At 39.3% G+C, this 144,179-nt stretch overlaps 3 protein-coding genes across 4 annotated transcripts in view; all 3 read left to right on the top strand.

Moving 5' to 3' along the window:
• The window catches only part of para (sodium voltage-gated channel paralytic), a 115,003-nt gene extending 88,244 nt beyond the window's left edge, over positions 1-26,759 (top strand). The window contains exons 20-31 of the mRNA XM_071594272.1: positions 345-488; positions 3,480-3,618; positions 5,078-5,202; positions 7,631-7,908; positions 9,312-9,485; positions 17,033-17,155; positions 21,264-21,386; positions 22,018-22,212; positions 22,296-22,433; positions 23,317-23,424; positions 23,505-23,775; positions 25,525-26,759. Of these exons, the coding sequence (XP_071450373.1) occupies positions 345-488; positions 3,480-3,618; positions 5,078-5,202; positions 7,631-7,908; positions 9,312-9,485; positions 17,033-17,155; positions 21,264-21,386; positions 22,018-22,212; positions 22,296-22,433; positions 23,317-23,424; positions 23,505-23,775; positions 25,525-26,759 (3,053 nt within the window). The remainder of the gene's footprint in view (positions 1-344; positions 489-3,479; positions 3,619-5,077; positions 5,203-7,630; positions 7,909-9,311; positions 9,486-17,032; positions 17,156-21,263; positions 21,387-22,017; positions 22,213-22,295; positions 22,434-23,316; positions 23,425-23,504; positions 23,776-25,524) is intronic.
• A 19,651-nt stretch (positions 26,760-46,410) lies between these two features.
• Positions 46,411-84,316, top strand: Cog1 (conserved oligomeric Golgi complex subunit 1). 2 transcript variants are annotated; one of them, XM_071593706.1, is made up of 17 exons: positions 46,411-46,752; positions 46,952-47,119; positions 47,202-47,347; positions 47,723-47,880; positions 48,093-48,294; positions 51,327-51,480; positions 56,089-56,224; positions 67,521-67,753; positions 68,237-68,400; positions 68,506-68,725; positions 73,263-73,431; positions 73,920-74,117; positions 78,328-78,482; positions 80,594-80,750; positions 80,906-81,028; positions 82,193-82,402; positions 82,548-84,316. In XM_071593706.1, exons 1-17 carry the CDS (start codon positions 46,616-46,618, stop codon positions 82,695-82,697), a joined length of 2,880 nt encoding a protein of 959 aa, XP_071449807.1. In that variant the 5' UTR covers positions 46,411-46,615; the 3' UTR covers positions 82,698-84,316. The 2 variants fall into 2 exon arrangements, with proteins under 2 accessions (XP_071449807.1, XP_071449806.1); XM_071593705.1 differs by having other exon boundaries at positions 82,193-82,417.
• A 3,865-nt stretch (positions 84,317-88,181) lies between these two features.
• On the top strand, positions 88,182-96,762 carry LOC139694994 (vacuolar protein sorting-associated protein 26C). Its single transcript, XM_071593560.1, has 7 exons — positions 88,182-88,338; positions 88,451-88,594; positions 88,858-89,088; positions 92,287-92,451; positions 94,809-94,905; positions 96,137-96,262; positions 96,472-96,762. Exons 1-7 carry the CDS (start codon positions 88,282-88,284, stop codon positions 96,552-96,554), a joined length of 903 nt encoding a protein of 300 aa, XP_071449661.1. The 5' UTR covers positions 88,182-88,281; the 3' UTR covers positions 96,555-96,762.
• Positions 96,763-144,179: the final 47,417 nt, after the last annotated feature.

Below are 144,179 nucleotides of genomic sequence, written 5' to 3'. Positions count from 1 at the left end.
AAATTAACACTCACTAGAAGCTTGATAACTTTTAAAATCAATTGCATTACATGGATTCTATTTTATGAATCCCTAAAATAATATTCTTTAATTATCTAATATTTATCTTAGTTTTCTTCATCGTAATAATTTCATTATTTTCAGTTGCATTAAAATTTGATCCATCTGTTGCATTTATAAACTATTTTATATTGGCTCAGACATAACTGTTCATTTTACAAAAAGTAACTGATTGGATTTAATACATTAGTTAATTTTTAATACATCTAGAGATAATGTTAGAATTGGCCATTTAAAACTGTGTTAATTTGCCCTTAAGTTTGAAATTACTTCTTTGTGACTAGATGCCCATGATCGTGACACCAATCTAGATCTGAACACTGAAGAGATACGAGCTGATGGTCTCATGTATCCAGACAAGAAGAGCCCTAAAGATGTAACTCAACATGAAGTCACAATAGGAGACGGAATGGAGTTCACCATTCATGGTGAGCAATTAGAAAAACTGGCTGCTTCACTTACAGGCAGAGTGGAATGGATCTCACTAACAGCCATTCTGACCCTGAGAATATTGAAAACATTTCATATTATATTAATTCTTGGGTTGTGTGTATATTTCATAAATAGTTGATTATAAGAATATCATTTCATATATACCTTAGCTGAAATCACAAACTATTTTGGACATTTCTGGTAACATCAGTTCTTATATGTATTTCCCCTTTTGTTGTAATGCATTATTTTTTTCGCAGTTCTCATTCACCAGGTGTGTAGCTCCCCATGTTATTATAATCTCTCCCCACCCTCCTATCTCATGCCTTGTCGCAAGTCATCCTTGAACCCCTCAATCCACGTGGATTAGTGTAACATCACAATAGTCATTGTGCACAAATGCAAGAAATGTTGCAGTGCTAAAATCACCTGGATCAGAATTCAAACCTGGATGCTATGGCAGAGTGCTTATGAGCCAGTTAAGCCACCAAGCCATCCCAAGTATTCTCCTAGACTGATTCAAAGCCAGTCCCTTTGATTTTAAGGCAAGGCAGTCAAGCTACTGAGTTGCCCTCTTACACTGTGCATTTCCAAGCAAAGAAAGCAGGATGCCTTAGAAGCTTAATTGACCAAGAGCACTTGTCTGGAAATCGGGGGATATCTGGGTTCCAATCTGGTAAAAAATTTTTAGATTTTCAAAATATTTAAATAAGGACTTTCATTTCTTGATAATCTACACTCCCAGAACATGACTCAGTTTGAGGCTAAAATATACTATTCTAAAATTTCTGTAAATTAGTTGTTTTAGATGGAGAAAGTAGGAAGTTTAAAGAATAGTATTCATAAATACAATTTTTTAAGTCATCATTTTAAGAAGTTATGCATTTTTTTATCTTGGAAATTGGTAGCAATATGAAATGACTGCTCAAAGTGTATAATTTATTCTTCGTAGATTTTGATCAAGATATAATCATTTATTCTGATGTCAATAAAAATTAAAATAATTTTATTTTGACCTGATGAATATTTTTTTTAGAAATTGTTGCTTATAAATTACAATCAAATACACATACGTGGATACTTAAACTTACCTAAAACTCTCAGGTCTGAAATGGTCCACTTTGGACCTCTAACTTATATTTCTATGCAATTGTTGATGTTTATTCCTTTTCTGTAGTAAAGCTACCTACATTATTCATGATAAATGTAATGTTAGATTTTCATAATAAATAAATCTAAGATGAGAAAATATAGGTCATATTATATATTCATATTATATTTGTAGTTAATTAATCATATTAATTCCACAATTCCAATGCCATTACCGCATGTAGCCATATTTGATATTTACAAGAATAAGTCAATATAAAGTCGCACCCAGTCACAAGAAAAGCACTGAATCTGTTACAAACATTTCATTGGCTACGCTTAGAACATCCACCATACAGGTCCTATTTAGTCCACAGTGATTTTCATTTGTTCGGGTCCCTAATAATCATTCGGGGGGCTGATGTTTTGAAAATGATGATGCCACAGACCTTAGGGGTTACTTGATGACTGCGACAGCAAACAAAATACTTCTTTGCTGCCGGCTATCAATAATGAAATACAGATTAGATGAGTGTTTAAATGTACAGGGTGAATGTGTAGAAAAGTGAAATTAAATTTAGGAAGTTACTTTGATTATGTTTGCCTCTATCCAAGTTTGCGAGTAATTAGTTGACTTACCCTCGTAATTCAATATAAATAAGTCATCAGCTATCCCCTATATTCCCCCTACATATAAAGCCTTACCTTGGCCTTATCATCAACTATATATAAAAATAATTTGTTGTTTAAGTAGATACTTTCTGAATTAGGTTTCCTATTATTTAGTATAAAATATAGTGAACTATATGCTCCACCTTCAAGTTAGTCATTTTTTTCTTCTAAATAAAATCCTACAGCACCACTGGTACTAATGTTCAAATACTACAAAATATTCTTTTGAAAATTAATATGCCACCTTGGTATGAAGCTACTTAGAGTTGACTCAGTGCCCAAAACCATGCCACTGGCCCTCCTTTGGGTATGTTGGTATGGAGAGAGCACCCTTCTGAGAATGCATGGTCTCTCTATGCATTCCCAAGAGGTCGGGAGGGGAGAAAAAGGGACTTGGATGGTTGGTGGATTGTTTGGTGACCTGCAGATCTTTCAACTTTCTTGTGGAGAAGTTGATACTAGTTGCCTTGGTCATTTATCTTATTTGTGAATAATAAGAAATTGATAAATAAAGCCCAATGAGCATGGAAATTTGTGAGCCCATAGGAATTTTATTCACTCAGCTTGAGACTTATGAAGAAAAAGCCAACACCCGTTTGACTTTTTTTTCTCTCCTTCATGGAAAATCATGATGCCAGTTGCATGTTTGAGATGGAATTGATGTAGATATTTATTGCTGCAACATTTTTTTGTTCATTACTGTATTATCAGCACATTCATACACACCTTGCAGAAACTCATTAGTAATATAGCAATCATGCTAAAATGCCAAAATCTTCTATCCTCTATTCCTCTGTTGAAGGTTCAGGAGATGTATTCATTCCATTTTTATTCAGTCTGTTTGTTTTACATCAGGTTGAAATATGTGCATAAAGACTTTAGAGTTTACAATCCTAGGTCTCATATGCATTTGTTAGGAAGATGAAAATATGACTCTGTCCTAGGCACAAATCATCTTCCGGGGGTCAAAAATTAAATTTGATCAAGCATGATGGCTACCTTTGGATCAAATGGTTTATTTATTTGCCAACTTAGTTGGTCAGTCTTCTTCAATGAGTGAGCAATGCAACTATAGTTGAATAGAGGAATGTCTTACATTTTCTCAATAGAGATTGATGAATACAGAAATAAATCTGGGTTAGCATATTATGAGTTATTTTTTAGAATATCTTGTGATTGTTTTTCAAAATAATTGAAGTAACTCCAAGTAATCTTTCTTTCTGAAGGAGATTTGAAAAATAAGCTCAAAAAAGGAAAGATGGCCATGAATAACACCAAGTTTATTGGAAATTCGATAACCAGCCATCAGGATAACAGAATAGAAAATGATCTTCTGAAGAGGATACCAGACGATGATGCCACCAGGTAACTTTGTTGAGCATTTTACCCTTCCATTTCCAGCATTATGTTTTTTTTTCATTTAAAATCTGGTGAAACTCATTAATAGGATTTGAGAAAACTTATTTGCTTTTGGTAAAATGTTTCTTAAATGATTCGCGTCATATTTTTAGTCAAAAATAATATGTTAGGTGATGTCAGTTGATTTTCCTCCATGTTAATCCCTATGATATTCCAGAAATAAAATTAAACAACTAATTGCTGCAATCAAATCATCATAGCTACAAAAGTAAATAATCATATTTTGCATTATACTACAATTATTGAATTTGAAGCTATGGAGTCATCATGCCCCAATTTTACCATTCATAATATTGAATTATATATATATATATATATATATATATATCATTCATTAAAACTATTAATAAGAAAGGCTCAGAAATATGACCAGCACCCTCCATATGCCTATTCACACCCCTTTTAGGCTTTTAATGGAGAAATTAAGCATATTAGGATTACATTGTTTGTGTTTATATTTTGTACTGTTGTTTCATAAAAAATGATCCCCTATATTTCATGATAATAGTAATATTACCCATATGGTACAAGGAGTAGTCACAATTTTCATGTTGCTCGCCAGAGGACAAAGATCTTATGCAACATCACTTGAGCAGAGAGAATACTAATGTATTATTCCCTCTCAAAATTAATTTCATGTAAGAATCTAAAGAATACATATATTTCAGAGCACAGCAATGAAATTCTTGCTGATTAGTTATATCATAATAACTGAATAATTAAATTTGAGTTTTTTTCTTACAAAAAGCTTTAGGATAATATTTCTGGTTTTCGTCACATAGGCAGCATCATTAGGATACCTGATGATGCTACCAATGTACCATACCAGTATTATTGGCATAGTAAAGTATTTTTTGGGAAAAAAATACTGAGTCTATTTATTTGGTGATCATGAATTTTCATAAAGTAGAACCTTTAACCATAAAATTCGATATCTTACTGTTGACGAATTTTTGATGGATTACCAGAGTGTATCTGTCTCCATAGTCTTATTATAATGTTTTGTACAATTAGATTTCTTTCCTGTACATTTCTTTTTCTGAAGAATTATATACCTGCATGGAATCCAAGTATGGTATCTGAAGAGTGAATAAATGAAATATGTCATCTTCAGGTTCATGCATTATGTTAATTGTAATACTAATGAAAATATCTCATGATTTTTAAATTGTGCCATCACTGGCATCCAGAGAATATTAAGAACCTTTACTTACAGTATGATTTTGCATCTTAGGCTGAAAATGATGCCACTCATTTCACCTTAATCGCATTAAAGAGCAGTGATGGAGGCATGAGTGCTGTGTTAGGAACAACAATGTCACTGATATTCAGTGAATCCTTCGCTACATGTTAGTTTTCTCGGGTAACACATGATTTTAAATTATTTTCTCATCATTTGTTTTAGCAACAAATCCTATGGGAGTCATAACAACAGGCCCTTCAAGGACGACAGTCATAAAGGAAGTGCTGAAACAGTGGATGGTGAAGAAAAAAGGGATGCTAGTAAAGAAGATCTGGAGCAAGATGAAGGTAGAAGTATATTCTAATTATAATTCTACCCCCATTATCTCTTAATGGGTCTAATTTCAATATTGAGGACTCTTGTTAGCACACTTCTAAAGGGATACAGAATTATGAATGAACCAACCAGTGAATTGTCAAACCAGTGTCGACCTTCTATGGCAGGTTGTGATTGAAGTGTGGTTGGTATAACATACGGACACATAATTCCTGGCATTCATCTTACCACTCTTCATTTCATAGTTCATTGGTGATGTTATATGGTAAAACTTTAAATTTACACCCATACTGACTTTTAATTACTAATTTGAAACTAGTTTGCATATGTATCCTCAAATCATTTCTTTGAAATCCTACAAACATTCTTATTATACTAATTAAATTTGCTTGATAAAATACAATTATCATTATATAGAAATATTTTTCTAATATACTGTTCAAAATAATAAAGAAACTATCAGCATTGGCAGATGTCTTGAAAACATTACCAAATACCATTCTCTGTGCAGCACATATTTGGCATTGACAAGAAATCACCACTAGCCTTTTATTTGTGTTTTGGGTAAATAATACCAGAAAGAAACGTATAAAATGTCATTGCATTAGGTGGCAGATCTACTGTTGCCATCTGTGCATTTCATGTGAGTTCATTTCAATTTTTTCTTGCAGAACTTCACTCTTTCTGTCAGTTGAAATTTGCCTTTTAACGGAATATTTCTCCCGGGTTGATGTTTCAGCCCTTATCTTGCTTCTGATTATACAAAATACTTATGCATATGCTATTTTGATAATACAGCCAATAAAATTTTGTTAAAAAACTACTATATATGTATGCAGAGGTGATTCGAAAAAAAATAAAATTGGACATTTGTATGTTCATTGGTATTTCTTTTTAATTGCCCAGTACAACAGTTTTTTAGCATCTCGACTTCAAATAATCAGAATTTTTTTACTGTTAGCCATTTTTTATAAGAAAGTATCTTTCCACATATTTTTCATTGCTTTTAATAGTGCATTGTCTGCTTATGCTTGAGAAAATTTTTACTTGGTCCTTCATTGTATGAGCCACAAAAGAGAAGATAATAATCATAATAATTAGCTTGGCACTGTGATCGGAAGTGCCAAAACCTGTGCCAACAAGGTGTGTCCATTAAGGGCTAAGAGAGGGTATCAGGCCAACACCTAATGGATCACATTTTGGACTACCATAGTATGGTCAACCTGGTATGTCCCAGGCAGACATGGATTACCATTCATGAGATCATCAATGTCAGTGGTTGAAAGTTAATGAGGGCAAAAATCTATCAATTTTTTTGTTTACCAACATCTTAATCAAGTAAACTGCCCACCCATGTAAAAAAAGCAGTGCTCTTTTAAAGTAAAGTCAGCGTGTAACTGGCGCTGTACTTTATCAATAGAGGTGATATAAATCAGGAATTGCAATCACTTAAAGTCAAATAACAAATCGGTTGGGAATTAGTAGATTCCTCAGAATAAAGAGGCCCTTGCCCGTTAGCACCACCCAATCGGACTGCATGAGTGTTTTGATGATGAACATGAATAAGCTATAGATGCTAAACCCAGTTGCAATGTCTTGATGGGTAACGCAACTGACACCTAATTTTTTATGAGCAGTTTGCATGGAGGTATGTGAAATCCCTTTGACCCTTTGGCTCCAAACCAAGCCAAAACAGCCTGTGGTCTTAGTTAGACTAAATTGAAATAGTATCCCAGGTATATTGGTTCTAAATTGAAAACTGTAGATTTATGTAGTGGAAAGAACATACAATTTCACATTATAGAGACTAGAGGTGATCTGTAAAGTCGAAAGTGAATGATATGCAACACTCAATTACGATTTGGGTTTTTTTTAGTGGCTGGGATTTGTTGTAATTTCAACATTTTCATATTAGGAATCACATTGGATAAAAGTTTATTCATGAGTGAAAGGAGGCAAGCAATTACCCTAAAACTGCAAATATCTTTTCTGGCTGACTTCTAAATGCCACAGTGAAAGTGATAAAAATATATGAGAGAAGGTTAGCAGAATGGGCCCACATTCTGTGAGCTGTTTAAATCTCTACTCATATAATGCATTAATATCATGGATTTTAAATGGATAAAACATAATTGTATGTATTTAATGGTAGAAGCTATCACATTTTCTTATCTAGGGATTTTGTTTAGACATGCTAGATCTTATTAATATTTGAGTTACATTTCCATCTAAATTTTCAGGATGAATCTTAAATAATTTACTTTCAAATGCACAGAAATAACCATTTTACTAATCAAATCTTTTGGTTTGATCTTTTGGCTACTGGGAAGATTATGACTTCTGTTCAATATTTCACTCTGACTATATTCATCAGGCACATTAATTCTTCTGTGCTGGTGTTATAAATGAATTACTAGTGGGATGTTATAATGCTTGCAGAACTTGAAGATGGTGAGGAAGAAGATGAAGGAGAAGAAGGGGTTGATGGCCTTCCAGTGGAGGAAGGAGAACCTCCTCCGGATGGAGCTGGGGAAGATTCCCCTGCTGAGTGTTGTCCAGACCATTGTTACAAGCGCTTTCCATTCTTAGCTGGTGATGACAATGCCCCCTTCTGGCAAGGGTGGGCCAACCTTCGACTGAAAACCTTCCAGCTCATTGAGAATAAATATTTTGAAACAGCTGTCATCACAATGATTCTTCTTAGTAGTATGGCTTTGGTGAGTCTTGAAAGTGTAATAAGTCTCCAGAGTCTTTGCTTTTATTGAATAATAAGGTATCACAACGACCTCCTTCCCGTACCTAGCACAAGCCCCACTGGAATGACTCCGACCCCCTTCCTCCTGCTCCTCCTTGCCAATGGGAAAATTTTAAATTGATGATCATGTCAATTCTCCACTAAGCCTTACAAATGCACCCTCACTCAGTCCATTATCATATTCCTCACCAAATTCTTCCCAGCAGCACCATTACCAACCAGCCACCTTCCCCCCCTCACACATCCTACTACACATCATCACCCCCAACCAACTCCCATAAATGCTAGCGGGTGATTTTATGTAACTCACCTAAAGATAGTGCAGAGCAACAATACCTGTGTTATGTAATCAAGACTTTTATATGGAATTAGCAAAGCTTTTGAGCTTTTTAAATCATGAAGCAGTTCCATGAAGTCAAGCTTGGAGTAATTTTTGCATATATAGTGAAAGCTTGATTTAAAAAATGCTCATGGACCCCACAAAATCACTCCCTATTCTTTAATTCTCATCATTACTGATGGAAATTTAATAATCACTTAGTAAATTATTCCTATGACTTTTCAGGATATCATAACTATCAGTGTATTTTTCAACATGGATGTATGGATATCAACTGAGAAACTATTAATAATTATTTATTGCACATTTTTATGACTTTGGAGGATAGTCATGACATGGATTGCCATGTTTTAATATGTAAATACACGTTTAGTGGTTGATTTTGGTGACTACACAAGGGGTTAGTGTAATAATTAAAATAAGGGTTGAAAATATTAAGACTCTGAAAATTTAAATATCATCTTTTTTAACATTCATTTTTAGCTTTAAAATCCTCATTTAAAGGTTTCTCCCAGGACGACACACGTTTTTATATCAAAATAATGATCTTTATTTATCAATGGATGGTTATGCACCACTTTGATGCTGGTACTCAGCATATTTGCCAAAAGAGTTTTCTGGTTTATCCTTAATGCATACTTTATACCATTTCAATGGCCATTGCACGGATGGTGATCCCACTCTTCTGGAATTGGTGCATCAAAAATGACTGCTAAATAGAGCCTTTAAAGGCCATAGTGTTTGTTAAATATGTACTCCTCAAACTAAATGAAACACAAAGTAAATCACTGTCGGAATTATATTTTCATAAAGAAAAAGAAATTTCTATCAATGGAAAGTTTTGTTTGTTAGTAAGAATATTCATTATATGTTCAACAAGAGCAATTCAAACTAATATAATGAAATTACTTCCAAACTTTGTATTGTAAACTTCTATTATTAAATGCCCTAGTTGTAATGAGCTTAGGTGAGTTGCTAATTATATTTACTTAAAACTTATATTATCCATTTAATCTTTTCCTTAGGCCCTAGAAGATGTCCACCTTCAGCAGCGTCCAATTTTACAAGATATTCTGTATTATATGGACAGAATATTTACTGTTATTTTCTTCTTAGAAATGTTGATCAAATGGCTGGCGCTAGGGTTCAAGAAATATTTCACAAATGCATGGTGCTGGCTGGATTTCATCATTGTCATGGTGAGTTCATTTCAAATATTATATAATCCAAATCTAATTTTTATGGAAATATTATCTCAAGAATGATCAATTTAGATTTTTTCCTGGAAATATTAAGGATTCTCTGTTGGTTTAACTTTTTCTTCTGATGTATGCTTTGTAAGTATTCTTCCTTCTCCATTGACCTTCTCTTGAAAATAATTTGAAGTAATTCATCTCTATACTCAATATGTTCATTCCACATCTCAGTTCATCTTAATATTTCTACAAAAGATTCCAAGATCAAGTATTGGATGTCAGGTTACCCTTAGATATACATAGTTGAGTCTTTGCATTATCATTTATCATTTTTTAAATTAGCCCAGGTATAAAGGGTGCTATTTTAAGTAAACTCAAGTTGATAAACAACTAGTATTTATATGGGGTACATTTCAAGTTTGACATAAAAGTAACTGGCAGGGTGCATTTTAATATACATAAGACTGCTGCAGACCGAAATTCATGTCCAAAAAGAAGGAATCAGTGCCTAGTGTGTCACTTCTCTGTCTTTCAAAGAGACTTTCCCAGGGCCATAATATATACACCAGAGCCATCCATGGCACAACTTTTGCTTGGTCATTCTGTACCAAGAATAAAAGTGTGGAAATTTGTAATGAAAGAGAATAAGGTAGACAATGTTTGCAGCAGCATGTTGCTTGTGTTGTAGACATTTTTTCCTACTGATTTTCGGAGATAGTTCAAATTAATCATTTTGGAGTATCTTAAATTCACATTTTAATTGCGCATTTATTTGTTTTGTTCTTACTTACTATCCCTATGTGATCCTTAGCTTAAAGATCCTACTTTGAAGAAATTGTAAATGAAAATTATTCCAGCTATAGTTACACTAAGATTTCCAAACAAAATTTGGTGTTTGTATATGGCAACCTTGAAAATGATCTTGGTTATTGCCATCAGCTAGCAGGGTTCTTTAAATATCCAGCTAATTCTTTTGTCATTTTCATGGACATTGTATCCAGTACCAAATAAAATGATTTCAATTAGTAACATTTTATATATCAATTTAATTGTACAGCTTTTTTTACTTGAAAATCATTTCTCTGGTCAGGCAAACAGCAAAATTTAATGTTTTCTGGATAGAACACATGCTCTGACATTGCAAATTCCCTAAATGTCATGCACAACCAATGCACTCCCATGACTCTCCACTCCAAGATGCCTCCAATCCCTCTGAGAATTGTATGTGAACGTATGCTCCAGCTTCCAGTCTGAGGACCCTAATATTTTGGACTCCCTTCGTAAGATGGCTGACTCCTCTGAAGAATCCTTCGGGGGCACATAGGTGTTGTTTGGAACATGGCTGAAATCATATTTGCCTAATATTTTTCTTAATATTTTATTACACAGTTTACCTTGTACTTATATAAATTTTTTTGGAAACAATTTCATCGATGTTTCTTGTTTCCTAATTTTGATTAAAATTTAGTGATTGTCCTAAAATTCCATTTCCAAAGCCATCAAATTAAATTATAATTTCACTATTGTATTACAGGAAACTTATGCAAGCCACAGCTTTTAAAAAAATCACCCAGGGTATCTGCATTTTATCTTAATCGTCAAAGCTCTTCAAATTTGTGAAGGTTTAAGTATTTTGAGTAATTTTTAATTAACTAAAATCTAATTCATATCATAAATTCCTGTTATCAGTGTATTTTGGAGATATCAGTGGATTTGGGCATTAGTTGGAAAAGCATTATTTAAAGGAGAGGATGTCTCTCTTTTCCCCCTTATCCATTCCTCTACCAAAGAGCTGTCACCTCTCTCACTGACTGCTGTGTCAACTAATATTCCAGCACATGCCATTTAAAAAATTAAGGAAAACTCTATGATACTCTGTGAAGAAAAAATGATTCTAATAATGGCCAACAAATAGTAAAATGACTGTCACTCCCTCCCTCAGTCTCTAAAGGTATCAGAATAATCTAACCTTAAAATTACAATTTCAGAGTGTAAAAATCATTAACCTTGACCTGGATCGAATCCGGATACCTTGAATACTGGCCAAGCATTGTAATGTACATTTAGTAGATGACTCCGTTAAAAGTTAATGTTGCAGCATCTCCTGCAGCTTCTTTCAATTTGTCAATGGTAAAACACCCCAGTGTTTAAATTTGGCTTTAGCCTCATGCTCTGTGGCGGTAACTGCAAGACTACAAATACTTGTGGCATTGCATGTATGGTATCCCACCTCAACATCTTGTTCCTTTGAAGCCCTCAAAATTTCTGAGTGTAAGAGGATGCCTTGATAGCTTAACTGGCTAAAGCACTCGGCTGGACATTGAGGGATCTGGGTTCGAATCCTGGTCAAAGCGAATGATTTTTACACCCAGAAATTATTGCACTACAATGCACATTTAGCGGATTACCCCATTAAAAATTATTGTCACTGCATCTCCGGCAGTTTCTTGAAATTTTTAAACTTAAAATATTCTAAAATAATGAAAACCCCTAAAATAATGATATCGAATATGAAAAGCAAATAGCAAAATCACTTTCAAAGTCACTTCCTTCTCAAAATTACCTTATGATAGGAGAAATCATGGTAATTTAGAAATCAAATGTTCAGAATTCAATTGAGAGGACCATATACAGTGGTACATGGGGGAGCCTTATTACTGATATTTGCAAATCATTTCTCAAGCGATTGTTCCCTCAGGTGGACCGAGCATTTATTATAAGAGGCCATAGTGGTTATTCTTTATTCTGGTCAATTTAACTTTTCATTTTTATGAGAATTGTTTTGGGATTCCTTCTGAAAGGTAGACTGAAGTAAAACTTGGTGAACACTACTAGGTTAGATAAATTGGTTGATTAAATTTATTTCTCTGTAAATATCTTCTATTGCCACCTTATTTAACCTTTACATGACAATTTAATAGGTTACATTACTATCATAACTCCATAGATAACATGGCATTGGGTAGGATGTTGAATTTAGTACTGAAGTTAGCGATATGTATTTCATGAGGTTTTTATGTATTGTGGTGAGTATACATGTTTACATCATAGAATTCATTTGATAATTTATTATTTTCATTGGTATATATAAATAAGCATTTTGAAGCCCTTATATGTAAGCATTTTTTGTTAACCATCTTGATATTGGTTTGGTAATTAATCATGAAGCTTCAATAAATAATTTAAAACTGTTTCTGAAGAAAATCAATCTTTTCGTCAGTATGCAACATTTATCAAGGTGATATATTTCTAAACTATTATAATTTTTTCATCTAACAATGTCAGTAGTTGTATTAACTTATGGTGATCTTTGCCTGCATCAGGATACCTTTCTCTTTTAATTTTTATCGAAGCAGATTCCAGAAGTGAAGGCGGTTCCTGATATTAGTCTTTTTGTACTCTCGGCTAATGATTTTCTTTTACTTTTTATCCATCACCTGATGAGGTTCCTGTATCATAACTCTTCCTCTGCCTGTGACTTATATTCATCATTATTCTAAATTGTAGGTTTTTCGGCTTTGATCAAAATTAATTGCTATGATTTTCCTCGTTGTGTTATTAATAGTAATTTGGAAACAAGGAGCACTCGTAGCTCATAATTCAAAATATTTGTTGCAGGCAGTAGTAAAGAGTTAGCATTTGCACCTGTGGTGGTGTGCATCATTGAGATAGTGATACATTGCACTCCTAAATTTCCTTTACTTCAATAAATGTCATTTGAGTAACTCTTTGAACAAATTCTTTTCATACCACAGCTGTTCCATATTTCAGAACTCATATTTTTATTTGTTGTCTCAGGCGTAACTTTGTGGAATTTGCATAACATATTGAAATGTAATGAAATAATTGACTTTGTAATTCCACACACTTTATTTAAAAACACGACCCAGGTTTCGACGTTGAACGTCATCATCAGGCGTATGACGTTGATGATGATGACGTTCAACGTCGAAACCTGGGTCGTGTTTTTAAATAAAGTGTGTGGAATTACAAAGTCAATTATTTCATTACATTTCAATATCATATTTTTATGGCTAAATGCAATTTTCCTTTACAATTTATTTTTAATTTTTTATTGCAATAAATAATATTTCCTCAGTTTCCTAAAAACTTTCAATTTTCCTGAAAAGCTTCATATTATTGAATTCACCCTCGCTCAAGTAAATTATTTCCACCCATAAAAAAGTTCTAAGTTGTATTTTACACTGATACATTCTGTGGAGTTGACTGACTAGTAATGTTCATGAGGATTTGAAAACTTACACAAATCTTATTAATATATAAAGAATGATGTTGACTGAACCACTTCTGGAGGATAAAGTGAGTAATGTATTTCTCCAAACTGGTTATGGTTATTGTTACTAACAGAAAGCATTGAAAGTAAGCAGTTACTCTTGGTCAGGAGTTATGTTGAAACAAAGTAACATCATTGTGCCATGCTCACAGTGCAAGTAATACCTGGTGGTGTTCTTCACATATAATAATAATGCCTTTTGATTGCCCATGCTAAATCTGTTTTAAAACTCCCTTCCATTACTCGCTTGAATGTGTCAAGTTTATTGAAGTAGATACTATTTGAAATGAAAAAAACTGATAGAAAGGAATTTCAATTTCAGCTCCATGATATGGTGGTTGAGAGAATGGATGTGGCTTGGAGAGTTTCCACCATCTCAGTCACTCCAGCATGCCATGTCTTGCCCAATGGCAGCAATTACTAGGCAGGAACTAGGGTTTAATTTTTAGGATTAAAAGAATCATCTTGGTAGCCCCATTAGTTTATTTTTTATGCTTTTAACTAATTTTCATTATGCTCTTATTTCCTCTTCCATTTCCTGCTGTTTCTTAATTATTTCATTTGTATTCTTCATTTATGAAAGAAATCTTTGGCATTCTCAGTTATCCACCTCTGATTAGTGTACTATGAAATATGTCAATACACGAACCTTAATTAGATGACAAAATACAGAAATGGAATGTGTAGAGGAATATAAGCTTTTTCATAAAGATAGTTTCAAATAAAAATTTTTGAATTTTGCTTCAAAAATATGAATTACATTGGTTAAAGAAATTCATCGCACATTATGCTTTGGCATGAAATTTATCAAGGAAGAAACATGGAGAGAAATGATTATTTTAAAAACGTTTTTGGGGACTCTTTTAGTAGAAGAAAAGATATGCAGTCCATATTTAAAATCTTTCAGAAAGAAAATATTAAAATAATGACATAATGGATAATAGTGATGATCAAACAAAAAAACAATTGAAAATAATGCTGTTGAACTATGATTTCAATATCCTTATTTTCTATTGTTTTTTTGTCATTTGCCTTTATGACATAGTAATTGACTCTTTTTTGCTATATTTTATAGGGAACCGACTGTTGATGGTAGGTTTTGGATGGACCAAACTGCCAAATAAATATTTTGTCTTTCTGAACAAAACCCAAATGTAACATCCTACTCTGCAACAAGCCCCTCTTAATCTTAGAGTACTTCCTTCCTTCCTTCATTCTTTTGCTATATATAAATGTATTTTTCACATTTTAACTTTATTGGTTGATATGTAGTAAAGGTAATTCCTACAAACTTGAAATTAATGGATGCAAGAGTGCATGCAAAATTTTGGCCAAATTGAATATATTGGCCCTCCCTCACTGAGAAAATGAGAATGAATGCTAGGGTGATCCATGGGGCTTTCTTAAACCCAGCGATAACTTGATTTCAGCCTTCATAAACAAATATGGGAGGCATGCCTAGAGTTTAAGTCATAGTATTGACATGTAACTTGAGCAGTTGCTGATAATTTGTGACTGTGACACCATAGGAAATTAAGGAAAATGCAGATGCATTGATGCATGCATGTGTGTGAATTAAGACTAAGGTATTTATTTATATTTCCTACACCAAGCACTTAGATTACTGCAAACATTTAATTGGTCAGCTTATGCTGGTAATCATTTTCCTCCTGCTTTCTTTTCAGGGTGAAACCACCAAGAATTTGACATATTATTTTGTCCATATTCATTATCGATGTTTGCCAATCAGGAATGAATGGAAAGAGAAGAATTTGTGCTTTCATTAATTAAGATTTGGTCCTTGGAAGAGTATAGTTTGCCTGAACTTTTTAGTATTGCTAGATGTATGATAACATTCACTTGCCTCATCAGCTTTGAGATAAATTTTCAAGCAACATTTCCCCAAACTGATATTGTTAGAATGTTTTTTCATCAACTTACTCATATAATTCCTTGTAGTTCTCTAAAATGAAAGCTATTTCCAACCCTAACCAGGATTTTTCACATGACCTCCTTTCCTGTTTTGCCCTGACAGTAGCCATTACTAATGAATTTCCCTCCTGCTACCACTTAGCTGTCTCTGATAAACCTTGCGGCCATATGGGCCGGAGCTGCCGATATCCCTGCATTCCGTTCCATGCGAACGCTGCGAGCACTAAGACCTCTAAGGGCTGTCTCGCGCTGGGAAGGCATGAGAGTAAGTACAGCTGACGGTGGGCGGGCAGAAGGAAGGTGGAAAAGAGACATGGGCTGCAACAACACGTGCTCCGTGTCCACCCTCGATCCTTGGGTTCCCCTCTCTCTAACCCCTCCCCCTTTTTCTTTCTGTGTGTGTGTTTTATATATATATATATATATATATATATATATATATATATATATATATATATATATATATATATATATATATATGTATTTATGTGTGTGTGTGTGTGCGAGCGTGATAATCCTGCCCCCAAACACACCATGGTACCCCAAAAACATAATACTGTTACTACTACTCCCCCCTTGTCTCTCTCTCTTTCTCTCTCTCTTTCTCTCTCAAATCTGTCTTTTGTACTGTCCTTTACTGCCGCTTGGTCTACCTTAGCCATGTTCATCATGGTTTGTTTGTTGTTGTGCTCACTGTCACCTCCCCCACCTACCCAAAAGCTTTGTGTGTTTATTTCAGGAGAGCCTAGGGAGGAATTTTCCTCGAATGCTGTTGATTGTTTGGTGTGTCTCCAGTTACATCTTCGTAGGGTGGGACTGGGAAGGGCAGGGGAGGGAACTCCTCTGTGGACCCTCGAAGGATCCTCCTCTTTGTATTACCAAGGAGGACCTATAGGGGGCCAGTTCATCACCAATTGTCTAATGCAGAATGGAGAATGTTTTCATGTTGGTATTGTAGCTGGAGATATATACATATATATATATATATATATATATATATATATATATATATATATATATATATATATATATATATATATATATATATATATATATATATATATATATATATATATATATATAGAGAAAAAATTGTTTTTATTGTAATGTGCCTTTTTTTTAATATGTTCATTTATCTGATGTGGTGCTGCTTTGTGTGGTAAATCTCTTCTGACCCCAAAGAGATAGGTTTTGAAATTGATGCTCACCCATCCATTTCTGCAAAGATTGGTGATGATGCCTTTCATACTTTCCTGCCATTATGTAGTGTTGTGGCCCACTGACGTGCTTCCTTCATTCTGTCTTAACTTCATCTCTACTCCAGGTGTCCCTCATAAACTTCGTAGCATCCTTGGTCGGGGCAGGAGGCATTCAAGCCTTCAAAACAATGAGGACTCTCAGAGCCCTTAGGCCTCTTAGGGCTATGTCTAGAATGCAGGGGATGAGGGTATGTACCCAGTCTCAATGGGGTGCCTGGGAGGAGCCGATGAATTGGCTTCTGTCCACTAAGGGCGTGCTTTAGTTATCATTCCATTTGGGAGAGATTATTCTGACCACTTGCCCGATTCTTAGTACACAGTGCATAGAAAACAAAGGCTCGAGTCTCAGCATGCTCTACCTTGCCACTAAAAGAAGTAGAGAAATTTTTATGAGATCACCACTTTTAACCCTCGGATGCATAATGAGGAAAAACGGTCAATGTGATCATTGATGGCCCAAAAGCAAACTTCCGTGAGTATTCTTTCAAAGCCTCACATCTAGTTAACCATCAAGCTAAATGTGAAAAAAAGATTAGGATGGGATTTTTTATTAAAAAGTTAACATCAACCTTTGTTTTCAAAACTTTCAATGGCATAAATAAGTTATCACCATACTATTTGAAAATATTGATGAAAGCAGTAGTTTTATAAAGTCTATAGAGAATAACTGGACAATTAAAAAGTATGTGGAATGTAAACATTGGTCTTTGCCACCAGTATGCAGAACTCTCCTCTTTAATTCTCACAATAGTAATTTTAACCATATCTTGCTGTACTTGTATCTTGGCAAAATATTGTGTACTTTAATTATGTAATGAGGAACCAGTCATGGAGAATTTGAACAGAACACTAATGCCTACCTATTGGACCTAATATTAAATGATATGATTCAGTGTTAAATTTTTTAAAGATTCCTCTACTATTCAAATATTAAAATGGTCAATATACCCAATATATTCTGTTGTCTAATAATATAGGAGTTTTGTGTAGGAAATCAGACAAATATATGCTGTGTAGAAAAGATGAAAGTTGCAAGAAAAGTGCAAGGTGTTCTCATTCCCTCACAAAAATATAATTGACTCAGGTTATTTCAAATCATATTTCAATTGAAATAGTTGTCATAATTTTGTGATCACAACTTAATTAGATGAAATTGAAAATTAAATGATAAAGTGCATCCAAGGGCTAAATTTCATTCACTTACAACAATGATTAATTTGCTAAATTATATTATATTAGCATTTTAAAACTTAAAATTACATATCACTTCAGTATTTAAGCTTACATTTTCAATGATTACAAAGGTTTTGGCTAATTCAATTTACTAGTATAGTTTTGCACTGGATCACAAATGCCTAATAAGACAATAGAATTATTTTACACATGCTTTAAATTGACTTTTCACCTGGAGTCCTTGCGCCTTGGAAGGCTCCCCTCCTTGTAAGGCAACCTTGAGACTTTGGGATTAGCATTCTTCCAAATTATAGTAAAGCTGCGATTGTATTCCCGTGCATGGTTTTCCCCTTACTACCAGTCTTCTTATCCTTCCTTTAGTGTTATGTGGTGTTCTTCTTTATCCTATTGTCTCTCTAGTCATTCCTTTGTATTCCTCATGGTAGTTATATTTGCCTCTAAGTAGCTGTGAACCTGCATGAGTTTTTTGAGTCAGTTAGTTCACATTTTTCTTAAACATATCTTTCATAATGGCTCTGTAGCTAGTGTGTTCTCTTACTCCACTCAAGCACCTGCAAACTGTATGAGTTGACCAATGGTGAACACCTATTCAATAAATCTTTCCTTTCCTGTTTTTCAACACCCAGTGATTTAAGCTTTCTGTGTAACCCTGTCATTCCTCATTTGGAAGTTGAGTATTTGTGATATGTGTGCCCTGTATATATGTATATGTACATATATATATTCTAATGCTACTCGACCACCTCAAATGATATCCACCGCATTATTGCTCAAGCCTTCACATATCATTTAGCACCTAAGTGCACTTGTAATGTGTTTAGTGTATAGATCTCTGTGAGAAGAATTATTTGTTACCCTTTCAGATTTTCTATAAATTAACAATTGCAGCTGTATTCATGGAAAAATGAGAGAAATCATAACATTCAACCAATGGGTATCTCCCATATGCTTGATTAACTTGTTAATGATGCAGAATGCATTGAGAGTTTTTCAAATACCTACATTATTTCACTTGAGTGATCATCAAAAATTATACAGTATGCAGTGCTGACCCAGCATGCTTTAATATTAGCAATGAAAATTCAATTTGATATGCATATACACAATTGAATTTTTTCCCTGTTATCTTTTTATCAATTGTTTTATTGCATATTGATACAGTTTTTGCTTTTGTTATCCATAAAGATATATCACTACAAAAATTTTCTTTCCTGTTGTACCCATATACTATATTAGGTTATGGTATATACGACATTAAATTAACTTCATCCATCTCAAAAGCATAACTTTTTGAAATTTTTCTAAATTATTAAACATTAGGATGACAATTTAATTGGTTCTGTAAGCTTCAAGTGGTTACATAACATAAAATCTGCTCACAAAACTAAGGAAAAGTATGTCATATATATTTTTGAATGAATTGCATTTCTTCTGATAGAAGATTATCTTTTTAAAATAGCTATTGCTTTACTTTCTTGACTAATATCACAATAATTAACTTTAACAAATCCTGATACACTTTAAGACTAATGCTGTAATTCTAGTGTTTCAGCCAAATGACATTATTACACAATGTCAGTAATAAAGTGTATACTGCAGTGCTAAAGAAAGCCATTGGTGAGAAGGTTATCAATTGTTGCAGCGGCAAGCATTTCTATTTTTTTGCATCCTCTGATCCCCACACAATTCTGGATGGCATGATGCCATGTGCCAGTCTGTTACCTTGTTTGTACTGAGAGAGAGCACATTTGAATAATAGATTTGTCTTGTCCATTGTTTAAAATTATCTTATTTTCCATAGCTGTTTCTCCTTAAAATGTGCCTCAGGCCAAGTATGTCCTTCCAACCTAGTCAAAATAAATCCAAATCTATGTTCTCAATTAAAATGACTTTAATAGTATATAACTTGAATTATTTTAATAATCTGCCAATCATTTTTATCATTTCACTCACTTTTTCTTTTGGCATTTATTTTTGGCCTAATGGTGGGGAATGAAAGCTTGCCAACACTGAGGTTTTTATCATTTAGGTTACAATAATCAGCATAGCAGCTTCAACTGATCATGTGCCACACGACTTGTTCTAGCTTCTCTGCTTTTTCCAAGTCAAAATTTGAATTTTCATCGAAAATAATTCTTAGAGTTAGTGGACACTTCTATTAGGGAATGGACTTAGAATATGCATGAATCTGTTGATGAAATAAAATGGATAGACAAAATGAATTTTCAAGGTCACAGAATAAAAGCAATAAATTATAAGAGTGCATGGCCTCCATCTCTGCATGTTACAAATGCAGACTGCAATGATAATAATGAATTTTAATAATATTAATGAGAATTGATGTATATATATATATATATATATATATATATATATATATATATATATATATATATATATATATATATATATATATATATATATATATATATATATATATACACTCATATATATATACTCATATATACAGAAACAGATCTACGGAAAAGGGATAGGAACACACATAAAGGACGAACACAATAGAGGTGGGGAAGGCGGAATCGAACAGATCACAAGAGTAAAAAAATTTCCTTGACCGGGACTCGAACACCGGATCTTTCCACTTGCCAGGCGGATGCTCTTAACCACTTGAGCTACCGAAGAAACGTATTTTACCCTGAGATCCGTGGGTCTAATATGTCGCCAAGCGCCCCGATTCTTTAGCCAAGAGATGGCGTCAGGGGACTCTTTCACCCACCAAAGGAGAAATAGACACCACACACAAGAGGAAAGGACAAGTGGAAAGATCCGGTGTTCGAGTCCCGGTCAAGGAAATATTTTTACTCTTGTGATTCGTTCGATTCCACCTTCCCCACCTCTATTGTGTTCATCCTTAATGTGTGTTCCTATCCCTTTTCCTTATATCTGTTTCTGTATATATGAGTATTTATTCGCCGTTCGGTGGGATTTCGTGTTTGAATGTATATATATATATATATATATATATATATATATATATATATATATATATATATATATATATATATATATATATATATATATATGTATGTGTGTGTATGTATATATGTTTTGAATGCACTAATCTGCCTCAATGTCTTTCAGGTGGTAGTGAATGCTCTGGTTCAAGCTATTCCCAGTATATTCAATGTACTGCTCGTCTGCCTTATATTTTGGTTGATTTTTGCCATTATGGGAGTCCAACTTTTTGCAGGGAAATATTTCAAGGTAAGATATAGGCTACAGATTGACTTAAGGCTAATTCATCTCTTCCCTTTCCTATTGAATAAATTATTAACAATTGATTCTTATGCCGAATTAAAAATAAATGGAGTTAACATATGTTTCTTATTAATGTCTTTTGTGCATGAATACATTTTTTTAGTCAGGAGTATTATTCAGGGTTATACCCTGTAAAAAATACTTATATCCATGTTTCTCTGATTGTGTTGTCTGTGTCTTCAGCTCAGAAGTGACAGTAGCCACCCATCCATCCATCTTATGTATCTTTGGATGCCACACGCTAAGTAAAATCACTAATCTTTTGAAATATCTGAAAGAATAATTTTACTCATTGATCATTAGCCATGAAAACATTCTTGTAAACAATTATTATTAAGTTCTGCAATCAGTGAAACTGTCTGGGAACTAGATCTGACTAATGGGCCTGGGGTACTGAAATAATATCTATCGCTATCAAGCCTATGCTGCCTGTCTAACCTATAATCTGCCATAGCATATTTTTCTAAAATTTCTCAGTTATTTGTGCCCCTTCCAAATGTAAATGGTCAGCATAGATTGACTCATATTTGTGCTAATAAAATGACAATTAACTCTGATCTTCTCTTTCTGTTTGCAGTGTGTGAACAAAAATAAAACCACCCTCAGCTATGAAATAATAGCTGATCGTAATGCATGTATAGCTGAGAATTACACCTGGGAAAATTCACCGATGAACTTTGATCATGTTGGGAAAGCATATTTGTCTTTGTTTCAAGTCGCCACATTTAAGGGGTGGATACAAATAATGAATGATGCAATAGATTCAAGAGAGGTATAGTTTCAAACATTCACAGGAAATTGTGACTTTTCTATTCATAAAATGTGCATTCATTTGAATTTATTTCCTTTTGACAGGTTGGGAAGCAGCCCATCAGAGAGACAAATATCTATATGTATTTATACTTTGTATTCTTTATTATTTTTGGTTCATTCTTCACCCTCAACCTGTTTATAGGAGTAATCATTGACAACTTCAATGAGCAGAAGAAAAAGATAAGTAGTTTATTGTGATCTCTTCTTATGATTTCATTTCCAGTGATTTCTTTTACACTTATTGCATATTCATCAGAAGTATTGATCTTTTTGAGTCATCATTATCACTGATGGAAATGACGTGCAACCACCAGTAACAGTGAAAATGTGTTGAAGTCATATTCATGAAAATTATGTAATGCCTTGATTAAAGGTCCCGTTGCACTGTGAAATTGCAGAAAATAGTTTTGTGAATCTTGAAACATGTTTTAACAGAAACTTACATCCCTTCTGATGAGCATGAGAACTTAGGAACAACTTTGAAAAAGAATTCAGCCTTAAATCTCCTGCATCTGAGAGAAGATGCAGTTTTTAATTGCATATAATATGTATAACAATGGCTTGCTTGTTTGTCTAAGTCTGTGAACGTCAGATGATTGAACATTAAAATGTTATTTCATTGATAAACCAAAGCATATTGGCAAGCAAGAAGTTCACATTAGACAAATAGACTGTCTCTTTTAATGATAGTTTTAATTTAGAAGGTCCTGTGTTAATGTAAAGGCAAGAAAAAACCTACGCAAAAAAATGAAGTAATCTCTCTTATTCTTACCCAAATAATAATAATCTACAAAACCTCCAGTATGGCGAGAGGATGAGGAAGGGATCAGATGAGGAGTGGGCAATTTTGAAGTTGTGCTATCTTAATTTTCTATATTCCCCAGTAAACTCTTGGGACACTTAAAGATGCACTATCTTGAGGTAGACTTCTCTTCTGATCAGAACTAACAAACCTAATATGATAGTTTAAGGCATGAATATTATATTGTGAGTTTTGATTGAAACTTAACATTACATATTCATTTGCCTTGCCCCAAATATCAGAAATGTATATTCTCTATACGCAGGAGGATCTCTGGAGATGTTCATGACTGAAGATCAGAAGAAATACTACAATGCAATGAAGAAAATGGGGTCAAAGAAACCACTCAAAGCTATTCCAAGGCCAAGGGTAATAAACAAGTCTGGTAGTCATACATTCTGACATATCTCCCTTCATCAAATGCTAACAAGATTCTATTTTTCTTTCAGTGGAAACCACAAGCTATAATCTTTGAAATTTGTACGAACAAGAAGTTTGACATGATCATCATGCTGTTCATTGGTTTTAACATGCTCACAATGACTTTGGATCACTATCAGCAATCAGAAACCTTTAGCTTCATTTTAGATCACCTCAATATGATATTTATTGTTATATTCAGCAGTGAATGCCTAATGAAAATCTTCGCTCTTCGTTATCATTATTTCAAAGAACCATGGAATCTTTTTGATTTTGTGGTTGTGATTTTATCAATATTGGGTAAGTATTTCAGTTTCAATATCTTATGCATATGTTACTTGTCACATAGCCAGTAGTTTTGTATTAAATTGTATAATGCCTCATTGAAATGTGTCATTATATTGCAAATTGAATATATTTACAAACTGAACAAAAATTATTCAGAAGTTTATGTACTTGATGAATGAATACATTTAAAAGAGTTTCCACTTTTGGAAATAAGTATTCCTTTCCAATTAGAGGTGTACTAAATTGAAGGTCCTCTCTCAGTCTCTGTCCATTTTTTTCCCATGAAGCCACTGAAATAAGTATATAATAAATTCATTGCTTAAATTAATTTTCTGGTTTCCGCCAACTTCATTCTTGCTCTCTTGCAAACCATTGCTAATAAACAGTGAACCCTGTATTTGTATGAGAAATAATATCCCTGGGGTTGAGATGCAAGCATCAGTGATTTAATAGCATGGAAATGAGAGTCAGAATTTATAATGCCCTTAAAACAAATGACAAGTAGCTGGTGCACTAGTGGCTTAATTTTTATAAGGACAAAATACATATGTTATAATTCATTTCTCTTTTCATATAGGTACTCTAAAGTACACAACCAATATTTAGAGATGAATCAACTGGAATAAAGCTTAAAAACTTGTAATTGTTTTGTGTCATGCGTGCATTCTAGGGATTGAAAGCGCAAAATTGGGATGAAATTAAATAAGCTGAATCTTAAACTGATTAAGTAATAATGGAATAAAAACCAGTTTTCAAAATGGTTTAAATCCATACCAAGTTTCATGCATTTGTTTTTGTGAAAGATTTAACTTATGGAAATAATGATAATAATAATTTCAATTAGGACATAACAGACTGTTGATATGCCCAAATTTTCCATTGAAAATCTCTGATTCTATGCCATTTTTATTCAATCTGATTCCGATGCAATTCAATACAATTCTGAATGACATAAATTTAGCTACAGTTCAACGTCATTTCAGTGTACAATCATTCTGCCAAAATTGGCAGTGATGTTTTGGGTAAATGACTGGAGTTGGAATGCATCTCCCTCCTTTTGCAGAAGCCATCACAGCTGAGTTTATTTTTATCATTGACCACCGCCTAACGCTCATCTGGGACCTAAAAATATGTTTAGTTTTTGTCTTAGACCCAATTTTTACATGATTGCATTAATTGCAATTAATGAAAGAAGACACTTAGCTTTTCCACATAAAAAAGTTTTATTCACAGCTTAGGTTTCATTGCAGTGTGTCTCTTCAGGAATTTACTTGAAGATTTTATGCTGTAACGAAACTTTGATCGCAAATAAAACTTTTTTACGTGGAAAAGCCAAATTTCTTATTTCATCTTAAATGATTTTCACTATGCTATGCCAAGAAGCTGTTAGTTATTATTTGCAAATATCTAATGTGACATGAATAACAAATGGAAAAATGATTCATCTGAGTGACTAAATGTTTTCAAGACAATTCTTCCTTTAGGAACCAAATTCCTCTGCAATTATTCAGAGGAGCATTTTAAATAGCATTGCCATGCACCTTTCTTGATTACCAATGCCATTGCAACCAATGTGCAGTCTTCATTTAATAAAAATCATAAGTTAGGAGTTTGATTCTGGGACTGTAATAATATCTCTTCTTTTGATTAGCACAAATCCACAATTTAACCATGAAAGTAAAGATTTCAGCAATGTTCAGTTTCTTCCTTTGTGTTGCTTAGATCAAGCTCATGCTCTTTTATCATCTCTCTTTGTTGCAGGATTGGTGTTGAGCGATTTGATAGAGAAGTATTTTGTATCTCCAACGCTGCTCCGAGTAGTGAGGGTGGCCAAAGTGGGCCGAGTGCTGCGGTTGGTGAAGGGAGCCAAGGGCATTAGGACTCTCCTCTTTGCGCTTGCCATGTCCTTGCCAGCTCTCTTCAATATTTGCTTGCTGCTTTTCCTGGTCATGTTCATCTTTGCCATCTTTGGAATGTCATTTTTCATGCACGTTAAAGACAAAAGTGGGCTGGACGATGTGTATAACTTCAAGACTTTTGGCCAGTCCATGATCCTACTATTTCAGATGTCCACCTCAGCTGGCTGGGATGGAGTGCTGGATGGAATCATAAATGAAGAAGATTGCCTTCCTCCGGACAATGAGATGGGGTTCCCAGGGAACTGTGGTTCAAGTAGTATCGGCATCACATTTCTGTTGTCTTACTTGGTTATTAGCTTCCTCATTGTCATAAACATGTACATTGCTGTCATTTTGGAGAACTATTCCCAGGCGACGGAGGACGTTCAGGAAGGCCTCACTGACGACGACTATGACATGTACTACGAAATCTGGCAGCAGTTTGACCCTGATGGCACACAATACATTCGTTATGATCAGCTGTCTGACTTTCTCGATGTCCTCGAACCCCCTCTCCAGATACACAAGCCCAACAAGTACAAGATTGTGTCAATGGACATTCCCATATGCAAGGGAGACCTCATGTTCTGCGTAGACATCCTGGATGCCCTCACGAAAGACTTCTTTGCCCGCAAGGGCAATCCCATTGAGGAGTCCACCGAGCTGGGCGAGGTCCAGTCCCATCCCGAAGAGGTGGGCTACGAGCCCGTCTCCTCCACGCTGTGGCGCCAGCGGGAGGAGTACTGTGCCCGCCTCATCCAGAACGCCTGGCGAAAGCACAAGAGCCTCCGGGAGCGGTGCATCCAGTCGAGCGACGGCGGGGGCAGCACCGGCGGGGGTAGCGGGGGTGGCGGCGGCGGCGGCAGTGTGAGGAGTGGGGAGGGTCCCTCGCGCCCCGCTTCCTCCTCTGGGGGGGACGTGCAGCAGCAGCAAGGGGAGGGTGACGAGGAGGAGGAGGAGGAGGAGGGTGCCCGAGGGCCTCAACAGCAGCAGACGGCCGTGCTCATTGAGAGCGATGGCTTCGTCACCAAGAACGGCCACCGCGTGGTCATCCACTCCCGCTCGCCCAGCCTGACGTCGCGCTCGGCTGATGTCTGATGCGTGGGGAGCACCGTCCCGCCTCCCGCCTGCCTCTTCCGCCGCCGGCAGTGCCCGCCACGGCTCGCGTACACCAGCAGCACCAGCAGCAGCAATAGCAGCAGCAGAAGCAGCAGTCCCAGCTCCCTCCACCCCCTGTGCCCCTGAGCTCACACGCACACACACACGCACGCACGAGAACGGAGCCAACCCACCTCCCCCTCGCCCCCCGCCCACGCATTCACGCCATCACACACGCCCTTAAGTGGCAGCACATCATGACACCAGTGAAAGAAAGAGACATACATACATACCACATGCATTCATACATTACATATATATACACACATATTTATATATATATATATATATACACACATGTTTATAAATATGTGCGTATGTATACATGTATATGTTTGTGTGTGTGTATATATATATATATATATATATATATATATATATATATATATATATATTTATTTATTTATTTATTTATATATATATATATATGCATACAAGCATAAAAGAGAGGGATCAACCAATAAAGAGAGAGCATTGGTTGAACACAACCCCCACCTCCCCTCCTCATCACCCCACTGCCACGCCTCTCATGGATACATACATATATCTTTTATTTTCCTCTCTATTCTCTCGCCTGTTCCCTAAATAACAAAAACATAAAGAGCAAATGTGGCCTCCCTTCCAGAGGGAGACAAGAGAGGGAGAGTGGTGGGGGAGGTAACTCTCTCTCCTTGTTAACCATTGAGGGGAGGGAGGCAAGAGAGGGGGGAGGGTCCTTTCACCATACCGCCCCATACCTGACCATGCAGTGTGGCATGGGATAGGATAGGAATGTGGCAGCGATGACTACCATGTGTGAGTGTGTGTGCATGTGTGTGTGTGCTTGCGAGCGTGCGTGAGTGTGTGCCTGTGTGTGTATGTGTGAGAGCAGCAGGCCGATTGTTGCGATTCGGCTCTCAGGGGTGCCACTGCCAATAATGACGTGTGTGGCTCTTGTGTGGGGGAGGCTGCGTTGGATCGTTTCTGAGTTATCTCCACATGACAAGTGTGGATGGTGCGATTAATAAAATAATAATAATAATTAAGGGCGAACGGTGACTGTTGTACATGTTGCAAGCTGTCTGGAGCGTAAAACAAAAAGGCAGGTGGGAAGGGGAGTGGTGTTCCCGAAAAACCAAACCAGGTGGAGCAGTGAGCGCAACAGCGGTGTTTTCGGTCCATTCCCAAAATAATAATAATAATAATAATGAGGAGGAGGAGGAGTTTTTGTTGAGTGAGGAAGTATAGGGAAGAGGGTGGGTGGCTGCCCATTCTGATCTTTATGCCAAAATGTGTTTGATTGAGGAAAGATTTGTGCTTTTCAAGGGATCATTCATCCTATCCTCTGCCATTATCACAAATTCTCTGTTAATGTGAAACGGGATGAATTTGCCACATCAGTTATTTTTTATATTAATTTTGCTGATATCGTTGGGCCGCTCGCTTTGACGAAATGACTATATTAAACTCGGCTCAAAGAGATGCGTCTGAAGTAACAAATGCATGTTACGAGTTTTTTGGAAGTGACAAAATAATGTAACATACATCTGTTGTTCTGTTCATGCTCTTGTGATGTTTTTTCACTTGTTATTTTTCTACACCATTTCTTCAATAAGAAATGTCTTTGTATCCTGTACATATGCAAACCATGTGGAAGAATGCAATGATTAAGTTGGCTATATCCTAGTTATTCACTGCTTGTCTGGGGAAAGCTGAAGTATAGAGTTCTAATATACTAATAATTGTTTCCCTTGAATCATGATTTTTTTCATTTTCATCTAACTGCCAAGTTAAACATCTTGTTCCGCTTCCACTTTGTCAATAAGCACAACTACATTGAGCACAATAAATTCATTGAAAGGCTTTTTTAGATATATGTTAATGCAATTTTTTACAAATCAGGTTATGTACATGAGATATATTTTAATGTTTTTAAATATATTGTTGTCTACATAATAAACCTGTTGAAAGTTTAAACCACTGACCACTGAGAACTCTTATCTTGGCTATCCTCAGCATATGAGTCACCCTTCAGTTTGAAAAATTCAACTAAGGCACATCAAATCAAGATGGATCCATTTAGTGCACTATGCTTTCTCATTCATCGATGAGTTTTCCTAATTTAACATTAATGGACTTAAGAAAGCAAATGCTTTTAACAACTTGTTGAGCATCATTGCTTCAAAGTTGTAATGAGAAAATTACCTCATATGGATTAGGTGTGGCTTAGTTTGGGGTCATTTTTGTAAATATTGAGTTATCAACTCACAACATAATACCTAGCAGTAATCAATATAACCATTTTATCTTTCATCAAATTGCTTGCTTAATGAAGACAAAAATAATGAAATTTTTTACTAAAGTATTTTCATGCTGTTAAGTAGATATTACTTTCTGGTCCCCATTCATACTAGTGATATTCCCATCAATGCTTGAATTTGCATTTCTCACATCACAAATGAAGAATGTAATCTATCCTTGGGCTGTAGAGTTTGTGCATGATACCCCAGGCTAGCTTTGTTGAGCCTCATGTTCCTCTCTCTTCCCCCTTGTCAGTCATGGGGCTCAATTCAGCCAAAGGGGTATCTTGACACAGCGAGCAGGTCTGATTTTATCCTCCTAAAGTTACACCAATCCCATGAGAGGCTTCCTGTTGTTTTGTTCTCTTGTAAAGTTGTTCACCATATCAGTGTGAAGATGCATTTGTATGTCTCTATGTTATTTTTTGTAAGTTTTGTTTGAATCCATTTCTGGAATAATTGTGCCCAGTGAAGAACACAAGCCAACAAGAAATATATATATATATATATATATATATATATATATATATATATATATATATATATATATATATATATAAACCTGCATTGTGAAAATTCAGCTGAGGGGGGAAAATTAAAAAAAATATAAATAAGCTCAACTGTTAAGACATGTGTAATCTTGTGTCCTTTGTGCACACAAAGAGGTTTCTAAAGAAATTCAACTTATCACACTGTGCCTAGTTTTGGCATCCCTCCCTTAAAGAACAAGAGTGGGTCACAGGAGTGGGAGTGGGGTAAACAACCATGTGTGCAAGAGTGGGAGAGAAAGGGAGAAGGGAAAGTGCATCTTTTGAAAGGATAGTGAGAGACAGAGAGAGGATGATTGAATGAAGAGAAGAGGAGGAGGCATGTTGACGACAGCAAGAAGGCAATCCAAAGAGTGCGCTAGCCAGAGCGTGAAGTGTGAAAGCAAGTGAGAGAATGTGCGCGTGAGAGAAAGAGTTGGCTGTTGTTGTTTGCACACTGAGTGTTGATCATCACCAGGGATGCCCATATAGCCATCAACCCTCCACCATAGTTGTCATGCCATAGCTGGGTAATCTCCAACATTCTGTACAAGTTAATTGCTTTGCACAGATATCTTGTCTCTTCAGTGAGGATGCCATAAATATGTATATGCGTGTGTGTGTGTGTGTATATATATGTATATGCGCACATATACATACATACATATACACATTCATACATTATACATATACGTATGTGTGTATATATCTATATATAAACATATGTATATGCATATATATATATATATATATATATATATATATATATATATATATATATATATATATACATATATGTATATGTATGTGTGTGTATATATATATATATATATATATATATATATATATATATATACATATATGTATATGTATGTGTGTATATATATATATATATATATATATATATTATATATATATATATATATATATATATATATATATATATATATATATATATATACATGGGAAGGGAATTGAACCTCTGTAACGAGTTGTTGATTTACATCTCACAACTTCAAAAATAGGGATATTTTTTAACTCCATTATATGGAATTAAAAAGGCCTGAGGTGATGAAATTTAAATCATTATTGTTTGAAAACTTTTAAAAATTAATGTATTTATAAAAATCATAACAATTTTGGCTTCAAATGAAAGTAATCCTTTGTGTCACAGCTTTCACTTGTAGTTGTAATCACAAAGTGGACCATGAGAAGGATGAGGATAAATTGTGATTGCTTGTTTTCCAGCAAAAAAGTAGTACTAAATAAGTCTAACTAAATCTGGTTCCTTAAACCGCATTCATCAGGCATTATGTGCAGGTATTGGACTTCTCCCTTCGCTGCAATTGCTAAAAATGCATGTCTCTGTATACTGCATTGAATTTTATTAATACAAGACACATAATCATGCATTTATGCAAATAAAATCTTTGTAAACTACAGGTTTATTGACAAAATGACATGCATATTAGCACATAATGGTAAAAGATACTCATTTCATTTGGACACATAATTACGTCATTAGTCATTGAAACACTGACACACTCGGACACACGAAACACACCATACATGCACTCATTTAACATCATTACATTAACACCAAATAAAAAAACATTCATTTAAAAGTTACACTGGCACATTCAGACATGTTCACTGTTAACCTGTAAATACTGGTGCACAAACTGGTTATATGCTCTTAAGAACACTGAATGCCATGAGTCATTTGATGGCATGGGCTTTAAAAGTTGTTGCTCAAAATAAAGGATATTATATTACCCTCTGGATTACTGGCTTTTATGTCCCAAGGAAATATGCATAAACTTACAAAAAAAGTATGTATAAAGCTAACTATAATGCCTGTGATTTGACTGTTGCAAAGTTGACTTGAATTATATGGGGTTCATGGATGCTTTTTGAGCTTACATAACTGTAGCATCTATATTTTCTTTTTCTGTGACTAACACTGTTTCAAATGCAGTGAATAGGTATACAGAATGTGGGATGAATGACTTGAGAATGCTATGGAATGAAGAAAATGTTGTAGATAACTTATGTAATTCCTCCCCTATGGAAATTCTCACCTAAATGCGAAATCGAAGAATTTTAACAATGTCATAGCATGATAATCATCACACCATGTTGTTGGAGGCTTTGATTGGATTAGTTTTGGAAGCCCTGCTTTGGCTGCAAAAGGTGTGTGCGGTCATGGTTGTTGGGGGAGTCGTTGGCGCCTGGTTTATCCTTTGTTGGAGCTGGCTTGTGTGTGCCTGCATCTCAAGGCATTTTCTTGACTTTTCGATAGGTCTGTGCATTTATACCCCTTTTGTGGCGTACAGTAGAGCTTGGTGAATAAGCTTGCACTTTGTTTTAAATTGAAACATTTCTTCCAGGAAATTTGTCAACATCTATGTAAAAAAAATGGCTCTTACTATCTTGCCTCTTCTCGCAACAGTTGTGCGTGGTAGGGAAGAATGAATTTAGTTTATCAATAAAAAAATGACTGCTTTTTAAACGGTGTGATGTGTGAGACTGGCTGCGCATCTTATTTATATCTTTAGTTGTGTTTATATAAAAAGAATAAATATATAATTATGTATATACACAGACAAATGTACATAAAATAAAACAACGATCCGATGAAATCTGATAATTACAGTGTGTTTGTAACTGCAAACCGAAAGCCTTTACTATTGCCAGATATGTACTGATGATGTGGACCCATTTTGGGTTGGCTATAATCCAGACACATGGTGTTATTGATGATATGGACATTCGACGGAGCACTCTGATCGAAATTGTCAAAGCTTTTATGTTGGTTCACCAATGGGCACTTGTAGCTTTCCATCTTTGCTGTAGATTGTAGACACATATAGTGTTGTGATCTGGTATCAGTTATTGTGCCAGATATCCACGAAAGGGACAGAACTTGAAAAAAAACCACTAGCCAATACTAATGTGTCCAGTCTTAATTAAAGATTGGTTTACATACAAAAGAATAAGTAAACAACTTGCCATTAATTTTAATTCTACACTTTGCCTTTATGCTTGCACTTCCTTTGTACCAATGTTTTCGATTTCACAGTTTGTACTATAATATCTGTACATAATACATCATCGAATAAATTTTTGATAACTTACCACAGAAATTCCTGGGTTGTGTTTGCTGTTGCAATAAATTTTTTCCTTCTACCAAATGTTTGCTGCATATTGTGATATGGAATATACATACTACTGTTGAACTATCCTCATATTTCTTGTTTTAGGTGTATTTTTCATAAAAAATTAGTCAAGATGATGTCTCTCTGGTTATATTTCCATTTTGTTATACTGGTTTACTTTGAAATTTCCAGATAGATATGAATATGTAATTCATGCAAGAGGAGTCCGAAAACAATTACCAATATGTGCTTTGATGATTTCCATATTTAAAATTCATTAGTTGTCTGTAAGTTCTGGAAATTTTACATTTTTTGTTCAGCTATTTTTTCACCAATTATCATAAACATCCAGTTATACACAAATGGTTTTTTTTCTCAAGAAAAGATAATGCTGACATTTATGAAATATGCAAGCCTTTTTCTAGTTGGTTTTAAATTGATTGCCACATTTACCAAAATGTTATCAGTTATACAGACCCATAGCTGTGAAGGTATTTGCCTTATAAGCGAAAAGAAAAGCAGAATGGCATAGTGTGGCTACTCTGATGCTGAGTGATCGTGTTAAATTTTGAAAGGTGCCATTCTGGTCTCTTATATGTACTTTGAGGTACCATACACCATATGTGAAGAAGTGCCCATGTTGCATCCATGGTGCCTTTTCAGCCATGGAAAGTCTTTTAATTGCAACAATTACAACATACGTTTTATGTACTCAATGCCTTGTTTTCCAGATTCCTGATAATCAGACCAATGCAATTAAATCTGCCAAATTAGTCCTGCTATTTTCCAACACTTAAATGCAGTTGTCAACAAAATTATCACTATGTCCACGATTTCTACTAATGCAATTAGGTATGTACCAGCTTCAGTGTTACTAATGGAGGAATTAAATTAAAAAATAGCTCAATAATAATTATTCTATCATTGCTTTACATTGCTGATAGAGTACTGATGAAATTTGTCAAAAAAATCAATGTTAAATAATATTATTGAAAGTGGTGCCTCCTCAATATTTAGAGATGGAAGTATATACCTCCAACTAATGTCTATTAATTGTATATCATTATAATAGGTATTCTACCGGTTAAGGTAGGTTTTGGACAGATGCAACTACCTAATAAATATTTTGTTTCTCCTAACAAAACAGAAACCAACATCCTAATTTATAACCACTCCCTCTTCATCTCCATATTCTTCCTTCCTCCCTTCATTCTGTCCAACATCCATATCTATCCTGTTCCAACCCTTTCCTTGTTTGCCTAACTTTCTCCCTTCTATCACTGTCTTCAACATCCCACGGCCGACCAATATGCCCTGCATCTATTTCTCCGGTCTCCTTAGGAATTCTCCCAACAAATTCCTCTCTTTGCCCACCATACCTAACACATCCATCTTTGTTTTCTTTTAGGTCCATTTCACCTTCTCCACACCCACATTTCAAAAGCCTCCAATCTACTTCAATCTTCCTGCTTCAATACATGCAACTGCGCTCCATATCAAAGTTTTGACGAGCCTTTTCTTAACATACTCCCTTGACGTCCCTGTCATCAATTCCCTCCTCTTTTCAAAAGTTTCTTTGCCTAATACAATTCCTCTCCTTATGTCCCTACTACTTTGACTATTTTGGTCCAAAACAATTCCAAAATTATTCACTGTTCCACGGGCTCTAATTTTTAATGTATTTTTTAATGAGGGTAAAGAAAAAAACTTTGTACTTGCATATTAAGATTTAATGTTTCACGACCACGGTTTCAATGCTGCGCATCATCACGTGACATTTTGACAGGTGACATCAGGTGAAAAATTTTCCAAATTCTATAGCCTGGCTCCAAGAGGGGAGGAAGGTAGGGGGAGTAAGGGGGGGAGAGGGGGTAAGTTGAGTGATTGCAGGTACAGCAACCTATTAGTGGGCTAGGAGAGGGGAGGGTAGGTATTGGAAGGTTACTGGCTTAAATTTGTGGAAGTTTATGTTCATTAAATGAAGAGCACATTGTAACACTCCACCATTCTTATAAATAGCAGCAGAAAAAAACACATTGTGTTATACGTTAAATTAGGTGAGTGTTTGTCGACAATGGTTTGACCTTTATTAAGGGATAGTCAATGGTCATCACTGCCTTTGTGGGGGTGAGGTTGGTGCGGAAAGATGTTGGAGTCTTTCGGTTGTGAAGTGTTGTTAAAGCCGAGTGATAGTATCAAACTTGTACAAATAAAACTTATACAAAAATACACAAAAGTGATATCCTATCCAACCAGTGGTATCTAGTGTCTCGGCACCAGTCCACCTACTTGCTCATAAGTTAAGCAACCTACTCAGACAACATGCTCGTTTTTCCCTAAAATATGGTATGAAAAACTCATAAAAGCTCGCGAGTAGGTTGTCAGATATAGTACTACCGCCAAAATGTATTATGGTGTCCTTTGACAATACCAACATGTTCACGAGTATCCCTAGGATGGTAGCCCTGAAACTAGCTGAGATAGCCCTCATAAAATCTGAAACACCACCTCCTGTGATGAGTAAATTATGTAATTTATTAGCAATGTGTGAAGCAAAGTAGTTTTGTGTTCAATGGTAAATGTTATAGACAATTAGAAGGCTATGGGTTCACCTCTCTCTCCCATCCTAGCAGACATTCATATGGACGACTGGGAAAGACAATTATTTGCTTTAAACCATCCCCTACAAAAAATGTGTTATCCTTGTTCTGATATGTTGATGACATCTTCTGTGTTTGGACTGGATCCATAAGAGAATTGGACAATTTTTTGACTCTGTTAAATTCTTTAGATGCATGTATATAATTCACAAGTGAGTTGGAAACAGACGGTGCCTTAAATTTCCTAGATTTGACAATGAAAATAATTAATCAAAAGTTTGACCTTTCCATGTACAGAAAAAAGTGTTAATCCAACTCAATTATTCACTCCACATCCAAGTATCACCATTCACAAAAGCGTGCAGTCTTTCATGCCATGTTACACAGGGTATGTAATATGCCAATGTCAACACACAGCAAATAAGGGGGATTCCGTATTATAAAACAAATTGCAGTCCACAATGGTTAAAGGGAAATAATGACTGACAAAATGATCAACAGAAAATATATCACATAACTATACACCACACAACTAATCTTGACAAGGACCGAGGGTGAAGAATTCCATTTCTTAGCCACATTTCACTCAGGATACAACCAATACTCTCAAAAAACAAAATCAAGACAGCATTTTATAACACACACACGCACACATTAAAAACAATGGGTTGACCCATAGACATATTGACATAATGCAACATATTGGGGTTTATAAACTCAATTGTGTGGACCGCAATGCCATTTACATTGGACAGCTGGGGGGACATTTAAGCTTAGGATTAAAGAGCAGCGATCATGCTTCATAAAGAAAGTCAAAATCCCAATTTTACCAAACATCTCTTGGAAAAGAATCATACCAGTAAATTCACAGCCGACATTATTCTCACAGAAATGAAAGGACGCAGGTTGAATGCTTTGAAGGAGTTGGAAATTTGGCAATCCCTTCAGTCGGACAGTCTTGAGTTGGTCAACAAAATAATATACCTCTCCTGTGCCCCCCTCCTAAAATTCTTAAAAGACTCCAACATCTTTCCGCACCAACCCCACCCTCACCAAGGCAGTGATGACCATCGACCGTCCCTTAATGAAGGTCAAACCATTGTAGACAAACAACCACCTAATTAAACGTAGAACATGTGTTTTTTTTTCTGCTGCTATTTATAAGAATGGTGGAGTGTTACATTGTGCTCTTCATTTAATGAACATAAACTTCCACAAATTTATGCCAGAAACCTTCCAATACCTACCCTCCCCTCCCCTAGCCCACTAATAGGTTGCTATACCTGCACTCACTCAACTTACCCCCTCTCCCCCCCTTACTCCCCCTACCTTCCCTCCTTCTTGGAGCCAGGCTACATGAGTTGGAAAATTTTTCATGTATATTACCTGATGATGCACAGCATTGAAACCATGCTCGTGAAATATTAATCTTAATGTTGAAGTACAATGTTTCTCTCTTTATCCTCATCATGAAGAAATTCTATTAAGTTAAACCTGAAACTGTTGTCTTTTTTAATGTTTAACATGGCCTTCCTCTGGCTCATTACTGCATACCATTGTTTTGTTTACATTTACACTCATCCCACACATATCGCACTGACTTTCCAATGGCTTGAGAACATTTAGAAACCTAGACTGTCTAGAAAATTAAGCTTGATCATCAGCAAAATTGATTAATGAATTTCCCACCAACTTTCATTTCTATCTCCACGTCTCCTCGTTTCTTGAAAAAATGAAAAACTCCAATAGCCGTAAACAGTTAACCTTTCTAAAGGTATAAAAGGAAAGGGATCAGAAAGGTAAATACGAATATGCGTATTTCGGCCACAAAGTATCCCTCTTCAGCGTACTGAAGGTGAATCGTCACGACAACAAAAGTTGAAGTGAGAAAGGGTAAGGGTAATCCGAAGTACATAAAGTGTAAAATGTTGGGGGAGGGGGTGAAGGGGTGGGTCAAAGGGATGGGAGCCAATAGACTAAGCTGATAGTCGAGGAATTTGAAAATATAGGTTATGTAGTGAAGGGGAGGGGGAGTTGCACAATCACGAAAATGACCATTGTAAAGTGGGGGAGGGGAGAAGTGAAGGGGAAGCTTAAAACAAACGTTGGGCATACGTTAGTGGGGGAGGGTCAATTGAAAGGCAACCTACAGAAAAATGACTGTTGAGGATGGGGGGGGGGGGGGGTAATGTTACAGAGAAAGAAGGGAATACTTCAGAAACAGGGAATTGACAGTTTGGGAAAGGGAAAAGTGAAGGGATGAGAAGCACAAACATTGAAGAGACTGTAGGTTTAAAATAAACAGAGGGCTATATCATACTTAACAGGGAGAAAAGCGAGGAATATGAAATAGGTCCCGTGTCACTGTTAAGGAGATTGCCTCTGTCTTTGAAAATCAAAATGCTCTCTTAAGAATCAAGTAAATTATTCGTTGTTTGTTTTAAGAGATTTAAATTGTCTGCTGTCATGTGGTGTCCTGTTTCAATTAAATGATGCGCCATGCTGGATATACTTGGTTTGTTGTGTTTGTAGTGGGCGTAGTGTTCTTTATATCTAATAAGAATGTTGCCGCATGTTTGGCCTGTGCAAGAAGCTTGGCAAGTCCCACAGTTGATTTGGTAAATACCTGACTTCTCAGTTGTAGGTGTTTTGTCTTTAGTGTTTCCCAGGAGCTGTTTTAGTTTGCTGTTGTTGGTGTAGGAGATTTTCGTGTCAACAGACTTGAAAATTTTGTCGATACCCCTGGTTAACTGAGGATAGAAGGGTAATTCAATGTATTTCTTTGTTGTGTCTTTCTTGTGTGTGGTGGAAGTCGAGATTAATTTTTTCAATTTGTGTTTCTTTAATATGCTGTCGATAAGTGATCCTTGGAAGCCATTCCGTTTTGCAATATTTTTAATGTATTCTAATTCTTTATTGTTAGCCATGGTATTCAAAGGGACATTTAACATTCTGCGTATGAGAGAATGGTAGACCGCAAATTTGTGGCTGGGATGGTCAAAAGAATGTTTATGGATGTAGTTGTTTGTGTGTGTAGGTTTCCGGTACATGTCAAAGAGTAATTCATCGTTCGATCTATTGAGGGACAAGTCGAGGAAAGGGAGGATGTCATTCTTTTTGGTTTCAACCGTGAAATTGATCGAGGGGATAATACTATTGAGATTGTCCACGAAGTCATTGAGTTTACACTTAGTCGTATCAAATACGGAAAAGATGTCAACATAACGTAAAAAAACCACAGGGAAGTAACAGAATTATTTTTTTAAAGTGCCCTCAAAGTGAGACATGAATACATTCGCCAAGAAGGGAGAAAGTGATTTGCCCATTGCAGTTCCAAACTCTTATTTGTAAAATTTACCTTGGAACATAAAATAATTTTGATTCATCGCCAGATTGGTAAGTCTGACATATTCGTCAATTGTTTTGAAATCTAAGGGAAAGATTTAAGCCAGTTTTTCAATGTTTGGATGGCAATATTAATGGGTATACTAGGAAAAAGGTTAGCTAAATCAAATGAGACCATGATTTTTCCCTTTGAGAAGTTATAATCTTTAATTTTACTAACAAAATCTACGTTATTCTTAACTGAGTGAGGGCTAACGAAGTTAAGGTTTGAGAATTGGGAAACCAACCATCTAGATAAAAGGTAGGTGGGTGAATCAATACTAGAAACAATAGGTCTCATGGGGCAGTTTGTCTTATGGTCTTGAGCAGACAATGAAGTCTGGGTAAAATGGGATTAGACACGTAAAGTTTGAATTTTGTCTTCTTATCAATGAGAGTAGGACAATCATTTAGGACAGATTTAAACTGCAGCACAAGTTGGTTAATTAGGTTCTTTTTAACCTCAGAATAAGAGCCTTTAGACAACAAAAAACTGGCTTTTTCAAAATATTGGTCTTTGTCCAGAATGATACATAAGTTACCTTTGTCAGCCTTGAGGTAAAAGCAATCCTTAGATTTTAGGCTTTTGACAGTTTGAAAGTTACGTTTAGAATAAGAAGATGAGGTATTTTTAAATAACTGGGAATTATTTTTAATCTGCCTTTCACAACCTTTGCGGATGAAGTCCTAAGTGGCATGATCAAAAAACTTCAATGAAGCTTCTAAGTGAGCTACAAGATCGGTAATAGGAGAAGATTTAGGTTGTAAATTGAAATTCAATCCGTAATTTTATAACTTTAGCTCCTCCTTTGGAAATACCTTACAGGAGAGGTTTAAAACGTTTTCAAAATTGTCACTGTTTTGAGAAGAAGACATAGACTTACTTAATAGCCGTTTGAATTTGCGATTGGTCCCTCGGGCTTTGTATTCGACTTTCTTTTTAAACACAGAGTGAATTTGTTTACGGCTATTGGAGTTTTTCATTTTTCCAATAATACTAGCCGTAAGAGCTCATTTCTATCAATACTCCTCATTTCTCTTGAACTATTTGTCCACCTTGCACCTCTTCCTAACACGGCCCATCCACACTCCCCAGATGTCCCCCACCTGCACCTGAGTAGTCTGAGACAGGTACAGGTTGCGGATTAGCCTCATGTCCCTCCAATCTATTCCTATTTTTTGCAATATACTGTATTTTCCCATTGATAACACGCACCTTATGTATAATGCGCACCCAGAACTTTGTAGTTATCATGAATTTGTAAAGATACCGCGCGCCCAGGGCTTCATAATTATCTTGAACGTGTATTGATGCCACGCATCTGTGTGTGTATGTATCTATATTGTGTGTGTAAAAATACGTCTATAACCTTACACTGACGGTTGCGGTAGTCCAGTGGGTAGAGCGCTGGACTACTGACCAGGGGGTCCCAAGTTCGATGCCCGGGCAAGGCACTCTGGGCACCTGCAGCTCCACCCAAGCAATGTGATTTCTCGGGTATCAGATCTTGCTGGGAAACCATAACCGGCACAGGGAGAGGAACTGGCTCCCTACCCTGATGTGTGAATTTCACATGCCGTCCGGCTTAGTACTGGGTGAACTCTACCATCACCTACCGAACCGACCTTCCAGTTGATAACTGTGTTTATGGTTTTTTTTATCCTTACACTGATAGATGGTAACAGCCAATGAATACATGGAATCATTAGTTCAATAGTTTCAGCCTCAACTTTGTGGAAGTTCATTTTAATAAATGAAAAAGAAACACTTTGTTCCAATCCACCAATTTATAATAAATGAAAAAGAAACACTTTGTTCCAATCCACCAATTTATTACAGGTACGACTAGTTTCGACGCTACGGCGTCATCCTCAGGTACCTGAGGATGACGCCGTAGCGTCGAAACTAGTCGTACCTGTAATAAATTGGTGGATTGGAACAAAGTGTTTCTTTTTCATTTATTATAAATTGGTGGATTGGAACAAAGTGTTTCTTTTTCATTTATTAACATGGAATCATAATTGCATGTGGCTATATCTATCGTAAGTAGACAGAAGATTGGAGCCAGGTGATTGAAATTAATTCTAAACAACAGAAGGATAAAAAAATAAACAATATTTACAAGCCATCACAATATACCGCCTAATGGACTTTTTGCTGTTATTCCCACGTTGAAACAAGACCTAGGTTTCTGTGTCCTTTCATTTGCTATACAAATTAACTTTCAGCAAATCAAATAAAAAAAAGGAATGAATGACACAGAATTTTCTTGTTTTGTTTGCTTTACTTCGCTTTATTATTAATGTTGCTCAGCTGTTCTAGACACCCTCCAAGTTCTGTGAAAGTGCCGCCTACATGGTGATTGTTTCAAACCTGAATTGAGTTAAGGTTTTGTAATTTAGAATTTTCTCAAAAGAATTCATGGAGAAAGAAATCTTACACAGCGTATTTAAGCTAGAAGTCAATAATTTCGCGGCAGAAAGAGGAAATCGCGAGGCTTCCGGGATTTATCCATTGATAAATCTTTTAAATCAAAGTTACGTTCTAGTTGGGAAATGTGGATGTCTAGACTACACAGAATCGGGAAGGATTAAAAGAGTGTCTAATTAAATAAACCAGTGGATCCTGGAAAGTTGGCAGGGTGCCACAGGTACTATTTTAAAAAATTGATTTGAAAACGCTGTAAGCAATATTTCACGCCAGTGCTAGAAGATGAGGAAGAGTTAACTTCGGGGAGAGAATTCGGTGATGTGCCTGAAAAGATAATATATGCACCTAATTCATTTAATTGTGACTCAGGTGATCTCCCTACCATATACATATCCGTACGTGTATATATAGGGTCCCTACAATAAGTATCGGAACTGGTTCCAAAAATCAAAATTTATTGCTGTTATTAAAATTACTCAATAATCTTCAAAATACATTCTTCCTGCATAGATATAGTTTGGCGCATCTGCCAGTCGTCAAAAGCCCGCAGGAAGTTGGTTTCCAGAATACTGCTGAGAGCCTTTGTCTTCGCTCCTCCGAACCGCCTCGATGGAGTGAACCCATATCCTTTGAGCTACTTTTGAGCTATCCTTTGAGGTAATAACGTTGTCGAGGAAATTTTCATCTTCCTGGAAGCAGTCCAAAATATCATGAGAAATTTCCATCCACGACAGTATTTGTTCCTCGCTCAAGACTTTCGGCACCAGCTTCACGCACACTTTCCTCATTGCAAGATCCTGTGTTACAATGGTGTGGACAGTACCAACTGAAAGGCCGGTATCCTCACTGATAATGGCGATGGTTAAACACCTGTCTGAGTCTAAAACTTTTTTCACTTGGCCACCTGAGCATCAGTAGAGTGGTCGTCGGGCATCTGACGCAGTGCTCTTCTTCGACGAGCTTCCAGACTTCCTTAAACATTTTGTCTCTCAAAAACTCTTGTGCAGCTTAAGGCATCATCCCCATTAGCCTGTTTAATGAGTTCAAGGGTCTCTGAAGTGGACTTCCCGAGTTTAACACAAAACTTCACAACGTAGCATTGCTCGGCGGTGTGCCCCATGCTGGCACAACGACACCACAAACAATCACATGTCACAAAAATCCACTTCATGTCTTGACGCATTCCCGGAGGTGACTGAACTAAAATGCACCTGAGTGGTGGGGGACCCCTCTACCAAGCCGACCGGTTGGACCCCCATCCTCCGCTCCATTGAGGCTACAGCGAACCAGTCACGATACTTATTGTGCGGTCCCTGTAATAGATCGTACCCTACGTACACTTAAAGTACTATGTATTAGAATAAAGAAGTACTACGTATTAGAGTAAATGGAGTGTATAAATTATATGTTTTTTCTTCTCTCATGGGTTGATGATGTAATAGTAGGAGGTCTGTATAAAATAGAATGTAATTGGAAAGGCATGCTTCCAGACTAATATATTTTGGGAAGAGGCGTCTATAAATAATTGTGGACACAGGTATATAAATGTTTGGATTTTTTCAGTTTTCATCACATAATGCACATCGTCATTTTTTCGACAATCTGAACATTTTCGTATCGATAACGCGGGTGTTATCGATGGGAACAGAACAGAACATTCTGTCTGTTACTTTGGCATATTAGGGGCCAAATTAACCAGGTTATAGCGCTAATTGTGAGGGTCTTTTCGCACTGTCCACCTCAGAGCACTAAATAAAATGCAATAGGCAGGTACTGCTATGGCCAGAATTTTAATTCATTCATTTAGTTAAGATTGCGTTACAGATAAACTGAAATGTTGTCCAGTGGAAAATGTATGTGCAAATAAAAGCATATTTGCTTAAAAGTTATAAAGAGACAAGCTGAGACATGAAAATATGTGCCCTTTGCCATACAATAAAGATGAAATTTGAAGATTTCCATGTCTCTGCAGATACTGAATTGCTTGTAATACTGAATGAATACTGGATGCAATACAAATGCCTTACTATGACTGATTTGTTTTACAGACAAGGGCAATAAACTAGGCCTTGGGCATTATTCATTCCACCAAGATATTCATTATATCAGGTTTGCATTATATATTTAATTTAAAACTCCTTCTACAATTAACTCCGCACTCCTCATCTAGAGGTGACCACTGATAATAAAGGTTTTAAAAAAGTCAATTTACAAATTGGCTGTCATCTGCCAGAAAAGTGACTGGTCAAGGTGATCACATTAAGTTCAGTCGGAAGTGACTGCAGGAATTAAATGCATAATATAATAAGAAGAAAGTTGCAATGATTCTAAAATTTAATTCAGCATTTAATTTGAAATATCAAATAAAATATCAGACACCTCAATCATGTCTATGTGCTGGTGGAAAAATCAGATGATATGGAGGAAAATTTCAAAAAATATATGTTGCATGAAAATGTCTTCAATTATTCATAAAAAACTTAGCATTAGAATCTATACAATGCACAATCATTACCATCATAGCTCATTTTAGCTTCAGAGAGAAAAAATTATGTTATAACCCATCAAGACGTAGGTTCCTCTCCTTACTATCTACCCGTATTCTCTGCAATTCTGCAGTAATTAATTCTACCTAATTCACTCAGTCAAACGCCTTTATGAAATCTGAAAAACAGGCAAATACATCCTGATTATACTGCATGTTCCTCTATACTAATGATTTCATTACTGCAATGGCATAATGCATACATCTCCCCTTACTAAATCCAAACTGATCATCCCCTAAGCAATCATTTGCCATGCCCTCCATCCAGTTTTTGATGATCCTGAGAACAACTTTAGCTGTGTGGGAAATCGAACTTATTGTTTTGCTTTCCTGTTGCCTTCCTCAATATTGTTATCAACATGACACCATCACTCGATGGCCCCCCCACTGGGATCCGGCACCTTCGCAGCTGCCTCACTGAGGAACAGATGCTCCGTGGACTACCTTTCGCCCGGCTCCTAACCTTCGACCTATCTGGCATGGGTGACCCTACCAGGAGCAATCATTGTTGCTTCCGCCAGCACAGTGCTAGGGGTCATCGGAACGCACACGCCTACCTTTAACGCACACAATATGTTATGTCATGGCATATCAAGATATTAAATGGGGAGGGTACTTGTCAATATTATTCAATAATTTAGTATTAAGTATTTTTGAGAAATATGAATAGAGTTGACATACGTTGTTACAGGGGGCATATTTCACTCACTGTATCATTTTGCATGTCTAAAAGAACTATGCAAATGCATAACCCTGCAAATATCTAGGGGCACCATATCTCTTACCTTCTTTACCTGACCATAGCTAGACTTAAAAAATTCTCCTCCAGAAGTGGAATTTAAATTCCCTTTTGCTCCACATAGAAATCAAACTTCAGCCAACCTTTTCCAGAACATCTTATAAATCTACCTTTAATGTAGCACTACATGTGAAATTTGTCACCACCCTCAACAGTTAACCTGTGGTGCCTAGAATGAGGATGTGGGAGGTAAGGGTAAGTCGTGAGGGATAAAAGGTACTTAAGAAAGGATCAAAGGTTAAAGGAGAGGAGAGAGAAAGTTCCTGCCTCTATGGCCAGCCATTATCTTGTGACTCTCAGGTACATTGAGAGAAAGGGTGAACAATGCCCATGTGGCCCCATAGTGTGGCGAGTGGCAGTCATCATCAAAGGATTCTTCATCAAGCAATCCAGCCACCACTATCCCCTGCTTCTCCCTACCTCACTGTCATTCGGCATCAACAATAAGTCCACACCACACAAACTATTTGATTTGAAGCCTCTTTCCTAACATGATCCATTTCTGAGCAACTGCAGGAAGTACAGAATCCAGGAATATAGGCTGCCAGGTATCTCCTAGTAGGGGAAGCAATGGTATAGCACAGGCTTGGGTTGGCCCAAAAACACCATATTAAAATGCTCTCACAGTCCATCAACTCTGCAGGCTCACAAACGTCCACCTCCCCTTTCACTGGAATCTGCTAGTAACATTGATGTGCCACAAGGCAAGCACTCTCTCTAGCTACCGCTACTCAATGGGATACATTACACAATCGGGATGTAAGCCAATTGAATGGACAAAATGAATTATAGCTCTTGGCTTAAATGTATCCAAAATCACCCATCAAGTTTTTACCAAAAAATTTACATCGTTTTGTACATAAAAAAATTGGAAAATAGCTTTGGCACACTGATGCTTATTACAGAATTTTGAAAGTTTTGTCAACGCTAAGCCATTTAGCATTAATGAATGCTTTTTCTTTGCTCGGCTTATTTTCCATGAAAACTATACCAAAGAACTTTTTTTTAAAACAACATATCTTTTCACATAAAACTTTGCTATCACCACTTGAAATGTTACAATAAATTTCATGCTTAAGCTGGAGGCAAACTTTACTAGAGATATTCACATTTATGCTTACTTTTTGTGATATGAATTCACTAAGTTATGGCCTCCTGGAGGACATTTAATCATGAACATTTAACAGTTTACTCCATTGTCCCATTATCTTTCTAAATATAATAATTTCTCCTCTAAATATACTTCCAGAATTGATTTTTTGCTTATTCACATCCATCCATCGTCTATCATCGTATACCATCGTCAAATCAGTAATTAAATACATCGTTACCTGACATTTTCCTTTTAATTTTTCATGTGATATTGAAACCAAGACAATTGAATGTCTATTAAATGTAAGTACATGGGATGTATTTAAATGTAAGAGAATGAAATGAGGCTGAGACATCAGGACAACATAACCACCCCCTTGTATTTACATAGACATAATACCAAAAATTTATGAGAAGAAAGCACGCATACTTGGGAGAAAATAACTCAACTATAAAGTCTATTGAATATACAATTTAAATTGTACCGCCTCAGTCTGCATGTGAAGAACGATCTGTTATAGTTTTTAAGGAGAACATTTTTTCTATAAAAATATACAAAAATTGAATCAAATTTTAATTTATAATATATTTGTTACCATTTTACCTTTCTTCGCTCTATGATCACATTACATGTCGTATTCTCGATTTGAAAATGTTTCCATTTTATGCCGTCAAGGCGTTCAAACCGTTTAGAATGCAGCAGCCCATCTTATATGCTTTCTCCTAATAAACAAAAACGTAACTATTATGATAATTTCTGCTAGCGGGTAGGGAAATGCGTGGCTTACGCTAATATTCTGCAAATGTTTAATGTGATATTAGAATATTTATATCGCGAAGATGGTTGAGTTGACCCCCGTATTCTTGAAACTAACTCTTTGTTGTTTTTCTCGAAAGTGTACCTGCGTAGAGTTTCCTGACACAGCAGTATTCTTTAGAACTTAGTTTATTAAATCACCTGTTTTTGTAGAATATCTAAAAATGTCTGCACAAAATCTGAGTGGAATTTGTCCAGATAAACTATTCGAGGAGAGTTCAATATCAGAAATTAAAACTCTTCAAGTAAAACTGAAAATTGAAGTTGAAAAGAAACGAGAAGAACTACGAACAATGGTAGGGTATGTATCAGTACTCGAAAATCTCATTTTCGTGGTATTTTGACGGAACATATATTACATTGAGCCATATAGCTATAGTTGAGGTATATTCTCTGGTTTAGGGCTTCTTATTCAAGTTATTGAAAGCCTATAAATAAATTCTGTCAATTGAAGTATTTTAAGTTACCCCTTCATCAATTAATGATGTTTAACTTAACAGGGAAAGATATCGAGACCTAATCGAAGCAGCGGACACTATTAGTATGATGAAGTCCAATGCAGAAAAAATTATCAAGCATATAGAAAGTATGAGTGGTAAATGCCTTGAATTGCAAGAGAAACATCTCTTGGGTTTTAAACTGGGTTGTAGCGTGTATGATTCTGAAAGGTAACAGGAATTCTTTTTATCTTTATTTTGCTCAGATGATAAATTATTCATGTCAACATATTTTTCTCCATGTTATTCAAAGGAATATCAAAAGTAAACCGTACATTATGTTGGCTGTTCAAGTTCAGCTATTAATGGTTATCCCTGAAACAATTTGGTCAGCTATGGACGAAGAAGATTATTTATTGGCTGCTCAGCTTTTTCTTCTTGCACGTCATATAAATACAAGTAAGATAAGATATTGCTTATGTATTTTATTATATCAATTTGCTGCTTACCCTTCCGGTTCCTGATTGAGGGGACATGTATAAATAATATTTTGATATTACTTCTAGAGGTCTGTTTGCATTTAATTTAAAAATGTAATTACACCAAGCGTCTTGTTTATATTTTTTATCTTTAAATTATAATTTGTTTACCCACAGTTCCAGAAATTTGCAACGAAAATGCATCATTTAAAAAATAAATAAAATTGTGTGTTGTACCTCTTATCTGGCTTTTACCCGATGCGTCATTTTGAGAAATGAATTTAACAGCCCATACCCATTCTTATTTCCAATTAGAGTTCCATAAGTTTCCAAATGCATACGTTTCTCATTTTAGGCCTTCAGGTTAGCAGTGGAGAAGACTACATTGATTCCAGCAAGGTTCTTTCCTGGTTTCCTGTACTAACTCACCAGTGGAATACGATAAGTCTCTTCAGGAATGCAATTTTAGATGGATGTAAAGGAAAATTGAAGCTTACCGAATTAACCATTGAGGTAATATCACAAAACATATGTAACTAGCATCACGAGTAAAAAACAAACTTCTTTTTTTAACGTTTGTTTTTTAGTTGTTTGCCTTTGGTTTTAATTGTCCACTGAGACATTCTTGTTTTTTCAGCCATCATCAACCTAAGGCAATGAAAACATTTAGCTTTGAAGGCTTGCAAAGCAGGTATCTATTGTGACTTATATATGTTCAATTTCAGTCTGCATCAAGCTGCCTGGCCACAAATCTTCTCTTGGAAGGATGCTCATTGGAGACCTCGGAAAAGATGTTCTTGAATCTTAGGATGGAAAGTTTGCAGAACATTTTGGCAAGTGATGCTGAAACTAGCATCAAAGAGCAAATATGTCAGAGTTTAAAACTTTTAGCTCAAACTTTATACTTTCGTCAAATATGCTTCATTGGTAAGTAGAGTCCCATTGGCTGTGGTTCTCTTCTCATTGACTTGCAGAGTTTTGGAATCTTTTGTATTTCTCTATCACGATGTGCAAGCTGCTGGTACATATGTATTATATTCACTGCATTGCAACATCGGCTATAATTTCATTTCCTTTTTTGTGAAACTCACGGTAGTGAACTTAAATGACTGTTCTTTATCAGAAACAAGGGTAAGGGTGAGGCATGGAAAAATAGCTCTACTCTACCTTGGAATCAAAAGGCCAGATTCATGGTACTGACTTAAAGTAAGGTGCTTAGTTGTAAGGGGCTACAATGGTTGAGGCTGTATTGTATCATGAAATAAAATAAGAAGATCGATGAGGGAATAGGAACCAATGGTTCCCTAAATTGCCTGTGTCTTATACGTGAAGGTTCAAACTCCATGGGTTTAACACAATGTTATTTTTATCACATACATCTTCATCAATACCCTGTGAGCCACCAAAAAGTTGTGTGGCAGGGAGTGCAGCACCAGAAGGAAAGGGTAAGGGATGAGGGGGTTAGGGTTTTTCAAATGGATGGGGAAAGGTGGGGGGAACCTACAAAAAAAATATGAATCTCCTAGTATAACCATGCGCAGTCGCTACCTTGTAGGGTAATACTTATTATGTCGAGCCGACTCCAGGGGGATTTTGATTACAAGCATTCTGGTCTCTTATTGTTCTTGGAAAAAATGACCATTTAAACCTGTCTGTCTTGCAGTCTATCTCTCTAATCTTACATTCGTGATCCCTCCGCCCATAATACGTTGGGGTTCATATTATGTTCTTGATGTCATCGGGAAAGGAACCATCCTTAAATGTTTTTAATAAGTTCAATCTATATTGTAATTGTCGCTGTTTAAGGGAATCCCAGCCTAAATTTTCCGGCAAAGCAGTAATGCTACTGTGTTGGTCATAACAATTTTTGACACATCTAGCCCCCCTCCGCTGAACTCGATCCAATTCCGAAATCAAATTTATCTCTTGAGGATCCCATATACTGGCAGCATACTCTAGGTGGGGCCTGACTAGGGCAAGAAAACATCATTCCTTCACTTCTTCGTCGCATTTACCCAGCACTCTTTTTACAAATCCCAATTTTTTATTAGCGCGACCGCATATTTCCCGTATGTGCTTTCCCCAGGACAGATCGTGAGTAACTGTTACACCCATGTATTTAAAGGAATCTACCCTCCCGATTTCTGTTTGTTTCACTTTGTAACTAAATGGGGGGGTGCTACTCTTTTCCCAAAAATGTATTACTATGCATTTTTTAAAATTTAATTCCAATTGCCATGTATCGCACCAAGTCTGGATTGCATTTAGGTCGTTAGCTAACGTGACTCTGTCATCGCGACTTTGAATGTCCCCATAAATCACCGCATCGTCAGCAAAAAGACGGAGCCTGCTATTAACAACGGTGCTGAGGTCATTTATGTAAATAAGAAACAAGAGGGGGCCTATGACACTTCCCTGTGGTACACCCGACGTGACCTTAACAGTATCGGATGATACACCGTCCAGGACGACTGTTTGAACACGATATTTTAAAAATTGTCTAATCCAGCATATAATCCTCCCGTGTATTCCATAAGTTTCCAACTTCGCGAGTAACTTGCAATGAGGGGCTTTATCAAAAGCTTTTTTAAAATCTAGGAATATCGCATCTTACTCACTCCATATGGTCATTGCTATCTATTTTGACTCTATGATATGTAATTGCATATTTATAATATTCATTATTATTCAATTGAAGAATGTTGTTGCTGGGATTGTTATTATTAAGCTCATCACTCTTATGTGGTGTAAATATTGCATTGCTCACTTCTGTGATGTCAAAAGAGGTGCAAGCAAGATATCGAACGAACTTGATCATATTTTATCACGACTGATCATAATAAAAGAACATGTGCCCTCCTTACTGAGTGGTATTATTTGTTGCAAAAAAATTACTCTAGTAAATATGGCAACAGGAGAAAAGAGATAAGCTACTCAATCCGATTTCAACTACGGTTGTTAGATTACACTAAGGTGCTTAGAAACTGAGCAGTAGCAAGGCACAATGGTCCACTACTTCTGAAAAACTTCCACCTTTTTGGATTTCCTGCAATGTAAGAACTAAAAGGAAACATAACTAGAGGTGCTGGGGTGTTAAAACTTTTTCCTTTTGTGTGTCTACCAAAATGATGGTGTGTCTTACATGCTGTCGAATACAGTATGTTGTGACGTCCATACCAATGCAAAGAATTTCTCACCATTGATGTCATCAAAAAGGCTTCCAAGTGAGCTATAATCTGCTTGTTGGACAGGATTTCAACCTCTAAAACAGCATTCTAACCTCACAGTTTAATACCTCACCCTAGGAATGGAGATTTGTTTATTTTTTGATTCGATCCAACCTTTGCTACTAAATCCTAATTGCCTTTGTGAGTGATTTTCAGGCTTCCTCTGAGTCAATGTTAAATTTTTTATGCAACTGAAATGATATGGCCCATGTCTCTGTTGGCTGTTTATCAGTAAAATACTGCCACAATACTTTTTTCATTGTATTGGTTTCATTTTCCAAGAAATCCATGAATGTACCTTTGCAAGGTTTTAACTAATAAGAAATGGTGATTATAAGAGAATTTCAGATCAGGAGGAAAAACTTACTCATTATTCTTCATGTATTTCTAGCAAAGAGGAGTACTGTATCCTATTGATTGTACCCTCTGTATCATGATGAGACCATTTCTTGTCATTTCTGACTGTGTAGTCAATAATTAGTGCTGCATTGCCAATATTATCCAAAACATGAGCTTGTTTGGGGATGTGAAATTCCTGGAAAACTCCTGGAAAAAGATAATTTCTTGATGGTTTGATAACTGACACCAAACTGGTTATAGCAGCCGCTGCAGTCTATGCATTTGTTGAATGGTCATTGATGTTTATTGGCCCGAGGAAATAGATAAATGTTTTATCTGTAGCAGCAATGAATTTAGTTCCTGATTTGAGTTGATTTTGATATTTGTTCACAGAGGAGGAGAGCAGTGAAGGAAAACACTTGGGAAATTTAGTGTCAAGAAAACTCAATGAAATTGTCGGCTATGAGTCTCCCAAAACCATCAGCATCCTGAAAATAAAAAATGAGTCTTTCAGTAAATTCATTCCACCCATCATTCAGGAATTTAGGTAAGCAAGTTTGTGAGTAATATGGATTTGCCTTGGCTTATTTTGATGACGTACTTGTTATTATTATTAAAAATTCACATGTGCTGATAGACAGTGTCAGGTGGCACACAAGTCCCAAATAATCGCAAAAGATAATAGATAAAATCAGACTTCAAAACACAAATCTCTTTAACAAAACAAGCGAATCCCCATCTCATTTACATCTATCAATCAGCAAGAAAAAAAGATAAATAAAAAAAATATTACATATAATACAATACACCACACATCAATCAAATTATTACATATATACCTTACATCTTTTCTTAAAAGTATACCCTCTGTTAGGAAAGGGCTCAAATATTTTTGCAGGTAAAGTGTTCCAATCAACAATTGTTCTATTTAGAAAAGAAATTTTTTTTTATTTGTTCTCTGTGCCCGGCATTTTACCTTGAATTTGTGACCATTTCTGCCTATAAAATTTGGGTTCCCCGCCTCTTTCCTAAGATCTGCCCAAGCTTTCTCTCTCCCTTCAGAATGCGGAACATTCCACTAAGTCTGCTTACTTTCCTTCTAGTTTCTAGAGTTTCCCAGCCCAGCATGTCAGACACACTCTCCATCCTCCTATGCTTCCCCAGTACATATCGGGCAGCCTTTCTTTGCACCTTTTCCAGTTTTTTAATATGACCTTCTTCATGAGGGTCCCATACAAGAGAAGCGTACTCTAAAATTGGTCTTACCAGGTTCTTATGTGCCATTTTCTTAGTTTCTCTAATGCTCTGTTTGAGGTTTCTCATCACCCAACGCAGAGTTTTGAAAGCTTTCTTATCAATGTATTCCACGCTTAGCCCCCACCCTATATCCTTAACTATGTGGACAGACGGTGAACAATTTGTGGCATTATCAGTTGGCATGTTAAAAAAATCAGTTTTGTTGTTGGTAGTTAACCAAATTTCCATCAATGCACAATGTGCATGCCTTTTTTTCTCTCATAAATATTTCATTAACCATTATTGCAATTAAGTAAGCAAAAAATGCAACAAGGTTGTTTTTGCGGCTGAGGGTAGAGCTCACGGCAATCAATCAATCAATTTGTTTTTGTCCAAGGATTTGTTGTAGAAATATAGGACACATAAAAGAAACTATACGAGGGTTGCTATTTATATCTTGAGCTGTGACAACAGTAAGTGCTTTAGGTGCCATTTGATGTTTCCATCTGAAAGTTTGACCCTTATGACACCAACTTTCTTCAGAACATTTTGTCATTTGGTCATAACTTGTGTTGTTTACAGTGACTCAAAAATTATCTCAGTGAAAAAATTGAGTTAACTCGTGATCACTTTTGTGCGATGATTTTTCAACGTGGATTATCCAGACAGTCAAAGTGAATCCAACTTACTTCCATTTTGGCAATGAAGCCCCACCCTTTGTCACAGTGAAACTCTGGCATAGCGAATTCCATCGTGGCTGCCTTTCGCTCAGCAACAAAAGTCGTCCAAAATAAGTAGTTGTGCCTGAGAACATTGATGCTGTGCAAGAACACGTGAAGGAAGTTTGTCGTGTGACTGATCGTGAGATTGAGTCATCCTTGGGGATTAGTATGATGAGCATCAATAAGATGTAGCATGAGCATTAAGCTGTGAAAAAAATTTGTTCGCATTGGATCCCTCATAATTTGAAAAAAGCTGAAAAAGATGTTCATGCCAATTGGTGCGAAGAAAATACTCAAAAAATACAATCATGGTGCATCAAAAGCTGTGAATGACATCTTCCCAGGTGACGAATCTTGGGTCTAAGTGTATGAGCCTGAAAAAAACAGCAATCCATTGTATGGGTCTTCCAAGACGGGCCAAATCCGAGGAAAGTGATTCGTGCATGAAGCACATGGAAGCAAATGATCGCCTGTTTCTTCGGAATTACTGGACATGTGGCAACCGTACGATACATTAAATCAACGTAGAACCGTGAATTCTGAATGGTATGTACAGGAGCATTTGTTTGCCAGAAGTGCTTGGTGAAATACGGAAAAAGAAGAAACAACGAAGGATCAGTCTTCATCATTGCAATGCAAGCTCTCACAGATCGGCTGAAGCAACTATCTATTTCACTGGTCAAAATGTCGAATTGATGGGTCATCCTCCGTACAGCCCTGATTTAGCCCCAAATGACTTCTTTTTATTCCTGTTTATAAAGAAAAAATTGCATGGCCAACGTTTTACGGCACCTGAAGAAGCCGTTGATGCATTCAACAACCAAGTTTTGGAATCAATTGGAATGGAAAAAGTGTTACCAAAATGTTTGACCGCTTGAAAAAGTGTACTGATTATCATGGAGAAGACTTCAAAAAACAATGAAGCCATTTTCAACAACAAATCACTGTCTTTTCATTATTAGGCTGAAAATATAAATAGCAACCCACGTGCAGCTGCAAATTATGGTTGAAGCAGTATGTGGGACGTTATTCATCAACAGATTAGAAGGTATGCTTTAACAGATATTCGCTAAGTATTTTATTTATACCCTGACATTTTATTGAGATTCCTGTCAGGCTACTAAAAAGGATGAGGCCCAAGTGCTGCATTTTTAGTTTTAACCAATGATTGGTGCAGGTTTTTAGAGGTTCTGGTATTATAAGTATGATAATCTTCATTTCTATTGTAGAATTGGATTTTGCACTTAACGTTAATTATCGTTTTGTAGTCACTATTGAAAGGATCATTACAGTTTCCAAAAAATAAAATTGGGGCTTTTGAACCGTTTAGACAAAGAGGCTAAGAGACTACGGAAGTGATGAGTCTGGCACCCGGGTGATTTAAAGCCTGTTTTGAAAGGCCCCTGCCCAACTCAATTGTGAAGGAAGGGAAAACTTTTCCCAGTTGGTTTCTGTCAGAGAAATGCCATTTTTGATGAAATGAAATTTTAAAAAATAAGGCAGAATGTGAAACTTTTTAAAGAGGGAATTGCAGGGTGCATTAAAAGATGCATTGCACATCATTTGAACAACCCTATTTTGCATTTTACATATTGTACTGACTCTTGTTGAGGAACCCCAGAAAATGACCCTGTACATTACATTGGAATAGAAATAACCATAATACGCAGCTGAGAGGACATCATTACTAATGGTGTGCCTGATTACTATAGTGAGAAAACAAATAGAGCTTAATTTATATTGTGACTTGTTAATATGATCATCCCAAAGTAATTTGCAATCTATTTTCAATGTCCAGGAAGCAAGAACTGGTATTTTGTGGAATCAATGGCCCATCAATATTGATGGTGATGTTAGTTTTTAGCTTATTTTTGTTAGTAAAGTATACTAAGCTTGATTTATCCACATTGAGGGAGAGGGAGTTTTGCTTGCACCAATTACCTAGCCGAAGTGTAGTATTGATTGACTCAGATAGCAGGTCATTGATAGAAGAAGCTGACACTAAAACATTGGCGTCATCAGCGTAGAGTGCTGGGATTATGCCTGGCAAAGGGTTTAGTCTACCTGGGAGGTCATTAATGTATAAAAGGAAAAGAACTGGTCCTAAGACAAAGCCCTGGGGGACAGCAGATTTGATAAGTTTGGGAGGTGGTACGTATCTCATCCCATTTTTGCGTACGGAAACATATTGTTGTCTATCCCTTAAATAAAACTTGATCCAATCAAAGGATACACCTCTTATGCCCAAGCTAGTGAGTTTTGACAATAGTAGGTGATGGTTAACATGGTCAAAAGCCTTGGATAAGTCAAAGAAGAGTGATCATTTCAATTGCGGGGAAAGATTTTTTATAATTAAAATTGGAATGCCATCTAAGCCCAAGGTGAACTTCTTGCCTAGTTTATCGATGATATACCTTAATTCAGCATCAGAGCATGGATCAAAAATTATTATTTACAGGCATGAAAAATTGTTGGGACCATGTTATGAAAAGTAAGATTGACAGCTATTTGCTGGGAGAGATTAAAGTCATTCAGTTCAGAAGCCATGTGCAAGCCATTAATAAGAATGCAATGAATGAATTATGGTAACAGCTTATGGTAAGTTCTGCAGCTTATGGAGTTCACGCAGTCGTAAATACTTATTGATGATCGGGGCAAGATTTTTTCTCAGAAGTATCTGTTATCCGTAAGAAATATGCCTTTTGGTTTTTAAACGGGTTTGTCCCTGGGCCCTCCAACATGTTATTATTTTAAGGGTGTATCTCCAATATCGCCCATATCTCATTCGTCTCAATCGTAAACCCCAAATATTTACTCTCAAATTTATGTATGATTTCTTTCCCATCCTGAAATATAAAAGTATACTAAGATATGCAATCCCTTTTGCCAAAGATGAATGGTCAATTTAGTTATATCATGTTTTATATTGGAATGATGGGAGGGAAGGGATTAGGTTTGCATTTCCAGACGTTGTAATTACAGTCAATTCTTCATTAGCATTATCTTATGTTAGAGTGTGTTCATTGTGATAAAGCATGTGTTGAAAAGCGATTCTTGTAGTTAACACTGAACACCAGTGCAATGACAATGGGCAATCATTTTTCTAATGTCATGTCTGTTGTACTAAATTTGAATTGTGTGCGAGAGATTTTTGCATTGTTATATTGAATGCCAGTTCATACTTTCTTTATTTTCAGGCCCTCATGGTCACATGATGCTGCCATTAATTCCAAAAGGAATACAGATAAAACACTTGCTCAGTGGCTGGACTCGGTGAAAGCCTTTTTCCAGAGAAAATTGGTCAGTCTGCTTGAACTTGTAACATCCATCAAGGTTAGTCTTATTGGAAAATGAAACATACTTTATAGAGTTACTAAACATTTAATTTATTGATTTAATAAACATTTAATTTATCCCTGACATGCCCCTCTCTTAAGTCTGGGGACACCCGACTGGGATGATGATTGTCTGGAATTCTCAATGCTTTGAAGCATATATATTTCCCATGTTTTTACATTCATACTTACCAAAAATGTCTTTGATGTCAATGGGTACATGAGTTGAGACTCTTCAGCTCTCTCGGGCCTACTCAGAGGGCACCCAGGAGGATGATCCACACTTCTGACACCTCCTATGGTACTTCCTGCACATCAGTAAGGCCATCAACCTGTGTAGTTTTTGTTTCAGGTCTTCAAGTACCAACTTTCTCTATCTAGCAACCCCCTAAAGTACTCGTTGCAATCTTCCATTTGGCTGTGCTCTCGTTTCAATGTTATAGAATAATATTCTCATTGCTTCAGTGATTTGAATCATCCAGAATGTGAAATTTATGAGATCATTATTTGAAAAAGTAGTCAAGATGTATTCATTTTAGTTTAGATAAGACTTCCTCGTACTTTTCTTAATATTCATATAATTTACTATCCCTGGAGAAATCCAATAAATTGAAAGATAGCTGTAGAGTGAGCATTCCATTTCGTCCCGTTCACAAGTTTTTAGCAAGCAATTTTTGCTGTGGAGTATCAATTCATGAGTCAATTTCAATGCAATGTTATGTGTCCATATTAAATGAGTTTGTAATTTTCCACTGACTTTATTTCACATTACAATGCATTTCACCAACTTGCAGCATCATTAGGTACAAGTGACACACAGCTGTTGAATGTATACCCATTGGACAGAGGAGAGGGGGTAGTTGGTGGGGGAGGGTTTCTGGGATTTCAAAGTCGATGCATGTGGTGTGGTGTGTTGGAGGTCACTAGAGGTGCCAACTTTCTGTCTTCAACTTATGACTCTAAAGCAATTACTAACTCAATGTCATACCTTGGCCTTAGCATACAGGGTCCATGCAATAAGTATCGGAACTGGTTCCAAAAATCAAAATTTATTGCAGTTATTACAATTACTCAATTCTTCAAAATACATTCCTCCTGCATCGATGCAAGCTTAGTTAGCTGTGTCTGCTAGTCGTCAAAAGCCCGCAGGAAGTTGGTTTCCAGAATACTGCTGAGAGCCTTTGTCTTCGCTCCTCGAACCGCCTCGATGGAGTGAACCCATATCCTTTGAGCTGCTTTTGAGCTATCCTTTGAGGTAATAACGTCGAGAAAATTTTCATCTTCCTGGAAGCAGTCCAAAATTTCATGCAAAATTTCCACCCACGACAGTTTTTGTTCCTCGCTCAAGACTTTCGGCACCAGCTTCGCACACACTTACCTCTTTGCAAGATCTTCTGTTATAATGGTGTGGACAGTACGGACTTAACGGCTGGTCTCCTCACTGATTAAGGCAATGGTTAAATGCCTGTCAGAGGCCACCTGAGCATCGATTTGAGCGGTCATAGAGCATCCAACGCAGTGCTCGTCTTCGACAAGCTCCCGGCCTTCCTTATGCATTTTGTGCCTCTCAAAAACTCTTGTGCAGCTGAAGGCATCATCCCCATAAGCCTGTTTAATGAGTTCAAGGGTCTCCGACATGGATTTCCTGAGTTTAACGCAAAACTTCACAGTGTAGCGTTGCTTGACGGTGCGCTCCATTCTGGCGCAACAACACCACAAACAATCACACATCGCAAAAATCCACCTGCTGTCCCAATGCATTCCCAGAGATGACTGAACTAAAGTGTGCCTGAGTGGTGAGGGACCCCTCTACCAAGCCGACCAGTTGGACCCTCATCCACCACTTCGCGTTGAGGCTACAGCGAACCAGTCACGATACTAATTGTATGAATTTTGTGCCTCCCCTAGAACCTACCCATCATACATCTTCATCAGCCTCATGGCTTGATGCATTAATTAGAGCCAAGCCTGATAAAATCACAACATTCCGGCAATTTTCTGCCCCATGAGTATCCAGGCATGATGTTTTATTTTTAACCATCTCAGATGTCCTAAATTTAAGCAGAAATTTATTCATACTCACAATGTCAAAAGTTCAGAGATGATGGAGATCTACCATCCAATGCTGCTAGCATTCCAAGGCAGTCTATAGAATTCATCGACAACATTAATAAACAAATTGAGTGGCTTCAGGCGTGATGTGGTGGAAGTCGAACATAATGAATAACTGATCAAAGCACTTTTCCACTGGAAAAGTGCTTCGATCAGTTATTCATTAACCTAGATAAAAAAGTAAAACTATGTAATAAGTTCCTAAATGACCCAGGAAACAAACATGCACCATTCAGAAAAGTTCGTCTCTCAAAACCACACTCCCCATGGATAAAAGATGAAATAATAGCCTTAATGCATACTCGTGACGCAGCCTGTTGCCTATTTGAAAAACATAAAAATGCAAATTCTTTTAATATCTACCAAAAACTGCGGAACAAATCTAAGGAAGTCATGAGAAATTCTATAATCAGATATACCTTCTAAATATCAGAAGAGCATCTGTCACAAATGGGGAAATATTGTCCTGAAATGGTTTGACCAGTGGAAAGATAATCTATCAGTATCTACCTATACTATTTCGCATCCGAGAAGGCTGAAGGCATAACCTTTGTGGCCGACTGTATTGCCTTTGCTTTCTTTGGTGTTGGTGAGTTAACATGTTTTCTCTGCATTGACTGCTGTTTTGTCTTTGGGATATGGTAGGGGACCCAAGTTTCATCTTTGGTCACAAACTGATGTGGAAATCCTTGTTGGTCGCTCTTAAAATGTGTCCAAGATTTTCCAGAAATTTCCATTCTGATGCATTTGTGATCCTGCATCAAGAGTCGCAACACCCATCTGGCAGGTAATTTTCTCATTCCAATTTCCAATTCCTCTGTTAAAATTTAATATGCCTGGTCAGATGATATCCCTACATCTTCAGTAGTTTCTCACACTTGTAGTTGGCGATCCTCCATGACCATTTTATGTACTTCTGCAATAATTTATGGCGCAGTGGCACATTTTGGCTGACCACTATGCAGATCACCATTTAAGCTATCCCAATCAAACTTAAAGTTCTTAATCCACTTGGTAACATTTGAATATGATGGAGCAGGGTCGTCTGTCGGAGTGTCCTGAAAGTTAGCATGAATTTCCTTAGCTTTCATACCTTTCTTTAAGAAGCATTTAATCATTGCTCTAAATCTCAACATTTTCCATCTTCACAAACCCATACGCAGAACTAACAAGAAAGAGACGTCCACTCCACAGATCTCTTCCCCGAGCACTGATGCGTTATGTGTTTACTCATAAAGGATCACCTATTACTATGCAGGAAACTCGTTGTGCTAGAGCTGACATCTGGTGGTGATTTCAAGGACCTTTCAAGCTACCCTCATATTTTGTCTACCATATCAAAAGCTTTGCTTGAGTCAAAGTAGATTCTCGTAATTTTGTTTTTTATGTTTGTTTCGTTCATGATATAACTGTAATGAAAGAAATTAATTGAAAAGAGCTTGTTCTGTTGTTCTTTCTCTTCAAAATCCAAACTGATAACCAAATAAGAGGTTATTGCTTTCAAGATAATTAATAAGCCTTGGACAACAGACATACTGAAACACTTTTCCAAACTGAGGCATAATTGACATTGGCCTGTAATTACTCAAGATGTTCTGGTCACCTTTATTTTTTCAAACCAGGATAACTTTGGACACCTTTAGAGCATCAGGATACACACCATCAGAGAGAGATTGATTTAATATAGTAAGTGAAGAGGTTGGGACAAACTTGAGTATTCTTTGAGAATTTCACCTGGTATACCAGTCGTATTGGGTGAGTTTTTACTCCTATTTCTCCAAGATAGCTCACTTTCATAACAAGGATTGAGGTACATTGTCTGCCTTTATTTCTTCATTTGAGCTTCATGATCTTACTTGGAGTGAGTTGGGGTGTGTCGGGTAGTGGGAGAAATGAAATGTTGAATGCGTCTGCTACTTTGGAGGGGTCGGTCATGGTACCACCATTGTTTTCATTAACATAAGATGGTGTCGCCATTAAGTTGGTGATCATGTTACTCGTAATGATTTTCCAGCCTTCTTTCAAGTAAATAGTTGCTTACCTTAACTGTTCATTATTTTACTCCTTTTGGGATCGTCTAATCTGATGCCTAAACTGCTTCTGAAGAAGAGAATATGATTGACGTCATGAGTGGTCACCTGAGGCTTTAATAGGGATGACATTGTCTTTAGGATTTAGGAAATGTTGATGATATCAGGTGTGATACAATTTTTGCTTTTTTCAGAGAAACGTCAAGAGGAAAGGCAACATTAAAATCATGCATGAAAGCAGAATAAAACTTATTAAAGCTATTATTAAGGGAGTCCTTCCGATACACCTCTGTCCAATCTTGATTTTTTTGCATAACCCAAAAGTAGTCAATATTAGACATTTGATAATTGATGGTGTGTGACCTTTGGTGCTACCCACTTTATATAAAAAATTGATGCTATAGCAAGGTGGTCGAACAAGCCAGGATCAAATGCCATTTTGAGTTTAGCGTTCATCAAAAATCCATAAAAACATTATCCAGAAGTGTTTGCGTGTTAGCAGTTACTCTGGTTAGTGTAATGACTAATGGTTTCAGACCCTATGAATATGAAAGGTTTGGAGTGGCTGTTTCCACTCATGTCCATCCATCATCAAATTGCAAATAAAATTGCCAGTGAGAATAGCAAAAAATCAAGTTTTTCTTGGAATTGTGAGAAACTTCCTGGTGGAGATCTGTTTATTACTAACACCAAAAAGTTTTTGTTTTAAGATGAGCACTTAATCACAGAGCATTCAAATGTTAGCTCTTTGTCGAAATGCTGAGGTACATGTGACAAATTGCCAAACACGAGAACTTTTAGCATAAATAATCACTCCATCATGACAATGATCCTTCCAACAATATTTATCACCCATAAAAAAACCTGGAATTGTTAAGTTTCTTATCCCATACTCACTGTTGAAAATCTTGTCTGTTTTTTCACAAAATGCAACTTATTCTAGTTCAGCAACCTTATTATTTAAATTAAATATTATTTCTGACTAAAATTTTAAAATGCAAATTATCCTGGATAAAATAGAAATGATTCTCTATTTACCGTGGTGACCTCAGCAGTTGAATCATGTACAGAATGTAACTTGGAGCCAATATCTGCCAAGATAGCCAAACAGAATACTATTCGACGAGGATGTTTTTGGACCAGATAGCTGGGCTTCTCAAAGAATGTATTAGGTCACTCTCAGTGGATATATGGAAATATTAGTAATTACCCTTAGCTTGCAACTGCTCAATTTCCATATCGCCTGAGAATCTTCCTGAGAGGTATTTGATAATATCTGCCGCACTTGTGTCCTTAGGAAATCACCAAACGTGCAAGCTGCTTGCCCATGGGAGCACAACTGAGAAGGTAGCATTCCTTGTTGCTGACTTCCACCAGAGTTAGCACTTCTTAGATGTACTCGCCTTCAATTATGAATGATGTTAAAATAAAACTTTGTAACTCCACATGAAAACTAAGCTTTACTGCGACCTAGGTTTCACTGCGGTGCAGCATCTTCAGGCAAAGAAGTTGTACTCATATGTGGCTGTAGAGGTAGGTTAGAGATTGGTTTGAGAGGAATGGGTGTTAAGGGAGGGGTAGAGCACTGTCCATTACAGCCAATTGGAAAGTTAGGGACAAAGTAAGGGCAGGAAGGGTAGAAATGGCAGAGTGGCTTGTTGTGGGGGGTGGGCTCTTCTGAACGCCCATGCGTTTTGCCACCCCAAGGAGAGGGGAGGGTGAGGAAAACATTTTCAATCACTAATGGGTATTCACCACAGTTCTTAAGAATTTCTCACTGTTTGAGAATGTCTAGCCTTGCCCCTTTGCTTTCAAAGTGGAGAAGCTGAGGGGTGAAATCACTGTTGTGATGGCTGTCCTGTAGATGTTGACAAACAAACGAGACCAACTACGTGACTGTGAAGTGCAAACCAACATTGTCAGCGGGGAGATACTCCAGCGATGGAGTCAACCAAATGGACCTGGATGAAGAGGGAACTTCAGGAGTGGTATGTGAAAAGGGATTCTGTCCCACACTACCTCATGGTACTACACACGGAACTGGCTAAAATACTGCATTGGATGGAGTTACTACACCTCAATGACAAGGTAAGGCAACGTAGCAGCAAAGTTGGCCATGCTAAGAGGATCATCTTGATTGAAAAACTTAGCAACCACATTTCTGAATTCATGGAAAATGACACTCCAGCCACATGTATTCAGCTGGGGGATTGTGAATTTAACTGAACACTGTTTTAACCATGAAGAGACAGTGCTCTTAGGGAAAGGTTTCAATTATGTTCCCAACTTACCTCTCTCCCGGATGGACTTCACTAATCTTACAGTGGATTGTGAACTTATTCTCGATGAGGGTTACTGGGTAAGAAAGAAAACTATCATGGATATTATTTCCAAAGATTGGTTTTCAAAAAACCAGCAAGGAGAGGAGTCACGCCCAACTGTCTAGCATTGAGTCTAATCAAAAGGCCCCTGCAGGATAAGAGCCTAGTGGTACAGAAAGCAGACTTGGGAAATCCTGTGCTAGTTATTAAAAAAGAAGGCAATGTAAACAAATATGAGGAGTTCAATAAATGCAATGCCCTCCTAAAAAAGGACCCTACAATCAACTTTCAAAAGAGCTGCAGAAGTGTTCTAGCATCTTGTGATCTATCAATGCATCAAAATGAAAAAATATCATTTGATTCAAATGAATCCGAGAGCACTGAGGTTCTTTAGTTTACCCAAGATGCACAAAGAAGACTTCTCAATGAGGCCAATGGTGTCCAATACAGGGTGTTTTCCAAAATTTATGCAATTATTTTTTTAAAGTAATGTATTGAACAGATTTGCACAAACTCTTAAAATTCATCAAAGTACTGTTATTGGGCCCCCTCCAAATTTTTTCCTACATCTCTGCCATGACCGGTACGCATCCTGGAAGGTATCTTAGGGGACCTCTCGCAACTGTCTTCGTCACTGCTGATTGGATCTCTTCTATGGACGAGCATCGGGTTCCTTTCTGGGCTGCTTTAATCCAAGAGAACAAAAAGAATTCCACTGGGGTGACGTCTGGACTATAAGGAGGAATGGGGCAGCATTGGCACCTGGTGTTTGGCCAAGAACTAGCGGACTCGTAGTGCTTATGCCAAGGCACGTTGTTGTGATGGAGTTGCCAGATTGAGGAGATGCCTTTTTTCATCCCAATGACCCCTTGTCGGAGTCTTTCCAGCACACCCAAGTAGTGGGCAGCGTTAACTGTCTGTTCTTGAGAAAGAAACTCCTTATGGACCACTCCTTTACTGCTGAAAAAGACAATGAGCATTGTATTAACTTTTGATTTGCTCATTCTTGCCTTTTTGGGCTTGAGGGACTGGTCGGTGTGCCACTCAGAGCTTTGGCGTTTTGTTTCTGGGTCATTGAAAAACCCAGGTTTCATCACCAGTGATGACACTGTCTTAATAATCAGGTTAATTTTCTATACGTTGCAAAAGTTCACTTGAAATTTCTGCTCGGTTGGTCTTTTGGTCATCTGACAACACCTTGGGCATGAGCTTGGCCCACCCCTTCTTTCCTCCTAGCTAAATCTTCAGTAATAATGCAAAACACAACAGTAGACGACAAGTTCAGTTCATTGGCGACCACCTTGATACTCACTCAACGGTCAGAGTCCGACAGTTGTCGAACACGAGCCACATTATTGTTGGTTTTGCTGGTTGATGGCTGCCCAGAGCATTGTTCATCGTGAACCTCCTCCCGACCCTCCTTTAAGGCCTTGAGGCACCTCAAAACTTTGAGTAGGTCAAAGCTGAGTCCCGGTAAGCCTCATGAATCATTTTGTCTGCCTCCTCAAGAGATTTTTGCAGTTTAGTACAACACTTAATCGGGTAACGTATTTCTGCACCAAATCACTTGATTGCCAAAAGAGTGAATTCCTTTTTCGGAGCAGACTTGGATTTTACTCAAATTTGGTGTTAAAAACTCTATGGATTTTGCCTGTAAGCTGGGAAGAGTTACCCTCCCAACGAATTGCGTCCTAGCAGCGGATTTCCAGTTGGCCTAATAAATAAACTGTATTGTAAAATATTGGGCAAAATAGTCACCAGACAAATCTACGGCAATTCTATGGACGAAAAAGTGCCGTACAAACTGTGCAATGTCTCCTTCCCTCATAGTGGAACTTTATTAAAGGCTCTCAGTGTCTTTTTTGTGGTCAGTACAGTGCACCTAAGAGCAGCTGTCACATATTTATGAGTATCACAGGAACATCAACCTTTTAGTAGAGGGCAGGTCAAATATACATCAACACATGCATGAATCATGGCTGGAAGTGAATCAGTAATGATTCATGCATACAATATTCTAAAAAGATGATTAGGAAAATTTGTATTATACTATGCAGTACAATGGGTACTATGTAGTTAGTTGTAATTTATATGTATTCAAATTTATAACTTGAGCCTCGGTAACAGTTATTCATTATATTAATTATTTCTTATCTATCATTCATGGAATGATGGGAGGAAGGAAGTATGCTGAAATAAAGAAAGTGTTTGCTTGCAGAGCCAGATAAGTAAAGAAATGTATGCATTGTTGTATAGCATGTCCATCTAAAATCTACCTCAAATGAAAGCGAGGGTTAGGGTGCCAGGGTAATCATCTACGAGGGTAGGGTGAAAAGTTCTCAGCCTGACATAGATATCGCATCTGCGGGAAAGGTCATGGCCAGTGTGTTTTGGGATTTGAAAGGGATCCTGTTAATTGATAACGCTTGAAAGAGGCAGAACAATCACAGGCAAATATCACTCCATCCTTCTAAACCAGCCGGATGCCGAAATTCACGAGAAGAGGCCTGGCTAGTCACATTGTGTAAAATTGTCAGGTAACTTATTAAAAAGGATGAGGCCCAAGTGCTGCATTTTTAGTTTTAACCAATGATTGGTGCAGGTTTTTAGAGGTTCTGGTATTATAAGTATGATAATCTTCGCTTCTATTGTAGAATTGGATGTTGTACTTAACGCTAATTATTGTTGCATAATTATACATATGTATATGTAAGTGGCTGAATGTGAAGCTATTTAAAGAAGGCAATGACAATTAGAAACTCATTATTTCTAACTACCGAATTCCATTTATTTCACATAATTGCTTTCATGGTTTGAAAGAAGCTGAATTTGCACAGTCAATTGAAAGGACAAGCACGAACCGCATATATGTGCATGGGCCTCATGCCCATTGTTTAACATAATGAGAAGCAACTTTTCAATATCATTGAGAATACACAATTATTGCATTATTGTTTTTTCCACTCGGTTTGAAGCATCCATCTCCTTAATCTGTCCGTGTATATCTCCAATTTTGCTTCTCAAAGTTTCAATTTTCTGAGGAGTTGGTTTGATATTATTACTGATAACATCTTTAAAACGTGATAGTGGTACCTTACTTATTGAGCATAATTCACTCCCGAATCGTACTGATTATATGAAACACTTATTAAGCAAAACAATTTTTCCCTTATAAATTCATGTAAAATACAATAATGTGTTCTGTGCTGAGAGAAATACTATAAAATAGGGTATAAAGTTTATTAAATGAAAATTCTATGTGCATGAGTATTAATGATCTTAAGTGGTAATAATGGAGAGGCTTTTTCCATTGTTTCAATTTTGTCTCTCCAATGCAACTACAGTGGAATCTCATAGGATGGGCATAATTTATTTTAGAATCAATGCGGAGCAATCATTGACTGAAACAATCCTTCCCATGAATATTCATGTAAAGTATGATATACATATCTGAAATGTTCCATGCAAAAAAATAAATTATGTTTAAGGTTCATTCAAGAAAATTATGCATGCATGCATTGTTTAGGATCATGCATCATCTTCGTCTCTACTTCTCTTGTAGAATGAACACACCTGGAATGTGGTTTCAACTGGCTGAAAACAAATCATGTTTAGTTTTCTCTTCTGGACTATACTTTCCATTGAAGGGTCATGGAGTTTCTGAATGGTAAATAAGCAGGGGTTCCATTAATCGCCATTTGCATTGAGACAAAATAGTGGCATGAGATGGCCATTCTTTGGCCTGTGGCCATTGGCAATGCATTCTCCTCTGCTACTATGTGTGCATATTTACATTTAAGTTCACTTTGGCATCTTCTTCCAGAAGAGAACCGCCTTGTCACAATTAAAAACATATTGTGGCAGGCAGTCCTCAGAATCGATCAGCTTCTTGAAGTCACCGATGAAGTTCTCTGCTGCCTCTGAGTGAGAGCTCACTGGTTAAACATGTCTCACAATGCTGTGGATGTTGATTCTTCTCTTAAACTTCTCAAAAATTATGCAAGGGTACCCTCAAATACTTCCTTTTTGGCCATCAATGATCCTGGTGTCTTCTTCACAAGGTCAGCAAAAATCACTTTAGCCTTTGCACAAATGATATGATGTTCCTGTTGATAGCTTTATCTTGAAAATGCCCTTTGTTTACTCATATGAGAAGCAACCTTTCAACACATTGAGAATACACAGTTGTTGCATTGGTATTCTTTTCACTCCTTTTGAAGCATTCTTCTCCTTAATTGGCCCTTCTTCCTGAGGATAGCTGAAATTGCTGATGTTGACCTGTTGACTGTGCTTCAGCCACGCTCACAACTTGTTGTCACCGATCAATTATTTTACTTTCTATTAATAATTGATTGTTTTAATGATGGTATTATAAAGATATAATTATCATAAATGGTAAAAACATAGTAGAATGCTGAACTTAGCCTTTTGCAATGCAAAATAATACAGAAACTATTATTAGTTTCAAATGTAGAGATTGATCATGGGAATAATCAATAATGGTTCATGTTTAAAATTTTTAATTCTTCTTTGATTTGAATATTCTTATTCACCATTCATGTTGGCCGGTGTTGGCATTTGTTAAGGATTTGGGTTTCTTATTAGTTTCAGGGTACGTATGTATATCAGTGAGTTAGGCATAAATTGTTTCCGCCAGTATACACGTGTGCAATATTGCAGTGGGCAGCCAAGGAACAGAGTGTTATCACGCATAAGGGCATTATCCTTTTGCATCATACTGTGCTACTCACAGTTGAATGCTGAACTGTCCTAGAAAGTGTGCGAATAAATTCAGCTGGTGCAAACTCACATGTCAAGCATTCTCCTGCAGGGCCTGTCAGCCATCAGGGAGGGAGCATGGGAGGTGCTGAACAAAGATGAGAACAGGATTGCACAATCAGCATTACATGTTTGTGTTGAAAATGGTGGGCTGTGGGAAGTTCTAATCCGTCCAGTGGTCACAAATCGCACACTTCAGCTCATCTCAATGGCCTTAACTCAGGCGATGACTGATTTGAAATCTGCTCTACAGGAAGCTGCGTCTACTGCCAGTGCTAATCGGAGGTATGTAGTCTTTTATTCTTATGAACACGCAATTGAATTCTGATTAGAATCACTCATTTTCTGTTGCAGAGGGTAGTGCTGCCCATAGCTGTCAGCTTCAGTTCCATGTTGCTCTCTCTCTCTCTGTGGACTCATTGTGTTCTTTGGAGTGGTGTTCATTTTTGTCCTGTTGTGTATGATTTGTTCTGGGGATTATTATCTCATCCATGGTAGCATAGTGACCCTGCTTAGTGATTTATATTACATAATTTCTCAGGAGTATATCATATTAGAGATTTCGTGATACATGATTTAAATCCTTTTTTACTCAGCTTATTTACTGTGTGTGTGTCCCATTTTAGTTTATTTTGCCCATGTATAATTTTTCACCATTGGCTTCCTCCTTGCTAATTCTTGCTGTGAAATACATATGTGAAATCTATAAAGTTAACTGTCGTATGTCTTCATTAACTAAAGTGACTCAAAGTAAACCTTATATTGTAGCAACACTGTCTGTAATTCCGAGTATAACCTTGACTGGTATATATGGAAAGAATGGCCACAAGACCTCATTATGGCTAAAGTGCCACTCAGTGACTCAAAAGGCGATCATGCCAAGTTTAATGGTTGGATGTTGACCTCTTCAAGGTCTCAGAGAACACCCTGTGGTAAGTGTGGATTTTGAGAAGTTATTCAACTGTTGCATGCTAAGCCTTTGGAATTATGTCTGACATGCAATGCCTTTAATTTTTTCTTGATCTCATTTACTCCAGGATTGGAAATGAAAGCTAAGGGATATTCACCAATGGTGCAGAAATTATGTCAAAACTTTGACAGCCATTTTGAGGCATTGCTAGAAGATTTTCTGTGGTACATATGTGATAAGGACCAGATGGCTTCCAAAGTTCCTCTGTCTTATCCCTTCAATAAATTTGTTGATAGAGGAGAATTAAAGCAACAGCTGCAGACAAGAACATACGAGTGTATTAAAAGGTAATTTGACATTAATGTTACATCCCAGTGATACATTAATATTTCCACAAAGCTTTAGAACTTTCTGTATTGACATGTGATTCCATGGTATGCATATACATATATTTTATAATAATAATAATTATTATAATTATAATTATTATTACTATAGTTATTATTATTATAAGGTAATATACTGGTCATGGTAGGTTTTGGATGGACACAACTACCAAATAAATATTTTGTGACTCCTAACAAAATACAATCCAGCAACCTACTCTACATCAAGTCCTTCTTCATTTCTGTGTACTTCCTTCCTCCCTTTATCCCGCGCAACATCTATCCTGTTCCTGCTCTTTCCTGTTTGCCTAACATTCTCTCCTCTTTCACAGTCTTCAACATCCTACTGCCGATCAGTACGCCCTTCATCCATTTTTCCTGCCTCCATAGGATTTCTCCCAGCAAACCCCTCTCTTCGCCCACCATACCGAGTACTTCCTCATTTGTTTTCTTCTCTGTCCATTCCACCTTCTCCATTCTTCTCCACACCCACCCACATTTCAAAAGCCTTCAGTCTTCTTCTATCCTCCTGCTTCAATGACCTCGTTTCTGCGCCGTACTTAGCTACGCTCCATATCAAAGTTTTCACGAGTCTTTTCCTTAATATCCTTACTCAAAGTCCCTGTCATCAACTCCCTCCTCCTTTTGAAGCCTCTTTGCCTAGCATAATTCTTCTCCTTACGTCCCTACTACTTTGACCATGTTGGTCCAAAACACTACCGAGATACGTAAACTGTTCTACCTGCTCTAGTCTTTGCCCTCCTATTTTAATGTTTAGCTTAGCGTTTTTCTTTATACAAAATCACATAATCTTTGTTTTATTAATATTGATTCTCATCCCATATCTGTTGCACTGAATTTCCTTGCCTCTTTAATCATTTCCTCCGCATATACATTGAGCGGCGCTGGTGATAATGGGCAACCCTGCCTTACACCTCTTCCTAACACTGCCCGTCCAGACTTCCCGTTCCCCACTTGCACCTGAGCATTATGAGACATGTACAGGTTGCGGATTAGCCTCTTTTCCCTCCAATAATCTATTCTTCAGTTCTGCATTATACTCATTTGTTTTTCCCAATTCACTCTATCAAATGCCTTTTAAAAATCTATGAAACAGACAAATACTACCTGATTGTATTCTATATTCCTCTCGTTTAATAATCTTATTACTGCAATGGCATCACGCGTACCTCTCCCCTTCCTAAACCCAAACTGATCACCCCCTAAGTAATCATTTGCTCTACTCTCTATCCTTTTGTTTATGATCCTTAGAACAACTTAAGCTGTGTGAGATATAGTCGCAAGTATGTGACATGGTATCCCTCCCCTGGCTCCTTCATTGGGTATAAAAGCCCTGGTCGCGGGGTGAAAAGCAGTCAGTTGGTTTTCTGGCGGTGACTGGTAGGACACGATGCTTCGGCTGTGTTGAGCTTGTCGCGACAGCGTTTCCTATTGCTGACTAAACTTTGGACGAGGGCTCTGCCTAGGTTTCGTGTTTCGTAACCGCATCCACCATGCCTTATCCGTTCCTTCCCGACGGACGACGGCTCTGCCTAGGTTACGTTCGTCGTGACCGCGTCCACCCTGCCACACTCCCTTCATCTCCGACGGAAGAGGGCTCTGCCTAGGTTATGTGTGTCGTGACTGTGTCCACCCTGCCTTATCTCTTCCTTTCCGATGGACGAGGGCTCTGCCTAGGTTGTGTTTTGTGACGGCGTCCACCCTGCCATACTCCCTTCCCTTCCAACGGATGAGGGCCCTGCCTAGTTTACATGTTTCGTGACTGCGTCCACCCTGCGTTTACCCTGTCCCAGGTGATGTTCTGCCATTTTTAATGCTCTCCGCACTCGCCTTGGTTTACCGAGGGTCTAGCCATCCATAATTTGCTTATACCTATCTAAATGGTGCATTATGACTGATGTTGTATAATATACAATTGTTTGGGTAAGACTCGGCGTAGTTATTCTGACTTTCCCCGATACCCTTTGTGTCGCGGGGATTGAGATGGTGCGGGGGCTAATGTACTTGCTTCCCACCCAGAGGGCGCAGCTTCAAATCCCGGCGGTGTTGAATATTTTTCAGAGGTATCTCGATCCCTACTTGATGTGCTTTGTGGAGGGCACTTTGAGTGAGTAGGGCGTCCTTGGATGGGACGTTAAACTGCGGACCCCTTGGCACATTTCGCAAAGAGTAGGCTAATGCCTTTCCTGTCCATCCCCTATGGCGCAAATGACCTCGGCAGTCGGTCGCCTCCCCCAAAAACTACTACTACCCTTTGTGTCACACCTAGAAATGCCCCTTGCGACAATATCAAACTTATATTACTCCTGTAGTCCTCACATGATGTAGCCTTTACCTTTTTCGGAATAGGAACTAAAACTGATCTCACAAAGTCTTCCGGCCAGATTCCTTCCACATAGATACTACAAATCAACCCATATAGCCTCTTCCTCCCTCATTTTCTTAAACATTTCAGTAGTTCCACAGGAATGTTATCCACCCCTGCGACCTTATTTGATTTCACCTTTCTTAATGCCTTTTCTATATAATCATCGAGTATGCCTTGACTGGAGCTATCTTCATCTCTGCCATATTCATTTTCTATGTCTAACCTTGTTGGCCTAAGTTCTTTAGCATACAGTTCTTCTACGAGGGTCATCCGGAAAGTAGTACCCGTTCGTGAAATAAAGACACAAAAGTAAATATTAACAAACATAAAAAATTTTATTTGAAAGAGGATACTTTAAACTACTTCTCAACATAATCTCCAAGCAAATTAAGGCATTTGTCATAACGTGTGACAAGTTTCTGTATTCCTGCTGCATAGTCCTTCGCCGCCAGCTCATTGAGATACGCGAGGGACCCATCTTGCACAAATTTTTGCATAATGCAGATGGTGTTTAACAATTTCATGAACAATTGTTCGAGAAACATTGGGAAAATGCTCACAGATGTCATCAATTGTGACGCGCCGATCGTTCCTCACGAATTCGTCAACTGAGCTCACCAGTTGGTCTGTAATGACAGACGGTCTCCCCGAACGCTCATCGTCGTGTGTGTTCCCCCTCCCCATGTTGAAGTTGCGACACCACCGCCGAACAGACGACTCGTCCATTACATTGTCTCCATACACCTCCTTTAATTGGCGATGAATATCACATGGGCGAACGTTTCTTGCATTGAGGAATTTAATCACTGCCCTCACTTCACAACTGGCGGCGTTCTCAATTTTTTTAAACATTGTAAACAATCACAGAAACAACACAGGCAATGCTAGCGTCACGCAACTTGGCTCAGAGAAGGCAGACAAGCCACTGAAGCTATCTGACCTCGTCCAGCGGCTACTCGCGTCGTCAGCACTTCATGCGGCACGAACGGGTACTACTTTCCGGATGACCCTCGTATATATTCCTTCCACCTCTCTTGAATATTTTCTACGGGGACTATCATCTTACCTGACTTGTCTCTTGGTCTAACTTTTAGCACAAATCTTCCCTTCTTACTTCGCAATAGTGATTTTACCTTGCTGTAAAAGCCCACAAATTTTATAGCACACCAATTTTCCCTTCTTCTGCAAACTTTCCATATTCTTGCTCTGTGTTTTCCACCATTCTAATTTTTCTTTATTTGTTATATTTAATTAACTCAATTTATTATTTAACTCTTTGCATTTTGTTCTGCCTACCTCTGTGTTTATATTCTTCCATTTCCTTCTCTCATCCATTTTTGTAATCATTTTGTCTGTGATCCATGGTTTCCTTGTCCCTTTCCCCTTTACAGTTGGTTTAGTTTTGTTTGCGGCTTTCGATTCCCTTTTCTGATAAATTTCCATTTTCCCTCTTTAGCACTCAGCTCTTTTCCTTCATTCATGATTTTCTCTCCAGCCTTCAGATACTCTTTTCTTGTCAATCCAGTTGATGTTTCTACATTCCATTTCCTAACCCGCCATTCTTGCCTTATCTTCTTGAAGCTAATGCTACACTCTATAACAACTAAATATTGATCACAGTCCTCATCCGCTCCTGGGAAGCTATGTGAATTAATCACACTGTTCCTAATCCTGTGCCTAACCATCCATAATATAATCTAACCGATACCTTTCCAAGTTCCATCATCTCACCTCACCTAGGCCTAGACTCGTCTGGCTCCTAATCTTCGACCTATCTGGCATGTGTGACCCTACCTGGAGCAATCGTCATTGCTCCCACCCGCACAGCTCTAGGGGGCCATAAGAACGCACATTCCCTTCTACCAAGTCAAGGTTGTTGGCCATGGGACTTCCATTGAAAAGAGTAGCAGTACATTTATCTTACTATTTCATTCTGGAACTATTTGGCCTTTGTAATTTCTGCTAGAAATCTCAAACTTTCTTTTTTTATGTCTTCATTCTTCTTCTGGAGCAGCATATGAGCTGTTAATCATTTATTACTGAGATATCAAATTGATTATTGTTTCTTTTGAGTTTCCAAAACAGTAAATGCTTTCTCTCATTCTGCAGCCTGATTAACTTTGTCGAGGAAGAGATGCTGAAGAAGTGCTGTGATGATCAGGCCAGCGGGATGAATGAGGCAGGTGCTGTGTTGGTTGGTCGGTTCCTCATGGGTTTGATGGAGTTGTGCCCTCAGCTGCAGAAATGTATGTGCCCTTCCATCCTCGGCGATAGCAGAGTAAGTAGCAGCACAGATGTACCAGCAGTTTTCTGTGTTTTGGCATGTTTTTGGTTGAAACTGTTTATTTTTCCATTAAACCTTTGTTGACATTTGGCATGCTGCCAGGTGATGGTTGGTTGACCCTCGCCATGTTACTGCATGCGTACGGAATTATTCCGAGATCACAATATTTAAATATAAGGGAACAGTCCTTGCTTTTTGAATATGCCCCATAGAAAACATTTAGCCAAAATCTAGCATGTGAATTTTTTACTGGCCACAACTGTTGGGTTTTGCTCAGTTGGCGAATGCTGCTGCCCTTTCGAAAATTGAGTATTCACCCTTGCTCAGCAAGCACTACTGCTTTGATGCCAATGGCTTCATGATGCTATCTGAGCAGTATCACTTCCTCTGTTCTTGAGAATGGAGTGCTCTTAGAGATGTTGAGTGAATGCCTCAACTGGGGTAACCACAATGCATTTATTCCTCCATTTGATCTTCTGCAGATTGGAGTCTATGGCATGGCGTCGGTGCGTGCCGGCCAAGACACAAGTAGTTGGGTGGAGGCATGCAATGTCTTGGGGGAGCTGAGCACCAAAGCGCTCGGTGTGTGGAGGGAAGCGGCTGGCCGCAGGATTCATGCCAGGGTGAAAAGGTCATTTACCATTCCTCCGTCGCCAGTTGAGCTCCTCCCACTATTTCCTGTGAGTACTCGTCTGGGTGCAGACATGATTCCATTCCAGCATTTTGCCAACTTGTAAGAATCAAGGCTGTCTTAATCAAAGCTAATTTTATTGTGAAATTGATGCCATGATGTTTGTGTTTGTAAGCCCAAAGGTTGTATTGTTGACTTGAAGTTTGCAGCACAACTAACAAAGCAAATGGTGTTGGGTGATGGACCACATTTGTCAAAAATAGATCCAAATGGCTTCAAAAAGGATTAATGATTTCCATGGCTCATTTTTGTGGTCAAGCCTCAAAAAATTCATGCCACTACTCAAAAAGTAAATACTGTTCAATGTTCCCAAAGGGTAAAGCTACCAGTTGTGGAGATTCTTTCCGTCCATGCTCATGGGCACCAATGGCACCTTCCTGGCTATTTGGTGGGAGCAGCAGAGGAGGATAGGAATGGGTGGGTTTCCTCCCCTCCATTACCCATAAGGTGTGCCATTCGAATGCAATGCAATTGACTAGTTTTCAATATTTTCATCGGTTGGCAAGTATGTTTAGTATCCTTGGAACAGGTTGGATTGGCCTTCCTGTCATCTGTGAATAATGTAATGCTAGTCAAATGAGACATTCATTTTCATTTGATGGCCATTTCAGTGAATGCAAACTACTGCAAATTCTCAGGAAACATCAAACCATTAATGGTCGACACTTTGGAAAATATTAGGCACTTATTCATGTATCTGAATTTAATCATGAAATAAAGTGGTAACGTAATGCTAATTAGCTTATAATATTGATCTTCATTTTTCCTTACAGTATGGCTGTAAGCACACTGGATGTAATGGCTGATTTTTATTATTGGTTTTTACATTTCATTGCAATTAGGCAAATGTCCGGGTGGCAACGGTCCAGTGATGCACCCTTCCAATGCACAAGAACAACATATGTGAAACAAAATGCATTTCAAAAGCCATGGAACTTAAAGATTCTCAAATTCCCCAACCCTTACATGTGCCATCACATATGGTTCAGGTTCACACCATGCAAAGCAGCCCACCGTCCAGCATCACACTCTGTCCAAAGTCACCAACACGTCTGCATTACCCCCCGTCCAAAATCACGCACTATGATGCCACCAAACAGTTTTACAAACCAACTTCTCATGCCGTCCACATCATGTACAGAACAATATTGTCAATAAATAAAATGATATGATAATCACCGACAAATCTAGTTTATTGCCCTGTCTTTTGTTCTGAGGCTGCTTTACACCCATACTTAAAACTCCAATAATTGGATGGAAAGGGCTCAAACAACCCTCCAGGCAGCTGGTTCCAATCAACAGTACTTCTGTTTAGAATAATGAATATTTTTTCTTATTTTTTTGTTCTTATTTTTATTTAAGACTGTGGTTAATTTTTCCCTTACAATATGTTTTTCCTATCTCCTTCCATAAATTTTCCCACTCTTCATAATTTTGAACTATTTTGTGCATCGCACCTAACCTACTCCTTTTCCTTCTCTTTTCCAAACTCTCCCATTTCAGAATATCCAAAATTTCCTGCACCCTATCTCAACGTTTGTACCACCTGAGTACGACTGCTTTTGGTTTCATTATTTCTTTCTTTTTAATGTGTCTCACTTCATATGGGTCCCATACTATGAACGAGTATTCCAGAATAGGGCTAACCAGGACCTTGTACTGTGTTTCTCAAAAATACCTAATACTGAATTATTAAATAATGCTGAGTAGTGCCTTCCCCATTTAAAACCTTGATATGCCATGGTGGGGTAGGGCTTGTGTGTTCCATTGGCCTCTGGCACTGTGCTGGCAGGAGCAATGATAATTGCTCCTGGTAGGGTCACCCATGCCAGATAGGTCGAAGGTTAGGAGTCAGACCAAAGGTAGTCCACGGAGCATCTGTTCCTCAGTGAGACAGCTGCAAAGGCGTCGGACACAAGTGGGGGGGCCATCGAGTGATGGTGTCAAGTTGATAACAATATTGAGGAAGGCAGCAGGAAGCCACCTCAATAACTTATCCAAAGACTAACGGGATGAATGCTCTGATGAACATTTGGCAAAGTTTTTATGGATTAGTAGGTGGCATTTATAAAGGAGGGATTTGGCTGTAAGACCTTTTCAGATCAGTGTAGGTTCCTATTCCGAAATAGGTAAAGGCTACATCATGTGAGGGCTACAGAACAATAAGTTTGATTTCCCACGCAGCTAAAGTTGTTCTCAGGATCATCAAAAACTGGATGCAGGGCAAATGATTACATAGGGGATGGTCAGTTTCGATAAAGTAAGGGGTGAGGTATGCATTATGCCATTGCAGTAATAAATCTCAGCAGTGAGAAATTCTGCTTAGTGAGGATTTCATGTAATGATGACCTTAGAAGCCTTGCCTCTCCTACTGCCAAGATTCCCAACCTAGAGACCCAGTGGGTCGGGTCCCATAGTTGCCTTGACTCAAAATCCTTGTTGTGTCCATCATATTTTCTTTGAATAAATAATTGAAGTGGTTTCTCTTTGCTTTCCTCTTTAGCGCTTTTAACTTGACCAAGTCACTCAATAGCCGCCCCACTGGGGTCAGTTGCCTATGCAGCAGCCTCTCTGCTAAATGGAAACTGTGTCGGCTACCTTTATTCCGGCTCCTACCCCTCAACTTGTCTGGGATTGGTGATCCGACAAGGAGTGGTTATCATTGCTCCCACCAGCACTGCTTTAGTCTGGTGCGTTTCCATCATAACTCTGAAGAGCATCTGCATCAATGCATATTGATATGTACACTGCTACACTCCAGAGACACAGGAATAGTCGAAACAGTGAGTGTCTAAAGGTGATCCAGCTCCAAAGAAGGTGAAGACCGTGAAATTTGCATACTAGGCAATGGCCACGGTTTGCACATGGAATCATTTGCATTGATTATTGGCTGAAAGGAAAAGCTACAAAGCGTATTATGTGGTGTAATTTCACTGATTGAGTGAAGAAATCATGAAAAAGCACCCTTAATTGGAGAAGAAAAAAATTCTCTTCCATCAAGAGAATGCACACCTTCTCAGTTTCGGTGGCGAAAATTATGGAATTAAAGATTGAATTATCACAGCATCCACCACATTCACCAGATTTGACCTCCAGTGACCTTTCTTTATTTCCAAAATTGAAAAAATGGCTCAGCTGAAACAATTCACATCAAATGAGGTGGTCATTGCCAACACAGGTGCCTATTATGAGGACCTTTAGAAACCCTACTTCTTGGACGGCTTAAAAATGTGGGGGAAATACGGAAAAGTTTATCAAGCTAGATGGATATTACATGGAAAAATCAAAAAATATACCATAATCATTTTTTTCCTCTATTTTCTAAGGACTTATTAAATGACATACTTATGAATGTATAATTTGGTGTGGTGCTTTTGATTTTTATTTGGGTGTAAAATAAAAAAGTTACTATTTAATGTTTGGAGGGCAATCACATGATTAGAAAAAGTGGAGGAGTTTAAATGCAGGGTCAACTGTAAAAGTATTGCCCACTCTCCGGGATAAATAGATTTATTGATCGTACTTGTGAAAATACTTAAAATTCTTCAAAATACTCTCTCCCCCTTCTACAATAATACACTTGAGTGGAGACGTGTCTGCCACGCCCAGAAAGCACCCTGAAACTCCTCTAAACAGGAATGTCTCTCTGTTGTAACATGCTCTTGAATGTTTTCCACTTGGTCTCCCTTTCAGCTCTCTCCCCTCGGTCGGGGAAAGGCAAAAAGTCGTGTTCCAAAGTTGAAAAACACACTTCATGCGGAGGCACATCTTTCAGCTCAGACCGCTTGAAGCAAACTGGCAACTGACTGCGTTCCAAGGGCAGACTCCCCAGCCACATTTCCCAACCGGTTCTACTGTGCTGCCGTGGATAGTCGCGTCACAACAGAATCATGTGCATTACTTTCATAATGGTCCATGTACTTCCTCCCGTCCTGTGCAAATCCCTTCCATTAGAAGCCCCCTCTCCCCTCCAAAGTGCACTTAAAAACAATGCTCAGCTAGCTCATGTCTGTTCTCCAATAGGCAGGTCATAGTTCTATGACCTACCCCGACATTTTTCTTAGTTCAATCAGAACCGCGAATACACCGGACTATTTGTATCAAGTGTGCAAAAGGCTGCCACTTAATGGGTACGCACATCATTTGTGTGGAGAGCCATATTGTTGTGATTTTTTAAGCATGTGGAGCTTCATTTCCAGGCATGGGACCAGGTTACCATTGAAGAAGGAGCAAATGAGGGTCAGAGCATCAAATCAACAATTAGGGTTCCTTGTCACCCTAGTTTTGCTCTCCATAGCATCCTGTTTTCATCTTGCCAAGAAATCAACGGGCTAACCCCTCACACTTTACCGAGGTGAGTACTTCTGTATTCAGGTTGTAGCTGACTGAGTGACAGATTTTGATGCATATCCATTTGATAGCTCATGAGCAGAAGCCTCTCATGAAGGATATTCTCAGAACTAATGAACTCCTCACTATAGAGCATCCGTGCTTCTTAGTGATGACTCATTCCTCATTGGCAGTTGTGCCATGAAGAAATTACACAGTGAATAATTGCACAAAGTGAAAATATCACACATTTGCAATTTCCAGCTGATCTATTTGGTCATATTATAAAATGAATGTTATATAGAGCTCTTTTAATTATACCGTGGGATAATAGGGTAAAATTACAGATTAAGTACATTAAATGCATGCAAAATAAAGTAACCCCTAAGGACACAAAATGTATGCATAGTAATGACTCAGCTGATGAATCGAATGAACTCAGATCTGGCATCATTATTATACATGTTAATATAACACAACTTGACATCATTTTGTGAACTAATCTTTAAATTATGAATGGCTCCCTTTGATCTCATGCTTGTATTGATCAACTCATGTGCTGCTGCCAAACTGCGGTCTTGTCTGCCGAAGCAAAACACACATCCAGTTAGGGTAGCTATAGCTGGCGAATGGATGTCAACCTTTGACTTCTGCCGAGTGGAAAACACCAAATGCTGATAAATGAAATCTGAGACATCAAATGAAGTCATTTATTGAAAAACTAAAAGATATCCAGCGTAGAACTCATAGGAATTACCTAATTACAACGAGGAAAAGCTCGAACAGATGTTAATTATCATTAATGCCCCCCACAGTGTGACCTCTGTTAATGGGTGTGCTTCATTCAGCCGGAGGGAAGGGAAGGGCCAGGTTTTTAAATATGTACGCTCAAGCCCAGGCTCAAGTGGTTATTTTGAAGCATGTTGAATGTCTCGCTGAGGTCTTCATCATCGCTGAATGCCGCGGGCCGTGTCAGCAAAGTTAGTGGGCGCAACATTTTATATTTTGCATTGCAGAGGGGATCTCGTGCTGTGGAAATGCATTCATGAATGTTGCTCTTGTGAACTATGTGATGGTGATTATTTGTACACTATTAAGTGAAAATGAATAGTTGTAGCAAATACGCAGTGTTTATTTTGCATAGATAAAATGAGCCGCCTCTCTATAATTGTCTATTTTTGTAAAATTTGAATGATTTTTTGGAATGGAAGTGACTCACCGATTGGAATAAATAACTCTGCTCCTGTTGATTTTACCATTGAGTGGGAATCATCAGGCCAAATAAAACTTATGATTGCGATCAACTCAGCCGAAGAATCTTAAAGAAAATAGTGATTTTTGACCTCAACAAATCATGAATTAAAAATTATGTTTTGAGTGAGTTACTGTTTGGCATTTTATAACCCAGTGCCAAAGGTGACTCATTTTTAGTTACAATAGTTAAGACTCTGAAGATAGTGAGTATATTGTACACTGTGACATCTGATGTGATTTTTCTACCTTTGAGCAAAGATACCGTAAATCATAAGCGTGGTAAGGTTGCATGACTAATGTGAAAATCATGTGTTTTTTAAACCAGCATTCAGACATTACATCAAGGCATAAAATACAGTCATTACAATGCATGCATTTTTTGTCCATTGGGATTATTTTATTTGTTATTGTGAATGTTTTAAAATTTACCTGATTAAAAATAATATGTTAATATGTATTGTCTGGGCATACCAGACTTGCTCTGTTGCTATACTCTATATATCCATTGCTGTAGTGGCAATTCGTACACCATCTTCTGTTTGGTATTTGTTTCAATTTAAATAATTGTTTGTGGTTCAGATTCCTTGGTTTTTGCAGTTGTGTATCATGAGAGATTACATGGGGAATCTGACAATTGGATTAACTACTGGTGTTTTCCTGTCCATTAATCATTCTATGATTGATTATACAAGACAATACCTGTAGTGAGATTTGGTCTGAAATATTTGTTTATTTTTTTAATATAGGAAACAATAGGTTCTGCTGTACATAATTTGCAAATAAATTGGGGCATTATTATTAAAATAATTCATAAATATATGTATGTAATCACTCCATTACTCATTTTGTAATTGCTAATATTCCCTCCCTGTTAATTTTCAGCAAAATTCACCAAGAGCTAATTGAAGATCTTGCACAATCTTTACTTAGCAACTATGAGCCTCTAAGTTCATTGGAAAGCATTCCACAAGTACAAGCCCTGCAGTTTTTCTTTGATGTTGAGTACATAATCCATCTATTTTTAGGCAGAGAGAATAAGGTAAGAATGTTGCAAAGTACAATGTATTCATTGAAAGGATATGCAGTATCATTGCCATGGGAGTATATAATGCATTTTGATATGATTTTCTCAAATTTGGCTTAATTTATGCCTGGCTTAGAGAGTCTGTGTATTCACATGTGTATTTTTCCAAGGTTTTGATGGAACGTGCTCGAAGGATATGTGACAGAATGAAAACCTTCATTGATCCTTTTGATTATGATGTGTTCTGCCCTCACATAATGAAGAATGTTAAAGCAAGTGTTAGGAAGACTCAGGTATGTAGTTATTTTAAAGTTGTAGTAACATTTTAAACTGTGCTTTAGTGTCTGCGTGTTTCAGATCGGAATGTTGTTTCCTGGAGCACCTTTTCCTAATGTTCACGGATGTCTCTCATGGGAATTTCACAGCATCTATTGGATTTGTAAAATGGTCCATGTTGATTGATTTACAGTTGCCATGAAAGTGATGCTCTTTGAAATATTGTTTTCACCTCAGTGTCTTTAGACTCTTCAATCTGTACTCATGGTGGGAAAATAATACTGTGCTCAATAGGCAATCTTAATGACAAATGGTTATGCAGGTTAAATAACTCACACTTTTGTCTGTAAGGAAGGAAATGGTATGGAGGGTTTGTGACCCTTGGGGTACCTATGCTACGTGCAGTAGTCCCAGATGAAAATTGAAAGTTTGCTCCAAGTGTCACCTTTTATCTGTTTTCACCAACATGCTTCAAATTTAAATAAAATTTAATAGTACCCCAAGTCGACCCTCTCTTTAATAAGCATGGTGTACGTTCCGTTCTGAAAGGATGGCTACTATTCATAATCTCTGTGGTTATTAAGCATTAGTGTGTGTAATATGTTTCATTGCATTTAGTTCCTTTGTGTTGGACTGGTGATTCTAATGTCCAAATGTCACCAAACATGAATATTGACCCTTATTTTTTTACAAAAGGATCCAGAATACACTTGCTGATATAAAAATGTCTAAACATGTATTGTGCTTACAAATGTGTTTACCCAGGGGATTATTCTTTCCACGTGGATATGAAATTTCACTAAGTCTATGCATCTGCAATCAACCTTAAATGTGATAAATTTCTGAGTGCAAAAATCATTCAGTCAAGACCAAAATTCAAAACCCGAAGGCATTGGAGATATTCGCTGTGGTAAACGGATTTCAGTCACAGAATCTGCATGAAAGCAGTCGGCTGAAAATTGAGGAATATTCAGGTTCAAGTCCCCGCTAAGCCAAATGATGATTCTTCACAGTGGAATTTCTTGCATTTGTGTATTGTCCAAGTGTTGAATTCCACGGAATTGACTGTTTCAGGGTTTTATTTTGTTTATTTTCAAAAGTAAAGGTTTGTAATTGTGCTGTAGGAAATTGTACTGTGCTTACTCATGATTTGTACGTATGTGCTCCTTTGTCCTCTGCAGACGTTGCTTGGAGTGGCTCTGTCTCAGGATAAGGTGGTGTCCCTGAATCGAGGGAGTGTCCAGGGGGGAAAGGAGAACGTCCCGCCCGAGCCAAAGGACCCCTCCATCATGCCCCTGGCCATGCCCACTCCACCCTGCTTCCCCCTCCTCCCACTCTCACATACCGGCGGCCTGCCCAGGGTGGCCGCAGGGGCGGCACTCAGCAAACAGGTTGGCTCCTCATGGGTATGTGCATCAGGCACACCCTACCACGATGCTTTCCTTTTCAACGTCTCTGCATTAAGAATTGCAATTACGTGTATTTACATCAATGCTCTCTACCTAATTTTATTATTTTCTCCTGCTCTTTGCCTAGAGTAAAAAGATGGGAAAGACTTCACAGACGCCATCCAGTGTTCAGCCAACATTACCGCAGAAAAAAGGAACCTCCGAACAGACATCTTCTAGTGGACTTATAGCAAGATCAGGTGCCTTTTTTGGTGCTATGGGATCAGATTGGTTTTAATAATCATTTATCAATTAACATCCCAGAAGAATATGACATGCAGCACTTCCAAGCATTTACTTCCCCATTAGGTGAAGTGTGAATTTCCATCCTTGCTGATTTTGAGGAGAGATAGCATTCATGTGTTGTTCGCAATGAAATTACTGATTGTAAATGATGACCCCGTGCCTTAAAAGAATGAAGGTTTTTTTAGGTGTATTTGTTACTTGTTTTTAAGTGTGTCAACTGACTGGTAGTCTTGGGAGTTGAATTGTTACATAGGTTAATAGTGATTGTAGTTCAAAGATCGACAGATTGTGAGTGACCTTTTGGACATGATAGGATTTAATGAGTCGATAGGAGAAATCTTTCCATATGGCCTTTGCAAATATTGATCCTTGTACTTGACATATACTGAGATAATATTTACTTCAGTGATGCTAGTTTTTAGATTAAATTTGCACTACATTTACCAAGACATTCTGCTTTTGGCTGTAATTTAAATTCAATCTAAGCAGAAAAAACTCGAGGCTTTTTTAAAGTTGCATGTTGGATCTGCAAAGGAAGTAAGATTTATGACTGATTGGTCAATCTTAGCAAATGCCATGATTATTGAAAAGTGAAGAAAAAACCCACACAACTAACAATTTATCACACACATGCATTTGGTGGATTTGGTTCTTAGCTTTGGTCCCTCTAGGGCGACATCAGTTTTGGCTCTTTTTAATGGCAACTTTTGATGCATCTAGATCATTCCAGTACCACCGGATTCATTATATTGGTTAAATCTCTCAAATCGATCATTACATGCAAATTGATGAAATCCCTTAATGCATTGTATACAGTGAACTTTTGATAATCTTCAAAAAATACAAAACATTCAAAATGGATGTACTCGTATTCAAATTATTGTAAAGTGATGTTACACATGTGGATGTCCTTGATTCATGCATTTCTTCTTGTGAAAGATGCTCTACCCTTGAAGGTCCACTACGTTACTCATATTTTGATTTGTCCTTTTTCTTACCAATCTTCACTCTCTGGTGGGAAATTGTTTGCCTCCTCTGATTAAAAATGAGCAAAGAATGGGTTTTGAAGATATTGAAGAGTCTATTATGGTTATGTAGTGATTTTGTGCTATTATTAAGTCTAAACAGGGTCACTAAGGTCTTAAAAAATATAAAAAAATGTTTCAGTTCCTTAATTCATCCTTCAGAAATGACTGGGTGAATCAGAATGAAAGTACCTTTTCCATGTAGATTATCCTTTATAATCATTTTGATGTCCTGAAAAATAAGTTATCTTGCAATGCATCTTAAATGATCATTTCCTGTTATATTTATTTCACGTAGAATTGGTAAGAGGACAAATTAATGTCTTATTCACTTCCTTATACTTATATTGTTTCAATGCTTAATTATGTAATGAGTGTATCATTTGTTACTTTGTTTTAAAATTGTATTGTAAAATTTATGTCACTTTGTCTTTTATTGGTTAAATGTAGTTTCCAGTCAATTGGAGATTTCACAGTGCCTGGTTCTTGCTGAATTTTGATGTATTTATGTTCCCCTGAATGATTACTGCTGATTTTTCCATTTGTTGTTAACGTGGCAAAAATAAAAGTTTGTCAGTTTTCCAAATTCTGAAGTCTTTTCACATTGTAATATCTTTCATTAATGTTAAGGATTCTGTTGCCTACTGTTAGGTAGCTGATTGCAATGCTTAGCTTTCTCTTTTTCAATGTTCAGGTGAGCTATTTCCAGGTACGGTCAGTCTCTGCATGGAAATGAATGGGAAGTAGTTGGTGTGATTGAGGTGGGTGCTTCTGGCACATTTCAGTTTGGGTGTTGTGGGGTAGGATTTGACTGTAATGGGGATGAATATGGTAATACTTTCCTGTTAGTGTGAGGACTATTGTAATAGGGTGGGTAGTGTTGTTGAGAAATTGGCACCATGCAAAATTTAATTTTTCTGTCATGCCTTCATCAATACCTATTTGCATTTGATACGGAGGTTTCAATTTTGCTCGAAGTTATCACACCTGTATGGTCATTGGTGTCCTGCAAGTCTTAGAAATCAGAAAATATTATTTTTTGTAGTAATTAATTGGTTGCAGGTAGGCTTTTAATCTGCTCCGAAAACTAGTAAACCAAGTCGTGTTCTTCCAAGTATGGAGGAACTTCTAAGCTCTGTTGAACATGAAAACCATTTTCATTACACCAAATCATTTTCAACTCTGCAAACCCACTACCTCCCTTTGTGGCACCCGAGATGCTTATTCTTTAGTTTCCTCAATAGAACTTACTCAGCACTCCCCCCTCCACTACAGTATTCATTGTCCAGTTAACTCAAGGAAAGAGAATCTTGTTTTTTTGTTCCTGTTAAATTAACAAAATTACTCTAGGAAGGAAAATCTAATTTTGCAATCCTAATCGAAGAATCATTTTTCAGTATTTTTACAACCATCCATTTATTCTTCTGCACTTACAATTGGCCTCCATGATTGTCTTGACTCTATTCACATTTCCTAAAAATACCTACATTGAATAATTAAATAATATTGAATAGTGAATGCCTTCCCCATTTAAAACCTTGATATGCCATGGTGGGGTAGGGCTTGTGTGTTCCATTGGCCTCTGGCACTGTGCTGGCGGGAGTAATAATAATTGCGCCTGGTAGGGTCACCCATGCCAGATAGGTCGAAGGTTAGGAGCCAGACGAAAGGTAGTCCACGCAGCGTCTGTTCCTCAGTGAGGCGGCTGCAATGGCGTCTGACCCCAGTGGGGCGGCCAGTAAGTGTGATGGTGCCACTGTAAAAACAGTATCTGAAGTAATGAATAAGAATTACTTAATTTTTCCACACAATCTTTTATTTTTACGACTGGGTTTCGACAAGGATCGTCATCATCAGGTAATTTTTACAGAAATATACACATATATATATACCATTGCGATGCTTGAAAATATGAGGTGAAGGAGTAAGAGACAGAGTTATTGGTCAGTATGGCTAGGGGGGGGGGAGGGATTATGGGGTGTAATTTGGTCGGAGAGAGGGTGGGGACGGTTAGTCCTTTGGGCAGGCAGGTAGAAAGAGGAAGGAGAACGGGAGGGGGGGGTCCCCCTTGTTCTCGGGGCTGTTGGAGGGAAACGGTTGATGTGGGAGTGAAAGGTCGAGGAGAGGAGATCTGAAGGTGTATAATACGTCATTAACTACTTTGCACTTGGTCCTTTCACTCTTGATGATCTCCATCTGTTCGAGAGCGTACATCCGGGGTCCTTTTCTTTCCACATGCATAATTTCCAGCTTAAAATCACTAGAATGTCCGTTATCCAAAAGATGTTTCGAAAAATGGGACACACCATTCTTGTTTCTGAAGGAGGCTTGGTGTTCCTTGAGCCTTTCCTTGAATTTCCTTCCCGTTTGCCCCACGTAAACGGCTGAGCACTCACAGGAGAGTTTGTATACTCCACTCTTCTTTAGATCTGGGATTTTTTCCTTTCCGTTGGTTATTAAGTTTTTTAAATTTGTTTTATTGTAAAAGGCGGGTATGAACCTATCCCTTGGTATCCTACTGGTGACTTTCAGGGACAGCTTTCCTAAAAAAAGGAATCTCTGCCATTTGGCTGTGTTGTCTCTTTCGGGGGCGGTGCTATAGATTAATTTTACGGCCCTTTTTTTTCCATTTTCTTTTTGTACAATTTATCTACTAACTGAGTCCAGTAACAGTTATTGTGGGCAATGCATTTAATTATTTGGAGTTCTTTGTTTACATTTTCCTGGGTCATGGGGATGTTTAGTAACCGATGTAGCATCGAATGGAAGGCCGCCAATTTCTTAGGTAAGTGATGTCTGGACTTTGCGTGTATGATTTGATCGGTTTGGGTGTCCTTCCTGAAAATGGAGAAATCTAATTTTCGGTTCCTGCTAGAAATTGTTATATCAAGGAAGTTAAGGACTCCTTGGATTTCCTTCTCCATGGTGAATTTGATTGATTTATTACGGGAGTTTAGAAACTGTAGGAAGCTGTCTAGTTGTCTATGCGAGCCTGTCCACACACACAAAATGTCGCCCACATAGCGATACCAACATAAGACATTTTCCAGCAGGGAATTCCCTGACGAGAACAGTTCACTTTCAATATAGTCCATTCACCTTCACATTTCATCTCCTCGCGTACTTTATCCAATCGTAAAAATGTGTCCCGGTTATACGAATTACATTGTTTTGTGCCATCAAATTTTTAACTTTCTAAATTTGAGGTACCTCCCATGTTGTTCCCTTAGTTTCAGAATGAGAGACCAAAAGTGTTCGGGGCGGAGATGTTGGGTGACTCCTTCTTTGTAAGGGTCGCCTCAAAGATTGGGTATAAGCTGTGAGATGGTGCGTTGGATTTTATCAGGATTTCTCTTTCATACGGTAGTTTTGAATATTTCTAATATCATTTACCTCGTGGTTTTACAGTTAATCCTGTCCGTATCGGAATGAGTGTCTCAGGATAGACAACCGAGGAGTTGAAGTGGAGGACCCAAATTGTGAACGCGATAAGCGAAGAAGTCATTGTATTGATTGGTTGCAATTACTTCAATAAGGTACAATGTTCAGCCATTGAAACTTGAAGGACGGTAACATTAATTAATACGCCCACCATTACTGACTGACTTCATTACAGGTGCTAAGTTTCACTCATTAAGGGGTACTACTGCTCCATAGTGAGAACTTTGTGGACGATAATAGGCCCTTTATCCTAAGCTAGGTCATTAGCATGGGGTAAGCGAAAGCCGACGGATAGATTGTCTTGATAAAAGTGCCTGCCAAATTTTAGGAAAAAAATTGTTCTAGTTTAGAAAATATTGACATGTACTTTCTCATTTTTTTGTGAAAGGACGACTCTGGTGACGATAATAGGCTCTTGATCCTAAACTAGTGAATGAGCATAGGGTAAGCGAAAATCTGCAGTTGGAGTAAGTGGTGGCTAATGTTGATGCGAAATTGCAGAAAAAAATGTTCTAGGTTAGGAGATATTGTTCAGTACTTTCTGTAGGGACTATTGTCCTAAACTAGGTCATAAGTATGGGGTGTCTGTATACGACGTGATAGAGGAGGGAGTGCTGAGGGTTTTTGGTGCTTTTCAAGAAAAATAATGTTTTAGTTCAACAGGTATTGTTGAAAATGTTTTCTTTATGGACTCTGACTTTTCGCTTTCGAAAGGAAAAATTGTCATCCATTATTGAAATAGAAAGAAAGACTCGTAAGGAAAAATTGTCGCTTGGGCTAACTTCAGTTTAGTTATCTTTCTAGGGCCATCTATCATATAGTTCATAATTAATCCCGGTCTTGCAATTTTCAGTGATTACAGGGAGTATTACTGTGTTTTTGTCCAATTTAGTGAGATTACTGCAATGGTTTAGAGGATTTACTTAGTTACTTCGTGAAAAATATGTACGTTGGTATGACTGACAAATCCAGAGCCCGAACGGCCGGTAAGTAGTCGTGGGCTAGCTCAATTAGTCGTGGGCCAAGTTCAATTAAGTTGGAATGATTACTATTTAAATCAATTCAAAAGTAAGTCTTCGTGGCTCTCGTGTTATTCGTCCGCTTTGTGCAATGTCGATCAATCTTGATGTGAAGTTAAAGAAAGCTAACAAAGTTTATCACGAAGGGGTAAGAATATAAGTGAAGAATTAGTATTTTCTTTTGGTAACTGTATAATGTTACCTGTAACACTCCACCCGTTTCATTCTTGTTGTGATTGATTCTACCTCATGATGTATAGGAAAACATCAGTGGTGTCGTCGTGATAATTTCCCCAAATGATATCAAACATGACGGAATCTCGTTAACTATGGAGGGAACTGTGAACCTACAGCTGAGCGGGAAAAATGTTGGGATATTTGATGCATTTTACAACTCTGCCAAAGTAAGACCTAGGCATTGTGTAGTGTAATATAGAACTGCCCTTTGAAATTAAATTCAGTACGGTCAAATGTGATAGTTGAAATTTTGAATAAACTGTATTTATTGCACTGTGATAATTTTTGAATATGTACTCTGCATTGTTTAACGTAAAGTCGAACTTGCTAATTACTATCTTTCTTTATTTAAATGTCTTTGTTGAAATCCTTCGTAATGAACCTTAGAGCTCGGTTCTTTGTTTTGAAAATTAATGGACCATTTTTTCAGCCCATTCAGCTAGTGCACTATTCAATAGAAGTTGCTGCTCCAGGAAAAATTCCTTCAGGGAAAACAGAAATACCCTTTGAGTTCCCCCTCAAACCGAGAGGTCAAAGGACACTTCATGAAACCTACCATGGAGTGTTTGTGAATATTCAGTATCTATTGAGATGTGAAATGAAACGAAGTTTTTTGGCTAAAGACCTGTGTAAAGTTGCAGAATTTATAGTTGAGTATAAGGTGAGTAATTTTCGTTATTGAAATAAAAAAATATGAGGCAGTCATTTACCTATTGATAATATTTTAAATTGGAGTAGTATAGTGTTGTATTGTATATTATAGGAGAGTAATGAATACATTGTATTGGTAATCCGACAAGGTTCAGTGTTACATACACTGTCGGAGACTTACTAGTTTGGTCATAACCTTCCGTACTTAAGCTATCATTGTCATGTTTTGAAAAATGTCTGAATAGTCGTCAATTTCAATTTTGACGCCAGCAAGTTTGATATTTGACTTGAAAATTTAAAACCCCATCCTGCCAGATTCCAAATATAAATTCTGATTTTAGGTGTTTATTATACAACCACAGACTCTTTTTACTAGATGTGGTAATGTTGTTGGAACAAAGAAGCGTGCAACAATTGAACACCAAATTGGGCAACAGGCCTTGAACCAAGCATCATTGCTTGTTCGCCATCTATGTCTGAAAGGTCAAGATTAATATTTGGAATGCCTTAAGTGCCTGCATCTGCAGTGCTCACTCTATTATTAGACACGTAAAATTCTTACCTGTGTAATTTTTAGTTGCACAATGTGGTAATGTACAGTTGTGTGTTTGAGCTAATGTGATTCGTGTATTCTGATTATTATTTCATCTACTCAATACCCCGCAAGCCGCCGCAAGGGCATGTGGCGGGAGGTGTTAGGACACCACCCGTAATTTAGAAAAAAAAACCGCATGCAAGAACCACAAATTCATACATCCACAAAAAACATTGCATTCATTCGTGCAAGAACACTTACACCCCACACACATGCAAACACTCAAACTGCCAACTAACATACACATGCACCTGAAAGTATACCTAACATCTTTGCAATATTTAATTTAGTTGCGACTTGTAAATTAAATGTGTTTAATGTTTCTAAAATGACTTCGGTTTATCTCTGTTATGATTCCTGATTTTTTTGGGAAAGAATGAGTATTTGTATCTATCTCTACTGGAATCTATCTCCCTTATTTTATATTTGTGGTCTGATCTACCTAAGTAGTGTGGGGCCATTAGAATTCCTTTAGTGTAATCGTTAAACTCGTTTGCTCTAAACCTATCTAAAAGTCTAAGTCTCGCTTGTTCCCTTCGTATCTCAAGTGACTCTCAGCCTTAATCCTTTAAGAGACCTGTCACACTTGTGTTCTTATCATAACAATTTTTAACGAATCTGGTGGATTTTCTCTGTACTTTATCTAAATCTTTTTGCCAAATTTTCTCCCAAGGATCCCAAATACTTGCGGCATATTCCAGATGAGGTCCAATTGGAGCAAAATAACTCCTCTCTTTAACTATTTCATCCCCACCACCTGTTTTATGAAGCCAAGTTTCTTTAAATCTGATCCGCATATTGTCCTGATATGTGCTCCCCATGAAAGGCGTGGTGTTAGAACAACCCCCAAATATTTAACTTGATTTAAACCCTCCGTTTTGTAGTTTATATCCTGTCCCTCGCTTTCTTTGTTCCAAAATTTCAAAACTGCGCATTTATCTATATTAAGTGTTAATCCCCATTTATTGCACCATTCTGAGATATTGTCTAAGTCTTTAGAGAGTAGCTCGCGATCTAGTTGGCTCCTTATTTCCCTGTATACCACCGTGTCATCAGCAAATAACCTCAGATTGCTACCAAAGTGTGTGCTCAAGTCATTAATGTATATTAAGAACAGAAGAGGCCCCATTACATTTCCCTGGGGGACGCCCGAAGTTACATCTCTATCCGTTGAGCACAACCCATCTATGACTATTATTTGTTTGCGATTTGGCAAGAAGTCTCTAATCCAATTAATTATTTTCTCATTGATTCCATAGTATTTAAGTTTATGCAACAGTTTATTGTGTGGGACTTTATCGAAGGCTTTTTTGAAATCCAGGAATACTGCATCGACTTCTGTGTTGTTTTCCCGGTCTGAGTATATCGGGAATGAAGAGACCAAATTGTGTTTTGCAAGATCTGCTTTTCCTAAATCCGTGCTGGTTTTGGATTAGTATTTTCCTACTACTGGAAATCTCATAATGTTAATGACAATAATGTGTTCCAATATTTTACAAGAGATCAATCTTAAAGAAATGGATGTTTAATAGAATAAATTCATTTTCTGCCTTGTGTCTTTAATCAAACTTCTCACGAGCAAGACCCACATTTTTATCTTCACCATCTCTGGAATCATTCATGCTGAGCAATTAATGGGAAATACTCATCCCTGATTGTCATCTATGGTGTTTATCATATTTGAATCAACTATTTCACATATGATTGTGATTTATTCTCTTAATTATAATTAGACCCACATTCATTCTCTTTTGGCATGGGCAAACCTATGCGGGGAACCTTTTGCGTACACATCCAGTATTGGCACATCCAATCATTATTCACCCACTTACCCACTCTTTCCTAAACCCTATTTACGAAACCGTGTAATCCTAAATCGATCCACCGCTTTGAACCTCCCCAACCTTATTGCCCCCCCTTTGGCATGAGGGGTGTCCACACCACTTGCAGATCTTTTCCCTGTCCTTCAGGGAAGTTCCCTCTCCTCAAACTTTGTTTCACAATGTCCCACCATCATTTTCAAATGAAGTGCCGACCTTCATGGGATTCTGCGTGACCACGCCACCTCCCCTCGAGACATGCATATAAGGGGTCCCTCCCTCTCTTAGACCACGCTGTTGCCCTCTATCTCTCTCTCATCCACTCCCTTTCCCCTCTCACCAGCCTCAAGATGTCCCAGCCCACTTCCCATTTCATCAGTGCGAAACTACCCAGCCAGAAGCATCCTACTCAAGCTACAGTGCTGCCAGTGCTCCTCATTTTCCAATACCAAAATCCACACTCCCATTTCCATCTGCATTTGCAACCACAGAACATGACCTCACATGTAAACTTTCACGCAATGATTGAATGAATGTTCTTCTGTTTCTATATCATCCACGTCCCACCTCATCAAGTACACAGCTGGGAAGTACAGAATTATCAATAATCTGGTTGTGAATGTTGTTCTCCCTGCCAGGGCTCAAACAATAACGATTAAACCGCATAGTGTCAGCTCCTCCCCAAACATTGGCCTAATTCTTAATGTATCAATGCAGTGGGAATGTTGAATTGGCAGGAATAAGCTTTCATCAGGAAGCTCCTTCATCTGATTTTGTTTTCTGCTTCTCTTAGGAAAATTCTGGGGAAAAGGCAATACCACAACCGGTGTCCTTCACAATGAGTCCTGAGTCATTGCAAAATGTCCGTGATCGCGAAAAGGCTCGGGTGCCCAGGTTTTGTATCACCGGAAAAGTAGATTCAACAGTCTGCTGTGTCACCAAGCCCTTCACAGGAATGGTAAGTGAGCCGAGGCTGTTAGCCCAATAATTATTTGCACAGGTTTTGAAGATTAATATTTGTGGGACTTGGAAGGAGGCAGTTCAATGAGTGAGGAGGACAAAAAAGGAGGGATCGAAAGGGAGGGAGAGCAAAGAGTTGAGGGAAATTGACGGCTGATGAGGGCAATTAAAGGCATCCTGTTTCCCCTCACACTGTTCATGATAATGAAAATAGAGGGCGGAAGAATTCTTTATTGGTATTAGTTTGAATGATTGTACAATCCAAGTGAGGGTGGCTCTTGTTGCAACATTTTCTGTTATTTCTCAAGTTTACATCGCATTGAAAATGCACTTTGATATTACACATTTTCTTGAGTGCTACGCTCGTTTTGTTTCCATAATAACCTTAATTATGCACATGCAATGGTGTGTGCATTTGGTTAGATATATAATCCACATTGTTAACTGTTGAGAAAAGAACTGAGAAATATAAGAGGTCTTGTTTTAACAATCGCATTGCACGACCCACAGTCATCTTATAACTTGCCGGCCAATTTGGCCCTTTGTTCTTTTTTTCTCTCTAAGCAGTCCGTGGTGACCTTCTCGTCTCCATCCTCCTCCTCTTGCTATCCCCTCGGCCAATGCCGCACTCTTTACGATACATTTCATTCTCTAAGCAACACTGCTAAATGTCCCAATGTGTCCGTCGACCCCAAGTTCTAATCTCCGCACATTTAGGTGATTCTGTGGGCGAATGCATCGGTGACTTTGCATTCCTCGCAGTCTTTATCCTCTTGCTTCCCCATCTTTGCGAGGTAAGCTTAGCAGTCTCCTTGTATTCTGGTTAAAGTTGCGATATTTTGCTCGTGAAATGTAGTTCCATATTTTGTCTGAAATTTTAATTAGGGAACTTTGCAAAGATACTTCTTCCTGAAGTAAGATCTGGTGCTTTCTTGGTATATTTGCTTGATGAAGTTTTTTCGGGTCTTCTACTGGGTCAGGCGTCCATGTTGGCCAACATGGAACCCCTGACCGGTGGAAGACCCGAGGAAACGTCATCAATACTTCTTCCTTTTTCCGAGTCAATCCACTCCTACCAGTTCATTTCGGCGATAGTTTTTAGAGTTTTCTCGAGTGTGTCGATTCTCGGGTGCTCTTCACCTCAGAGTTTGGTTCTTGAGTGGGTGGTAGTATGTCCCCATTACAACTCTTCCCTGTCCACTTGCTCCGGAATAATGTACTTTAACAGAGGTCCCAAAGCGATTATGTTAAGATCCCCAAAGCCCAAGGTCTTATTGCAGTGTATTATCAGAATTAAGCTGACCTGCGGTGCATTATAATGAGAATGGGAATAGTCATGAATGAGAATTAGAACCTCTTGAGAATTAAAGGATACAGAATGATTACATTATTATCACGGTTTACCCAAATGGCCCCCGATCTCCTGCTTCTCACGGTCATTTTAGTCATGAGGAAAGCACTCACATTGGTTGCTTTTCCTTGCATTACATTTCCTTGGCTCTCTGCTCCGTGTCCTTAGCTTTAATTACCCAGTGGAGTAGAGCACGCATGGTGGGTTCCAAATACTGTTCTTTGAATGAGGAATGGAGGCTGCTGTGATGGTACAATGGAGAGACTTAGTTTTATGTATAGAGAGCAAGATGAATGACAAATTAACTCATGCCTGGGAAGAGAGGAAGTTGCTGAGTGGAATTTGAAGTGGGTGGAAGATTGAGGATATAGTCAGAGGCAGAGTGGGATGGTGTCAAGGTCATCCGTGATAGGAAGAAATACTAGAAAGCATTGGATAAGCTGAGGGAAGTCTTCATGGTCATGTTACCTAGGTTATGAAGAGCTTAAGAATTAATGTCAGGCAAATGGGAGTGAGAATACTTGGTGAATGTTCTTTAGGTGCTGCTGGAAATGGGTTGCAATATGGTTTGGGGGAGTACAGACCACGACTGCAGTAATCAACCTAAAAGTTGGATGGAACTCTGGAGCTCACTTCAAACTATATTGTGGGTGACATTCACGCATTGTAATAATGTGATGGTGTTGGTACCAATACCTCTGACAAGAATCCTAGGTATTTCTCGGTTCTTTGGTACCGGTGCTTATCTCTGCTTTTTATGGATATTAAAAAAAGTACATAGTTTCATCCTAAGGACAAAAACTAGATTGTTTTACAAATTACAGGCAGAAAACTTAAATTTGAAATGTTTTGGGAACATTGAGGATATTGTTTTGGTAAAGATTGGGAAATTTTGTGTGTACTCCTTCCAATTTTTAAAAACTCCAACTCCTTCCTCTCCTTTTGATTCTTGTTGCATGCACATTTTCCCACAGTATTTTGAATGTTTAAAATTTTCATTTCAGCTTGTGGTTGAGCACTGTGAAATGCCGATCAAATCAGTGGAGCTGCAACTAGTTCGAGTGGAAACATGTGGATGTGCGGAAGGCTATGCCAGGGATGGTAAGGGGATGCCATTGCTAAAAATGTTCATTACATATACTATTCACTCTCACTCATGCTTAGCGTGGACCCTGCTTAGAAGGCTGGGATGCATACTTGTCATTTTGGTTTCACATTGCATGGATGTATCGTACATACCTTAGTTTCAACCTGAAACATAGTCCACAATACATGAACACACGGGACGGGACCCAGAACCTAGTCATCTCAGAACTATCAGTTTCAGTCACTTCCTCGCATTGAATCATGGAAATCATTAGGGGCCAAAATGTATGAGTAGAGCCACCCTTTTTTAATTATTATTATTTCTTGCTTTGATAATATTGCTCATTGCTGTAAACGAGCAATCAATGAAATCCCTCCGTTTTTATATTCATCAAAAGTAAAGTGTAGTGATTAGTTGGGTGAATCCAATCTAGTTTCGATAGATTTTCCTGATGTTAAGACCTGGCTAAATCACTTTGTCACACCTAATAATGGTGGATCCACCCCACTTCTCATCAAAACCCTTGGGCCTGTTTCACAGACTTTTAGCAGGTACTCACATTCATTTCTATTTATTTACTTTGGTATAGTATGCGAGAATCTATATGACTATTTACATTAGCCATGCCATGTTCAACTCCGTCAATGCAAGTTTGGTGATAGATTGGGCATTTTTGGCGGTTTCGGGAGAGGAAGGTATTAATTAAATCTCAGTCCAGCTCCTAAGAAGACCTTTCATTATTGTAAATGCACGTCATTTCGAAGTATTATTGTTAAGAATGCTTAAATGGTAGGACTGTGAAATTTTATGAGTTGTATTTTGGAGTGATGGGTGCAGAAGCAATGCTGATGCCTAATTTAGGTTCAGTGACATTATTTGAAAATATTATTTTTATCTTTTGCAAATGAAATACATCACATGATCAAAATAAATCATTAAATACGATCACCATTATTCATAATGCAAATAAGTGCTATAAATGAGAATGACAAAATGTATCAAGATGGTAAATTTTCAAGTACAACTGCATGTATTGAAATCGGAGATATTAAATTTTGATAAAAGGTCATCTGCCATTTCCTCATTTTGGGAATATAAATTTGAGATGGGCGATTGTTGCACTTGTAAACCAATCTGGATGTGTCCAAAGTCCAAAAATGTGAGTAAATCTCCAGCAAATGTGGGATTTACGCATAAATTTTAGGTTTCACTGTTGATTGTTTTTGTAAATAAAAACTTTTGCAGCCACTGAGATCCAGAACATTCAAATTGGGGAAGGTGATGTCACCTGTGGAGTTGCCATTCCGATTTACATGGTCTTTCCTCGCCTTTTCACATGCCCCACTCTAACCACAAGCAATTTCAAAGTTGGTGAGTATCCATCGTTGGTCTTCAGAGCTCTTTTTGTTTCTCTGCTGAATTTTTCACTGAAAGTGAGATGAGCAGATAATAAAAAATAAATTCAAGGTTTTATGCATTCAAATATTATAAGATTTCTGGATGTTGTAGTAATAAGTTCTATATAACTTTATGACTTTTGATTTAATGTTTGAACAAAATATCTACTATTTTCCTTTCAGAATTTGAAGTTAATGTCGTTATCCTCTTCCAAGATGACCATCTTGTTACAGAAAATTTTCCCATTGTTCTTACTCGACATTGAAAGTAAGTTAACTGTGATTATGGTGGACTCACACTGGGTCAGTGATTTGTTCACTGCTGCACCCAATTTATTGTGCATTGATTCTATATTAGATACATATGAATTGAATGCATTATATATTTTATTGGAAAATTGTTGTACACTCTGTTTGTGAGCTTGTTTATTACTCTTTTACATTGATTATTAAATGAAACTCTGTGAAAGTTTCCCTGATGGAGAGAACCCTTTGTAATGATGGAGATTTTTCAATCCTTGGGCATGGAAGAAGCCAGTTTAAGTCAAGAAATGTGCCAAGCAAAAAACCAAATAACTGCAGCTGTTATTCCGGGGGGGGGGGGGAAGGGGGTGTACCCACTCCTCCCGCAGGCTGAACCCCCCATAGCCATCTGCAAACCTACTCTCCCCACCCCTTTCTCTCTGGACCGGCTAGCAAGTGCCCTCCAGAGCTGAAGCAATGTGTGACTCTTGCCTTAGCATTACTGCCAATTGTACTGATAACTGATAATTTTATCAGTAATTGTGATTTTAGAGAGCGTTTCCTAGCCTTTGCAATTTGAGTCTCTTAATTTTTAATTAAGAATTGTTGTGATTTTTGATGAAAATTAAGAATTAAGGAAATTAGAACGTATAAGGGAAAAAGAGAGAGAGAGCCAAGGCGCGTGGTGTTGGGAAGCGGAAGGCGTGCTGAAATGGGAAAGCAGGCGGGAAGCTACTGGATTGATCAGAATGCTCTTTATTTTTACTATTGGGTGTTGTGAAGTATTTGTAACAGATTGATTTGTAACAATTAATTATGCACTTTTATTAGAGATTTATTTCCATCTAGAGTTTGCCGATACTTTGTCGTCATCAGGTGCATGCATGTCAATGGGTGCAAGTTCACGAACCACCAACAATGAGTTGATTCTTCCCTGTCATCTTTTTCGACTCAAAAGGTGTCTTCCATAAAGAGTTTGTGCCTTGGGGCTGGCAGTTTAAACTGTCGCCTAAGTTTTCTTGGAAGTCTTTGAAAGGCTGCTGCTGAGAGTGCAACGTGCCAGAAAGGAGATCTTTGCCAACTGGAGGCTGCACCGTGACAACATGCCGCACCAGCTTCCCCGTGGCTCGGTGTGTGGCCAAGCACGAGGTTGGCAACTCTGCCCCAGTCACCCCATGGCCCCCAATGTGACACCGCTGGGCTTAAATTTGTTCCCGAGAATCAAAAGGAGTTAGTAAGGCAACCGTTTTGGGATGCTAGATGACGTCAAAGAGACAGTGATAGGGTGCCTGAATGCGGTTCACGTCAATGCCTTCCAGTAAGCATACTGCGACTGGCAGAGGCACTGATATCAGTGCATTCATGCACAAGGGGGATTTCCATAAATTTTTACTTTTGTCTGCAATCAATACCTGCAATTAATTTTTTTTCTCCAGATATGTTCCTCTTATATTTAGGGCAAGCCATCTGACTTACTTGAAGAGAGCAAAAGGGAGGAGGTTGGGGGATGTTTGGAGGAAATGGAGAGGAGCAGGGATAAATGGGAGGGGAAGGAGGAGTAAGGTTTGACAGAAATCATCACAAAGTGTAAATAGAAAGCCATGCCCTGCTGTGTGTGGTCATGTGGGAGACGCGGGAGGCTGGGGATCCATGCCAGCTCTCGTCATCAGCAGAAGGGACTGGTCCGAATGGCGGCACCCCCTGTTTGTGTCGTCCTTGGTGGCAAAGCCTGGGGCAAGTGTTGTATGACTGGCCCCTGCATTCTAACTGGCGATGTGCACCTCCAGGGGGGCGAGAGGGGAGCGCAGTCACTCCGTGGGAAAGCAATGAACAGTGATTGAGGCGGAGGATGAATTACTTTGTGCACCATATTATTTTGCTGGTGTAAAACTAAAAGATAAAAACTACAAGTATGACTGGACTCAGTTAAATGTTTGACTACTGTGGAAGTCATATTCCCTGAATCGGTACACTTTTAGTGCTCCTTGATGCTGGTAGCAGAAGTCCTGCCCATTTGCAAATGATGTCTCACCCACATGTTATGTTGCGTACACCACTCATCCTGGAAACTTCAATTTTGTCTTAGTGTGTATATAGCGAGTGTGGAGGGACTTTGATAGGAGACTCAACATTTATCCTTGCCTCTCCTGTGAAGTGGCTAACTAAAGCCAATAGCTAAAGCTTTTCCTGTTTCCTCCGTAGCAAGTTGGTGAAAAGAGTTTTGCCGTTGCTACTCTCGAAAGCAATGTTTTTGATGGCTTTGAATTCTTGTTCAAAACTGTAATCCATGAATCACTGAATGGGAACTGGTTGATTTGTGGGAAATTGAATCATTCGAATCAGAAGGAATCACATGATCTGTGTGGGTAGGTTTCCTATAAATTAAGATAATGTGCTTTTGTTCTTGTATATGAATGGTTAGGTCTAAGGAAGATTATTGTGCGCTCTGCACTGCTCAATGATGAGTTTATTGAAACTATGCAGTGAATTGAAGTCAAGAGAATATATCTAGTTCCCTGTCACTACTGGTTTAGGAAAATAATACATCACTGCCGTATTTTTATCAGTTTAAAATGTTCTTCAAATTTTGGTTGAAGTTGAAGAATTTTTCCTCCAACTTGTCACAAAACATTTATGCCTAAAGCAGGGAAAGGGGCAGGTACAACTTGAGCAAATGACCCAATTCCGTCTTGACCTGTAGGTTGATGTTCGCGTGTGTTACAATCTCCCAGGCTATGGAAGAGCCTCATGAGAGGGGGGGAAGCAAAAGAGCTCATGACTTCAAGGGGCACTAATTTAGCATTGGGAGGTAAGTTGATATGATGTAGATGGTCCACCGAATTCACGGAATTCTAGATACTATGTTTAGGTACCAAGTCCAGAAGTTTTAGGAAAAAGGTATTTAATGTAAAGGCTAGTTTGTGCCCTGGTGCAAACTCATGAGGAAGAATTTTTATTTGTCGCCAAATAACTCTGCTCCCCTTGCTCTCTTGGAGGAAACTATACGAGCTTGCACCTATCAGCATTGTGCCCCTGATGTGGACGAAGTGACGTGGAAACCTCAGTAGATTAACAGTGCATTATTATTTGCTGTGAATTGATTATGTTCACTTGCCATGACCTGATTCGACGAAATTGATCTGTAATTGGCTGTTGGGGAAGAAATGCTGCCAAAATGAATGGGCTGATGGCTTTTGGGTCCTTGAGCTCTGGTTGGCCCTTCTTGTTTGCTCACATTTAAATAACTATCAACCAATTAACTGAAAGATTCTCTCAAAAACCTTTTATAGACAACAGATTCTACTTTGGTTATGCTATAACAGCGACATAAAATCAATTATTTACTCTAGAATATGTGGTCTAGATTGAGTGGCCATTTTTGCCTGCCTCCTATGCTCCAATTACACAACTGAGCAATCAAAAGTAGTGGAGTTGTAATATGGCACCTCTCAGACTGCTATCAGGTGCGAATGGTGGATGGGGAGTCCGGATAGGCAGTGTTAGGAAGAGGTGTATGGTAGGGTGCCCATTATCACCGGTGCTGTTCAACGTATATCGTATATGTGGAGGAAATGATTATAGAGACGTGGGAAGAACTGGAGGTAGGAATGAAAGTGGGTGGGGAATTCGTAAAATCAGGTTTGCCAATGATCAGCAAAGATTCTTCAGCAATATCAAGAATTCCCTAATGGCTGCAGGGTTATGAAAGCATTTAACCATATGCAGAGGATCATTAGTTGTCAGAGGCTTGGATAAAGATTGTCCACTTGTGGTTGAATGCAGTGGTAAGTCTGGCGCTACCATCTCTAGGAGAGTAGTTAAGTGAAACAAGGTCCTAAAAGACTACTGTTAAACCAAAGGAATGAAATAGAGTTACGCACTCACCTGAATTACAAAACAAAGCCAAAATTAGCAGAAGTTAGTGGGTGGCAATTTGATATAAACATTCACTAATAGGGTCACAATTTTGAAAATAAATGAAACTGGTACAATAAATACTGGTAGGCAACTAGTAAACCCAAGTGAGTTCTTTTGAACACAAATATGACAGCAGCACACTTTTCACTTCTGTTGCCACGTTTAACAGATGAAATTGAGGAGTTGCAATGAATGAGAGCACCATCATCTGTTATTATTATCATTTATGCAGGATGATGTAGCTAAAATTATGTTGTTGATAAAATAGTGCTTGATTTATTTATATTGGCAACAGTGCTTGGCCAACAAATGTAAGTCGCTCTTATTTTTTTGTGAAGATGCCTACATGTCAATTATTTTATTTCTAATAGATAGGAAAGTGTAAAATATGAATTTCAGACAATCAAATCCATCCCATTTATTGCCCATCCTCACCTAGTTGTTGCCAGAGTCTATTGTTAGAGCTAGGTATTGCCAGAGTCCGATTTCATGGATTCTAATTATGCACTAGCCCTGTTGGCTCTTGGACTCTCTTTCTGTAGGATTCTCTTAAGCATTGTTTTCATCGACTGTAGTCTGCTTTTTTAAGGGAAATATTTACCAGTAGTGTCATTGTTTGACCCGAGTTTTCCCTAAAACACTTAATCATGTGAAGTAAGGAGCAATATTTCTCACTTATGCTTAAGTAATCACCGGAAAAGTTACTATTAGGAACTGGTATTTGCTATCTGGTATTTGATGATGTCCTAAAACAAGCTACATTGTTAATTTGAAAATCACTTCTTCATTTTTTAGAAGTTCAATAAAAGCTGATGTGTGGGGTAAATTTTTGGTCCAACAAAGAATGCAAGAAGGAGATAACTTCAGGCGTCACTTTGTGGAAACGATACATATTGCAAAAGAAACACTTGGTTTTTCCACATAAAATATTTATTCACGACCTAGGATTCGACGTTCAACGTCATCATCAGGTGGCCTGATGATGACGCTGAGCGTCGAAACCTAGGTCGTGAATAAATATTTTATGTGGAAAAACCAAGTGTTTCTTTTGCAACAAAGAATGCATTTCCAATAATCATCTCTACTTTTGCAGAGTACAATGAAGGACAGGTAACTTAGGACTACCCATTAAAAATGATAAGCACAGTAATGTATATCACAAAGTTGTTTATCCTGAGATTTTGGGGAAAATATGAGGGCACAATCAAAGACAGGGCAGCAATATTATATTTAAACCGGTAAATATTGAAAGAGGTTGGAAAGAATGCGTAGAAGATATGTATGGTCATGATATTATTGTAGCCTGCTAAGATGCATGGAATGTGACAAAAATGACAAAAGCTGTGGTCCCATAATACTTAGTGGTGAGATGTAAAGGGAATTGAAATCAAGCTGTGGGAGTAGATCGCATTCTTGCAGATCTACGTAAAGGCTAAGGAAAATGTGGGAAGAAAAGTAACATTTCTAAGAAAGGAACGTGGAAGGAAGATTTCTTCAGATTGGTGTTAGGTCCCAATCCAAAAAGGGGAAAGGCAGCCATATGTGTGCACTAGAACACATAAGTTTGATTTAACAAACAACTTAAGTGTTACTCCAGGCCATTAAAAAGGATGGAGAGCACGGCAAATTAATATATGCTGCAATTAGAGTAATGAGATCACTAATAGAGAGGAACCTGGAGTGGAATCAAGATGCATTATTCAATTTTGTAGATTTTGAAAAAGGGTTTTGAGTAAATTTTGTAGAAATAACGAATATATTGCAGAAAATAGTAATAGATTGGACGGACAGGAGGCTAATCCGTAACATTTACATATCTCAGACTGCTCGGGTGTGAGTGGGGAACGGGAGAGTCCCGATGTGCAGTGTTGGGAAGAGGTGTAAGGCAGGGTTGCCCATTATCACCGTTGATCAACGTATATGTGGAGGAAATGATTAAAGAGGCATGGGAAGAGTTGGGAGGTAGGAATGAAAGTCGGTGGGGAGTTCGTAAAATCCTTTAAGTTTGCTGATGATCAGGCCCACTGGGGTCAGACGCTTCTGCAGCCATCTTACTGAGGAACAGATACTGCGCGGGCTGCCTTGCGACCTTTCTGGCCTGGGTCATCATAACAGGAGCATATCTCCAGGGGTCATCAAAAAAGGCCTTCCATCGGGCCAAGATTGTAGTCCACGGGCAGGAGCTTAACAGTGCATTTTATGATATTCATGGTGATATTGCTTCTTGGAATTATAAATATTGATGCAGTCGGAAGCCTCATTTCTTTCTATAGAGACTCGAACGACGCTATCTTTCCCGCGTCTCTCGGGTTTACATAACATTTCCCACAGCCTCCACCAGAGAGTTTTTCGCCGACTGCCGCACGTCGTGTTTTCCGGGAGAGGTGGACAATGCGGCCCACAGATGGCGCGGACGGTTGCGGAGGCCAGCCCTCCTCTCTCTTCCCGAGGCTGGAGATTAATTTTATCCATACTCGTGGCATCGCATTGGTTGGGGGGGGGGGGAGCGAATGCTGGAGTTAGTAGTAGTTTTGAGGGGAGGCGACCGACAGCTAAGGTCATTTGCGCCATAGGGGAAGGACAGGAAAGGATGAAGGGTGGAGAGAAACCCGGCGTCGGCATTAGCCTACTCTTTACGAAAGGCGCCAAGGGGTCCGCGGCTTAACGTCCCATCCGACGGACGGCGTACTCACTCAAAGTGCCCTCCACAAAGCACCGCAAGTAGGGATCGAGATACCTCTGAAAAATATTCAACACCGCCGGGATTTGAACCCGCGCCCTCAGGGTGGGAAGCCAGTACGTTAGCCCCCGCACCATCTCGATCCCCGCGAATGCTGGAGAATAGCAACTAAGGTTCATCATTCACACAATACTACGCCACCGGGGCGTGTGGCGGGAAGTGTTAGGGCACGCCATCCGTCGAAGAGAATAAACCACATGCAAAACTAACAAATTCATGCCATTCAATACCCCACAGAGGCGAGTGTGATATTCATGCGTAAACCTTTTTAACTACACGCATGTAAGTAATTCTACTATTCCAGCCACCAACATACACATGCACCTACCTTATGTCTACGCAGCGTTTGACCTTGTCCTGACCTGTAAATTGAATGTCTTAAATATTTATTTAGTGACTTCGGTTTCTTCCTATTGTGATTCCTGATTGTCCGGGGAAAGAACGACTATTTGTGTATATCTGTGCTGGAGTCTGTCTCCTTTATCTTATCTATATGATCTGTATCTATAACCTAAGGAGTGTGGGGCCATAATTATTCCTTTAGTGTCATCGTCAAACCCGTTTGTCCTAAAACCTTTCCAAAATTCCAAGTTTCGCCTGTTCTCTTCGCATTTCAAGTGGCTCCCATCCTAAATCCCCCCGTATTCCAATTGGGGGCAAACTATAGCAAAACACTTTCTCAGTACATTTCCCCTCCACCCGTTTAATGAAGCCCAGTTTTTTTGAAGCGGATCTGCATGTTGTCCTATGTGCTCCCGTTTCATAATTTATGTCCTGCTCGTCACTTCCTTTGTCCCAAAATTTCAAAACTGCGCATAAGCCAATGCTATCGTAAGTACTGATCCCCATTCCTTGCACCAATCCAATATTATGTCTAAGTCTCTGGAGAGTAGCTCGCGATCTAGTTGGCTCCTGATTTTCCTGTGTATCACATTATTTCCCTTATACTACCATGTCTGTAAATAATCAGAGGTTGCTACTAGCGTGTTTAGATTAGGCCGTAACTGAATGCAACATTATATTAGGAAAAGAAGGTGAAAAATATTCCGAATATTAAGAATAGCCCTTGAATTGAATATTAGGAATTCGAATATTAAGAATAGCCTTATTGCACTTCCCTGGGGGATGCCCGAAGTATTATCTCTATCCGCTGAGAAGTATTTGTTTTCGATTTTCCAAGAAGTCTTTAATCCAATTTATTATTTTCTGATTGATACCGTAGCATTTAAGTCTGTGTAACAATTTATTGTGTGGGACTTAATCGAAGGCTTTTATGAAATCTAGGAACACTGCATCGACTTGTGTGTTGTTTTCTCCCGATCTAAATATATCATGAATTCTAAGGCCCAATTGTGTTTCGCAAGATCTTTTCTTCCTAAATATGTGCTGGTGTTAGCTTAGTATTTTCTTACTATCGAGAAATCTCATAATGTAATTGTCAATATTGTGTTATAATATTTTACAAGAGATCAATGTTAAGGAAATGGGTCGGTAATTGGTTGGTTTATCCCTATCGCCGCCGAAGGTACTGAGCCTTTTTCTATTGATTTAAGAAAAACACTCTAAAAAAGGTCTTCATCAAATTCCTTCTTCCATTCTAGCAAGTTTCCTTTCTTAGTCAGTGCAATGTGCTCCTATGTTATGAGTGGGTGTACAAGCTCGTTTGGAGCGTTTGTGTCTTAATTGTAGACGCTTTGGAAAAACATATAAAATATTTACCTTTTTCACTCTGTCTGTAATGATTTCTCCATTTTCCGCCTTCAAAGAATGTATAATTGGTCGTTTACCCTGTATTTCCCTAACCAGGATGACTTTGGATTTACCTCAAGAGATATTCGCATAGCATTTTACATTTTAAGGAGTATAGGGCTTTACGCATGATACTTTTGGTTTTACTACGATATTTTCCCTATGTTTTTGTTTGGATGCTTTTAGATAAAGTATATCTTTACTTTTTAAACCCTTTTTGTAATCTGATGCTTTGTCTTCTTAATGCCGATCTAACCTCTCCGCTTTATCATCTAGTTTTCTTGCTATCGCATTTAAGTTTGGATGGAATTAGCGTCTTCATCCCGTCGCGTATATCTAAGAAATATTTCCAAGTGTTCAGGGTTTTTGTCTTAAATTTTGAAACTTAATTCTTTAAATATTTTCGAAGTCCGTTAAAATTTGCCTTGTTAAATAGGTACGTTTTGCGCATTCCTTTGTTTACTTTCACGAATTTAGTTTAGTTTAAGGCCGGGGCAATCCCCTGCCCTCTTTCGCGTCCATTGATTCTGGAGGTTTCTCATGAGAACAGCTGCACAAATAAAACACAATTAGTGTGCGTCACATCGGGAAAGCACGTTCGGGACATTATGCTCTCCCAGCCTCAAGAAGAGGGCGCAGTGATCGACTATTAACGGAATTCAGGGAGTGCCAACTGTTTGAGAAATATGTTTCCTCCAGCTGCATTTTCACATTGTTCGTCGTCGGGTAAATGACTCGATCGTTTCCGATGGCAATTTGTCTTCACAGTGGCAGTCTCGCCTACGAATATATTGCGGCGCCAGAATTATTCCTTCTGTGCCGGCGTTTGAATTAAACGATTTACACTTATACCTAGAGAACAGGACCAAATTTTACCCACTTACACACTCGGAGATGTTCGGAAGACGAAGCAAAATACTTGGGGGTCACCATCGCATCGGGTCTTACTTCGGGAAAACGTATGCGCTCTATTTGAGTTTGCAATTATGTATCGATGGAGTCACTTAAAATAAAAATGAGTCTCTATAATGCAAAATCTTGACAAACTTACTTAATAATCATCAAATTTGAAGCGAGTCGTTCCCTTGATTCTCAGTTATTATAATGTTTCAATGTATGAGATTCAGACATTGTTAAAATTTAACCCAAGAACACTCAGGCGCGAATGAAAGGCCGTGCCCTCGCCCCTGCGACACTCCCGTCATCCACTGGCCCCTTGTCCGTTGATGCCCCTTCCTCTCCCGCCCTACATCCACGCACGGCATCCATGAGTGACAACACATACGAATCAATTCCCCCAACAGTCCACCGCCCAAAAAAACGCCCTGAATTCACGATTCCGGCCTCATCCCAGTTTCTCCGGACTGGAAGGGAGCGCGCCCGTGTGTGTGTTATTATTTCCATTCCTCTGCTTCCTAGCGTTTCGGATGTCGCTCAGGGTGCGGGGGAGTGGGGGCTGCGGGGCCCGTGCACGGCGAAATGTAAGGCCTTGGCGCGTGGCTGGAGAATCGCTTCATTTCCCCCGCCACCGACCTAATTCCGCCCCACCCACCCCCTCCAGCCCCACCCTCCCCCACAGGAGGCAGGCCGTGAAAGGGGGGTGGGTTGGGGATAAGCCCTCCCCCCCGTTGGCCCCTGGTGATCACGCCTCCACCTCCCGGGGGTCTCTCTGCATTGTTCGACGGGGGCGATTATTGAAAGGGAGGATTATGGGAGGAGGGATCATCCCCCCACCGCGACTGGGGCGCGTGCCCCAGGGGGTTGGGTTGACGTGGGGGCAGGGAGGTGGTTCAGGGCGGTCCGGGGCCATGGAACACCTCGGCCTTGCCAAACCCATGCCACGATATCGTCGACGGACGGGCGAGCGACATACAAGGGGCGTCGGCGCATCCACCCTCCTCCGGCCCGACGCCGCCGCCGGCCCCAGTGTCCCCACGCCAGCGCACCATGCACCAACGACATTCGGTTCACGCAAAAACATGGTTTTGCCAGAGAAAATAAACAAAAGCCACTCTTGCACACACACACACACTTGTTAGAAGTAGTTTTTGAGGGATGGCTACCGACAGCTGAGTTCATTTGCGCCATTGGGGATGGACAGGAGAGGAGAACAACCCGGCGTCGGCATCAGTCCACTCATAAATAAAAGTGCCGAGGAGTCCGCAGTTTAACGCCCCATCTGTCGGACGGACGTCGTACTCTCTCAAAGTGCTCTCCACAAAGAATCCCGAGGAAGGATCGGGAGACCACTGGAAAATATCAGTCGTATCCGGGATTCCAACCAGGGTCCTCTCGGTAGGTAGCCAGTACGTTAGCTACCGCACCACCCCGATCCCCTCATACACATTCTAATGCCCACGAAAATCATGCAATGGTTGCAATATTTGAACAAATCATTACATTTTCGCATGAAAGTATTCTTTGGCCTACGGTCATTCTATTGTGCTGTATTGGTGCGCCGTGCGATGAAGGAAGGAATGTCTGTGCCCCCCGCCATTCGCCTTCACATCGGGGTGCATGCAAAGGGTGCAGCACATGCTCGTGTGTGTTTGCCACGCTTGAATATAGCCCGCGCCACCGGTGGCCGCAATCAATGGGCAGACGGGGGAGGGGTGACGGCAGGAGGCTCGCTACACATTCTGAAAACATTCCTCCTCCTTGAAGAGGATCCACCCTCGCTCATATTTGTATCGTCCAATGTGGTGACCTCCCACTCCCTTCCTCGCACTCCCTCCCCTCCTCCCCTCCCTCCCTCGCCTCCTTCGCCTCGTTCCCAATAAGATATGCAAATAAGTGTGTGTGCGTGTATATGTATATATATATATATATATATATATATATATATATATATATATATATATATATATATATATATATATATATACTCATTTATATAGAAACAAAATTCGCCGTTTGGCGGGATTTCGTGTTTGAATATATATATACATACATATATATATATATACTTTACGTAAATAAATAAATAAATAAATATATATATATATATAATTATATATATATATATATATATATATATATATATATATATATATAATTATATATATATATATATATATATATATATATATATATATATATATATATATATATATATATATATATATACTTTATGTAAAGTAGGATGCGTTAGCGGTGCCAGTATTGCCTTTTGCGGCTTTCGATAACCCTTTCTTGATCCTTCACCATTTATCTTCGATAGTACTTAGCTCTTTACCATCCTCCATGATTTTCTCTACCGCCTTTTTGTACTCCTTCCTTTTCAAACCACATAATGCTTCTACATTCCATTTTCTAACTCGCCGCCCCTGCCTTATATTTTTGAAACGGACGCTACATTTCATAAGCACTAAATTGTGGTCTGAGTCCGCATCCGCTCCCGGGAAGCTGTGGGAATTTATCACACTGTTCCTAAACCTGTGTCTAACCAGGATATAATCTAGCTGATACCTTTCTGAGTCACCTGGCACTTTCCATGTATACCTGCGCCTTTGAAAGTGGGTGGGGAATTTGTAAAATCAGTTAGGTTTGCTGATGACCAAGCTTTAGTATTTCAGTCAGCCAAGGGGTTGCAAGCATTGCTGAGTGAATTGGAAATTCAGTGCGACAGATATGGGATGAGAATCAATATTAATAAAACAAAGGTTATACGATTTTCTAGAAAGAAAAGGGCTAAGCTTAACATTAAAATAGGAGGGCAAAAACTGGAGCAGGTAGAACGGTTTACGTATCTCGGAAGTGTTTTGGACCATCACGGTCAAAGTAGTAGGGACGTAGAAGACGAACTGCGCTAGGTAAAGAGGCTTTCACAAGGAGGGGGGAGTTAATGACAGGGACGTTGAGTAAGGATATTAAGAAAAGATTCTTTAAAAGTTGATATATGCCCTTTGAGTTTAAGCGAATTCAATATCCAATTCGTGTTACATTCGTGATGGCGATTAACAAATCTCAAGGCCAATCGGTGAATGTTTGTGGTCTGATACTAGAAAACCCATATTTTTCTCATGGCCAATTATTTTTGGCATGTTCACGTGTTGGTAAACCATCCGCATTATTTGTCCTTGCACCTGATGATATACCAAAAAACTTATTAGAATGAGTATCTCGCGTGCCACCTTCCTGGAACTTCGCGTTCGAATCCGAAATTATTCAATAATTAACTAATCAACAGTCGCTGATCGGTCTAAGCTTTGTTGGACTAGGGGAGACTCAGCACTGCCAATATTTAAAGTTCCATCAAACAAGACACGTCCTAACACGCTTAACTAATCTTCAGCTCCTCGTAATATCTCCCTTCAGTCCAGGTACAGCACATCCCGTGCCCCATTCCTCGCTCTGTCTCGTGTAATACACATTTCATTTCCACCTTCCCCTCTGCAAAAAATGATAATTTCCTTCAACCAAGTCCATCACAGAAAATTGACTAACAAACTAAATCGTTACGGTACTTGAACGACTTACTAGATTGGGTACTTCAGCTCTTTCAGTAAAATAAAGCAGTTGTCGACGGATTGAGTTCATTCGAGGCAGACGAAATGTGATAAGTTCCACCAGGAAGTATTCAAGGGCCTCTAAGTTTCTTAATATACATTGACGACCCTAGATCACTCGTTAGCAGCACATTTAGACGACCGAAAACTCAATGACTATCAGAGATATAAGGGCATTGTCAGATCAACTCCAACGAATTAGACCAGATAGCAAACTGTTTATAGGGAAAGATGTTGAAAGGAGGGCGATTGAAGTATCTCAGAACAGGTGGCCTACTGTACCAACAGGGTATTACGTCAACATTCAAACTTCCTTGAGTGCACACATCAGAAAATATGCGAATCGGCCTTAAATAAGCTAGCTAGGTTTTCCCAAATGGGTTGAAGGGAAATATAATGAATAGGAAAGTGGTAGTACTGATAGCGTCGGACTACTGACCGGAGGGCCCGGTCTCAATCTCGATCACGCCTCTGAAAACCCTCAGCATCGCCTAAGCTGCGTGATTTATTGATCAATAGATGTTCCCAAGAAAGGATCTGCCCCCCCCCCCTTTTCCTGGTGCTTCAGTTTTATACGCCGTTGGACTTGGTACTGGGTGAGCTCTACCATCACCAATAAAACCAACCTTCGGGTTGATTAATTTGCTTTTTGGTAAAGAAAAAGTAAGATCTGCTTTAGTTAATTCGCATTTAGAATACACTGCACTAATCTGGGATACTCTGAAGGAAAAGATATTAAAGAATTGAATAAGTCTGAGATGTAAACCTCTAGTTTTATACAACATTACCAAGAGAAGAGAGTAAGCGTGACGGGTTGTCGGAGTGAGGAACTCCTTGATACACGGGGAGAGAGAGCAGGCGAGACTTGCTTGTAGATTTCTAGAAAACACACGGGGACGCCTCAGTTTCCTTGCAACACTAAAGAGGGAATCGTCTTGGCTCCACATTACTTTGTTTTATTCGATCACTGAGGTTGAATGCGAGGGAAAGACACCGTCTCACGCAGGTTAAAGGATTAGACCGTTCTACGCACGATACGCAAATGCAACACAAATATAACCCAAGGTGCGGAATATATCAACATAAACACCAAAAGCTATTTATATTGTTGAAATCTGCAATTGTGGTAAAGTGCATGTGAACATGTATCAGTGTTTGCGTGTATGAGCTATTGCTATGCATGTGCGGACTCATATTTACAGGCATGTTTGTATTTTTCTCCGTATGCATGCACGGCTGGCGCCCCCGCCACGTGCCCTTCCTGGGTTAGCGGGCGACTGTGTACGCAGGTGAGAGGACGCACGGTCTACCCAAGGAAACTTCGCCATCGCTGCTTGTTCCGATCCAACCACCTCACCTGACTTCGTCTAATTTTTCTCAAGAGTTCCATCTCCTCTCCCTCTTTGACCATGTCTACTACATTTTCATTCTTCTTCAAAAGTGTTTTGACTGATAGGCAAAGTGCAAGAAGTTTGTCATCTTCAACCAAGTATTACAGATTGCCAGATATCCGAGACTCAAGTTTATTTTTGCACCGATGTGCTGGTCAAAATGTTGTCCCGTTATTCATAGGAGTCCGCTCGTTTTCTCGTCATCCTTATAATTTATTCCAATGCTCTCCATAGCCAAAGTACCTTAAAATCACCCATCTACTCATGCTACCCCATTGTCTCAACGACCAACTCTCTGTAAAAAACTCTATACGCGATCTCAGATCGTTTGGAGATATTTTCCATCACCGAAATTATCTACGAATTATAATAACATCATATGTGCATGAATGACTTTCCTGCGAGATAAAAAAGTAACAAAGGAAATGAAATCAAAATTTGTGGGAACAGATAACATCCGTGAAGATCTACTCAAGAATTTATAAAAGCGGAGAAGGAAGACTTTAAATGGGTTCATTTGTTCTCGCACATTTTCACTAATTCTCACTAATTTTTCTCATTTGTGAAGGAGGAATGTGGTCGAAAGACTTTGCCCAGTTTTGATACCAATCCAAAATAAGGGACAAGCAATAGTAGGACTAAGGATCATAGATTAAATTCCGAGAAACTGCGGGAGATGCCGCGACAGTAACTTTTTGATGGAGTCATCCGCTTAATTTGCATTACAATGCTATGATTTCGAAGTGTTAAAATGATTAGCCGTGACCGGGATTTGAACCCGGATCCCTCGATGTCCGGCCAAGTACTTTATTCCGTTAATCTATCGAGACGTCCTATTACACTTCGGGTTAGAACCCTGGTCAAGGCGAATGATTTTTACACTCTGAAGTCACTGCATTGTAAGGATCATAGGTTTGATCTCACGCGCGGCCTAGAATCTTCATCGAAGAGAGATGCTAACTCTCATTGGTTAGGCCTCATTTAGAAAATGCAGCTATTACATAGTATATGGGATCCTCAAGCAGCCGGATTGATTGCCGAATTAGGCCTCGTGCAGCGTAGAGGGGCTAGATTTGTAAAACCTTGCTATGATAAACTTAGTAGCGTATCCAAAATATTACGGCAGCTACTCGTAGCCTGGGAAAAACTCACGGAGCGAAGGTTAAATTACAGATGGCATAAATTGGAAGGTCTTTTTGGTGATGATACTGAACATTTGTTTTTAACCCCATCGTAACATAGGCCCAGGAAAGAGGAGAAGAGGCTCTTTTGACGGCGTGCAATCAGAGTTTCTTGGGATGAGAGAGCTTAAATACACATTGAACCGGTAGATGTTAGATGACATTGTTCTGAAAAATATGGGATCAGAATAACTGTGAACTACAAGACTTTGGTGTAAAAATATTCTGTGTAGCCTAGTACAATACCATTATTTTATCTCGCCCTTGTTTCATTCTTTTTCTTATTAGCAGCAGCTTTTCTCGCGTGCGATGTGAAGTTTTTATACGTAGATACTGCCATGAATATAGCTATAATTACCACTCTCTTCATTTTTGAACTATTTTAAATATTTCTTGATAACTAAGAATTAAGCGTAACTTAACTTTGATGCTTCATACCTGGTACCCACCCCCCTGCCACACACCCTTGCGGTAGCTTGTTGGGTGCCATGTGAGTCGTCTTCAGGAAGACTATTCGACCACAGACCACCATGCCTTTCTCGTTCCTACCTCTTCTTCTCTCTAACCATTTATACATCATCCCTCAAATGAGAGGTTGATGTTTCCGCCTTTGAAACCAAACCATTGAAGCACGCCTCTTTCACACGCCCGTGTATCGTAGCTATGCATCCAATTCAGATTCTTTCGCTCGACCCATTCATTCCTTCCTCACTCATTTCTTTCCCTAAAGTACTTTGTACTCCTATCCTTTCCAGATTTCAGGCTCATTCTTTCATACCAAGGTTTTACTTCCATTTAGCGATGTGGGTAGGATCCATTTTTAAGCGATACAATTTATCCTTCTTGACAAATATTCACTTTTTAGAACTCATTACACTAACAACATCCACTTGCCTTCTAATTATGCCTCATTAAAAACCCGACGGGATGTAACTCCTGGCACGCTACTCCGAATCATCGGGAGAGGGATCACCGAATCGCAAACTGTGTACCACAAATTAAAATTGCGCTATGGTTATGGTGACAAGTTATGGCACTCGACATACGAGAGTCTTCCTTGTTCCTTCAAAGCCCCTTGGAAAACGACGGCGTTCTAATAATGCTCCCAGGGATCAATCCAATGCTAATCTGAAGGTAAACTACTGTTAGTATATATTTCCCTCATGCAGAACACACGAGTCCAGCTTTCTGGAAACAAGATCGTGCAGGAGTGGTACTGAGTTCATCACGCCTTTTTACACCGCCGCTTATGTATGAGGTCTGCTTGACGAAGAGTAGATCATAGACTCTTTATTCGCACATTTAAATTTTCAAAATGCCAATTTCATCGAACATTCTGAGTTTCATGTCAATTTGTAACAATTTTTGTTGATTTGACTCCAGCATCCGCGCAGTCATTATGAAGCAAATTTTAAGGATTCATTTATTTGAGATAACTTCACTGCCAGTTCACCTCTGTCATCGATGGAGGTAATAGGCAAAGAGTAATGCTCTGCTTTCGCCCGAACAAATAGCTAGCTGACGCCTACTAGTATGCGATGACCTACAGGAGGCTTATGAAGATCCTGTTCTTCCTCAAGCCCAGCAAGAAAATGATTGAAAAATTTAAAATGAGGGATACAAGCAATAACTAAGAAAGGTAGACCTGGAGATATAATCACTGCTTTAATGGAAATAAAAGTTAACACCGCTGCTGCCATTGTGGGATAATATAGAACAACGTTTATAATACTATCAGAATTACTTGAATTTCCATTTTTACCCACACTTTGGTAATAGAAACACACGAGGCGAGTTTGTACGCGGTGTGCTCCGTAAAAATCCACCGCGAAGTATCGATTATCTCGCGAAACTCGACGTGAAATGCCTTCCTAACGATAATTCACACCCACGTAACGTTTTCCTGTTCCTAAATGTGGATGAACACCTTCACGTCTAAGCATTTTACAATATTAGTGAAACATAATTCTTTTTAGTGGCAGTCCAAAACCTACTCTACATTCCTGTGTAAGTAAGATTACCGTTAAATGAAACAGTTTCTGGCGTCACTTGGTGGAAATTGTTCATATTGAAATTAAATTTAAAATACTTCGCCTTTCCACATAAACCACTTTTATCACGACCTAGGTTTCGTTATGGTATACCTAGGTCGTAATAAAAACAAAAAAAATAAAAATAAATAAAAAAGAAAAAAATAAGAAAAATAAAATATTGAAATTAAATTTGAAATACTTCGCCTTTCCACATAAACCACTTTTATTACGACCTAGGTTTCGTTATGGTATACCTAGGTCGTAATAAAAAAAATAAAAAAGAAAAAAATAAGAAAATTAAATATTGAAATTAAATTTAAAATACTTCGCCTTTATGTTCAGTTTATGTGTAAAGGCGAAGTATTTTAAATTTAATTTCAATAAGATTACCGTTGTAGATCGTGACATATTGCAGCGACATATTGCAGAGCCCTGCTCTGGCAGATTGAAAATAAAAACCATTCCATCTCCTTTGTCGGAGAACGTAGCCCAAGAGATGGGAGGGGGCCGGAATGCGAAAAATCCCCCAACGGGAGTCTTCCTTTCGCTCACCTCTCCAGACACGCCCTCTGCGACAACACTGCTCCCGTTCTCCCGCGGGTGCTGCCGCATTCATGATTCCACGCGGACGTCGTCGCATCTACCGTTCAAGTTTCTCTGCACCCCCCCTGCGCACGCGGGGGGAGCGAAGGGCCCTATGAAAGTAGAAACCGAGGGAGTCCTCTCCCCCCTCTATGCGCCCGCGTTTAAACGGCTCTCTCCGCATCTGCCTCCTATCTGCACCAGGGCCCTGCAATCGGGGGGAGCTGCCCTCGATGGGATATATGTATACACACAGCCATATACTTTTTTGAATATCGGTTACACCTTTCTCGGGTGGGGCAAAGTTACAGGCATTGAAGTCCCCCCCTCCTACGGTGCCATTTCCAGCGACACCCCAACGGCCATTGAAGTCTCTCCGACCCCTCTTCCTCCCCCACCCGCGGTGACATTGCCAGCGGCATAAGCGGGGGTACACCGTCCAGCCCACCACCTCCTCCCTCCAACCCTCCGCTCTTTTCAGATGTCACTCTTGTTTTGAGGAGCCCTCACGGTTTATTCTGACGACCCCCCTCACACAGAGGAGTGTGGGGGGGGCGGCATCCCTCTTACCCCCCTCTGCCGCACTTACTCACGCACGTGTGTGCTTGTGTGTGTGTATATATATATGTGTGTGTGTATATATATATATATATATATATATATATATATATATACATATACACACACACAAATATAGTATATCCACGAGAAGAGTGACACTGGAAAGTGTTCATATAATAGAATGGGGCGGGCCCTGGTCGGCGTGGGGCTGGAAGGCTGCGTGTAGAAGGGATGAGGGAGTGAGTGAGTGGCCGGCGTGTGAATAACCCCGTGACTGACGTGCTCATTTTCCGCCAAACCAATTAGAAAAAAAGACGGTCGCCAAGGGAGAGAGTTTGGAGTTGGGGGTGAGGATGGGGTGCTGCACCCTTGTCTGTTGCCCGGGCGACGGGGGTACGGAGGGACCCCAGGGGTTGCTCCCCCGCCTTGATGCCGTTGGGGACGACTGGGGGTGGGTGGGTTCCCGATTTTGCATAATGCGCCCCGCCGCAAAGGGTGGGTGTGGGAGGGGGGTGGAAGGGGAGCAAAGGGGTGAAGATCGACGTCGTCACCCCATTACCCACCCCCTCCCTACGCAACCAGACGCATCTGCGCGTGAGCAAACATTTCCGGTGACGAAATAGATTTTATGCAGGCTAAATGTTTACGTGAAAACTGTGGCGTCGTCGAAGGGATTTTGGCTCAATGAGGGGTGGCTAACCGAGGGCGACCCTCCCTCTTTGGGATACTATTCGTCCCGAATCTCGGAGCTTATATACACAGCCATGAATATGCGTGCGTGCGAGTGTGTGAGGGGGGGGGTCGTGGTAGTCCAGGGGTGGGGTGTTGTTGGGCTAATGAAAAATGAATGCTTATTTTGATAAGTTAGGGAGTCCATTTCCCTTATCACGGAGCTCTCGCCTACCGAAGTAATACATCAATTCCATTATTATTCCTATACAAGCATGAAAATTGAGTGATTTTAATTAGGGAATTCATTAAGTTTCTCATGGTTTCAGTGCTTCGAAACTAAGCCATTCTTAGAATAATATGACGATCACGGTTGCATGCTAACGTTATTCACGATATTGGCTGTTGCGAAATAATGCCTTCATTTAAAGTATTACTGAGACTCAGAGCGTGTTTAAGCTGCGGTCTAACCAAAGTGACGTAACACCTCTTCTCAGCTCTTTCATTTTAATATTTCATTATGGGAGAGAAATGACAATTAACAACTGTTTCAAAACTTCGTGTCATATGCGGGTGACACGAAGTATTGAATTCCGTCCAATCAATAACACCAAGTGTTGAATCCCTATCCTATTCCTTACCATTTCTCGTTTGCCTAACATTCTCCCCTCTATCACAGATCTTCAACATCCCTCTGCCGACCAATACGCCCTTCATCCATTTTTCCTGCCTCCTTCTCAAACAAACCCCTCTCTTCGCCCACCATACCAAGTACTTCCTCATTTGTTCTCTTCTCTGTCCATTTCATCTTCTCCATTCTTCTCCACACCCACATTTCAAAATCCTCGAATCTACACTTCAAAGACCACGTTTCCGCGCCGTACATGACTACGCCCCTGCCATCAATTCACACCTCCTTGTGAAAGCCTCCTTGCCTAGTGCCATTCTACTCCTTACGTCACTACTACTTTGAACACATTGGTCCAAAACACCTCCATGGGAGGTTAACTGTTCTATCCGCTCATGGCAATGAACTCACAGTTTAATATTTAGCATAGCTTTTCTCTCCGTAGAAAATCGCATAAACTTTATTTTATTAATATTGATTGCCATCCCATATCCATCGCATCGATTTTCAATTCATTCTGTAATGTTTGCTACCCCTTTTCTGCCTGACAAACTAAAAAGCTTGGTCATGAGCGAATGGCATCTCGCGTGCCTCTCCCCTTCCTAAACCCTTGCCGATCATCTCCGAAGTAATCATTTGCCATCTTCTTGTTGATGATCTTCAGAACCCTTTCAGCTGCGTGGGATATCAAAATATTATTGTCCTGTAGTCCTCACATGATGCAGCCTTTACCTTTTTCTGAATAGGAACTGATCTCACATTCCCCATTCATTTCTTCTATATATTTCTTCTAACAAATCTGGGATCTTTTCTGTTTCAACTTTTATCTTACCCGACTTATTTCTAACTGTTAGCACAGGCTTCCCTCCTTACTTCCCGATTGTGATTTAGATGTATAGCGTGCCGATTTCACCCTTCCTCTGCAAAATTTCCATATCCTCGCACTACGTTTTCCGCCATATTTATTTTTATTTAATCATTACCCGTCTCAATTAATTATTTAACTATTTGTTCTTCCTCCTGCCCAACTCCGCGTTTAAATTCTTCAATTTTTCTCTCATCTATCTTCCTAATCATCCGTGATCCATGGTTACTTTTTCCCATAAATCGTTTCTATAGTTTCTTTTGCTGCTTTTGTTATCCCCTTATTTGATATAATTCCATTGTTCCTCAATTGTACACAGCTCCTTTTCCTTACCCTTGATTTTCTTAGCAGTCCTGATACTCCTTCCTCGCAATCCAGTTAATTCTTCTACATTACTTTTTTTACCACTGACTCTTTTCACTGATGAAGGTGCCTTTGACCACCGAAATATTGAAGTGAGTTGTTTTTGTTGAGGTTAAGCTTTTATTATTTTTACTTTAATCAAATGCGCGTGTAACAAGAAAAAATAATGAAAGCCTTCAAGGTACTATCTGGAAAAATATTGGATCGTTAGATACGTTCTTGTATGTGGAAGTGTCAAATAGTGAAGTCTTTCCTTTATTGATACTCTCTTAACCTTAGTTTAGGACGACTGCCGTGGCTGTCTTGTCAGCAGATGTGATGACCAGTTTAAGATTGTGAGAGGCGCAGTGTTGATTGCTTCAGATGGGCCGCGCGGCTGAGGCGGGCGGGGGCTGGGTATATCAAAGCACTTCCTAATATAAGACGAAAATTAAGGTAACCCTATGTAGGGTGAGAAAATGAGAGAACCTCGTACAAGGGAGAGTCTCTTTAGAATTCAAAATTCAAGGACCAAGGGCTTGCGAGCACATTGCCCCCGCCCGTATGTTTAAAAACAAAATTGTTTCTGCTTTTTTTTGCCTGTCTAACTTGTACGTATTCAATGACTACGCTTTTGACGAACCTTACGGGTACTTTTGTGAACATTTTTCGTAAATGTATATCTGGTTTCGTTTTGTGTCCGACAAAAGCAGTGTGACCGCTGAAATATATCTGCGAGTATCCTTTTTATTTAGTGTCTCTGTGTTATTAGGGCCCACAAAGCGTACTGTGTGTTTCGCTGCTCGACGTTTCCGTTCGTTTCATTCTCCTCCTTTATCGACTCGCTGCTTTTCAAAAGCTTCTTCCTTCTACATATTCACTCTTTGCAGATAAATTATTGGCAGCATCTTACTTCAAGAGTTGCGCAGCGGTTACCATTTTCATTTTGAAATGACATTATGCAAACGCAGTCTTGCTTTACATTGACGCTTTGAGGCGCCCATGTTCAGGAGTGGAACTATTGATAAAACTGACTCTTTAACTGCAGATTAATTGAAATCATTTGGAATGGGGTGAGGGTTAGTTTATAGTACCCAAATACTATTAGTTTGATCATGCCCTCGAGCAAAGCTGATCACGCGAAATAAGGTGCTTACATGCGACAATATTCAATAAATTGTTACGTATATTCAAAAATTGCTGTAAGAACTATTAAAAATCTGGGTCTATTTAATGAAAAATAGCATGCAGGGTACCAAAATAATAATCACACTACCAATTCCAACTATCTCCAACGCGATTTCCGTCATGTCTATTATGACCTGTTACGATTTGGCGAAAAAACGGCATTTATAATCTATTCGTTCCGTAAAAAAATCTTCCTGATTTCACGTTGGCGATCTGATCTCCCATAGTAAGTCGGGACCTGTAATATGTCTAATTAGCATCCTCAGATAATTGACCTTCTTCAAATGTTCGCAGTAAATTTAACCTGCATTTAAGCCTACGGTGAACTAGTGGCTACCATTCTAATTCTTTCAATAGTGTCGTGACACTACTACCTTGTTTATAACAAATTTTCACAAACGTCGCTTATCTTCGTTGCACTCGATCTAGTTCCAAAATAAAGCCTACTTCACAAGAATCTTATACAATTGCAACATACTTAAGGTGGGGCATAACTAACGTGAAGCTCTTTGACCCTTTCTGTACAATTCCCAAGCATTCTTATTATGAATCTTAACTTTTTATTAGCTATTCCGCAAATTTCACGAATGTGTTTTCCCCAGAACGTATCCGTATTTATCGTTACACCCAATTATTTCACCGATTTCACGTGTGCAATGTTGGTTCCCGTGTAGTGTGTTTTCTGGTGAAGCACCTCTCCTCCAAAAATTTATCGAAACACATTTATTCAAAATTTATTCTAGCTCCCATATCTCGCACCACTTTTGGGTTGCATTTAGGTCATTAGCTATTGATACCCTAACTTTATGGCTGAATATTTTCCTATATATCACGACATCTTCAGCCAATAGACCAAGTTTACTTGAAACCTGAGACGCGATGTAATTAATGTATAAAAAGTGGTCCGATCACACTTCCTTGTGGGACACAAGGCTACGATGTGGGACCGATGCTACGCTTACTGTGTCCCAGTCTATTTTGATCCGTTGCTCACGGCTCAATGTTTAAAGTTGATCAATCCAGTCTGTTATACATTTATCAATCCCATAGCTTCCCAACTTTGGTAACAAATTTTATGAGTTTTTTACGGGTGGTGTCCTAACACCCCCCGCCACACGCCCTTGTGGCGGCTTGCGGGGTATTAAGTAGATGTAGATGTACTACGAGCCAGCAGGGTCTCGCAAGACCTACCCTTCTGGAAACCCTGTGGACTCTTTTTAGTAAATTCTGAGAATCGAGATATTTCATAATTGAACTTACAATTATTTGCTCTAAAATTTTGCATAAGATGGATGTGCGAGTGATTGGTCGGTATTTACTCGGATCTTCTGTGAGGCCTTTTTTAAATATGGGAGTGGCATTGGTTATTTTCCAGGCTTTGGGTACTGCGCGATCATTTAGGAATTTATCAAATATTATTTTCAGGAAAGGAGCAATTTATGAGGCCATCGTTTTGCAAACACGAGTAGGGATTTGATCAGTGCGGGGCGATTTGTTTGGACTGATGCCTTAAAGTTGGCGTTCGATTCCAAATGAAGAAATTGCATTTTCGGGCATGGGTTCATGAGAGCGATCGGGTAATGACTCGCATTGTGCCTGTGAATTATTATGAGAAAGGCTTTGCCCAAGTGATTTGATGCTTTAGTTTTTTCTAAAATGTTGTTGGGTTCTTGCCCGTTGCTACTCAGTGATGGCACTGTTAACTTCTTTCCCTGAAGCTCCCGTGCATATGACCAAAACGCTTTTCGATTATTGTCCAAGTATTCACCAAATTGTTTATTTTTAAATTCTGCTAACGCCTGGCGAAATTTATCCCTTACTAACAATTTACCTGTTCAATAGTCATGCATTGCTTCATCTTGTTTATTGCTACATTCGTCATCTCTTGATGTTTGAATACCCTCCTCTTGGGTGTTTTAATGTGTGGGTGTAACATTTATTAGGCATTATTGTAGCCCGGGTGACATCGAGAAAAGCACTCCACAAGCTCTCGCTGGCTCTGTTTCTGCTAATTTCCCTCAATGTACGATGAGACAACTGCAGTTCACGCCTGAATCCTTCGTAATCGACCCGGTTAAACATTGAATCTCTCTTTTGCGTTTCCCGTTGTTCATGGCCATCAAGTTGCTTATAACTGGCACTATTCTGTGGTCACTAAGTCCATCAGGTTTTGCTGTGTTTAGGATGACTTCGGATAAATATGTGGCTACTAGATCAATTATTACGTTTTCTATGGCGGGTGTTAGTAGTACTAATTGGATTAACAAAGTGATGTGAAAACACAAAGCAGTGGCTCGCATGACTCCTCGTCTTTACCTCCTGCTATGAAACTATTCTTCAGGCAACCATATAAAACTCTTATTTTATTCTAACTGGGCAGCGACCTCGGTGTGGGAGTAGGGGCTGCAGGTAGTACTGTCATTCGACAGCATCAGGCACCTGTTGGAGACGGTGATTGGAACTGCCTCCGCAGAGTCCAATCCTCGCCGCAGCGTTATCTTCCCCTTGCCCAGAGAAACGACCCTCAAATCGTCCAATCTATGGAGGGAAGACACTCTTTCTTTGGGAAATTGGACTCGCTTGACATTCAATATTCTGGCAAACTCGTGCTACCCTATTGACGTGGCGGGCTTCTGAATTCCCGCCCCAAACACCAATTCCCTTTCCTTCCCAATTCCCATCGGAGTCGGCATTATCTCCACACATGGCGATACGAGCCTTTAAAGCGGCGCATTCACCAGCGTTTTTGAGTATGGCAACAGGTGACTTACGTGAAGCCATCCTAATTTAACGCTCATCTTAACCCAAAAAGCTAACTTCAATAAAATAGGCTAAATTTTTCTAAAAAGGGTGAACTCAAATTAAATTATCCAAATCTATTAAAATTTTGGGATTGAATCTTGATCCAAGCGGGCAAAATAGAGTTGTTTCTAGATCTACGACTTAGAAAAATAAGAATAGAAAAAGAGCGCTGACCAATAACCTGTTAGAGTAGTGGGACACAAAGAACAACACACTACTAAGAATTACTGCTGCCACCACACACAAGAAATAACTAGCCACATCAAACAAAACTATATAAACGATACAGTATAAACCTTAACACTTTACAACATTTGACTAAAGCAGAAAACACGAAGTCGCAGGCAGGCAGACTCGGGTTGGGTCAGACCGAATCGAAGGAGCGAGCTCTAAACACGTCCGTCCTCGTCAAGAGACATTGAGAGAGTGATTACAGGGACATTGAGTGAGGATGTTGAGAAAATTATCATAACGACTTTCCATTGCTTTCCGTAGAAATTTTGACGGATACATTTCAGTAGGCTAATTGAAAATATCTCCTGTTCGGTCGCCAGATATTTTTAGGTCTACGCCGTGTGACGACTAATTTTTCGGAGGAATATGCTATATATGTAAAAATAATTATTATTCTACCGTTTGAGGTAGGTTTGGAATGAATGTATATGGACTATACAACGGTATTTCCTCATCTCTCCTCAAATACCCGGCACTACATGAAGCACCTCTTCACCTCCGCATACTCTCCCTTCCTCTCTTCTTCCATCCAACTTGCGTACGTTGCCCACTGTTTCCCCTTCCTCTCTTGCCCGACCTCCTCCTCTCCATCACGACCTTCAACCTCCTATTGCCAAAATTTTATAAGATAGTGTTTTTAGACCTGCGTCCATCATTCCTGGCTTCTTTGTCCTTACCCCAACAATCCCCTCTCCTCCCCCACCATGCTCAGTTCTTCCTCGCTCTTTCATGGGTCTGTGGCAGAAGTTGTTGAAAAAACAGACATTTAACATCAAAACTCAAGGTTTTAACTTGTGGTTACAATATATATATTTAAAATATTATAAATAATGTAGATCACGATGAATACTGATACATTCACTGCAATATCCAAGGGATAGAGATACACAGTTTCAGGCGTGATGTGGTGGAATTCGAACCAAATAAAGAACAAATATAAGAATATTACTTTGTTACTATCTGTTCTTTGTTATGAGATAGATATACTTCTCTAAACATCTACGGGGAACCGTAAGTAACGAAAAGGAAAATAAACAAAGGTTATGTGAGATTAAAATAATTTAAAAGGCTACTTGGAATCGAGCTGAAAAAAGATAAATACGATACATTCCTCTCCCAGGCAAAGTTAGTCTGATCCCTTGTCACTCGAGGGGAAAATTGCATCTTAAATCCATCGGTTCTACAATTTATCTCTCTAATTTTATTCATTATATCCTACGATAGTGCTAATAGCACAAGAAGAAGGATCTGATGTTTTCCCGGCATATATTCATTGATAATTTTGCCTGATTCATTGACGCTTACCGTTTACGTTTGACGTGACCGTTTACCCTGTCATCCCATGGTCGCTTGGTGGCATGCATACCGTAACATTATCCAATTTCGTGGCACATATTTTACTTCCACTAATAATGAATTCTGTCACTTGCTTGGTCAAGGTTTACAACGCATATTCCTACCCTTTGGTTCAATATAATTGCTACCCTCTTATATTTACAGATACGTATACGAGTAGATACGATGCGGTATAAATTGCACGCACAGAACGTCGGATGAGACGTTGTAGTTAGTGGAGGTTTCACTGCTCTTGCTTGCTTTGATTAGAGCTTTTATAATATTAAACGGGGAATTTAGAAATTACTACATCTACATATATCCCTCCCCGGACTACAACCTTGACGTGATGGAAGGGCTTGTGCGTTCCGATGACCCCTAGAGCTGTGCTGGCGGGGGTAATAATTATTGCTCCTGGTAGTGTCACCCATGCCAGATAGGTCGAAGGTTAGGAGCCAGACGAAAGGTAGTCCACGCAGCGTCTGTTCCTCAGTGAGGCGGCTGCAATGGCGTCTGACCCCAGTGGGGCGGCCAGTAAGTGATGGTGTCACGTTAAAAACACTATTGAGGAAGGCAACGGGAAACCACCTCAATTACCATTCCCAAGAAAAATATGATGGACAATACAGAGATTTTGAGTCCTGGCAACCACGGGGCTCGGCCCAATCGGCCGTGTGTCGTGCCCGGCAGCGGGGGAGGCAAGGCTTCCGCAGTCGTCATCCAACAAAACCCTTGCAAGGGAAAACCAGCAGCAGCAGGACAGAAGACGCAGGAGAAGAAGACCACATTAGTTAGAATAGGAACGTGGAATGTTAGGACAATGATGAGGACAGGGAAATTGGAAAATGTTAAGCGAGAGATGGAAAGGGGAAATATAGATATTTTAGGTCTATGCGAGGTGAGATCGAAAGATAGCGGGGATTACTGGAGTGATAAGTATAGAATAATATACAGCGGTGGGGACGAGAGCCAACGAGGGATTGCCATAGTATTAAATGAAGAGGTAGGAAGAAGCGTAGTCAACATAGAGCAGGTAACGGATAGAATACTACTAGTAGAGATAAAAGCAGAACCGACGAACTTAGTTATTATTCAGGTATACATGCCACCGAGCAACCATAAGGAAGAAGAGGTAGATAAGATATACGATCAGTTAGAGGACATGATCGCGTGTGTTCCTGCAGGGAAACATTTGATAGTGATGGGGGATTGGAATGCGACGGTAGGCGAAGGAAGAGATGGTGACGAGGTCGGGGACTACGGTTTAGGCACGAGGATTGACCGCGTGGAGAAAGCAGTTGAGTTCTGCAGGAGACAGGGGTTAGTCATCACCAACACTTGGTTTAGACACCACAAAAGACGCAGGTATACATGGAAAATGCCAGGTGACTCAGAAAGGGGTCAGCTGGATTATATCCTGGTTAGATACAGGTTTAGGAACAGTGCGATAAATTCCCACAGCTTCCCGGGAGCGGATGCGGACTCAGACCACAATTTAGTTGTTATGAAATGTAGCGTGCGTTTCAAAAAGATAAGGCAGGGGCGGCGAGTTAGAAAATGGAATGTAGAAGCATAACATGGTTTGAAAAAGAAGGAGTACCAACAGGCAGTAGAGGAAATCATGGAGGATGTTAAAGAGCTAATTACTATCGAAGAAAAATGGAAAATGATCAAGAAAGGGTTGTCTAAAGCCGCAAAAGACACTATTGGAACCGTAAACGCTAAAAGGACTAGGAAACCATGGATCACGGATTAGATGATTACAAAGATGGATGAACGGCGAAAATGGAAGAATATAAATACAGAATTAGGCCAAATGAAGTACAAAGAATTGAACAATAAATTTAGGCGGGCAACAAATAAAGCAAAAGAAGCATGGTGGAAGACGCAGTGCGAGGATATGGAGAGTCTCCAGAGGAAGGGTGAAATCGGTGCGCTGTACAGCAAAGTTAAATCTTTATCGGGAAGTAAGAAAGGAAGAGCTATGCTAACAGTTAGAGATAAGGCGGGTAAGGTAATAGTTGACGCATGAAAGATCCAAGAGAGATGGAAGGAGTATATAGAAAAACTCTATAGTAAGGATCTCAGACCAACAAAGTTAGACATTGAAAAAAAAATGACGTAGAGGAAGACAGCTTAGGTCCAGGCATACTAGACAATGAGATAGAAAGGGCATTAAGGGAGATGAAACTAAATAAGGCTGTGGGGGTAAATAACATTCCCGCGGAACTACTGAAATATTTAGGAAAATGTGGGAGGAAGAGGCTATATGGGCTGATTCGTAGAATTTATGAGGAAGGAATCTGGCCGGAAGACTTTGAGAGATCAGTTTTAGTTCCGATTCCGAAAAAAGTAAAGGCTACATCTTGTGAGGACAACAGGACGACAAGTTTGATATCTCACGCAGCTAAAGTTGTTCTCAGGATCATAAACAGAAGGATAGGGAGTAGGGCAAATGATTACTTAGGGGATGATCAGTTTCGGTTTAGGAAGAGGAGAGGCCCGCGTGATGCCATTGCAGTAATGAGATTATTAATCGAGAGGAATATAGAACACAACCAGGAGGTATTTGCCTGTTTCGTAGATTATGAAAAAGCGTTAGATAGAGTGAATTGGGAAAAACTAATGAGTATTCTGCAGAATAGATTGGAGGGAAAGGAGGCTAATCCGCAACCTGTACATGTCTCAGACTGCTCAGTGCGGGTGGGAAACGGGGAGTCCGAATAGGCAGTGTTAGGAAGAGGTGTTAGGCAGGGTTACCCATTATCACCGTTGCTGTTCAACCTGTATACTGAGGAAATAATTAAAGAGGCATGGGAAGAACTGGAGATAGGAATGAATAGTGGGCGGGGAATTCGTAAAATCAGTTAGGTTTGCTGATGACCAAACTTAAGTTTGTCAGTCAGCCAAGGGGTTGCAAGCAATGCTGAGTGAATTGGAAATTCAGTGCGACAGGTATGGGATGAGAATCAATATTAATAAAACAAAGGTTATGCGATTTTCTAGAAAGAAAAAGGCTAAGCTTAACATTAAAATAGGATGGCAAATACTAGAGCAGGTAGAAGAGTTTACGTATCTCGGTAGTGTTTTGGACCAACACGGTCAAAGTAGGAGGGACCTAAGGAGAAGAATTGCGCTAGGCAAAGAGGCTTTCACAAGGAGGAGGGAGTTGATGACGGGGACTTTGAGTAAGGATATTAAGAAAAAACTCGTAAAAACTTTGATATGGAGCGTAGCTATTATGTATGCTGCGGAAACGTGGTCTTTGAAGCAGGAGGATAAACGTAGATTGGAGGCTTTTGAAATGTGGGTGTGGAGAAGAATGGAGAAGGTGAAATGGACAGAGAAGAAAACAAACGAGGAAGTACTTGGTATGGTGGGCGAAGAGAGGGGTTTGTTGGGAGAAATCCTATGGAGGCAGGAAAAGTGGATGAAGGGGGTATTGACTGGTAGTGGGATGTTGAAGACTGTGATGGAGGGTAGAATGTTGGGCAAAAGAGGAAAGGGAAGGAACAGGATAGGGATGTTGGACGGGATGAAGGGAGGAAGAAAGTACTCAGAGATGAAGAGGGACCTGATATAGAGTAGGATGATGGATTTTGTGTTTTGTAGGAGTAATAAAATATTTGTTTGGTAGTTGTGTCCATACAAAAACCTACCTTAACCGGTAGATTACCTTGAAAAAATACTACATATATCTACATAGATACCCGGCGATCCAACCGGGAATACCCGTTGGCCTCTTTCAATTCTTTTACATTGAAATCTATGCATCATCTTAACCCAGGTTTATCACTAACAAATCAATAATACATCTACCAATAACATCCTTGAATTTTTAGCATCGAATGCACCCGAAAGATTCTTCAATTCAGAAACTTAAAAATATTAGCCATTACAGGGTATTAAATTTTAAGTTTTCTCTATTTGCTGTCTGAAATAAGGAACTCAAAAGATGAATTTAGTAATTACAATTATAATTAGTAAAGTAGTAATTTTAATTTTAAAATAAAAAAACCATAAACACAGTAATCAACCTGGTTTAGTAGGTGATGGCAGAGTTCACCCAGTACTAAGCCCTCCCTATACGGCGTGTTAAATCTACACATCAGTGTAGGGGGGCTAGTTCCTCTCCCTGTGCCGGTTATGGTTTCCCATGAAGATCTGGTACCCAAAAAATCACATAGCTTGGGTGGAGCTGCAGGTGCCCAGAGTACCTTGCTCGGTCAGCAGTCCAACGCTCTACCCCCTGGACTGTCGTGACCCACAATTTTAATAATATGTATTTTTTCATTCATATTTTTAATATCACATTTTTTTACCCTCTGATATTGTTACATTGTATGCACATTCAGCGGATGAATTCGTTAAAAGTTACTGTCACGCAATCTATCGCAGTTTCTTGGAATAAATTTACTTGCTTAACAACGGGGGCAATAATGGCTTCAAGTGCTTGCTACAGCGTTCATTTGTAGGCTTTAAGGAAGATAATAAACACCGAAATACTGAGGATACGTGGAATCACTTTTTTGGCTCCGCGTTGGTGAAGCAGTCAAGGGGTTCTTTTCATGTAAATTACGCTGGCTTCCGGGTTTCCTCCTCGTGGGCATCATGTTGATGGTGACGTTTAACCTGCTCTCACGCTGCAGGACATCCTCAGGCCCGTCTTCCAGCCGTTCTCAGGCCTGGCCTGAGGACGTCCGGAGGAGGGCAGTCGACGTCGCCATCGATATGATGCCAAAACGATGGAAACCTGCGTGTTTCATCTGAGCCCCGCGAGCCCTTCGTCATTCCAGGTAAATGTATTAAAGAAAACACGGATGGTACAACGCGGAAGCTAGAAAATGGTTAAGACGTTGAAGACTGTCACGCCAAAATGAAAAGCATACGGAATGATATCTGTAGCGATAAACGGAATGAAATTATTGACAATGTTAAATAGAATGTAAACCATTGAGGAATTTTGGAAAGCGTTGAACCAATTTAAAATTAAAAAATTGGCAATTTTAATGGAAATTCAAAGAAAGTTTGATCCCGTGTCAGGCAGGTAAAGGAAAATTAGTCTACCGTTAATTGACTCTAAAATGACGAAGCCTTCTTTGAGTTTAGAGTTTTCACCAATTTCTCATCGAATGTCTCTAACAACTTACGAATTCATTCCCGCAAACCGATGCCTAATGTTGAAACCTCATATATTGGAATGGGACATTTGATGAAAAATATTGAGCCTAATAAACCCTCGGGACCCGGTCACATACCCGCTCGTATATTTAAGGAACTAGCTTCCCAAATTGCACCTGCTCATGCAACACTATTCTGGTGTGCATTCACCCCCTGCCACACACCCTGGCGGCGGCTTGCAGGGTATATATAAATAAATGAATAAATAAAGACAAATCAATGCGAGTCCCTAAATACTGGGTGAAATGCCGCTCATCCAATCGGCGAAACGGCAATTCACAATTGCATTGGATGTACAAGTTAATATATTTACGCTACGCCCGACCTCGCCCCCCCCCCCGCCTTCCCCCTTCCACTGCCCGAACCAAGGGCGCGTGGGGTGGGGGAATGTGAAATGGGGGGGGGATCCCTCCCACCCTTGGGGTGCGTGAGTTAAGCGGAAATGTGCTCCCGACTCGCATTTTGCCAGTTGCCACCAACTTACGCTTCCACACTCTTGCTGCTGTGTGACGGAGAGTGCTTCGGGAAAAAGGAATCCATCCACTCTCGTCGTCCCTCTTGTTCTTCGAAGACTTTCTCCCTCCCTCCCTCCCTCTCCCTTCTCTCCCTCTTCCCCTTTCTCTCTCTCTTTCCCTCTCTCCCTCTCCTGCATATGCGTGTATTTTGGGGGCAGAACTGTTTCTTCTTTGCCCGTTGCAAAAGTTACTGGTTGGTTCCTTCAGGCAGGAGGTTTAATCTGGATCTGAGTCTTGGCATATGCAAAGGTAACCATTCCAGATCTTGCAGTAAATGTGCGACGCTCTTTGTTCTTTCAGGTGAATGTTTCTCGTTCTCCCTTTGCAATCCTTCTCGTCAATGACGGAAATGAAAGGGATTAAAGTTTTCTATCAGGGAAAGGGCTACACTCGAATAGTTTGAATTCATCTCCAAATGTGAGGGCACCTGAGACCATGGAGACTGAAGTCTGGGAAACTATTGGATTGATTGCCAAAAAGCGACGACGCAGGCATAGAGCAAATGTGGCTGCGTAATATTTTGGTGGGCAAGCAATTTTTTTGATGGTTGAACAATTGATATTCACGCCAATGCGGCCGTTCATTGTTGTCACGATCTCTTTTTCGCCCGCCCTGCCGTGGATCAGCGACAAACACCCCCCCCCCCCCGCATCCACCGGTAGGGCGACAATGGAAAACACGCGGTGATTGATCGACCTACGTGACGCCCCACGCGCCCTCTGGCGACTTCCCCGCGAGTACCACGCACCGCGTGCCCCAGAGGTCTCGAGGGCAATGCGAGGCACTCCTTCATCGTGATAATACGGAATTCATCTACATCTGCACTACATTCACGCAATGCCCCACCATAGGTCGAGCACATTTCATGCATCATTTATATTCATTGGGAAGTGACCAACAAAATCGGACTATTCTCCCATGACGCGCCAGTCTGGTGCGGCAATGAAATCACGTTGGACTGATTCCAGCGATCTCGATAACGTCTGTCCTCAGTGTCGGGTCTACGATTACATATTACACATTCGTGTAAGGTTATGGAACATATAGTTGCTAGTTCGATCGTGAAGCAACTCGATGATCAGGAGTTATTAATGAAAAATCAGCACGATTTCCGAAAGGTAGATCCTGCGAGACACAACTTGCACCTTTTGTTCACGATATTCTTATTTCTAGAGGGCTCCGTTCCATTGGATGCGATTTTAATAGATTTCAGAAAAGCCTTCGAAAAGTACCTCACAGTAAACTAATCGCAAAGCTAGAAGCATATGGCATAGATTAAAATATCCTGGGCTGGATTAAAGACTTTTTGAATGGTCGAGTACAAAGATTAGTGATAGATGGAGTTGGCTCCAATGCAGTAGAAGTTCTTTCAGGCGTTTCCCAGGGAAGTGTCATCGGACCTCTTTTATTCCTATTTTACATTAACGGCATTGACTCCGTAGTCACTAGTCATATAGCTTTATTTGCCGATGATGCAGTGGTTTACCGTGCGTGATATGCGTGATCCCGAGGACACAGCAACTTTATCGGATGATCTTAATGCTATAAAACGCTGGTGCAACACTTGGCAATAAGAATTAAACTTTAAAAAATGCGTAGCCATCAATTTTTGGAAAAAGAGCAATTCCCTTCCGAACGCCTACTCCATTGGGAACACCGAAATGGATTGTATGGAATCCTTATATTGGAGGGGTGTCTCTTTAGCAGTGATGTTGAAAATGCATGATTACCCCCATCGTACTACGGTAGGAGAGATCATGCTGGTAAATTAGAGAGATTAAGCGTAGATTAGATATATTTCTGATGTCATTTTTTCCACGAACGTTAGGGGATCATAATAACACTGTTTGCCCGCGGTAGGGTCAGGTTCGCGTTATATCATTCTGGTGTGTATTCACCCCTTGCCACACACCCCGGCTTGCAGAGTATGTATTAATAAACAAAAATAAATAAATAAACCAACATGTGAGTCAGTGCGCTTTAATAAATTTATGGAAAAGGAAACTCCAGCATCGTCGGACATACATGAACTCGCAGGTCGGGAAATAAGCATATTAATATGGAGAGCATTTGAAATTCTTAGAGAGACAATTTAATCAAGGAAAATTTAGGAGGCGAAGTGTTGTTGGTCAACGTGGCACGTTAGATAGCGAAGGTACCGTAAAGTAGACATAGAGAATGGAAAGGAGATAGGCAGAAAGTGAACCGAATAAGTAGCGTACGTGCCCCGGATCGTGCGTGTCGGAGGTTACTTTGTGACGTGTGGCCGAGAAATTTAGCGGTGGCTGGACTGTGCGCTCATCCAAAAAACTAGTCGCTATCGCTAGAATACCATTGCCAATATAAAATGATAAACATCTTCCTTCAGCATTTATTCAGAATGTTGGTTTTGGTATCTGAGGGTAGAGCTTGGCCCGAACTATACCTTTGGGCCCGTGAGTCTCACACACACTAATTGACGGAGTGCTTGATTTAAGTGGGGACGAATTCCTATTCGGGTGATCAAGCATTTGATTTTCTACGCAGCTGCTTTTTCAACTGAAGATCTCATCACTCTTACGCAACATCTGTTTTGCAAAGACGCTATGCTCATGTTTTCTATTATGAAAGTTGCGTCTTGCAAGCCGCCGCTAGTGTGTGTGGCAGGGGGCATTCCATGCCAGATCTGCAAGATCAAAGTTACATGTAAGGGTTGCTCAATTTTTTAGTAACCAATTATTGTGCGAAATGGGGATTTTGTGCGACATCTTAGGATAATATGCTCCTCAACGCGTGCAAGCCGCGCTGATACATGTAGCGAGGAGAACAGGAAAACCCACGTGAGATGCCCACAATGACAACGAACCATTCTGCACCAAGGATTTTCATTTCAATTTCCTCCAGTGCATTCGGTTGCAGTTATTATTCAGCTGAATTTCGCTGTAAATACGACTTCTGAACTCTGTCAGTTACGCTCTAGAACTCTCTGATCGTGATCTTATGATTTCTTCTATCGTCGTGAGGCTGGCAAAACATTGTCGACACGATTGCAAAGAGTGAAGGCTCGAGAAACGCGTTTAAAGGGAGCGGCTGCGAGGCATAAGTTGATATGTGATGTGCGTGGCTGGAATGGAGGAGTCTCCCCATGGAAGAGGTACCACTTGCCAAAAGGTACCTCTGCCATTCTTCAAACTGTTTGCTAGGATTCATGCGAAGAAGGAGGGAATACGATCCAGGGGAACACTGCGGGAAAGTTGAGGTTGGGCAAAAATTGAGACGAATTAATGAAGTCGTATTAGGATACTTTGGAAAAAAATAATTTTCTCCAGAGCGCAGTCGTTTTCAGTTATTTTGATAAATTATGGGTTCATTGACTAAAGCAGGTGGAATGTTTTACGTATCTAGGGAGTGTTTTGGACCAAAATGGCCAAAGTAGTAGAAGGGACATAAAGAGAAGAATTGCAAAAGGAAAGAAATATTTCAAGAGAGGGAGTAAATTGATGGCATGGACGTTTAGTTAGGATGTTAAGAAAAGATTTATTAAAACTTGGATGTGGAGCGTAGTTATGTACGGCACGGGATCATGGTTACTGAAGCAGGATGATAGGCGGCGTAGATTGGAGGCTTGTCATATGTGGGTGTAGAAAAGGATGGAGAAGGTAGAGTGGACGGAAAGGAAAACAAATGAGGAAGTGGGAGGAGACGAGTTTGTTGGGAGAAATCCTATGGAGGTAGGACACATGGATGAAGGGCGTAATGGTCGGCAATAGTGGAATGCTGAAGACTTTATTAAAGTCTTCAACATTCCACTGCCACAAAGAGTTTTTTACGGCCGAGGGGAGAAAGTTGGGAAAACGAGAAAAGGGCACGGATAGGATAAAGAGGAATGTTGGAAGGGATGAAGGGAGGGAGAAAGTGTAGGCGGAAAGTACAGCCTACTCGCTTAGTGTGCTACTCGTAGTTAAGTTTGTTAGAAAAGACAAAGGAATTGTCTCTGTACCCTTTGATAGATTCTATCCGTCCAAAAGCTACCTAAGCCGATACTAATCATAATTATAATTACCACCATGCCATCACTTCTGTCTCCATCGGTAAAAACTCAGAGGATGTGTGGCGGGGGGTGTTAGGCCACCAGCCGCATATCGCATCTACTTTCGCAATCACATGGCACTCCGTGATGCACTCAAAGGGTACGTGGAAGGGGGCGCACATTCATGCCACATGTGGTACACACATTAAAATTATCATACTCTTAATCACCACTCTATCGAACTCATTAAGAACATAATTAGGGAATATTACTCCCTATTATAATTATGGGAGCCCATCTCGGGCTGACACATGACGCCGTCACCAGCCATCACGTGTCATTCCACTCATGCATTTCGGGCGATTGACCAATTAAAGACCCAGTAGGTCTAAAACATTTATTTGCACGACACCCCACCCCAAGGGCGCATGACTCACCCCATGAAGTGAGTTGAGGAGGATTGTCACTTGAATGTTCCTCACTATATTCTCCTGTGACTACCCATTTATCCATCAATGTTTGTCCTAAATCTATTTTTCGTTTGTATTCCGTTTGTAAGAAAAGAGTTGAGATCCGATCGAAGCAATTAGAAACAAGTCAGTAAATTGGAGAATAGAATGACGTCAAACCTTTCTTGGGGTTCAGGCCTCGGAGTGCTATGCGGGTTTACCATAAAAAAATGTTTCACTTGACGGGCTATAGGTGAGCGTAATGGAGAAGTAAGTGAAGTAAGTAAGTGAATCTTGGATCTACGCGAGGGACCTTTAATTTAGGAATTGAAAAAAATTGGTAATTTGCTTCGAAAAGCAAGCAAGCGTGTGCGTAGGTATGTTGGAGGTATTACTTTGAGATTGAGATTCATGAATAGAGATGGCGAGGCTTTCACGAGCACAAAGGCGCGATACAGCTGGATTATCTTGCGAAGCCGAGGGAATTGCATTGTGGCCCCATCATGGCGTGGCCACGGAGATAAAATAACAGAGAGACGGACACCGTTCGATGACGGATTCAAAGAACTCGTCTTTCCCTCAAACGGTACACGCAATCACAATAACACGAGCCTACGAGCCAAAAAAAACCATACTGACTTGAATAATAGATTTTGATGAATTGGGTAAACATAAAAATTGTTGCCTGATACATGTGAGCGTGCATGTGGACGTGGGAGTTCTTTCGCCATATGATTCACGCATTCAAGTGCCCGATTGATTGAATATTTATGCATGTATAGCCAGTGTCCAACTCGCCACTCGACCTGCGGAGTCTTACATCAGTCAAGTAGAACTACGTGTCTACACCTACGCAAAGACCCGGCGATTCACTGAAAATATATGTGGCAGGGATGAAAGCCACCCCAGGTCAAATGCGGAAAGGATTAGAGAGAAGAAGGGTGGGTTCAATAAGTACAGAGGAATATAATATGAGCTTCAACAAGAAGTAAACTAAAATCCTTGTTGGCGGAAGAGAGAAGCTGAATGCACATATCACAATCCTGAGGGGGGTGAAACTAGAGCAAGTGGAATCATTCATCTACCTGGGCAGCAGTATATACTACATGGGATAGAAGAAGTTCGACCGACATCAAGCGAAGTATAGCCTAAGCTAAGAAGGCGTTCATTGAGAAGAGGCCACCAATATGGTCAAAGGACATAAGATTACAAACAAGGAAGCAATTCGTGTAACCTTCCGTGTGGAGCATGGCGCTCTATGGTCCCGAGACTTAAAACTCTGGAAAAGTGTACCAGCGAAGAATAGAAGCCTTTGAAACATGGGGCTGGAGGAGAATGTTGAATATTGAATGGACAAAGTGAGGAACGATGAAGTAAATACGAAGCATGTTTATAAAGTAAGGGCCGTTTGGTCACAGGATAAAATATTATTATTATTATTAGGTAATTTACCGGTTAAGGTAGGTTTTTGGATGGACATAATTACTGATTTAACAATTTGTGACCCCTAGCAAAACACAACATCCTACTTTACATCAGGTCCCTCTTCAGCTCTGAGTACTTTCTTATTCCCTTGATCCCGTCCAACATCCCTATGCTGTTCCTTCCCTTTCCACGTTTGCCTAACATTCTCCCATCAATTACAGTCTTCAACATCCCGCTGCCGATCAATGCTTGCCACTTGCTTGGTCTGTGCTTCAGCCACTTTTCCTGCCTCCATAGGATTGCTTCCAACAAACCCCTCTCTTCGCCCACCATACCAAGTACTTCCTCGTTTGTTTTCTTCTCTGTCCATTTAACCTTCTCCATTCTTCTCCGCACCCACATTTCAAAAGCCTCCAATCAACGTCTATCCTCCTGCTTCAATGACCACGTTTCCGCGCCGTACATAGCTACGCTCCATATCAAAGTTTTTACGAGTCTTTTCTTAACATCCTTACTCAACGTCCCCGTCATCAACTCCCTCCTCCTTGTGAAAGCCTCTTTTCTTAGCGCAATTCTTCTCCTTACGTCCCTACTACATTGACCGTGTTGGTCCAAAACACTACCGAGATACGTAAACTCTTCTACCTGCTCTAGTTTTTGCCCTCCTACTTTAATGTTAAGCTTAGCCTTTTTCTTTCTAGAAAATCGCATAACCTTTGTTTTATTAATATTGATTCTCATCCCATACCTGTCGCACTGAATTTCCAATTCACTCAGCAATGCTTGCAGCCCCTTGGCTGACTGACAAACTAAAGCTTGGTCATCAGCGAGCCTAACTGATTTTACGAATTCCCCGCCCACTTTCATTCCTACATCGAGTTCTTCCCATGCCTCTTTGATCATTTCCTCTGCATACAGGTTGAACAGCAACGGTGATAATGGGCAACCCTACCTTACACCTCTTCCTAACACTGCCCAAACGGACTCCCCGTTCCCCACTCGCACCTGAGCAGTTTGAGACATGTACAGGTTGCGGATTAGCCTCCTTTCCCTCCAATCTATACATATTTTCTGCAGAATAGTCATTAGTTTTTCCCAATTCACTCTATCAAACGCTTTTTCGAAATCTACGAAACAGGCAAATACCTTATACTCACATGAAATAAATTTAATTGGCACTTTTAGTTAGCTACAGACCTACTTCACTTCTCTACATAATTGCCGTTCACTTCTAAACATTTTCCGTACCACTGCACCAGTTTCCTTAAACCCTCTGCATAGAAGCTCGCCGCCTGAGAGCTGAACAAATTGACAACGCCGTTCTTGAGTTCCTCTTCGGTTTCGAAACTTCCACCGAGCCAGTGTTTCGAGTGCAAGAGGAGGTAGGAGTCGCTATGTGCAAGATCATGAATGTACGGCGGCTGGTCAAAGTCAAAAAACTGTCGTCCACTGGACATTCTTTGCACTTTGTGGTGGTCGGTGAGCATTTTCGATACCCACCTTGCACATAATTTGTGGTATCCGAGGTTTTCCGTGACAATATTGCAGACAGTAGTGCGTCCAAGTTGAGGAAATTGCTCAGCCAGGCCATTAATAGCCAATCGACGATTATATCGCAGTTTTTGTTTCACTTGCGAAACATAATTGTATGTCCATTAACTAATCATAACTCCCGATGAATTTCAGCAGCCGACAATCCTTTTGCATGCAAGAATGGTGTGACAAAGAATGGTGTGACAGAACAACGCACCTCACAGCTGGCGGGATGAACGATTGTCGCGGACATTGTTGTTTGCATGCACGGACAAGCAAACGACTTCTGAAACAAAACAAATGCTGCTATAGATGCTCAATGAATTAGTAGATAGCATTGCAGGAATAAAACTGTGTTCTGAAGCGCCAATATTGCAAAGTCCAAGCAAACCGCCCTTACTTTATGAATATGCCTCGTAGAAGATCACAAGAAGGGATGGCTATAAGGAGAGCTCTACGGCAAAGAAGAAATAGGTAGATTGGACACACCTTGAGGCACAATGGATCGATTAGAAAAATAATAGAAGGAGAGACCCCGCGAGGAAGGCCAAGAGGGGCAAGTACATAGGGCAAATTAAGAAGGACGTAAAACAGGGAACCTATCAGAGGGTGAGGGAATTAACTCTAATTAGGGAAGGCTGCAGTAAACCAATCTTAGGATTGAAATACTGATAATGATATATGTTAAAGAGGAATAGGCCGTTCAATTGTTCCTGGCTCAACCTTGTGGAAATTCATTTTAATGAAATTAAGAATACAATGTATCTTTCCACTGTCCTTTATTAGCGTACAACCAGTTTCAACGCTCAAGCGTCATCATCAGGTACAAAATAAATCAGTCGCAGTCCACTTATATACCAATCATGAGGGAGAGGAGGGGTGGGTGAGAGAGGGGGGAGAAGGAGGGGGAAGAAAGTGGAGTTGCAATTGGCGTTGATGGGGAGGGGGAAGAGGGGTGTTAATTGTCAGGACAGGTGCTTGGTTGGTTTAGAGTGGGGTGGGGTGGGGGGGTTTGTCGGGTCTATCTATGATGGAAAGGGGTACTTCCAGGATTGGGGAGAGGTATTCAAACAATAAATCATTAACCACATGACCCGTTTTTAAGTTCTTCCCACTTGTCCATCCTCATTCCTTTTTCACTCTTGTGTAACAGTTCCGGGTTGAAATCACTCCCATGGTTTTCTTCCCATAGATGCTTGGCGAAGTGTGATTGTTTGAGGTCACAAGTTCTAAAACAGCGTTTATGTTCCTCCGCCCGTGTCTTTAATGACCTCCCCGTTTGACCTATATATAGAGCACCACAGTCCCCACAAGCTAACTTATACACACCACTTTTATTTTGCGTACATATTTTGTCTTTACTGTTATTCAAGAATGATTTTAAGTTATCAATGTCAGTGGTTGTGATGAATAAAAGTGACTACATTGGAAAGTGTTATGACTTCATCAGCGGTGAAAGAATTGTGAAACTCTCAAATGACCCCACCACGAAATTCCAAAGAATAGTTATAAAGTGTTTAAAAACCACCCCCGCAATGTCTTCAAACAAAGTGAAATTTACAAAGCAATAGTGATGAATCCGAGGGCTCCCAGGTTTTTCGGCCTTCCTAAAATTCATAAAGTAAATATTCCCATGAGGCCAGTGATTTCCAGTGTATCCGCCCCCACGAGAAAACTAGCCTCGCTTTTGAACAACCTCTTCAGAGAGTTGACAAATTTCCAATCTAAGTTAGGAGTGATAAATTCCAGTGATTTCTGTCCACAGCTCTCCAAGAAAGGTCCCCCGCCCTCCAAACATATCCTAGTGTCTTTTGATGTCAAAAACCTTTTCACAAATATCCCGGTGTTGGAAGCATTGGTGGTGGCGGAAAGAGTGCTGAAAAGTGTTGGGACCGAACCACCCTTCCTCAGCGAATTCATGTCACTTTTGAGATTGTGTGTGGAACAAAATTATTTCCAATTCAACAATGATTTCTTCAAACAAGTTGATGGATTAGCCATGGGGTCCCCGTTATCACCACTACTTGCTGACTTGTACATGGACGATTTTGAAAGTAAAATATTTAGCAGCCCCTCAATTTGTACCAAGAATATTTACTGTTGGTTTCGATATGTAGACGATATCTTTGCTATATGGACAGGCACCGATAAACAGAAAAGTTTATGAACAAGCTGAATTCCCAATGCGAAAGTTTCAATTTCACTTGTGAGAAAGAACAGAATAATCAATTACATTTTTTTGATATCACAGTGTCGAGAAAGGGACGGGACTTTGATTTTACAATTTTTCGGAGAAGTACCACCACAGACCACATCATCCCCTCCAACTCCCGCCATCACATATCGCATAAGTTTTCCACTTTTCATTTCCTTCTAAACAGACTGTTGGCCATTTCTCTCTCCAAAATAAATTTTGTTAAAGAACTCAAAACGATTAAAGGTTTAGCAATGAAAAATGGTTACAAAGAAATTTAATTGAAAAAATGCTACAAAGAAAATGTTCCTCCAAAGCATACAATCTTTTGTTCAAACCAACTAATGTGGAGGAAATAAGTTACAACTGGTGCAAACTCCCATATTATGGAATAGTTTCACAGAAGTTAGCCAACCTTTTTCCTAGAGAGGAATTATAATAAAAAGATATTCGAAATGAATATCTTTTTATTATAATAATAACTTAAAATCATTCTTGAATAACAGTAAAGACAAAATATGTACGCAAAATAAAAGTGGTGTGTATAAGTTAGCTTGTGGGGACTGTGGTGCTCTATATATAGGTCAAACGGGGAGGTCATTAAAGACACGGGCGGAGGAACATAAACGCTGTTTTAGAACTTGTGACCTCAAACAATCACACTTCGCCAAGCATCTATGGGAAGAAAACCATGGGAGTGATTTCAACCCGGAACTGTTACACAAGAGTGAAAAAGGAATGAGGATGGACAAGTGGGAAGAACTTAAAAACGGGTCATGTGGTTAATGATTTATTGTTTGATTACCTCTCCCCAATCCTGGAAGTACCCCTTTCCATCATAGATAGACCCGACAAACCCCCCCACCCCACCCCACTCTAAACCAACCAAGCACCTGTCCTGACAATTAACACCCCTCTTCCCCCTCCCCATCAACGCCAATTGCAACTCCACTTTCTTCCCCCTCCTTCTCCCCCCTCTCTCACCCACCCCTCCTCTCCCTCATGATTGGTATATAAGTGGACTGCGACTGATTTATTTTGTACCTGATGATGACGCTTGAGCGTTGAAACTGGTTGTACGCTAATAAAGGACAGTTGAAAGATACATTGTATTCTTAATTTCATTAATAGGAATAGTTCGTATTACTAACAATAATATTTTCCCAGATTTTGCTGGATATCGATGTTTAATAAATCGACCGGTAATTTGTGCAATTACTGGGGTCCCCTCTACCGCGGGCCTTTATGGAGAGCGGCTATGTAAGCTAGTTTATAATCAAAATGTGTTGAATCTTCTTTCGACTGTTGAAGGAGTAATTTAAATAGATACTTTTCTTCCGCGAGCTTCTTTGGCAATGATAGAGCGGAGATTTCACCCGAGCCTGACCTGTTGCGTGGCTTCGCATCCCTTTTCCCATTCCTTCCTGGGACATTTATATCGTATGTCGCTCATGAGCTCTTCCAGGCCCATCGTTTCGTGACGTAATGCTTTCCGTGGAGATGTTATGAAAAAAGTTTTAGGACATCGACAACTTCAATGCAACAATTTCAAAGTGTAAAAATCATTCGCCTTGACCGGGATTCAAACCCGGATCCCTCAATGCCCGATCGAGTGCTTTAGCCAGTTAAGCTATCGAGGCGTCCCCTTAAACTCTGAAATTTAAAGGACGCCCGACCGGACATTGAGGGATCCGGGTTCGAATCCCGGTCTAGGCGAATGATTTTTACACTTTGAAATTGTTGCATTGAAATGCATATTAGCGGATGACTCCGTTAACAGTTACTGTTGCGGCATTTCCCGCAGTTTCTTTGGAATTTATCGACAATTTTTAATCTCTGTGTGTAAATGTATTCGTTTTCTACCTGTAATTAATTTAGAGTTGGACGTTTCTCTTGTATTTTTCTGACGTGAGACCAAAATGATTTCGGCCTATCGTTTAAATTGTTGTGTCATTTTGATTTTAAGGGCACGCAAGGCGTTGGGGATAGTCGTTCTCGTTTTTGTTCGGCATTTGAGTTTACTCTCTGTCTTATTTATTAGATTTCGTCATGCTTTTTAAACTATTTTCAATAAATTGAGTGATATTCTCTGTTTCTGACTTCTCCGTAACATCACGTTGCGATGGGGTCTCTTTAATTACGTTTCGGTGCATCATGCCTGGTGCGGACCCACCTCCTCGCTCGCGCCCTTGTCTTGACCTTAAGGGTGCAACGAACTGTGCCCCAAGTACGCTATCATCTTGTCAATCCTTTGGATGGCGTCGTTAGGCTTGAAGGCAGCGTGGGGGGAGGGGGGATGGTCGCAATTGATACACTCTTGACATTTGAGCGCACCTGTCGATGCAATCCGCCAATATCGTGAAAATCGTGGAATGGACGATCGGAAGGCAGGAAGGATTGTTGTTAGGAACGAAGGATGAGGTGTTATTTTGCTCTATTTAGACCTCATTTGGAATATGCCGCAAGTATTTGGGATCCTTTGGAGAAAATTTGGCAAAAAGAATTAGATCAACTCCAGAGAAAATCCGCCAGATTCGTTAAAAATTGTTATGATAAGAACACAAGTGTGACAGGTCTCTTAGGGGATTTAGGCTGGGAACCACTTGAAGTGCGGAGAGAACAAGCGAGGCTTAGGCTTTTCGAAAGGTTCAGAACAAACGAGTTTAACTGTGACACTGAAGGAATTATAATGGCCCCAAACTACTTGGGTAGATCAGACCACAAAGATAAAATAAGGGAGATGGATTCTAGTACAGATAGATACAAATACTCATTCTTGCCCCGAACAAACAGAAATCATAATAGTAAGAAACCGAAGTAACTTTAGAAATATTAAGAACGTTGAATTTACAAGTCGGAACAAAATTAAACACTATAGAGATGTTAGGTATACTTTCAGGTGCATGTGTATGTAAGATGTAGTTTGAGTGTTTGCATGTATGTGGGGTGTAAGTGTTCTTGCATGAATGTATGGCATTTTTTTTGTGGATGTATGAATTTGTGGTTATTGCACGCGGTTTTTTTTTCTTTTCTAAATTACGGATGGTGTCTTAACACCCCCCGCCACACGCCATTGCGGCGGCTTGCGGGGTATTGAGTAGATGTAGATGTAGAAGGATCATTGCTCTCTGCATTGGGAGCCGCCGCCAGTAGGAAGCCTTCATTCGCGGCTTAAACTGCAAACGGAGGAGTGGAAATCAATGTAGTAATTTGCGATTGCTCTGGGAGGGAATGGCAATTCCAGATTCCACACAAATGCACGCACGCACACACGCACGCACGGGTGGGATGCATGTTTAGATGGGCCTCTCGGACCCCAGAGCCCTCACTGGCTGCACCAGGATGCATCTGCATAGTGCAAGCCGCGGTGCGTGGCGAGGGGTGTGTACACACCGGGCGTGCACAGTACACGAACAAAGTCACGCACCATTCATGAGCCTCACTCTAGAAAATATTAACAACGAATGAACAAGTAAACACTTATTAGAAACAAGAACATTGGGCATTTGTACCACCAACATTTCCAGAAACGTCATTTGATAAGAGTGATATATATCGTAGTATTTCATGTAAAATATAACCTCGGTTACTTAAGGTTTATGAACGCATATATGTTTATGCGACATCATTCTCACTTGACAGAGGCAGCCACGCATATTAATGCACCAAAATACAAGCGCACTTACACATACGTGCCTACACATATTTATGTAGGTAATGATTATTTAATCCCTAGTTGATGCTGTTATTGTATCTAATTGTTTTCGGAAAACACGACATTAAAAACCTTTCCCTTCTACCGGCAATCTCTCTAATCTGGAATGAATTATCATCTCTTCCATAGTAATTTGGGATTTTAAAAATGTAATGCATAACTTCGGAGAACTAATCGGTCTCAAATTCACTCAAGAGATTAAGTCTAGAAACAATCTTTGTTTTGCGAGGGGATCCCACCTCAAAGCTACCAACCATTTTCTCGCGATGCTTTCTGCCTTTCCTTTGACAAATCTCGCTGCCCTACGCCTGCACGCGATCCAACTTTATCGTTAAACTTGCCCCATGAGGATCCCACATCCTATCTGCATATTCTGGGCGGGAGGTAAAAAGCGAGAGGTGACATCGCTCTTTCATTTTGAAATGAAAATTGAATGTCTTAAATATTTATTTAGTGACCTTTGTTGCATCCGCGTGTTCTGCCGTGTTTTTCAGTGGCCAAGTTGCCTACCCTCCCCTTATGTGACTGGTGACCACGTCATGGCGTGGGTCCGAGAATCCCAATCACCGCTGGGGACTCGATGTGGACCACGGAGCAGTGGGTGATGCCGAACCCCTCCCCCCTCTTTTTGCATAGAGAGGGACGGCATTAATGACGACGGGTGACTGATGTCATCCCGAAGAACTCTGTCTGGGACTCGCGATCCGGGAGGAAGGTTGGGCTGGTGCCCTCTGGTTGGAAGCGCCAAAGGATATCATAAACATTACTGTAAACTCTGTTATTCATATGGTACATTAAATTGGGTTAATTCGGGACCGCCGATTATTACTCTCTTCAGTTCCAATTTCCCCCATTTCTATCGACGAACTCCTCTCCACGTCATCACCCACCAAAGCCCTCGAGGCAGCCACTCGACTCGTGGGGTACTCTCCCCGTGTCGCCAATATTCCATCGAAGACGCGACACTTTGATTCCTTACCATAATGATTCCTGATTGTCCGGGGAAAGAACGACTATTTGTATCTATCTGTGCTGGAGTCTGTCTCCTTTATCTTATCTATATGATCTGTATCTATAACCTAAGGAGTGTGGGGCCATAATTATTCCTTTAGTGTCATCGTCAAACCCGTTTGTCCTAAAACCTTTCCAAAATTCCAAGTTTCGCTTGTTCTCTTCGCATTTCAAGTGGCTCCCAGCCTTAATCCCCCGTAATCCAAATGAGGTCTCATTACAGCAAAAAATATTCTCAATTCAATGCCCCACCACCCGTTTAATGAAGCCGAGTTTCTCTAGAGCGGATCCGCGTCCTGATATGTGCTCCCCAACGACCCCCTTGATCTGCCGTGATCAATCCAATATTGTGTCTAAGTCTATGGAGAGCAGCTCGCAATATGATGGGCCCCTCGTTTCCCTGTATACCACCGTGTCGTCTGCAAATTAACTCAAAATGATAATAACGCGTGAGCTTAACTCGTTTATGTAAGTATATTAAGAATAGTAGCGGCCCACTTTAAATTCCCGCAGTTACATCTATATCCGTTGAACACAACCCATCCACGGATACTTTATTCCAGAAATATTTATTGGTTACCGAGCCACAGAAGCACGCACAAAACCAGACATGCGTACACACACATTTTCGTTTCCCGACATGAGGCGGGGGAATCACGAATGGGGGTTTTGTGTCGAAGGCCTCTGGACCGCGCAGCGAGGGCTAATTTTCGCGTGACTCGCCAGGTGGCTTTGTGCGGTCGTTACCACGACAACGATGGGCGTTGTCTCCCCAGAGTTCCTCTATGGTATGGTCACCCCCACTGCGCGCGTCCCCTTCCGCCCCAATCCCCCTGGCCGCTTCTCGAATGCCATTCGTGATGGGGTGGGCTTGGGCCTTCGACCTCGAC

This window comes from Hetaerina americana, unplaced genomic scaffold, assembly GCF_022747635.1.
Source record: "Hetaerina americana unplaced genomic scaffold, ioHetAmer1.1.p SCAF_6, whole genome shotgun sequence".
NCBI classification, from domain to species: domain Eukaryota; kingdom Metazoa; phylum Arthropoda; class Insecta; order Odonata; family Calopterygidae; genus Hetaerina; species Hetaerina americana.
The sequence above is the reverse complement of the archived record's forward strand: the minus strand, read 5'-3'. Positions and strand labels throughout refer to the sequence as shown.

Bases quoted from the DNA above. Each gene is read 5' to 3' on its own strand.
- Cog1 (XM_071593705.1), top strand. From the start codon at position 46,616: ATGTCTGCACAAAATCTGAGTGGAATTTGTCCAGATAAACTATTCGAG. The intron at 46,753-46,951 runs GTATGTATCAGT...TTAACTTAACAG, and splicing joins GAACTACGAACAATGGTAGG to GGAAAGATATCGAGACCTAA. The intron at 67,754-68,236 runs GTATGTAGTCTT...CTTATATTGTAG, and splicing joins ACTGCCAGTGCTAATCGGAG to CAACACTGTCTGTAATTCCG.
- LOC139694994 (XM_071593560.1), top strand. From the start codon at position 88,282: ATGTCGATCAATCTTGATGTGAAGTTAAAGAAAGCTAACAAAGTTTAT. The intron at 94,906-96,136 runs GTAAGGGGATGC...AAACTTTTGCAG, and splicing joins GGAAGGCTATGCCAGGGATG to CCACTGAGATCCAGAACATT. The intron at 96,263-96,471 runs GTGAGTATCCAT...TTTTCCTTTCAG, and splicing joins CACAAGCAATTTCAAAGTTG to AATTTGAAGTTAATGTCGTT.